The sequence below is a fragment of the Piliocolobus tephrosceles genome, chromosome 8 (assembly GCF_002776525.5).
Source record: "Piliocolobus tephrosceles isolate RC106 chromosome 8, ASM277652v3, whole genome shotgun sequence".
Classification (NCBI taxonomy): Eukaryota; Metazoa; Chordata; class Mammalia; order Primates; family Cercopithecidae; genus Piliocolobus; species Piliocolobus tephrosceles.
In genome coordinates, this window is record NC_045441.1 from 57,953,731 (window position 1) to 58,097,909 (window position 144,179).

A 144,179-nucleotide genomic window follows, 5' to 3' on the forward strand; every position below is an offset into this window, starting at 1 on the left:
CCCAGCACTTTGGGAGGCTGAGTGAGGTGTGTGGATCACCTGAGGTCAAGAGTTCAAGACCAGCCTGGCCAACATGGTGAAACCCTGTCTCTACTAAAAATACAAAAATTAGCTGGGCGTGGTGGTGGGTACATGTAACCCCAGCTAGTTGGGAGGCTGAGGCAGGAGAATTGCTTGAACCTGGGAGGTGGAAGTTGCAGTGAGCTGAGATCCCACCACTGCAGTCTAGCCTGGGTGATGTAGGGAGACTCTGCCAAAAATAAAAAATAAATAAAATAAATAAAAATTGAGTTCCAGCTGTGTATGGTAGTTCATGCCTGTAATCCCAGCACTTTGGGAGGCTAAGGTGGGAGGATCACTTGAGCACTGTACCCCAGTTTAGGTGACAGCATGAGACCTTGTCTCAAAAATAAATAAATAAATAAATTGAGCTCTTCAGTCACACCATATTTCAAGTATTTGATAGCCACACGTGGCTAATGGCTACTATTTTGGACAACACAAATATAGAACATTTTCACCATTGCAGAAGGCTCTGCTTGACAGTGCTTGTCTGACTATCTTAGTGTAGCTTGTGAGGTCTTTTACAATCTCACCTCAACCTTTTGCTCCAGCCCAGTTTTTGGCTGTTCCTCATTGTTTTACCCCATCTACTTTCTCAATGTTCGGCAACGGCTCTGTGCCCTTTCATAGCTCCATGCCTTTGAACATGGTGTTCTCTCTTTCTGATATACCCTTTTTCTTCTCTGGCAAAGTCCTATTTACCTTTTAAGATCCAACTCAAACATCACCTTCCTTGTGGAGTTCGCTGACTTTCCTAAACAGTCATTTCTTGTCTTCTGTTTCCATTGCTCATTGAACCAATCTCTATTGTCCTTATCACTGTAGTTTGTTATTATTTACTTATTAATCTGATCCTCCCTTTGGAGGGAGGATCCTATCTGTTTTAGCAATCTGCCCTAATAATTACCTGAAATTGTTTGCTTGATACCCTTTTGATATCAAGTAACATATCTTCTTATTTATGTGCTTGTTATTTATGAGTTCAGCATGTTTGAAAAGTTCACTTAGTGTTTCTGGAGAAATCCTGCCCATTTCTAGTGTAAAGCTAGAATGACTTCCTGTTTTCTAGGGTGGAGGTCAGTTTTTCTTCTAATTAATCCTGACCAGACTTGAGAAGGATGTAGTAGGAGGGGTTTACAAGATCAAAAACAACAGGACTGTCTGCAGGAGCAGGTTCAGGTGTTCTCAGGTTCCAGTTATACAAAATATTTAGTATATGTTCAGAGAAAAAGTAGGGAGTAATGATGGAAAAAATAAAAACAACCACCAAGGAAAGAAAGCTGGGGTATCGTATTTGACTTTTTCCAGGCTAAGCCCAAAAGCAATGATGTAGTGAGGGGGAAGTTTTTATTTCCATTTTGCAAAAACGTAATTTTTTTTTCCTCCTGGGATTTGGTAAGATTTTCATAAATTCTTGTGAATTCAATTACAGGGAAGTAAATCCTACTTACTAGTAAATTATCAATTTGTTTCTCTTTTGTAAGAAAAGAGAAACAAATTGATACACTTCACGTCGCCCGGTAAGGCTTATTTTTTCTGAGAAGGCCATAAGCCCTAAAGGCTCAGAATCTAAGAGATCTTCACTGATTGTCATCGCCTAGCGGCCACAGCAAACCTTACAGTCAATCATCTTCCCCCGGGCCCCCGATCACGCCCATTGCTCCGACCACGCCCACTCAAGTCGCCTCATAGCTCCGCCCCAGGCCCAGCAGAAGAAGATTCTCATTGGTGGAGAAGTTGTTCTGATCCCGCCCCGGAGGACGGCGATAGGCTGAATCGGCGTGGGGCGGTGGTGGTTGGCTGCTTGAGGACGGGTCTCTGGTCGTGCCTGTCAGAGAGGCTGGCGGCAGTGGCGGCTCTCCGGGCTGGGTTGTCAGTCAGTGAGAGGAGGGGGAAGATGGCTCGCCGGGACCCGTTCTGCTAGGAAGAAGGGGAGCAGGTGGTACTGCTACTCGGGAGGAAGCAGAACAGCTGCCGTCGCTGTGGCTGCGAGCCTCAGGAGTCGAGGTTCTGCAGGTGGAGCTCCGGCAGCCGCTCTGGTGAGTCCAGCCGAGAGACCCACGCCGGGCCCCCAGGGCGTCTGGCTGCCGATAACTTTTTTTTTGTCAGGGAGGAGCCGGGGCGAGGCGGCGGCGAGGACAGGACCGAGACTTTGTCCCCGGGGCCGCGGCTCCACTGGGGGTAACGGCTCCCGCGCGAGGCGCCACGGGTGGGCGCGAGGCGGCGCCAGGCGCGGGGGGCTTCTGGCGGGCGGGTGGGCTGCGGCCGGCGGCTGTTCGCCCCAAAGTTGGGCGCAGCCCGCCCGCTGCCTGGAGGGCGGCAGCTTTGTGCGCGCGATTCGGGTCTCTCCTTCCCGGCGAGGAGCAGTCCAGCCTTCTGCCGTGACCCGGGTGCCGCCGCCTCGGCCCCACCGGCCGCCCCTCTGCGGGATGGGCCTGGGGCGGGAGCCCCTGGTCCCCTCCCTGTCGCGGCGGATGCTCCGGCCTCTGCCTCCTCTCCCATCCGCGGTCTCCACTCCCGCGAGGCCGCCGCTGTCCGTCCGGTCTAGTGGCCACAATGGTCACTGTCGATCCCCCGCCCGCCCCCCTTGGAGAATAGCGTTGGCCTGAGTCGTTCTTGGGTCCCCTGCAGGGCGGAGAGGTTCAGACAGCAGCCACGCTTCCTTCATGGGTTATTACGCTGAAGATCTCTTCTTGAGCCCTTGCCCTTGCTTTCTATGAGTTATTCCTCTCCCGAGGCTCATTTTAACATACTCGGGAATCCTCGGGGGTTTGGCTCCAAATGGTTGCATTAAAACACCCCCAAGTTTGTATGCTTCAGAGCGAAATTTGGTGTCCGCCCGTCACCTTGCACATGTGTGCTTTGTGAGTTTAGACCTTCCTGAAAGATTTCAATTTTGCCCAAGTGGTTTAGTACTGCACAGAATCTGCTCTCTGAGAAATACACTATCACAAGCCTGGCAGCCGCGGCGCTCTTCAGGTAGGGGGAATTTGTTCCACCGGCAGCTACTCCTTATCTCAGAGACTGCACTACAGGCAGTAGGGCCACGCTGACCTTTTGCAAATTATTTATCCTTGGGTCACACAGTAGTTTTTGGAGCAGGTGGGCCACCTCTTTGGTTCATGTAACACTTGACAGTTTGAGGTTTTCAGCTTTCATATCTTATTGGCATACAGTCAGAAAGACTGGGAGGCTTGTTTTCCTTGAGAACATTCTTCTGCTAACATCCACAGGCACCCCACCTCCCCCGACATTTCTAAGTATTTTTTTTTTCTTTAGGTGAACACATTTTAAGGTTTACAGGATGAATAGTAGTCTAAACCACCATATTTTTGAAGTGCAGGCAAAGGCAAGGAAGGAAAAACATTTAAGATCTGCTTGGCCAATGGTAGCTTCAAAGTTAGCTATTCAAATAATCAGTTCAATCAAACCAAGTGGCAAGGGGGAAAAGCATCACATATTTAGGAAACAAATTCTGGATTTGACTCGTTTATCCTTATTCAATTTATTGAAATTACCATAGAGGGATTAGAAGGATTAGAAACCTTCTTAGTCATCGGCATTAGCAGTACCTGGATACAGACACCCGATGAGGCATTAGCTGGGTCAGCGTTTATCCTTGCTGTGCTTCCTTTCTTTGTTGTATTTCTGTTTTATGAAATTTGCTCTGGGTTGTATTTTTTAGACTGGTGTCTTTTTGACAATGAGTTTAATATATGTACTGTTTTATTCAGCATCCTGTTGCCTAATATTTATTTTATAATGGATCTTAAGAAATTTTCAGAAATCAGTATTCAAGACCTATTTTAGGGTATCGTTTATATTTTATAAATAATTGCAATTATGTCAAGCATAAATTTATTTTTTCACTCTTCCAGGCTAAGAAGGTACTAGGGATACAGAAATGAATGTCATAGCTCTTGTCTTCAAGGAATTTACTATCTAATATACAAGATGTTAGTAACATTACAGTAAATTAACAATTATAATACTATGTAGTCAGTGGGAATGGAGATATGCCTAGTGTAGTAGGAGAGTTTAGAATAGGAGATGGTTAACTTGCCTTGAGTGTAGGTGGAGTTGGGAGCACACAGCCAAGTTGTGAAGGATGATATAATTTTGCCAAGTGCAGGAGGTAAGTAACTTCCCAAGAGGAGGATATAATGAATGAGAAGGCAAGGAGACCTGAGAAACTGTGGCGATTTAGATAAGTCGTTGACAATAACAAGTCAGTGTCAGTTGACATTGGCAGTTGACAAAGTCAGTAACATTGACATTGATGTGGCTTGAATGCAGGGGTTAGTAGGGAAATGGTGCCAGATGAAGATAGTGAGGGTGGTAGAGGGCCAGATCAGGGAATGGTATCCTTAGCTAAAGGGATTGGATTGAACGTGATAGATGAAAAGCCATTTATTGGATTTGTATTTTAGACCTTTACTGTGGCAGAGTGAGGGAAAAACTGACAGGTCCTTATCACCTATGAGAAGAAAGGAGGACTCAGGTCTCTGAAGGTTTGACTTGGGGTTCTGTTGATTGGAAATGAGGAACACATAAATGGAAGGAAGATGATAAATTCTGTTTTGAATTTGAGGAAGCAGTGGAACTTCAGGTGAATATATAGATAGATGTTTGTATCTATGGATGTGAAAATCAGGATTAAAGAGATGATTGGAGGTTGAATTGAAGCTGTATTGATTTGGTTGTGTTGAAATGACTCAGGGAAAGCCTTTAGCATGATGAAAGTGGCAGCTAGAGAACAGACTCTCATAAATAGCAGAAGTAGGGAGAAGAATTGTCTGAAAGTTAGAGGAACAGTAGCTAGCAAGGTAGGAGGACCATCGGGAAAGATGCCAAGGGTGGGGAGATTTTCCAATGGAGGAGGAACAGATTAACATTTTTGAATGCTGCAAGGAGGTGTCAAGTTAGGAGAGGGCTCCAGTGACCACTGAATTTGTCAGGACTCCATAGGTAACTTTAACAAGAACAGTTTTAACTGAGTGGTTCAGAAACCAGGCTTCAGAAGATTGAGAAAGAATGGGTGTGATAAAGTAGACATGCTTGAGTGAGACTTTTCGAGAGAACTGAAATAAAGAAGGGAGAAAATGATAGCTATAGCTTTCATTGAGCAGCGGTTCTCAATCTTGGCTATGCATTTATTTACAATATTGTGATAATAATTTACAATAATCTCAGGAGCTTTAAAGAATTTTGTTTTCCAGAGAGAACCCCTATACCAATTTGGTGTGGGGGGTGTTGAACCCAGATATCAATATTTATTTCAACAGCTTTTTTGTTGAAGTGTAATTGACATATAATATACTACATATATTTAAAGTGTACAATTTGATATTTCACATATGTTTATACCTGCAAAACCATCACCATAATCAAAATAATGTTCACCTCCAAAAGTTTCCTGTGTCCCTTTATAATCTTTTCCTCTTATCCCCAGGAAACCACTGTCTACTTTCTATCACTATTGATTACTTGCATTGATACTTTTTTATAGTTCCTTAAGTAATTCCAGTGTGCAGCCATGATTGAAAACTATTGCAGAGGAATATTGTTTGAAGGAATGTTATGTTTGTTTACATGCATAAGGAAAGAGAGAGTAGAGACAAGTGGGAAGAGATTCTTAAGCAATTCAGGAAAGATGAGATAATTATTGGAATTAAGACCCTGAGGAGCTAGAAGTGGATGGAATTCAGAGCTTTGACAAGTAAGAAAGGAAGACATTTCTGGAAGTGACATCTCTAAGAATATGATGTTAAAGACAGTATATTTCTTTGTTACCATCATCAAAGTTGGCATATAGTATCCAAATTGGTTCCCTGAAGTACTTCTGAAGTACTTAAAAAAGTTAGAGAGCATGTTAATATTTTGAAAATGGATACTGCTCAGAAAAATTCCTTACATGGAGCCTGAGATCCCTGGCATCATCATGTAATGCTTTGTCATTTTTTGGAGGGGAGCAGATGGAATTAGCAGTTTGACTATTGCTTATTGTTGAGAGCCAAGTCCTGCCATAGTCTTTTTGACCTTCTCAGAGTTAGGCTGCATATCTGCACTAAGGGAAAAGAACATTTAACACTTGAAAATCTCCTATTTAAGGTATCTTTGCTCAGAAGAAATCTTGTTTGCTTGCCCTTTGGATATATGCCTTATAAATACATGTGAGGATAAAATCATTCCTCTGTCTCCTAAATGAGACAGAGAAGAGTTGTGACTAGAAGTTCTCAAAGGCCTACATTTTCTATCTTGAGAAAGGTAATAGCTATCCTCACCTCACCACCTTTTTTTTTTTTCTTTTTACAATTTCTGGCTCAGGATTTGGATATAGGTAAAATTCCAGTCCTGCTGGTTCTGAAGTCCAGGGCTTGTTCCTCAGCCTTGACTCTTAGCTTTCATAGGGGGCTGAAAACAGATAGCTTATCCAAATATTATTTGGCCTTGTAACTTGGTCATAAATGAAGAAGAAGTGAAAAGTTTTGTCTGATCGTATTTTAGAGTTCTGAAAATTTCTTTCATTGTGATTAAATAATTAAAGTATGATTCTTTTCTAGAGAGGAAAGTCATCCCTAATTTTGGTGCAGCCTAAAAGAGTGGAAATATCAATGTTAGCATGATTTTGGACATTATTATTATAGTCACAGCCATATTGTAAACATTCTATAGTTTCTTAATTACTATTATAATAATCATTGTAGGAAATTTGAAAAATTCAGGAAAGCATAAATGGTAAATAACACTTATAATGTCTCCACCCAGAGATCCTTGTTTCTTTTGTGAATTACCTATTAGTGTCCTTTGTCTATTATAACACTGGAGATTTTTAAATACTAAGTTATGAGAGCTCTTTGTATATACAAACTATTAGGTCTTTGTCAAATTACATTGCAGATGATTTCCCTAGTTTGTCATTTTTATCTTAATTTTGTTTTTGATGTGAATTTTCTTTTTAAACAGATTGCTAACATTTTAATATGTTTAAACTTATCAAATTTTTCTTTTATGATACCTTGCTACTTAGCGCTTGCATTCCCAAATTATATGACTGTTCACCTCTATTTCCTTATATTAATTTCACAGTTCTTAAAAAAATTTACATCTTTAGTCTGTTTGCAGTGTATTTTAACATAGAGTGATGGTTCAGTTATTTTAATGCTACTTATTGAACAATTATCTTCTTCAGAGGTTTTAAATACCAAATCATGTGTATATACTCTATAGATACGGATATATGACTTTTTCTATTTAGTTTAATTGGGCTATTTATTTTTGCTCTAGTAATTCCAAACTGTCTTAATTATTGTGAGTTTTTAATGTATTTCACTAAATGATTGTGTGAATACCTATTATTGTCTTTGTCAAAACATTTTCAGCATTTCTCATATATTTCTTTATTCATGTTACATGAAAGGCAGTAAAGATTCTAAAAGAACCTCACTGGAATAGCTGAGTGAATTTTCTAGAGAAAGTTGTACTATCTCTATTAATACAATGTTATCATTTATTAAAGTCATCTTTTATGACTCAAAGATGTAGTTTTGAGTTTTATTCTTGTATTTTATGGTTTGTATTTTCTTCATGTGGGTTCTGCCCGTTTTTCAAGTGATATTTTTGATATTTAAAACTTACTGATTCTATTGGGAGTAGAACTTTTAAAATTATTTTATAAAGAGGATTATATGTACCTGATGGAACATAGAAAGATGGCCAATTCTCGTATACTGTTTTCTAACTGGTCATTTTATGAAACTATTAATCTGATAGTTTTTATTGTGTTTTGTAGTAACTCAATTATAGCATGTGTAAATGGTGATGATTTTGTCTTCTTGCCAACACTTAATCCTTATTTCTTTTTCTTAGGACATTGATCAGAATTTCTAGAATAATATTAAGTTATAGCAGTGAACAGTGCAGATCCTTGACTTATTTCTCATTTAAATGGAAACGCCTTTAGGGTTTCACAGTTGTGTATTCAAAATTTTTATTTGTGGTATGTTAAGGAGATAGTCTTCTATGCCTTTTCAGGAGGAACCAAGACAGATACTCAGTTTGATCACATGCCCTCTTAATGTACCTTGAGATGATCATATAGTTTTCCTTCTTTTAGCTATTGGTTGATGAATTGTGTTACATTTCTAAGTAGCTTTCATCAAACAATTGCTGTCTTAGGGATAAAGGCAACTTGATAATAGCATATCTCTTTAAATAGTGCTATATTTAATTTGCTATATGAGGTTGATCTTTAGTGTTCCTTTTATATTACCTTTTTAAGGTTTTGGTTTCTGAATATGCCAGCTTTGTAAAAAGAGAGACTGAGAGAGAAGCTTTCCATCTTTGCATGTGCTCTGGCAATTAATCTCTTCCTTGGAAGATTTGAAATAGATTGGCTCTAAAAATGTCTAGGTCTTTTTGGACTGAATACAATTATAAAGATCTTAATATGTGCTTAAGTACTAAGTATTTTGCATAATTAATTTCATTTAGTCCCTATATAACTTTAAGAGGTAAAAATTATTTCTATTCTACAGACAAACTGAGACTCAGAGGTTAAGACAGTTGTTCACCATCAATAAAGTACACAAAGTTTAAACTCAATTCCTATCTGATGTAATGCCCATGTTTTCTAATCAGTACCCTAATGTTTTTCTTAATTTCTTCACCCCATATTACTGAGAAGTAAATTTAATCATTTTATTTGAGCATCTTATTAAGTATTTTTCCTCTTTGCACACTTAGTTTTAATTTTTGGTAACCCTATTATAATTATCACTGGTCTGTTCTGTGCTGATGTGTTGTATCTTTTGCTATTTTAATAAATACTGTGATCTTGGAGTGAGGTGGGATAACGTGGGTGAACTTAAAATTGTTGTTCATATAATGCACTTAATATAATTTACATTTTAATTTGTTGAGTGTTCAAGATCGATTTGCATTATTGAATCCTGTTTGTACCTTGTAAAGAATGTTATGTTAAGTGTACCACATACAAGAGATCAAAGAGTTTTGGAAACACAGTACTTTTCCATTTTAGTTTGAATTATTTTTGTTGTGAGCCTTGCATCAGGGTAGCTTTTTAGTAGTAATGTTGAGTGATATTTGTTTGGTGTTTTCTTGAACAAAGAGTCTTTTGCTAGTTGACAAACAGTTGCTTTCTCATGTAAATACATAGAATTCATTCAGTCACTTAAGAATTCATTCAGTCATTTATACTTGACTTAATGAAAACATATATGAATTATTAAACTGTACCATGCAAATTAGGTTCTAGCCTACTAGAATATTTATATTTACTCTTATGTTGAGTGATGTATAGGCTTGGAAATCTAAGAGAATAATATAAGCCTTAAAACGGCTTAAATTGAGAAACCAATTGTAAACTTTTTATTTATCTTTTTGAACTCTTCTGTCCCCCCCCTTTAAATGTAAATTAACATTTAATTAATTCAGTTAGGGTTTTGGTTATAATCAACACACCCAGACTGCATTCCCCATGCCCTTCCTACGGGGACAATCTGAACCTCTTAAACCTGCCAGACACGTACATGCTCTTTTGTTCTAAATTTCAAGGTTCCTGCTGATTTGTTAATCAGTAGATGTCACAGTAGTGGACAAGGTGACAAATAGCCCCCGCAGCAGCGCACCCATTAGTAGTTAAGAAAAGGGAGAGACTATTTTGGAAAATCATGAAACTTCAAGTGAGTCCTGATAGGGAAATGGAGAGGAAGGTGAAAATATTATAGAAATGGATGGGGGAAGAAGGGAAGATAAAAATGTATAAATTGAATAGATTGTTGGAGAAATATAGAAAATTGGTTACATGGGTGATAGAACCAGAATATTCAAGTCAGTGAGGTCAAGAAGTAGAGTTTCAGAAAGAAAGACTCTTGCTTCAGGTTACAGAAAAATAAAGACCACAGAGAAAGAACTGATAGAGTTGTCATTTATAAGGTCATGGAGAGTGGATGATGAGACCCAAATTTATACTGTAAAAGGGATTAAGGAATAAATTGATGGTGAACAATTGGAAGTGGTGGTAGTAGATTAAGCTACTAAATCAGAAAGTTAATCAGTGAAGAGTAAATAAGGATGGAGTAACTAGGGCATTAGAATCTGATGAAGCCTTACTCTTGTGCCCCCTTTTTTCAGAACTGTAAGATCATGAAATACATTCTTAATTGTCCAAATGATAAATACTTTGTTAGTGATACTTAGAGGTATAATTCATTGAGTATCTTTTGTTTGCCAGTGCTTTATTTGCATTATTTTTAATCCTTAAAACATTCCTAAAAGATAGATGTTATTATCTGTCATTCACAGTTGAGGAAACTGAGACTTAGAAAGTTTAAGTAACTTGTTGAAAATTGGCATGGGTTTTTTGGACTCCAGAGTCAGCATTCTTTTCATTATGCCATGTTGTTTCCTTTATGTATTGAGCTGTTAAAACACTGGGGGCTTATAAGAGGAATATAGGTGGGATTCCTTTGCTTGTAGAAAGTAGTAGAAGAGGCTGGCGCTGTGGCTCTTGCCTGTAATCTCAGCACTTTGAGAGGCTGAGGCGGGTGGATAGCAAGGTCAGGAGATCGAGACCATCCTGACTAACACGGTGAAACCCTGTCTGTACTAAAAACACAAAAAATGAGCCAGGCATGGTGGCACGCCCCTGTAGTCCTAGCTACTCGGGAGGCTGAGGCAGGAGAATCGCTTGAACCCAGGAGGCAGTGGTTGCAGTGAGCTGAGATTGCACCATTGCACTCCAGCCTGGGCAACACAGCGAGATTCTGTCTCAAAAACAAAACAAAACAAAAAAAGCAGTAGAAGAGAAATCCTAATTATGCTTGCCATAATTTGTGTTGACTATATTTTTGTTTAAAATGTTTTTATAAAGGGAATCCTAGTAAGCTCCCCTACTATATTTATAATATCTAATTTTTAACAATTTTTTACCCATGATAAGGATGGGTTGAGAGGAAAGGAAGAACAGGTCAAGAAAAAGCATGTAAAGAAAAGTAAGACTAAAACTTGTTATTTTCGCTTTTCGGCCGGAACCGCCATCTTCCAGTAATTCGCCAAAATGACGAACACAAAGGGAAAGAGGAGAGGCACCCGATATATGTTCTCTAGGCCTTTTAGAAAACATGGAGTTGTTCCTTTGGCCACGTATATGCGAATCTATAAGAAAGGTGATATTGTAGACATCAAGGGAATGGGTACTGTTCAAAAAGGAATGCCCCACAAGTGTTACCATGGCAAAACTGGGAGAGTCTACAACGTTACCCAGCATGCTGTTGGCATTGTTGTAAACAAACAAGTTAAGGGCAAGATTCTTGCCAAGAGAATTAATGTGTGTATTGAGCACATTGAACACTTTAAGAGCCGAGATAGCTTCCTGAAACGCGTAAAGGAAAATGATCAGAAAAAGAAAGAAGCCAAAGAGATAGGTACCTGGGTTCAACTGAAGCGCCAGCCTGCTCCACCCAGAGAAGCACACTTTGTGAGGACCAATGGGAAGGAGCCTGAGCTGCTGGAACCTATTCCCTATGAATTCATGGCATAATAGGTGTTAAAAAAAAAAAAAATAAAGACCTCTGGGCTGAAAAAAAAAAACTTGTTATTTTCACCATGAGAACTTCTAATATGTCATATGATTTTAGGTAGCACCTCAGAAAGGCCAGCCTCTTCATGGAAATCATATCGAGCTAGTCACAAGATGGTAATTAGAGCAGATACTCTTCATGTCACCAGATTATAGAGCTCCAAAGAATTTATTGTAATATAGTGTGATTTATTGAATTTAGATTTCATTAATCAGGAATTAGTTATTGGTGAGAAGGTCTAAGCAGATGTTTGATTTTTCTGTAATAAACCTTTCTTCAGAAACAATGTGTAATTGAAAAAGAAATGCTTAAAATACTTTAGGGATTAAACATTCTTATAGGACTTTGAAGTACTTTGGGAGGAACCAAGATAGAAATTTTTGCTGTGCTAATTTTAGCCTCATATTCAGCTACAAAACAACGTCTAGGTTACATTCTGCTGTACTAGTATAAGACAGTATTATTGAAAACTGTATATTAAAAATAATTTTATAATTCAGCCTCTGCTAAAACAAATTGACTCTTAGCCCAGTTAATATGAATCAGCATGGTCATACTGAACTATTTATTTCTCCTTTGGTTACTATAATGTTTTTAAACCAAGAAAAACAACTATATTCATAATATCCACATAGTTTCTGATTGGGGAGAATCAAATAGAATTTTGTACAGTCAAGATCTGTTGTTTTTATTATTATGGCCCTATTAGCACACATTACTACCATTAACTGTGTTTACTTACATTTTTTTATTGCACTTCCCTCTTTGCCCTACTATTTTCTATTGAACATCTGAGCCACTATTGGCAGACCTCATTAAAGGTTGAAAGTCTCATTCCAACATATTAAATGGCAGCGACTTCCTCTAAGACTTTAACTCCCAAGTTAATTGGAATTTGATTCTCTTAACATTTCTCTCTTTCTTTGTCCCCAACATTGCAAAAAGGAAAGCACTTAGAATGCAAAAAACTTTAAGGAGTCAAAGTAGAGCTGTGCTTTGGAAACCACATTTCCATATGCTATTATGTTTTGGAGAGAGGAAAGAGGGGTTATTGATAGTAAAATGATTGAAATATAATGTTTACATTGCGCTTTCTTTTACATTCCTCCTTATTTTTTCTCATAGCATTCATTTATTTTATTTTATTGCTTATATTCTGATTTACCTTGGTTTGTTTTAAAAGAGCTTAAGATACACTCATTTCTGCTGTTTTAGGTTTATTTGTCTCTCCTAATAGTCTGTGAATCCCCTAAGTCAGCCATGTCATATTCATTTTTGTAAATCTAGTGTCTAGGACATAGTTGGCATTTAATAGTTTATGAATAAATGGATGATATTTAACCACCTTAATATAAGAAAAAAAAGAGCCAGGTTGGTTGCTGAACCCTAGATTACTGCAGCTTTAGTGGTATTATGGGCTGCACTGTGTCCCATCCAAAATTCATAAGTTGAAGGCCTAACCGCCAGTACCTCAGAATGTAGCATCATTTGGAAATAGGGTCTCTAGAGAGGTAATTAAGTTAAATGGGGTAATTAGGATGGGCCCTAATTCAGTATGATTGATGTCCTAGTAAGAATAGGAAATTTGGATAGGCCATGCAGAGGGAGGACAATGTGAAGACACAGGGAGAAGACCGCCATCTACAAGCCAGGGGGAAAGGCCTGAAACTATTCTCTCAGAGCTCTGAGAAGGAACCGACCCTCCTGAATCTTGATCTTAGACTCCTAGCCTAGAGAACTGTGAGAAAATAAATTTCTGTTGTTTAAGCCACCCAGTCTGTGGTAGTTTTTTACGGCAGCCCTAGCAAACGAATATAGATGGCTTTTATACTTGGATGTAGCAAAATCTCAAATACCCTTAATTTGCCTATTCCCAAGGAACAGTTTGCCAAGGCGAATGTCAAAACCTCAAAATTTATATACTTCTAGGTAAAACATGGAAGAGAAAGATTTGGATAGCTTAATGAAGAAAGTAATAACTATTTGCTCCTCCTTCGCCTTTCCCAATACAGCCAATGGCAAGCAACTGGCTAACTCCTTAATTTAATTGAATTTGTTTAGTTTGGCAAGGAGAAAGTGTTTACAGGGTATTTGTGTTCCTAAGTGTCCAAGAGCCTCTCCCAATAAACCTGGTTGCTTTTTCATGGTAGAAAATGGAAGAGGAAGACTAAATAAAATACTTTTTAATATGATGTTAATTTGAGCTAATGGCTTGTGTATAATCTTAGTCACATTATTTTACTTGAGTTATAGTCAACAGGGGCAAAACAGTATGTCTTTTACATGCCCATTGCTGTGGTAGTTGCTGTACCCTTTGATCATCAACTAGTCATACTGAGTTGCCACAGTGGTTGTCAGCGTTTTTTCATTACATGCTGTAGCCACAAACTATATATATATATATATATATGCACATACATATACAATTTTTACTATTATTTCTTCTTGACATTTTTAATTGAGTTATGTATCAAATAGTGCTGCGTTCTTCAGTCAGTTTTTACAGTGCTTTGAGATACTTCACTGAAGAGAAAATTTCAAACATATACAAAAGCAAAACATTTGCTCTTTCATCATTTGGAGGCAGTTTTCCCGTAGTTCTGAAAGTAGGGTAAACTAAATTAGAGAACTGAACAAAGATCTCAGCCCCAGAATTAAAAAAAAAAAAAAGTTTGCCATAAAGCAAAGGAAACCAAAACCGAACAGAAAACCTCTGACTTAGGGGCAAATAAGAATTTTGGTCTAATTTTGGCATTTCAACTTCAGTCACACCCATATGTTTTTGGACCACTCTTGTTACCAGTATGTAGGCACTGTGGTAAATACCAGTTGATAGATTTTTCTCATCTTTTTTTCTTTTCCTTCATTGCAACTGAAAAAAATACTGCAACCACATGCTAACAAGTGGCAGAGCTGGGTCTAAGTAAATTGAATACTTTTTCTCCAGTACCCTACCATGTTCTTTTACTACCCTATCGTTCTTAACCTGGCCGTCAAATACAGTCATCTGAATAATTTACTTTTCCCTACCAATTTATTTTAAAATGAAAATATCCTACTTTTCAATTTAGAATGAAAATATTAGGAAGAAGAAAAGAGTAAACAAGAGTAAATTATTTATGAGACAAGGGAAAGGCTTTGAACTGTTTTAGGTGCCGTGGGTAGGGATTGCTGATAGCATGGTGATTAGAATGGGGTCTTTGGAATTCCGCTGCGTGGGTTCTAACCCTAACTTAACCACTTTGGTAGTGTGTGATCTTGGGCAAGTTATTTCTTTAAGTGTTAGCTTTCTTTTTTGTGAAATAGAGATTATGTTAATTTACCAGCTAGGATGGCTATGAGGAATTAAATTAAAATTCCAATAAATCGCTTAGCATAGCGCCGGAAACATAAGTGCTTGAGGAATGTTAGTCATTATCACAACATTATCCATGGACATCTACCATTGCTATGTATGACACATTCGGTCACATTGAATGTTTTCCAGACCATATTCCCAATGATGCCAGTTGCGTATGGACAGCAAAGGATCCCATGGTCAAGTGCATTTAGGAAAATATTTCATTCTAAATGCGTTTCTTGGAGATTAGTAATACAGATTTAGCATATTACAGGCTCTTAAAAGTCCTTTGATTTAAAAAAAAAAGCTTCTTTAACTTTGTCAAGTAGTTAAATTTTCACAAGGAAAACCTTTTTTTTCTGCTGTCCTCCGGGGTCTGTCTTCATGTGGCTTCTCATGTAGATGTCTGTCCCTCAGCTCTTATAGCATGGTGGTTACCCTCTAAGAGGGACAATTGATGAGGACAGATCCTAGATGGAAGCTCTTATTAAGCTTCTCCTTGCACCATGCTTGTTAAAGTCCACTGGCAAAAACATGTCACTTTGCCAACTCCAGCATTGATGTGGAGGAGGACTACACAAAGAAGTAAATAACAGGAGAGAGTACCACATATTTTTTAAAAAGGTCCATGATGTATTAGGTGAAAAATAATCAAGTTTTGGTAGAATGTGGTTCTATTTTTATGTTAAAATCAAAATGTAAATGGACTACGTATACATGTATGTATATATGTGCATATATACATATGTACATGTTTTGATAGAGCAGATATATTTTGTTTTGGTTGAGCATATATCTATATAGATAGGTACCTATCTATATACATGTGCTATTTGGTTGGTATATTTTTCTTGGTTGAAAAGATATATTTTGTTTTGGTTTAGGTATACTGCTCAATACTTTTTAAGGGTAGAGAATTTTCAGAACTGCTGATTATATAGTATATGTATAGAAGAAAGTCTGAAATAATATAAAGTTAACAGTATTTTCTTTTGAAGAGTGGGATAACAGCAGTGAGAAGGATGATTATTTTAATTATGTGGAAAAGATTTAAGTGCAGCAATTTAAAAAAATCTCTGGTAAAGAAAAATATTAGCAGGGATGGGAGATCAATTTTCTTCCTAGTGTTCATAGTTTTTGTGTGTGTTTTATTTTCTTTCTTGGTGGAATTTTTATAATCTTTTATAGTTGCATAGTGAGCAGAACCCTTGTTTTAAACTCTTCATTGTTGATTTTGTGTATTTCTGATAATTTTCTCATGATTGCCCTTGCAATTATTCCTCTAGAAATGTAAGATGCTACCTTGACTTATTTGCCTCTCGTCTATTCCCTGCTTTTCCTTTGCCATCTGGATTACAATTGCCTTAAGGACACAGATCATATTTTACTATTTGTTTGCTAATAGTGCACACTAATAGAAACACTTTACATTATGCTCAGTAGACACTCAAGGACTTGCTGAATTATTAATGTTGCAGTTTGAACATATAGTAGTATTGACTTTTTGCATATATGAAAATATTGAATGAGTTACCCCTTAATGTGACCTTCCATTCTATGTTTGTTTTTGCTACTTCTATTGCTTTGTTCTTACTCTGACCCTGCCCAGCCTACTGTCTGGATAAATTATATGAACAGGCTGTCAACTTGACATCCTGTTCTAGTGAATATGTAGAAAACATTTCTAATCACTATGCTATTTAATATGCAATTGTGTGATAATCATGTCAATGAATGTGATTGAGGTAATTATTATAGTTCAAACTTTTTACACTGATCTCTTGAAATCTTAACATAAACTTTATAATTTGTATGTTATCAGGGCTTACTGAAGTTTGATTCACTGAGGTAATACTTGCATCACTTAGTATGTACTGTAATTGTATTTTGTAAAAGTTGGTACAAACATTTTGGAAAGCTTTATTTCAGCAATAACTGCTCTTGTAGATTTTTACCCAATTTTAAATGTACAATAATTGGTTTGTGATATTTTTATGTTTAATGAAATATATAACATATTAATGGACTTTTAAGATTTCTTATAAAATTCTAATAAGAGGTTTTCTAAGTCAAGGTTATCTGCATCAATCAGTCTTTAAAATAATCACATGATGCTGTTGTGTCTCACAGATGCAGTGCCAGTTCTCTCCTGGCAGCTTACCTTGCCAGTGCATGCATTTCATTAATAAGAGCCCCAGGTTTTTCCTAGGTAGGGTGTAAAAGCTGAGGAGCAAAAGGAAGATAGAGAGGAGAAGCATAGTCAAAGACATGGAGCCTGGAGTGGCATGGAGTATTTTGGAGAATAGTGTTAAGTAAAATTTGGATAGGTAAGTTATGACCATATTATAGGGAAAGGTTGATGTGGAATATTTGTTAGGTCTGATGTCATGGTGTGCTCAGGAGAAAAGTAATTTCAGCAAGATTATATGGCAGCAACATGCATGGTGCACTGGAAAAAGGAAGAAACCAGGAGCCAGAAGGCTGTGTGATCAGCACATGTAGAGGAAATAAAGGCCCAGACTCAGGGTGTTGCTGTGGAGACGGAGAGCAGATGGTAAATTTGACAGGCATTATAAAGGGTGAAATTTATTCCTCTATTCAATAAATATTTATTAATACTTGCTGTATGTTACTTATGCTTATAATATCTGGACTGAAATTTGCCTGTAATTACTAATACAGTTTAAAACTTTAAAATTATGGGCCAGGCGCGGTGGCTCAAGCCTGTAATCCCAGCACTTTGGGAGGCCGAGACGGGCGGATCACGAGGTCAGGAGATCGAGACCATCCTGGCTAACACGGTGAAACCCCGTCTCTACTAAAAACAAAAAACTAGCCAGGCGAGGTGGCGGGCGTCTGTAGTCCCAGCTACTTGGGAGGCTGAGGCAGGAGAATGGCGTAAACCCGGGAGGCGGAGCTTGCAGTGAGCTGAGATCCGGCCACTGCACTCCAGCCTGGGTGACAGAGCGAGACTCCGTCTCAAAAAAAAAAAAATTATGTTATATAATTTTTATTCGAAAAAAAAATGTTGAACCACTGAGTCATGTGCTATATTAATGTCAATAAGAAGTGCTCATCTTAGTGCCATGGTTCCCAGAGATCTCACTATTCTGTCTGCTCTTATCTAAAATAAATCTAATTTGTTAATACATTATACATGATCTTAGTCAAGGCTATTTGAATGCTAGCTCAAAAAGGAGGGAGAATATTTGCAATAGAAATCCAAGAGCAGTAACTGTTGGCCTCAGAAGCTTCACAGCATTGTGTTTGCTGTATTCTTTTGGTCAACATGGTTGTTAAAAAATAGTTCTTCGTAACTTCTCTTGTTAGAGTCCAAATCAGATATCCTTTCCCTGGACACAGTGTTCTTCTGAAGTCCTGGAGAATCTTGTCTATGGCCATACCACCTTGAATGCGCCCGATCTTGTCTGAAGTCCTGGAGGATCTGAGAAGAATGGGAAGATAGAAATGGGAAATGAGAAGAAAGAACTTCTTACCTTCTAATTGTTGTAGCTTTTCCAACAGAAACACACTGGGCTGGTTGCCGTAGCACACTGATATCCCAGCATGATTTTATTTGTCCTTGGGGTAGGCAAAAGATGGTTTAGCCAAAAACCATTTTATTAAGTAAAAACCTATGTTCTATTCTTGATAATCGGACACTTGTTTTGTGATTTGGGGGGAAAATAGTCCTAAGCAATAGGCCTTTGGAAAGACTTCCCAAACCTCTCTTACTATGAATTACTTTACTTTTCCTAGTGCCTTGAGAGGCAGCTTTATTTACTTGATGACCTAGGTAGGCAGTGAGGCATCAACATCACTTCTTTTTAAACAACAGCACAAATACCCTCCTCCTTCACAGTTGATTGGTCAGTTTCTAAGCAGCAATATCCTAAAATTAAATTAATTTTATTCTGTAACATAATCTGAACATTTCTCACCATTCTGTTTTCCTGAAATTCACCCAGGAATTCTTGATAATCTTCTGGTAGTGCTTAATTTAACTACAGCAATGGCCTCATTGCATAGGAGAGAAGTTTAAAATTTCGTGATGTGTCACAATCCATTTATAGAAATTTGGTAGCTCTATAAATTTATAGAAACTTGATTTTCATAATGATATATAAAACAAATGGTTATAAAAAGTTTTATAGTAGTTTATAGTTAGTACTTAATGATGGAGGGGATGATTTAAAAAGTAGGAATAAGGAAATTTTTAGAGTTTTACAGTGAAAGTTACAAATACTTTAAAAATATTCTTATAAAATAATTAAAATGTTGTATGTCTCTGATGACAACACTAAAAGATAAACTTTGGTAATTGTTATTAATAACATAATGTGGGAATTGAAGAATAAGATATTTGACTTAGAAAGGTTTTGTTGTACATTGAAAATATAAAAAATTAGTGTTAGACAGACTAATTGGGCTAGTGAAATACGACATAGACTCCTAGCAAGCCTTCTAATGTAATTTTAAATATTCTCCTCCGGAACATGTTTGGCAAAAATAAGAAGTTAGTTACACAGCAGGAAACATGTATTTTAATTTTATCTCTTACCTTTGAGAAGAATAAAGTTTTTTAAAATGCAAGTATATTTTGAATATTACTAGAGATGTCTAATTAGATTTATAAAGCTTGCAGAGTTATACAATCAAGTCTTTGGCATAGATGTTAATAGGTTACATATTAGATATGAAATGTGGGGTGGATTAGCAACTTGTAGAGAGCCTCTTGCTGCTTGCTGGTAGAGAGAAACCGTTTTAAAATCATCATTTTGTGACCAGTTTGCTTTTTGTCCTATCTAAGCTTTAGTGATACCTTTAGTCGTAACTGTTATTCATCTTGAAGCCCAGGGCTTATGGAAATAATTTTTTTTTTAACAATGTTACTGTATGTGGTAAGGACAAAGAAAAGCTTATGTCAGCTAGTAAACACTGTTGGCTTTTTAATTTTTCATTTCTTTAAATACTTATCCTACAATAGTACTTCAAACCTCAGCACCACACACTATACCCATGTAACAAACCTGCTTATGTACCTCCTGAATCTAAAATAAAAAAATTATCCTACACTTTATAGAATTCCATTGTTCTCTTTCTTACGTAATGCATTGATATTTCAGGCTTCATTTTTAATGTTTGTATATTTTCTTTTCTTTCTTTCTTTCTTTTTTTTTTTTTTGAGACAGAGTCTCGCTCTGTCACCCAGGCTGGAGTGCAGTGGCGCGATCTCGGCTCACTGAAACCTCTGCCTCCCGGGTTCAAGAGATTCTTCTGCCTCAGCCTCCCAAGTACCTGGGATCACAGGCATACGTCACCACGCCTGGCTAATTTTTGTATTTTTAGTAGAGAGGGGTTTCACTGTGTTGGCCCAGGCTTTCTCAAACTCCTGACCTCAAGTGATCCTCCCACCTCAGCCTCCCAAAGTGCTGGTATTACAGGCATGAGGCACCGCACTCAGCCATACTTTCTCTTCTAAAAATATTCTTTCTTTTATAGTTAAGAGGAACTTACCAGGGGCCAGGCACGGTGGCTCATGTCTGTAATCATATTGGATGGTACTTGATATTCACATGACATCATGTTGATGTTAGCTTTGATCAAGGCAGTGCTTGCCAGGTTTCACCACTATACAGTTGCTCTTTTCTTCTTTCCATACTCTATTTTTTTGGAAGTGAATAGCTATGACCAATGCACTCTCAATGGTGAAGCAAGGACTAAGCTCTACCTCCTGGAAGAAATAGTGTCTACATCTATTATTGGGAATTCTTGTGTAAGGAAGCTTTACCTCCTATTCTCTTATTTATTTAATTGTTTATTTATATGAGTATGGACTCATGTATATTTATTTTATACTTTGGGTTATAATTCAATACTACATTATTTGTTCTGTTACTCAGATTGTTCCAGCTTTAGCCATTGGGTATTCTTTCAGGTTGGCTTAATATTTAATAGTATAAAGAGTTCCTTACCAAAATGTTTGAAAACAGGTGGTCTAGGCTATGATCATAGATTATGATCATAGGATTGAGTAGCTGAGGCAGGGAGGAAGACAATATTGTAGGAGGAGAAATCTAGGAATTAAGACTTCTAGGAATTAAGACTTCAGGCAAGAAAAAAAATCACCAAGATTTAAGCAGGAGTTGTTTGAAAGCATGACAGTGACCTAGGAGCTAAGATCATCCAGAAATGAAGGGGAGAGACCGAGCAGGGCAAGGGCATAGGGTGGATTGATTGATAGATGATGGTGACAGAGTTTCAAAGCAGCTTTGGGTGGATGGTTGAAGGAGGAAGAGAATGATCTTGAGTGGTAATAAGAAGGAAGGAGAACACCTACTTTACCTCTAGGCCCAGTGGTTTCTTTCAGGGATGTGTGAGGAAATGCAATCACTATTTGGTAAGGTTGCATGCAGGGAAACTAGTGTCTCATGAAAAGAAGAAAACATTTGAAGAACTGTTGAAGATATAGAGGATTTTGCTGGTAATAGACTCTAAATTCCAGAGGACACAGTGAAAGTATATCCTCCTTCCAGAATTAGGATGGGATGGGAGATGGGAGCAAAACAGAAGATTACAAAGAGTTATGATGACAGTGTGTGGGAGATGAATGTCACCTGGGTGTCTGTAGCTTCTTGTGGTGCTGGACATAAACAGGGATGAAGGGAATAATGACTTTAGTCCTGGTGGACCTAAGGCAGACAATGGTGATGAGACTGTGAAACTTTCAGGGTAGGGAGGCATGTCATAGACTCCCTTTTGAGTTCTGCAGGAGACAGAGAAGTTTGGGGAGGAGCAATTTTATTCTGAGCTTGCATGCATGCTAAACGGGTGAGTGTCCATGTGAGCTCAGCTATACAATGAGGGCACCCATTTGATCTCTATCAAGTGGAAGGTAAGAGACCCAGGGCTGACTGGTGTTACTAATGTATAATATACACACAGAAAAATGTACAAATTATGAATGTTCAGCTTGGCAAATTTTCACCAAATGTACACACCTGAGTAACCAGCACCTAGATCAAGAAACAGACTGTTACCAGAACCGACAAGATAGGCCCCTCAAGAGCAGCCACCATCCCAACTTCTAACACAAATGTATTCGTTTTATCTGTTCTTGAAATTTACATAAATGAAATTATATAGTATGTACTCTCTTTTCCTGCATCCTTTTATCCAACACCGTAACACAGATACAGTTTATTCATTCAAAGTTGTATTTTGTTGTATAGAATTTCAGATATTGTACAGTGTACCATAATTGATTCATTCAACTATTGATGGATATTTGGTTTGTTTCTGGTTTTTGACTATTAAAAAAAATCTGCTCTAGCCGAGCATGTGGTACACTCCTGTAGTCTCAGCTACTTGAGAGGCTGAGGTGGGAGGATCCCTTGAGCCCAGGAATTTGAGGCTACAGTAACCTGTGATAGCGCCATTGCACTCTAGCCTGGGTAACAGAGTGAGACCCTGTCTCTAAAAACAAAACAGAAACAAAAACCTATTGCTCAGATGAACATTTTCTGAACGTAGCTCTCAAAGAACATAGGTCCTCATTTCTGTTGAGTATTAACATGGGTAGAATTTCTGGGTTCATAGAGTATATGTGTATATCCTCAAGTTTAGAGGATATCACTGAAGAGTTTTCCAAGATACTGTACCAGTTTGCATTCACATTAGCTGTGTCTGAATATTGATTGCTCCATATCTTTTTCAACACTTGGTGTGATCTGTCTTTCATTTTAGCTACGTGTGTGGGTGTGTGTGCGTGTGTGTTTGTATGCTGTATTTCACTGTGGGTTTTAACTGACGTTTCCCTAATGACTAACAAAGTTGAGCACATTTCATGTGCTAAGTTTCCATTTGAATAAATGATGGTCTTGTTTTTCCTATAGGATTGTCTACCTTTTTCTTAATAATTTATGAGTTCTTTATATATTCTGGATATGAAACTTTTGTCATAGATATGAATTGCAGATATCATCTGCCACTCTATGGCTTTGCCTTTTCATTCTCTTAGTGGTATCTTTTGGTGAGTAGAAGTTCTTACTTTCAAGGAAGTCTGGTTTATCCTTTTTTTCCTCCTTGTGATTAGTGCTTTTGTGCCTCTTGTTTAAGAAACCTTTGCCTAGCCTAAGATTATGAAAGTACTCTCTTGCGTTTTCTTCTAGAAGCCTTATGGTTTACTGTTCACAATTAGATCTATGATCCAACTGAAACTGTTTTTTTGTTTTTGCATGCAGCATGATCTCTGGGGTCATGGTTCTTTTTGTCCTCCCCTTGTAGCTATCCAAATAACCTAGCCCCATTTATTTAAGGATCATCCTTTCCTCACTGAATTTCCGTGTTATTTTTGTCATAAATCAGGTGACCATGTATGTGTGGGTCTATTTCTGGCCACTCTATTCTGTTCCATTGGTTGATTTCTATCCTTCCAACAGTGTCACCACTGGCTTAATTACCATAGTTTTTGGTAAGTTTTATACTGAACTTTGCTATCGGAAGTCCAGGTCCCACAGCTCTGTTGTTCTTCAAGATAGCCCTTGACTGTTCTTGGTTCCTTGTGTATTCCTCTTGATTTCTTTTAATTTAAAAAAAGTTAACCTTAATTTTAACTGGAGAGTTATTGTGAAGTTTTGTAAAAATTTTACCTCCCCAGTTCTATGTAACTTGATGTAGTGTGGTTCCATTTGTGATAACTTTTTGTCCTAATTTATTAAACAATGGAATTCACACAAAAGAAAATTTTTGTGCATTTATATTGGCTTTGTTTTACAAATATACATAACAACATGAAACAACCTAGATACAGGCAGACAGAAAACAAGAGTAAGACAAAGAGAATCAGTTATGAAACTCACAGTATTCATAATATAAAAACAAACAAGTTACTCCAAAGGAGAGGTTTTCCTGGTACTGAAAACTTAAGATGTGAATTTTCTAGACTTTGTTGGCTTTTAAGGAGGATAAATGTGATCTGGTAGTGCTTTGGTAACATTTTGGACGTAATTTCAAAGCCCAGTTTCTCCAAACAGACGATTCTATAAAATCAATAATACACCACATGTATGTGGTTTTCTGTTAGTCTGACTTGATCCAAGGAGGAATATTTTTTATTTTAACAATAAAATTCATATTACTCAAGTAATCATTTACGAGTGAATGAATGAATGAATGACCAAAAAAATGTTTTAATCATGTATTTTATGAGAATTAGACATCAGGAACCTTAGAATGTATTCTTTGACTAGAACCTGTGTTGTTCATTAAGGCATATCTGGATACTTTGATAGACAGTTGAGCAGAGTTTATAAGAATTAATAATAATAATATTGCATAATAATAATACTTTGTTGCCAGAAATGGAAATAGCTGCTTTATTTGCATTTTAACATGTACTCCTCACAGTAGCTCCTTGCAAATAGGTACTATCATTATCCCTATTTTGCAGATTAAAAAAAAGTAAGGCAAATATCTTGCCCAAGGTAATACTGCAAGTAAGTAATAGAATCAGAATTCGTTTCTGGCTACTCTACCTGAGTTTCTACTACATTTTAATGCTGATAAAAATTAAGTAGCCTAATGAAGGATTTGTGACTGAATTTGGAAGTTAGGAAATTCAGACAGAGCTCAACTTTTCCATCAGGAAATATTTCCAAGTGTACTCCCATACAAATGGATGGGTAAAGAAAAAGACTTTGTGTTTTGACATTTTGCTTGAGATAAAACTGTTCTGCATTTCCTTTAGCTTGTTTATTTAAATTTATACTTAAGTAAATCCCAATCTTCTGAATAACTATTGTCAAATGTGGTCATTTTGAATATTGTCACTTTTACTTTTTAAAAAATGAGTATTAACTTTCATGAAACCAAATGGCTTGCCTAGTTACTGTTGTAAAGAACTGAAATATAAGCAAATTAAATTACTTTAATGCTTTCTATAAAGTCAATTTTGATGCATGTCTTCTTATATTTTCACAGTTTTGAAACATTTTCTGCCTTTTTTTTAAGTTCAATGATCTTTTTGAAATTATTTTATTGAAACTGGAGAAAAATGTCCAGTATGTTTTGCAGCTGGCATTCCTGAAAACCAAATGAAAATTGCAGAGCCAATTTCATCATGTTATGATATTTATGCTTTTGTCAGAATTCTTGCATTTTAAGGCTTGTTTGTGCACATTGGTTTTGAAATGAATTTAGTAATTTATGTTTGAAACTTATTTCACAAATATGAAGTAACAACTTTATAGGATTATCTCTATTCATAGTAATCTGACTAAATGTATTCAAAACGTTAACATTTTTCTATGTTAATTTTCAGGTTGAAGGTTTAGAACAGATGTGGAAAAATGTTTACTTCAGAGAAAGGGGTTGTGGAGGAATGGTTGTCAGAGTTTAAGGTAATATTTACTGTTCTACTATAGTAATTATAGTCCAAAGAAGTTTTGTCTGGGATTTAAATTCCAGTGATTTTTTGTATTTTATATGACTGAAGGGTTAAATATCTGTGGAAGAAGTATTTTCTATCAAATCTCAATAGAGAGTTATTTACACATAGTAATCTTTTCTAGGAAATTGAGTCCTTTTTTCTCCCAAGTGGTTCAAAGAGTTTATTCGTTTGTTTGTTTTCTTTCTTTCATGGCAATACCACAAATAATTAAAGTCTCTGAATGTTGATGTCATTCTCCAACGACCATCAATGATTCATTGTCAAAATGTTTCTTGCAGTTTGGAGGGCAGTGGAACTGGGCATGACCAACAATGAGGAGAGGATGGGAAGATATTTGCTCAACTTTATACCAGTGGATCTTTCTCTAGCTGGCTAACCCAGTGGCTATATAAGGGGTGTATAACCTTTGATTAGTTAATGAAGAAAATAAAACTTATATTTTCTTGTCTCATGAATTTTCTCTAGGATAGCTAAAATAGTGTTTCTTTAATCAGCTAATTACTTTTCTCTGTCCTTATATGACACATAATTATGTGCACTTGCATGATCATGAACCACAGGAATGAAGAGTTTGGGCTGCAACTGTCACTTTGATTTTGTCCAGCCCAATCAGCCCAAGACCTATAGGGACAAAGTTACAGTCTGACAAAGTCAGGCTTATTGACTTGTTGCATTGAGAGAGATTGCCCAACAGATACTATGGGACCATCTCACCAAACCAAAGAAAAGATAAAGTTATAATAATTTGGAGGAAGGGTAGAGTTTAGGTGAAATTTAAATGGAACAGTATTCTGGTAGACTCAAAACAAAGCAGGGCTGTTTATAATGGGGTGAACATCTGGTCTGGCCTTCAAAGTAGACCCAGGATCTTGTTGTCTTGAAAACTACAAAGTTAACGTAGATTTGAAATGTTAGGTTCAGAAACTCTGTATTTATATCTTTGTACCTGGGTTGAAAATCAAGGCTGCTTCTCTATGTCAAAGTGACTTAGATGCTCTAGGCAAGAGTGGGATGTTTTGTTCTTACTGATACATGTTCAACAACAAACTTTTTTATAATCTGTGATTTTAGGCAACTAGTTATCTTAGTAAGAATTTAGTAGTCACTCAAAGAAGGAGATTGTTATGACATTTTTCAGTTGCAGTGTGTATTTAGGAAAAGCACCATTTCCTGTTAATTTTACAGCTGGCCTTATCTGTCTCTGTTATCTAATCCTGATGAATAGCTGGGCAGACTTTTACTGTCTCAGCTTTTATAGCCATGAATTGAGCATCCTTCTATGGATTCCGTAAGTCATCATAAGTGACATAGAATGTTACAGAAGTGCTTTCTACATATTTTAATAACTTGTGGCCAGATGTGGTGGCTCATGCCTGTAATACCAGCACTTTGGGAGGCCAAAGCGGGCGGATCACGAGGTCAGGAGATCGAGACCATCCTGGCTAACACGGTGAAACCCCATCTCTACTAAAAATACAAAAAATTAGCCTGGCGTGGTGGTGGGCGCCTGTAGTCCCAGCTACTCAGGAGGCTGAGGCAGGAGAATAGCATGAACCCAGGATGCAGAGCTTGCAGTGAGCTGAGATGGCGCCATTGCACTCCAGCCTGGGTGACAGAGTGAGACTCTGCCTCAAAAAAAAAAAAAAAAAAAAGAACAGCCCAAAACAAGAAAAAAAACACCACTCTCAAAAAAAAAAAAAAAAAAAATTAGCTGGGCGTGTTGGTGCATGCCTGCAGCCCCAGCTACTTGGGAGGCTGAGATGGGAGGATCACTTGAGCCCAGGAATTCAAAGATGCAGTGAACTATGATAGCACCAATGCTGTCCAGTCTAGTGACAGAGTGAGACTTTTGTCTCTAAAAGAAAAACAAAAAACGAAACAAAAAAACTTTGATTAAATCTTGTGTGTGTGTGTGTGTTTCCTGCTTGTGTTATCTTTGTGTTTAACATAGTCTCTTATCATGGCTTTTTTTTTTTGGCAGATTGATGGAAATTGTCAAGTTTAACAGTTGAATGCTATTTCTTCTAGGGCGTTCCTAGGTTTCACGATGAAGTAAAATATGCAAAAGCAAGTATCGCTAGCTATCCATTCTTTAAGATGGGAGTTGTGGAAAGAGAGCATGTTAAAGGGTGGGTTGTAGGGGTAAGATCAGCTAGTAAGGCAAATAATGGAAAACCATGACTGATCTCCTTCCCTTCCCATCTGTTCATTTATTCCCTTCCCCTCCTGGTTTGGATATATAGACACCTAGGAAGTGTAGTACCAAGGAGTGAGGGGCAGAGCAGCGGTTATTGGCAGTAGTATCTGAGGAAGTAGGTGGTTGGGGTGAAGGGCTACAGAGGTGGCATGTAGAAGAGTAACCAGAATAGTTACATTGGTAGATTGGTTACATTGAGCAAATAAGTTGATTGAACAAATAAGTAAATACTTTGAAGATAATGGGAGTTAGATTTCTATCTGTCTGAAAAGGGAATTACAATCATGGAACAGCAAAAGTCAAGAAAGAAGTCTAAGGTGTTGTATTGGAATCATTATGAACTCATGGGTTCTAAGTATGCATATGATACATATATGGGTGTGTGTGTCTGTACATATATGCATACATTTATCCCCTAGCTTTGTTCACTGGTAGGACCTAGAAACAATGGCACCCCGGTTGCAGTGAGTACACTAAGCACCCGGATCTTGTTTTCCAAATACCATCTTCCGCTACAAGAAACCAGAGTATGAATAAATAGAAAATATTATTTAAGTAGTATTTTATCAATATAACATATTACGTGGGTAGCAATATTTTATTAACATTTTTAATAAATTTAATGTAAGCATAGGGAAACTTTTCCTTTAGGAGGAGGGAGTGGAATCATGGCCTACAGGAAATAAAATGTAGTTTAAGAAGTTTCTCCTGCCCAACCCCAAGATTAACTTTACCCAATTTTGAATCAATTTGATACTCAAATGTTTTAAATTATTTTCAAATCTGTATTATAGCCAGTTCAAGGAAGGATATTTCCCATTCCTTGATTAGTTTGGTAGGCATTCCTGATAATTACTTGGAGTGTTATTCTAAATTGGGTTAATGTGTGTTGAATTCAGCTCTATGTTTGACAAAGAGAAGAAGGTTATCAGGCAAAATCAGCAGTATACCAGAGGTAATAGAATATAGAAAAGTGCTTGGGAACATGTCTGCTAAGTACTTCTAAAATTAGAGTAACGTATCTTTTGAAATCTCTGATGTTAAATTACACATTTTTGTTAAAATATTTAAGAAAGGTTTTGGTTACATACTTTTTTCTAGAAAAGCTTCTGCTTGGTTGTTTGATTTAATAACCATGGTGCTGATAAGGCCATGATGCTAATAAGGCCACTTCCTCATGATTGAGTAAGTAAGCTGAAAGTCAGAAACCCTTTGACTTAATTCTGATTCTCCCCTAGGCTGGTTTTATGATGCTGGGCATAACCTCTCTGGGTCTCATATTTTCATCAGAAAAGTTACAGTACTGTAAGTGGTTTATGAAGATGATTTGTAGCTCTACGCTGGTCCACGGTCAGTCTGAACTCCTAACCTCACCTAACATCTCTCAAATGTGTAGAGATGACACAATTTGCTTTGTACAAATACTTTATTTAAAATTTTTGAAATTGAAAATTTGGTAAAATTATTCAGTGTCTGTTCTAGCTATGGACTCTCATTAGTATTTTCTTTTTTTAAAATTTGAGACAGGGTCTCACACTGTCAACCAAGCTGGAGTGCAGGGGCATAATCTTGGCTCACTGCAACGGGTACCTACCAGGTTCAAGTGATTCTCATGCCTCAGCCTTCTGAGTGGCTGGGATTACAGGTGTGCACCACCATGCCCAGCTAATTTTTGTATTTTTAGTAGAGATGGGGTCTTGCCATGTTAGCGAGGCTGGTCTCGAACTCCTGGCCTCAAGTGATCTGCTTGCCTTGGCCTCCCAAAAGTGTTGGGATTACAGGTGTGAGCCACTGCTTGTCCTATTTTCTTTATATACCAACTAAATGATTAGTTTAGGACTTCATTATTTTAAGATTTCATGAATAGTTCAAGCTCTATCTTTTCAAAGATTTATTTATAAAATATTATCTTTCAGATGGTGTTATTTTTGTTACTGCTGTGTGGTAGATTTATCTAGCAGATTTCCGGACTCCTAATTTTTTAAAATTTTCTGATAGTTGCTGAATCTCAATATGTGACTCAAAATCAAATCTTATGTGTGATGTTGTTGAACAGGATTGTTTTAATTACTGGTTCTTCACCCATCTGTCCATCTTGATTAATTCTCTGCTACTCAACCCATATCATCTCCTCACATTTTTGAAAAACCATCTGTCAAATGATACTTTAGTATGAGGCATCTGTCTTCAATTTTTTTTTTTTTTTTTGAGACAGAGTCTTGCTCCGTCGCCCAGGCTGGAGTGCAGTGGCACGATCTTGGTTCACTGCAACCTCTGCCTCCCGGGTTCAAGCGATTCTCTTGCCTCAGCCTCCCAAGTAGGTAGGACTACAGGTGCATGACACCACATACCTGGCTAATTTTCGTAGTTTTACTAAAGACAGGGTCCCACCTGCCTCGGCTTCCCAAAGCGCTGGGATTGCAGGTGTGAGCCATCACACCCGATGTCAAATTTTGCCAAGAATAATATACCAACATAATTTTCCATTAGGTACTTTTCAACTCCAGTTATGCCTTCTGAAATGTGAGAAAGCTAAGCTGGTATTTAAGAAGGTCAGTACCTTTGAACTAGTACAGTGCATGAAAATTTAAATGTTTTTGCTATAATAGTATTTAAATTCATTTGGCTCTTTTAGATCTTGTTTTTTAAAGCACCATTTATGAACACAACAGTTACATTTTCTCCCTCTCTACAGACAAAATTAACTTTTCCCACATTCATTAAATGAAATGTCAGAATTGTGAATAAAAGGTATTATTACTGCACTAATTTTTAAGATACCCTTCCTTTCATTTATCAGTGGTAACCTGGGTCCGTGGTATTTTCCAGAGCTTGTCTTTTCAGAAAACAGCTGTCTTTTTGCCTTTGGGTGTTTCACAGAAAATATTTTACCTCGTGACAGTCAGCTAGTATATAGCTGAACATTGTAATTCATGTTTTTAATGAATGATCTAGTTGTAGCCTAGATCATATATATATGTATATATAATAATAATCTTTCTATTCACTACTAATTTTTCTGAAGATTTGTATTTTGATTCATTTATTCCTTAATTTTATAATTAGACATATATATTAGACATGTATACTTAGTTACAAAAGTTAGACATCAGTGTGTTTTAAATATATTTAATGCACTTTATACATAATTTAGATTTATTTTTATTCAGAGGATTAGGAATCTGCTGTTTATTTGACTGTTATTCCCTTTTATATAAATTCCCCAAGTATTAGGTTACTCTTGATCAAATGACGGAAATGGAATGTTGCCTGGAGATCTTTTGTGTCATGCTTTTGAAATATTGAAGAATGCCTTAATCTCTTCTTTATGTAAGCAGTTGGAGTCAAACCTTTTTTTCCCCACTCTGGAGAATTGTGAAAGGTTTCCAAATAGTCCACATTTGCTTACACTTCTGGTAAATAAAACTCTTATTAAACTTAAAAAAAAAATCTCTTCACTTATGTATCCTAAGGTGAAATGTGACCCACTTTTGAAGAATCTACCAAAGTATAAACAATGGCAAGTTTTATTTCTTATTTTGTTTATCTATAATATGTTCCCTCAGCAAATATTTGTGTATGAGGCCTTGTGGTGAGTGCTGTGCATGGAGAGATGATAAGACAGTTCTTGCCCTCAAGGAGCTCACAGTAAAGTGAAAATGAATCAAATGTCTTTATTGTAAAAATTTATGCTGTTTAATTTATGCACACATTCACCTATACGCTAATCAAATTTTGAAATACTAGGATATGAGACATATAAGGAATAATGTATATTTTAGAGTGAGTTAGGAATATCCTGAGACATGGTATCTACTTCAGGATTGACATTGGTTGACTGAAGGAAGTAATTTGGGTAAGATAGAATAATGACTTAGGAGACAGATATTGCTGTCTGTCACAGATATCTGAGGAGGGGGTGTACTCCAGAAGGAAAGGCTTTTATCATTATGATAATGAAATGTTTTTGTTTTCAGATTTCCCTACTCTTTTATTCAAAATCATCTGACTTACTACTGGAGTTTTATTTCTTCCCATTCTTCTCTGGTCATGGTGTTCATTCTGAATAGGTGGTGCTGGCAAGCTGTGACTCGTTGTCCACATTTTAAATGGCATTAGGAAAATTAGTTTGTTGGTAGTATGGATATCTTTTTCTCTAGCTCTGAAAGTTCTAAATTTTCCCCTCAGTTGGTAAAGTAGAACAGCCTTCCCATGCTTAACAGTCACAGTATATAACTCCGGAGTTAATTTGGCCCTGTCTTATTATGTTGCCCAGGCTGGAGTGCAGTGCCGCAATCATGGCTCGCTGTAGCCTTGACCTCCCAGACTCAAGCCATCCTCCCACCTTAGCTTCTCGAGTAGCCAGGACTACAGGCATGTGCCACCATGCCCAGCTAATTTTGTTTATTTTTTGTAGAGAGGAGGTCTCACTATACTGCCCAGGCTGGTCTTGAACTCCTGGGGTTAAGCAATCCTCCTGCCTTAGCCTCCCGAAGTGCTAAGATTACAGGCATGAGACACTGCGCCTGGCCTATATTCTTATCTGTAATCCCAAACTGTGATCGAAGATGAAGTGTTGATGTTAGTTTATGTCCTTGTTGATAAGAAGATTAAAATATATTTTTTGTTTTATTTTGAAGTTTTGTTGAGATATAATTAATATAACATAAAATTTACTAATTTAACGTAAACATGTTTAACTTGCCTTGGTTTTTGATATATTCACAGTGTTGTACAACCAATGCCAGCATCTAATTCCAGCACATTTCCATCACCCCAAAAAGAAACTTCATACCTGTTGGTCACTCCTAATCTTCCTCTCCCTTCTGCAGTCCTGGCAACAACTAATTTACTTTCTGCGTCTATGGATTTGCCTATTCTGGACATTTCATAAAAATAAAATGTATTTTTTTAAATTTGTTTAGACATTACCAGAAACATCTTTACCAAATTATGCCACAAATTTGAAAGACAAGAATTCTTTAGTTTCATCTCTCTATAAAGTTATCCAGGAGCCACAAAGTGAGGTAAGTACTTTTATGGTTTATTGTGCTAGTAGTATTGACTTGATTGATTTTCATTTTTTCATTGTGAAATCTATATAAAAGGGTAAGAAAATATATATGTTTAAAGAATAATACTGAAATGAACTTTAGTGTACCATTCCCCAAGCCAAGAAATAGAATTTATTACCATATTCCAAAAGCCATCTCTGAACATTTTCTCTCTTTCTCTCTCGCTAGAGGTAGCTTTGAGAAGTTTATGTCACTACATTTCATTTTATTCATTCAGCAAGTATTTGAGTGTCCATTATGAGCCCTTCAACTATGCTAGGCAATGGAGAATCAAATTGAGTAACACATGGTTTTTATCCTGAAAGAGGAAAGTGGGAGAAAATAAGTAAACACATGGTTTCAAGGCAATCCTTAATCCAGTCTAAGGATAAGCACAAATTTTCCAGGTGGCAAGGTAAAAGAGTATTCCTTGCAGTGGGGATAGTATACGGAGGCTTAGAAAATGAAAGGCATTTAAAGAATGGCAAATAATTTAGTCTGGCTATTGCCTTTCCCAGTCTTTCCTCTTGCCCCCACTACCACCCTTTCTTTTTTCAGATGGCTAATTTAAATTTTTTTTTTTTTGAGACAAGGTCTCACTTTATTTCCCACGCTGGAGTGCAGTGGTGTGATCATGGCTCACTGCAGCCTTGACCTCCCAGGTTCAAGCGATCCTCCCACCTCAGCACCCCCGTAGCTGGGACTTCAGTCGTGCACCATCACACCTGGCCAATTTTTGTATTTTTGGTAGAGACGGGATTGCACCATGTTGCCCAGGCTGGTCTCGAACTCCTGGGCTCAAGTGATCCATCCACCTCAGCCTCCTAAAGTGCTGGGATTCCAGGCATGAGGCACTGCACCCCACTAGCTGCCCATTTAGTTTGAAGGTAATAAAATAATCTATACTCCAGATTCTGGTGCTTGTAAATCCTACCATTCATAGTAGAAATAGAAAAAATTTGGAGACAGGATGAAAAAAGTGGAAAAAAGTGAATAGGCTAATGCAGTAGTTAACAAGAGAGGGTAAGGCTGTGATAGGAGCTGAAGCTAGAAAGCTAGGTTTAGGACGTAACCATGGTGGGCCTCAAATTCCATCTTAAGCAGTTTAGACTGTCTTTGCACTGAGGGGTTAGGAAGGTGGCTATGTGGAGGATAGATTGGCAAATGAAAAAATGGGGAACACAAGAAGACTAGGAAGCTATGACAGTAGACTAGGAGGGAGCTGTTGAGAACCTAAACTTGAGCAGTGGCAGGGGGAGTGGAAAGAGGTATGGTAGAAGAGAGGGATCTGAAGTACATAATTCCTTTTGTACTTGAGTTTGATGGATGGCATGATAGACTCTAACAGCAGATTCAGTGGTAAAGTAACATATCCTGGAGTCCAGTCCAATATGGGTCTACGTATCTCTGGGATTAAACTACCAAAATTGAGGGAGGCTCTTCTTTTGAGTAGTTAACCTCTTTTGGAGGGGGTGTCGAATAGCCCACTCCTACTGGTTATACTGTAATGCATATCATGAATTTTAGGTGCTAAAGGGATCAGGGAGTATATATTGACAAGCCAAAAAACTTTAACTGGAATAACTGAATTGAACAATCATATTTGTCTTGTCTCTTCCTTCTCCCCAAAACTTCTTAACTTGTATAGAATGCACAGGTAGGCTGTTTTCTTGAAGGGTTTTACTTTTTAAATATTGAGTGAAAGCTGTTTTAAAATTTTGCATGTTTGGTTTAGAATTATTTCACAAAATAGGGTAAGTATAGCCATGTGCTTTTTAACAAATTAAATCTTGATGCTCATGTATTATTAATTATTTTTAGAAGCTTAAAAATTATTCCTCTGATGAAGTATGTTTTAACTAGGCTACTTTGGAAAGAGTTTGTAGGATAAATTTATGATTGGCTAGATTAGTTTATAGCATTCCTTTTATTCAGATAACTAGTGAATATAGCTCTGATGGTTCAGAGCAGTGTTTCTGAAACTACTAGTGGTGATGGACCAGTTTTTTAAAAAAATTGTAATCTGTCACAGACAAATATGTGTATCTAAAGTACGTGACTAACATGCAACTCACACCACAGTGTGAGGCACCACACAAATTTGATATTCCATAACTGATGTATACTCTGATAAATCTGATCGCTCACTTGGATGTTGCAACAATATTAAGTTGCTATAAAAGTTTCTAAATGTTTCCTCTCAGTTTCTATGTTTATATTGTTGGAGATTGGTAACAGTTTGTGGATGATCCTCGGGACCATGGTTTCCGAAGCACTGGTTCTGGTCTTGCATGTTAGTTTGTTTTGTGCTTTTATTCTGGTTCATGTGGTGAAGACAGTGTGTATTCTGTATTCTTAAAAAAACCACTTGCTCTTTCAAATATATTTGAAAGTGCTTCTAAAATACAACAGGGTAATCTGCTTTAACATTGTAACCTCCCTTTTGCTGTTTAGAATATTTTGTGTCTTAATTTGAAAATATTCCTAACAAGTTGATATTATTGTTTTCCAGAATTTTTGAAATTTGACATATTGTTTCTGGTATTATTTGAAGTTCAATGAATTTGGCATTTAAACTTTACTAATAGTACTTTTTCATTATTCAGTTTTATTCATTTAATAAATATTTATTAAACACATATAATGTATCAGGAACCACTTAGGAATTATGAGAATAAAATAGACTAAATTCTTGATCTTGTAGATTAAAACTTGTTTTCTAGTTAGTGAGATAGACATTAAACAAATAGCTAAACAGATAATACTGTGTCAGTTAGTGATAAATCTATAAGGATAAATAAAATGAAGTAAGGGAAATATATGTTGGGACTGAGGAAGTTGGTGATTGAATCAAGATCCAAACGAATTAGGAGTTGGAGTGGAATCAGGGGAAAGAGCCTTCCAGGAGAATGAACTGTAGGTGGAAAAGCCCTGGGATGTGTGATGTGTTCAAGAAACTTACAAAGAGGCAGTTTATATGGGTACAGTGCAGTTTGCTTAAATGGCGCTTTTAGTTGACTATAACTTTGAGACAGGCATATGAGTAGAGATTAATACTGCTTAAGTCTGTTATGAAATCAGCTGTTTTTTGAAAAACCTACATAAAGTCCCCTTTGAGTTCTAGGAGTCTGGAGTCCAGAGAACAGAGAGGTCCGGTACCAGTAGCTGCTGGTTCCTGAATAGTAGTGTTCTCCAACTTTTCCGTATCCTTTTCCTACCCAATGTTCCTCAGTAATTGTTCAATACAAAAAATATTACAAGATTTTCCTTCTAAATTTACCAAAACTTGACTCTTTTCCTGCTTAGTCATTAAAGAACATTTTCCTTACTTAGTCACTAAAGAGCATTTTTGAGTCATATGCCTATTACCACTAGAAATCTCTGTTATAATACAGACTTCTTATGAATGGATTGTTGTAAAAATCCATTTGCGACTTAGTTGTTTTAGAACTCAAAATATATTTTACAATGGAGAGATGACACATGGTGACTAGGTTCTCCTTAAACCCGAAAAAGCCATTTAACACGTATAAGTATACTTGAGGTACAGTCTCTCTTAATAGTACTGTAAAACATAACCATGATAAATAACACGGTTTCCATGAAAAAAAAAATACATTAAAAAATGCAACCCAGATACGAGGGACACAGCAGGTTCTAATGCTCCTTTGCTTGCTTCAAATATAGTCAAGTTAGATATGTCAGACACTGTCCCTATTTCCCACACTGTATATCATTTTATTCTTCCTGACATTTTTCAGGTATGTTAGTAAAGAAGCCAAAATACCTGGCTCCAGGTCTGACCCTTATAAGCCATGTGATTTTGGTCATAGCTGATAGCCTCTTTGTCTTAGTTTCCTTCTGTGGAAAGTGTGGATAATGATATTTTACCCTACAGTGTTGTGGGAATTTAATGGATTTATGTATGTGTAAGTACTTCGCAATCTGGGACACACTTCACAGATACTGATATTTATCTGTATTAATTTCAAATGCATGATTTCATCTAATCTTGTTGCAATATATTTCTACCTCCCCTTTGAATCGGTCTTCATTAAGTTATACTTTTGTACGGCAAAAACTCTAAATTTTGGATTTTAAATGGGTGGTAAAGCCTTTTGAGTATGTTTTGATTAAAATTACATGTTCATACAAACTGTCTTGAATAAATTTTCAAATAAGATTTCATAATATTGCAATGTTTGTTAGACTATCTCAATTGATTTAGCTTTCTGAGGGATTTAGAGATGAGGGATGTTATGCCACAATTCGAGATTATTGATATGGGTCCACAAAGAAAATTTTAAGAACTCCACCCTGAAAGCTAAAACACCCCTAACCAGTCATTCTTTCTTCCAGCCACCTCTAACCCCATTCTTTCAAATTCCTACGCTGAAAACTTTTCTTGCTATCTCTGAATGGGATGACTTTGCCTCCTGCCCCTCTGTTTTTCTGTTGTCTTTCCATGGCCACACTGGACATCTCTTGGCCTCTAAAGACCATTTCAGGAGTGGAAAAAGTATTCCTTGTGGAAGATTAACTGTCAGAAGTTAGTTAATTTTTCAATAGGAAAGACTAGTTTGACTTAGTCAATGTTTATTGAAGTATAACTTCTGTTTTACCTTTTATAAACAATATTGACTTTAATTATATTCAGTTTACATATTTCACTTACTTGAAATCAAAACATCCACTGTAAATTAGTTTCTGTTCATTACCATTATTGGTTGTAGAAAATCTGTTTAGTATATTTATTTAAATTTGTTGCCTTAGTGAAGTATAGTTCATTGGATATATATAATAAATAACCTGAGAATTTGCTTGAAAAATGAGTACCTTGCGAACAGTACCTTCTGAATCTTATAACATATTTAATTATGACTTGTGTGTGATCATTGTATATACTTTAAGAGAATACTTACCTGTAAGAGGGTCTCACCTTGCCTATCTGATTTCTTAAAGCCCGTTATAAAGATGCAGTCAGCTCTGTTAACTGGATAATGTTGAGAGTGTGGTGGGAGAGGAAAAGGTTGTGGATGACTCCAAATTATGTTTAAAATAAAATTGCAGCAATATTTAGACTATCCAGGGTCAATTAGTCATGGTCACAATAGGGATCTAGATCTAGGGGGGTCTGTAGTTATTTAGCCCCCCTACACACCAATCATTGCTGTCAGATGCTGCCTAATTATAAACTCAGGAGGAGGGAGATAGGACAGTAAGTACCCAGGATTTCCATTTCAATTTCTTCAACCCCATAGTCAAACCTTTATATATTGGCATGTGTTTTACCAGGAAGAAAGGATATTTTAGGAAGAAACTCCCTACAACTTAGGTATTTTAAGAATTTTAAAAGACATGATTTTTACCAATCTGAGAAAACCTTTTATACTTCATATAGTAATTCCATTCAAATACAGTCCAGTTCTTGAATTAACATTTTGTGTTTCTTCCAGTTGCTGGAACCTGTCTGTCACCAGCTCTTTGAATTCTATCGCAGTGGAGAGGAGCAGTTGCTTCAATTTACGCTGCAATTTCTCCCAGAACTAATTTGGTGCTACCTTGCAGTCTCAGCCAGCAGAAATGTGCATAGCAGTGGATGCATTGAAGCTCTTCTTCTAGGGGTTTACAATTTGGTTTGTATTTAATGGAGTTAACAAAATCTTTTTTGAGAAAATCAAATATATAACCTGTGCAACTGCTTATCATTTTAATGAAGCTAGTGTTTGTTTTTTCATATGTCAAACGACTCATAGCCCATTCTTCCAAATATAACTTTCTGGGGGTTGGGAGACATACAAGCATACATGTAATTATGTAACTATACCTGTATGGATTAATTGAAGGTTGAAAATTAGACCATTTCATTTCTTTTATAGTGATATCTGAAAATATCAGTGTTGCATTTTAAATTTTGTAAACTTAAAGTTCATTGCCTATAAATGATCTGTTTCTGACCTTCACAGAAAGTTTGGGAGAAAAGATTTACTCTAATATTCACCAATTATAGTTCTATAAAATCTAGACTGTCTCCAGAGTGTACAACATTGTTTTGACATATAGCTTGCCTTACTAATAGAGTTTGTATATTAATTAGTATGGTATTCTAGATACTTAAGTTTTGTACCTTTCAAAATGGAAAAGAAATGTGAGGTCATTTTCTTCACATATTTCATATTTAAATGATTACTTCACTTAACAAATATAACTTGTTACATGAGGAAGATCAAGGATTATTAAGACACTATATCTGTATCTCAGCCATCCTGAAAATTATGTTACATATATTTTTTAAGTGGAAGGATGTACAGTTTAACTGCTGGTGTTGATGAATAATAATGGATTATCATGGTTTAAGATTTGAACTTAAAATTCCTTTCTATTCAGGTCTTTTTAAAAAAATGTTTTAGACTATTTAAATTTAGTTTGTAAATTTATATGTAAGAAAGTATGTATTTTAATATATTTTCTTTCACTTCTGTAGGAAATAGTTGACAAACAGGGACATAGCAAAGTATTGAGTTTTACGATTCCATCTTTATCCAAACCATCTGTATATCATGAAGTAAGTGACATTTTATCATAACAAGTTTATTGACCCTAAGCTTTGACATTGCCACAAATTATAATCCAGTTATTTAGGAAAAAAAATTGATCAATTTATTAGTACCTGCAAAAGTATAAACACCCGCAAAGTATTTCCTATTTCCAAATTGAGATGAGAAATCAAAATAATTGAACATCAAACTAAAATCTGCTAATAAGAGATCTATTGAAAGTATTCTTTTTGAAATATTTTTCATTCCTCCTGATGGATGGCTACTTGTGTGTGTTGGCGGGGGGAGTGGGGGCAATTGTGTATTTCCATGGTAGAATTTTTGAAATTAAACTAATTTTTATTTCTCATTTGTGGTTTGTTTTAAAATTAGTTATTAAATCTTTGAGCAAAAAAATTGGTAGGCAGCCTAAATATGTTGAAGATATATGATGTTCTTCATGGTAGCTATTTTAGTGGTACATATATATTCTAAGTATCACCTTTTCAGTAGAATAGCCTTTTTTTTTTTTCTTTATTCAAATGTCTTTTCTCTAGCCTTCCAGCATTGGGTCCATGGCTCTGACCGAGAGTGCACTATCCCAGCATGGTTTGTCAAAAGTGGTATACAGTGGACCTCATCCTCAAAGGGAGATGCTGACAGCACAGAATAGGTATACTGTGGGGATAAAAATTCTTATCTTAATCCACTAAGTTTTTAAGAAAATTATTTCAGTAGATTTATAAATAATGTTTAATGAGTTGTGTGTGACAATTTATTTGAATATTGAGTCATTTTATACAAGAGAAAAATAGATCTAGATTTGTCAGTGTGCCTTGCTTCAGGTGTCAGCTGGAACATTGAATTTTAAAGACAGGTTTCATATGGCTGTTACTTGGAAAGTCTTTTTTTCCTTGTAGTTTTTCATTATTGGTGTGCTTATACTGTGCAGGTCTGTTCTGTAACATTGTATCTCTCCGCAAGGAGTGCCCTCTCCCCTATTATAGTTGACTTCTTAGAATTCTAAAGATTTGGTAATATTCTTTTTGTTTGTCTTTAGGTTTGAAGTGTTGACATTCCTTTTGTTGTGTTACAATGCTGCCTTAACCTATATGCCCAGTGTTTCTCTTCAGTCACTGTGTCAAATTTGTTCAAGGTAAAGTAAAATTCAAGGGTTTCTAATATTGAAATATATGAATCTATGATTGCTAGTCTGGTACATACCTAAGTTGTTTTTGTTTTGTGTAATCATTTGTTTAAAACATTAAATAAGTTAATGTAAAGCTCAGCCTACCCAACACATGGAAAGTTCCCTATAATTGATAGTCACAAAAAACATGTGCAATAGCTCATGTCTGTAATTTCAGCACTTTGATAAGCTGAGGTGGGAGTATCACATGAGCCCAGGAGTTCAAGACCAGCCTGGGCAACATAGCAAGACCCCTGTCTCTATAAAAAAAATTTAAAATAAAAGATTAGCTGGGCATGGTGGTGCACGCCTGTAGTCCCAGCTACCTGGGAGGCTGAGGTGGGAGGATCACTTGAGCCCGGGAGGTTGAGAATATAGTGAGCTGTGATTGCACCACTGCACTCCAGTCTGGGTGACAGAGCAAGACCCTGTCTTACAAACAACACAAACAAAAACAACAAAAACAAGAACATGATGAAGAATGTAAAGATGAATAACATTTAAATTGAATATTTAATCAGAAAAGGATTATAGTATATAGCTAAATGATAGAGCTGTTGTGACCTTTCAAGTTTTGGCATGTGGTTGGCTTCTTTTTGTTTGTATTTATTTATGTATTTTTACTGTGCTCTAATTCGGAACTAAGAAATAAGTAAGAGATACTAGTTCTTAAACTTTTCTTGTTAAAAATAAATTGAGCCAAGGGGTTATAAACTAAATTATATCCTTGAGTATAGTGTATTCACATTTTAAAAATCCTGATTTAAAAGAGTAGTTAATGATAGTATATATGGTATTGGTTAAATATGACCAGAATATTAACAATGATTATCTCTAGTTGGTGGAATTGTGGTTTATTTTAATTTTCTCTTTTGTGATTTTTTTGTGATTTTCTAAATTTATGGCAATGTCAGTGTTCCTTTTTGAGTTAATAGTTGCAGCACGCCAGCATGGCACATGTATACATATGTAACAAACCTGCACATTGTGCACATGTACCCTAGAACTTAAAGTATAATAAAAAAGAAAAAAGAAAAAAAAAAAAGCAGAAACAAAAATGACAGATTATTGCCCTCGATAATTCAAGTAAATAAGAGATATTATAGAACTAAGGAACTTGTGGAATAATTTCTATTTGAGGAATTTATTTAGAAAATGCAACTTATCCTGAGTGTATTAGTCCATGTTCATACTGCTATGAAGAAATACCCGAGACTGGGTAATTTATGAGGGAAAAGTTCTATATGCTGGGGTGCCTCACAATCATGGTGGAAAGTAAAGGAGGAACAAAGGCATGTCTTACATGGCAGCAGGCAAGAGAGCATATGCAGGAGAACTCCCCTTTATAAAGCCATCAGATCTCATGAGACTTATTCACTATCACGAGAACACCATGGGAAAACCTGTCCCCATGATTCAATTACCCCTTCACTGGCTCCCTCCCATGACATGTGGAGATTATGGGAGCTACAATTCAAGATGAGATTTGAGTGGGGACACAGCCAAACCATATAACAGAGGGAGGGATCATTGAGCAATACTTAGAAATGAAATGAAAACAAAATAAATGAAAAATCAGAACTTGATACTGAATAGGATAGAAAGCTATGCAGAATCAGCAGAGGAAGAGAATTCACAAGACAAAGGGCTTAGTAGAGAAGATAGAGAAGTGAAGTCTTTCAGATGTTTTCCAAATTAGAGCATAATTACATTTCCTAACCTTAAAAGATGGTACCAATGGTTCATCTCTCCCACTTACTAAGTCGTTCTAAGATGGTTTTTGCTTTAAATTGTTTAAAGGCAGAAATGTCTAGACTTTTGAATTTCACAGATCTGTAAAATCTCAAAAAAGGTGGTACAGCTGGGTTATTTACATAAGTGTTGCCAACTTTTTATTTTGCCAAGTCATTATATTATAAATATCTACCATCAACATTATTTAACAAAAGGGAGACTATTTTAATATCAAAAAGGTGGGGGGGGGGTGGAAGGGAAGGAAAATAATTTATAAATTAAATTGGGATAAGTTTAGCTTTCCTGGCTTTTCATTTCACTATGACCTAGTGAAAACTCTGTTATCGACTAAAATGGGTATAAGGACCAACATACAGAAATCCTGGTTTAAGGAGTAACAATGCAGCAATTTTCACCTCTAGAACTTAGAACACACTGCAAAGTCCAGATCCTACTCTGAAGCAGTGTATTAGATGCTAGGATCCAGGAATGCCTATATATGTATATATTTTATATTTTTATGTATTATGTATAAATGTATTTTTTGAAGCTCCATAGATGTTCTAATACAATGCCCAACCACTCTTGACATTTCCCTGAAACTACTGATGGAAAAGTTAGAAAAGAACATGTGTCACTGATTTTTGTCCTAACTCTAATGTAGCACATTCTAATATAATTACGTTTACATTATGAGTAGAAAATTGCTAACATACCAATTTTACCTGACCAGGGAACTGAATAATTCTTCAACAGAGAATGCAAGTAAAAACTGGCTTTAAAAACAAAGAGAAACAGATTATTTTAAAACTCGCTGTAGGATTTTGGCCAAGGAAGTTTTGGTAGAAATAGATCAATCTGTGCCACAAGAGAGATTAATTTCATATAAATGTCCATCAGATGTAAAAAACAAACAAGGGTAGGGGGAAAGATCTGAGTAATTTAAAAGACTTAAGCTGTCTAAATAATGCTAACTCTTAACTACAATGCATTACATTTGAGGAACTCTATCAAATTTATCATTCCTGTCATTTTTAGTTATTTATGTTTTTAAATTTTCATTTTAGATTCCCTATTAACTGTATTCTTAATGATAAAATCCAGTTATTTATTTCTCATACCTACTGACTTTCTTAATCATTTATCAGATATTCTAATTAGGAGGTTTTGTACATTTTTAAGATGAGTAGGAAAGAATTAGAAAACACTTTTGTTAATCAGGTTAAGCCTAGTTCATATCTATGGAAAGAAAATTGGTTACAGAACTGGGGTATAAGTAAGTTAGAAAATGGTTATACCAGTTAAAGTATAAGAGCTTCTTAATGATCTTAGCACTAATGCAGGTATTCCTGAAGATGAAAGTGATCCCACTGTTATATGGGCCATCTAATCCTGTTTGCCATGTGATAGTTGTTTTAGATTGCTGCTGAATTTGGTTGATGATTATACCAAAATGATTGACTGGGTCATCTAGGAGGAAGGATACATAAATACAACCAGAAAAAATTCATGGGATATATGAACTAGATTCAGTGACAAATGTGTTTCATTCTTTTTTTATCTTCTGATTGTAATTAGTTATGAAAATAATTAAAACAATCTTGAACACTTCCCACCCTCCACCTATGCTAACATAAATTCATTCTACTGAGCAAAAATCTGTTCAGTTACTATAAGCTTTGCCTTCCTGATTCAGATTGATTGATGGCCAGCTTGATAGCCTCTTTTCCTCCTATATATTGTGTGTGAACAACTTGAAGAAGAGATCTGACAGCAAGCAAGAGCTAAACTGAATAAGCTATAGTCAAGAAGCTTTTGTTCTCTGCTGGTACTAAACATATATGGCACTATGAATAGAAATATACTTACCAATGCTACATATAAGTTTTGATAGTAGATACCAGAGTCCTCAAAGTTTGAGGAAATGATTTCTTCCTGTTGGATATTTAATACAAGGCTGTTTAACAAATGACTTATCTTCTTTTTTGATGTGGAATATAAATATTAAGAATGAAACTATGCTCAGCTACTAAGCTGAACTCTCTCCCATTGTCTAAGGGACAGCTCTGATTTTGTTTAGCTAGTGAGTCATCTAACTGACAAACCTGGATATGGATAGCTGTGAGTTCCTGATCAGTGTATTTGTTTCTGTGTACCTGTAATGAATCCCTGCCTCTCTCCTCACTTCTAGGTCAATTTTTCTGACCACCTGAATAGATTGTTTTTTGTCAATTAAGGGCACCTTTGTTACGAGTAAGCCATTTTGCTCCTGACTAAAAATTTATATAAATATAAAGCACTTAATGCAGCATCAGCCACTTTGTTATCATCTAGTAAATGACAGCTGGCATATTATTGTACTCCATCAGTGAGCACACACATTCACTATGGATGCATATAAGGCATTGCTTTTTTTTTTCTCACCTGTTTGCTATGACTGTATCAACAGTTCTAGAGCATATCTGATATTAGGTCATTTCTAGTTGAAAGCACCTGTGGCAAATTTTTCAATTGCTTGTTATTTTATTTGGAAACTAGTTTTTACCAGTATCTAAATCTTGCCCATCCTTCACAACCTAACTAAAATAATCTTTCCTCCAACCATGTGAGCATGATTTTTGTGTGTGATCTTCACTTGAGAAACATGACAGGAGATGCAGACTTTATTAAGCTCTTAATTTCAAAGAGCAGAACAAGCAGGACAGAAAAGTGCTCATTACTATTCAGGCAATTCTTCCACTTTCTCTTTTCTCCTTTCCCCTTTTTCTATTCTCCTGGACTTTTTCTCTCCACTTCTCTCTGCCCTTCTTTTTTTTTTTTTTTTTTTGAGATGGGGTCTTGCTCTGTTGCCCAGGCTGGAGTGCAGTGGCACAATCTCTGCTCACTGTAACCTCCACCTCCCAGGCTCAAGCAATTCTTGTGCCTCAGTGTCCTGAGTAGCTGGGACTACAGGCAAATGCCACCATGCCCAGCTAATTGTTTGTATTTTTAGTAGAGACGAGGTTTCGCCATGTTGCCCAGGCGGGTCTCAAACTCCTGAGCTCAGGCAATACGCGGGCCTCAGACTCCCAAAGTGTTTACAAGCATGAACCACCACACCTGGCCTGTTTCCCCTTTTCAGCCAAGTTTCTACTCACTAGCCTGATGATCTGAAGATCCCTCTGATAATAATATTATGTTATATATAATATTATAATTATTTATTTATATATAAATATATTACCTGAATATATTTATATTATCTGATAATAGTAACCTTTCTTTTCTACTTTCGGTTCTGGTCTATCATGAATAAATAAACTCACTGGAATGGGTCTTCCTAATCATTGTATGGTTTGTAACTGAGGCTATATTAACAATCTCAAAAGTTTTTTTTTAATTCTAAGAATGAAACACATGTCTCTCACCAGAGAATGAGAATCACAGCAAGAGTTTTTCTCACTTACCAATTGATGCTAAGAACTTCTCCAAGAAAGATATTGACCAAATACACCTTCCAGAAGGGATTTTATTTTCACATGCCTTGTGAATTTGGCAGAGTAAACTTAATACAGACATGGCTGTTATGGCACTCAGTTGCTCTTTTGTAAGGACATATCCTTATGTTTGGATTTGTGAAGGGAAATCAGAGAACTTCAGGACATAGCCCTGATGAACAGAGGAGCCAGGAATTCATGTAGCATATAGCTTTATTGCTTTGTTTTGTTTGGCATTGAAGTTCACTGAAGGGTATATGGGCAAACAATATCCTTGAAGATAGGGATCAGAAAAAAACTTAATTCAGAGAATTCTTAAGTACCAAAATAAAGGAGTAGAGAAAAAAGATGCCATTACCAGTTAATGATGCAGAGGGATAGGACTAGACTATTTTGGGTCTCAGCTCAAATGGTACCTCGTTGGAGAGGCTTTCCGTGACCATCATTCCCAAAGTAGCACTTTCCCACCCTAGTTTATTTCCTTGTAGCACTCATAACACTATAATTACCTTGTTTGTTCTTTTGATACAGCCTGTCAACTGCTAGAAACTTCATGAGGTCAGGAACTTTGTTTTGTTCACTGCTATATCACAAGAGCTTAGAAGTGCCTGGCATATGAGAGCCTCAATAACTGTTGAATGAATGAATGATAGATGAGCTCTTCAGCTCAGATTTATAATTTGATAAGTAGAGTTAGGATTAAAGGAAATAATTGGGTTTTTACTTTTAAAAAATCTTTCATTGGTAAATAAAATCACCAGTTTTAGTTTTCTTAGTTATAAAACATTAACCATTTGCATTTCTGAATAAATGTTTAATTTCAGCCTCTAATAAATGACCACTTATTTCTTCACAAGTAACTAGTATAGAAAATGAGAGAACCTGGAATTTTATTTCCTTTGTATATCTTTCACGTGTGTTGATATTTGAGAGAACTGTCTCTGTAATTCTCACATAAAGTAAATTTAAAAGATGAGTGACCATCCTAGAGCCATGCAAATATTTTTTTAAAGTTGTATAATAACAACAATAATTTATCTATGTTCTGAACCCTATACTATTTCCTTCCTGATTCCTAAACCTGTATATTCAATCCAGGAACTATCTCTGTCAACATGTCCCATAGATACCTTGTAAATTTTAGGACTCTTCCTGTGGCAGCCAACTGATATCTACATCAAACTAAATTATACCAAAGGGGCTGGATGCAGTGACTCACCCCTGTAATCCTAGAACTTTGGGAGGCCAAGGAGGGTGGATCACTTGAGGTCAGGAGTTTGAGACCAGCCTGGTCAACATGGCAAAACCCCACCTCTACTAAAAATACAAAAATTAGCCAGATATAGTGGTAGGCGCCTGTAATCCCTTCTACATGGAGGCTGAAGCAGGAGAAGCGCTTGAACCTGGGATGTGGAGGTGGCAGTGAGCTGAGGTCATTGTGCCACTGTCCTCCAGCCTGGACAACAGAGTGAGACTCCATCTCAAAACAAAACAAAACAAAACAAAAAAGCGGATTTTTGAACCTAGGAAGAGCAGTCATGGAATTGGCCTCAGGATGGCCAGACGGTGGCTCACGCAACCTCCACCTCCCAGGTTCAAGCGATTCTTCTGCCTCAGCCTCCTGAGTAGCTGGGATTACAGGTGTATGCCACCATGCTGGGCCAATTTTTGTATTTTTAGTAGAAATGGGGTTTCGACATGTTGGCCAGGTTGGTCTTGAACACCTGACCTTGTGATCCATCCGCCTTGGCCTCCCAAAAGTGCTAAGATTACAGGCGTGAGCCACTGTGCCAGGCCCTTACATTGTCTACTTTTAGTGACCTCAGTAGAAAGAGCTTCTCCTAGTTTCAGTATTAAAGACATCCAGCAAAGGGTGTGCCAGCCTGAGACTTCTACATACCCCTTTGGGGCCATGTTCAGTAATATAATTGGAAGAGTACTCTATCAGGTTAAATATTGCTTTGGTTGTATTAACACAGATAAACAATGATAACTTAAATAAAGTAGATATTTATTTCTCTCTCACATAAAAGTCCAAGCTGGTAGGTGGTCTAAAAGGTAGATTGCTTGCATGTTTCCAGTGTGTTCAAGTTCCTTCTGTCTTGGGATTCTGCCATTCCCTATGATATTTCCCTTGTTGGTATGATCTCAGATCACCACTGTTACATCTGCCTTCTATCCTGCAAGCAGGGAGAAAGGGAGTCGAAGGCATGTAGCTGCTTTTTAGGGGTATGACATGTAAGGTTTTTAAGGGGTGTGACCTAGAAGTTTCACCACTTTGGTTAATATACTATTGTCTAGAACTTAGCCACATGATCACATCTAAATGCAGGGAAAACTAGAAAATGTAGTCTCTAGTGGAGTGGCTACCGTTCCTAGCTAAAATTGCTGGGGGAAAGGAAGGGAGTGTGACTTATATGTATGTATTATTAAAAATAGATATGGAGGTAGTGATCTCTGTAATAGATAGTTTCATTAGCAGCCTCACCATAATCATGTGATTTTTCTTGATTATGTAGGGAAAGACTAGTTCCTAAAGGGAAGAGGGGTGGCAGTGCTTTTAACAGAAGATAGGGATGGTGGCATGGCAGGCAAAATTGATACTATGTCACGCTACCTAAAAACCAACATATCTGAAACAGTATATTCCCGTATTCCTATTTGTTCTAACTCAGTTAATGATACCATCATGTGGCCAGCTATTCAAACTAAATGTGGAAATAATTATCTACTCTTCTTCTTTCTTTGGTCTCACCTTCTTTATACTTCCTAGATATGACTGCAAACCTACCCTTCCTCCTTCTACCACCATTATGTCTTGTCTTCAGTCCTCCTTCATCTCACTACTGGGATCTTCATCCCACCCACATCCAGTTTCAATGAACTCTTCCGGTATAGCTGGAGTGATGTTATCAGAAGAGCAATCTGATTTTGGTACTCCTTTGCTTAAAACAAAACAAAACAAAAAAATCTTTAGTTGCTTACCAGTGTCTATGTGGTAAAACCTAGCAGGTTATAAGATACTCATGATCTGGCTACATGATGTGATGAGCTTCTCTAGTATTTCCTAGTGTCCTAGCCCTCCATCCTGCTAAAATGTCCACAGTCTCCTCAATGTCGTGCTGTTTCATCCCACCTCTGCCTTTGAACTTTCCTATGTTTTCCACTTGGAAAAATATCACTTTTTCTTCAAGACTCAATTCAAAGGAATCTCTTTTCTGAGAAGTCCTCTCTGACTCTCCACTTCTTCCACCTGAGTTTACCTTTCTCTCCTTTACCACCTCTTGAACTTGTTCGTTGAAAATATTTGCTTACTACACAGTCTCCATGATTAGATTGTGAGTCCCTGTGGGAGCTACATCCATCATCTATATCTCTAGAGTCTGACACAATATCAGTCTTTAATAAATATTTACAGAATGAATAAATGAGTTAATTAAAAATTTCTTTCATCCGTTGGTTCTCTATTATTTACAACCATGCAACCATCCCTATCATAAAAATGTAAGGTGTAAGAAAGTAAAATTTTTTGTTTGCTTCTTTAGTTAATAAGAGTAAGAGGAGTCTCTATTCTAGTTTGGGCATACATTTTTGTAAATTCAAACAAAACTTGAGTTTGTTTTATTTCACATGCAGCTAATTTTTCTGTTTCCCTGCTTACTTTTTACTCTTGGTTCTAAAAAGTTCTGGGATCCTCTGATATTAAATGCATTTATGTGGATCTTTTAAAGTTGTCTGAATTAATAACATTCTTGGGAAATATTTTTGAAATGGTCTGTGGCATACTCGGACATTTTAAAGTGAAGGCTTAGATTCATTGAGTAGAGAAAATAACTTTTAAGTTCTAGGTAGTGAGTGCAGGGGAAGAGTAAGTAAATAATTACAATCTCTTGGCTAGCACTATATTAAGTGAAGCTCATATTATATCAAGCATAGAATATTATGTGAAAGCATTTATTTTCTAGTAAATTTGTTTATTAAAAATAAAAATGTACTGTTTATTTTAAAAATAGTGCATGCTGACCAACATGGTGAAACCCCATCTCTACTAAATACAAAAAAATCAGATGGGCATGGTGGCACAGGCCTGTAGTCCCAGATACTTGGGAGGCTGAGTCAGGAGAATTGCCTGAACCTGGTAGGCAGAGGTGGCAGTGAACCAAGATCATGTTACTGTACTCCGGCCTGGGCAACAAGAGGGAAACTCCATCTCAAAAACAAAAATGAAAAACAAACAATAAAACAGTGCATGTTGGTCAGAAAGTTCAAAAAATACATGTAAATATAAAGAGGAAAATAGATCTATAATCCCACAGATCAGAGATAACCATGACTTTTTAATGTTCTTTTTGCAGTGACACACACTATACACCTATTTGTTTATTGCAAAATGGGATTATGCTGCATCTGTTGTTTTGGACAGTTTTTTTCCCTGTCATTTAAATAGATTTTCAAAACATTATGTTTAATTTCTATAGTATTCTCTGAATGATTTATATAATTGGTCTCCTGTGTTGGACTTTTGGGTTGCTTCCTTTTCCTTATAATAAATGCTCCTTAACTTTGGTACTCCTTAAATATTCCTCACTATAATACATATTTCTGGAGCTGAGTGTGATACCTGTAATCTCAGCAACTGGGAGGCTGACATGGGAGGATCGTTTGAGATCAGGAGTTGAAGACCAGCCTGACAACATAGCAAGACCCCATCTCAAAAAATATATTTTTTTGAGCAGCTAGGTGTGGTGACATGCACCTATGCTTGGGAGGCTGAGATGGGAGGATTGCTGGAACCCAGGAGTTCAAGGCTGCAGTGAGCCATGATCGTGCCACTACACTCCAGCCTAGGCACACAGCAAGACCTTGACTCTAAAAAGCTAATAATAATAAATAAATATTTCTTTGTTTTTTATTTTTAGTTTCCATGTCTTTTTTTTATTTTTTAATTTTTTTTACTTTAAGTTCTGGGATACATGTGCTGAACGTGCAGGTTTGTTACATAGGTATACATGTGCCATGAAATAAATATTTATTTACATGTCATTTTGTTTATGGTAGTTTCTTGAAAAAAATGGTAAAATCTATTGATCTTTCTTTACGGTTCTACCTTTGGTGTCATGTTTAGGTAGCATGCAAAAAGTATGTATCCATTTGCCTATGTTTTATGTCCGTTGTGGTTTTTAAACATTAACAGTTATAATCTATCTGAAGTTTACTATGGTATACTGTATGAGACTTGAGTCTAATTTATAGTTTGTTTTTGGATCCTGCAGTTTGTGTCAAGAACTTTATCAGGAATTGTGGATCATACCACACATCTATTAATGACAGTGCCAAGTTTCTTTTTTCTTTCTTTTTTTTTTTTTTTTTGAGATGGAATCTCACTCTGTCACCCATGCTAGAGTGCAGTGGTTTGATCTTGGCTCATTGCAACCTCCACCTCTCAGGTTCAAGTGATTGTGCTGCCTCAGCCTCCCTAGTAGCTGGGACTACAGGCACATGCCACCATGCCCGGCTAATAATTTTGTATTTTTACTAGAGATGGGGTTTTACCATATTGGCCAGGCTGGTCTCAAACTCCTGGCCTAGGTGATCCGCCTGCTTTGGCCTCCCAAAGTGTTGAGATTACAGGCGTGAGCCACTGAGCCTGGACAGTGCCAAGTTTCATGTAATAGGTTTAGCGGTACCCAAAAATCATTGATAATTGATTGACCAAAATTAGTAAACTAACCAGTGAGTGAATCTGGTTCACTTACTCTATGTATCTACATACCTCAACTTTATACGTTTTTTCCTGGTATAACTTACTCAGGAATATATTACAGACAAATGTTCTGTTTGGAAAGATTCTTTGTTTCATAAATATTAGGTTTGTTATGAAAGTGTACCTAGTACATTGTTGGCTTATAAATGTTAAAATAACTTACCTAAATTTTTACCAATTTTACAAATACATTTATTTTGGTTTTTCTAGAATCTGTGTTTGTGGATATCCTCGACAACATGTAAGAAAATACAAAGGTATAAGTAGCAGGATACCAGTTTCTTCAGGATTCATGGTGCAAATGTTAACAGGGATTTATTTTGCCTTGTAAGTATCTCATCATATGCAAAGTAAACCTTTAATTTCTTTGGAAAATTATAGTCTGTTAATCTATTGTCACTATATTATAATGTCAATAGATAAGTGATTTACATACTTTTTGTGAAAGAAAATGAGTGAGTATCTTAAATAAAACTATTTATAAAACACTTTATCATTCTTAAATTCAAGGACGGAATGAAAATTAGTAACACTTAAATATATTCATAGTCTCTTTCTTCATTTTTTTTTGCTATAATTTCCAAATAGCTTTTTTTCCTCAAGAAATATCTTTTTCCACTGCCAGAAACTTTAGCTCTTAAAAAACATTTCAGGGCCTCTTTGATTAGAAATAGTTTATTATTAGCTTTCTATTAGTTTCTAGTATTGGTGCTCAGTCTCAGTTTTACCTAATGACTTGGGTACTAGTATTTTTCTTTGAACCCTATCCTTTACTTTATAATTCCCTTATTATACATGTCTCATTTACTTTGCATTATATTTACTTGATACTTTTAATTTTCTCTAGTACAGGATAAGCTTTTTGAAGGCAGAATTTATAAACTTCTTAAAGGCAGAATTTATCGTCTCTGGGCCCAATCTGGCCTGATGCCTGTTTTTGTCAAGTTTTTGCAACACAGTCATGCTTGTTTGTTTATGTATTGTCTATGGCTGCTTTTGTGTTGCAATGGCAGAGTTGAATAGTTGAGACTGTATGGCCCACAGGCCTAAAATACTTGTTGTCTGGCCCATTAAGAAAAAATTTTCTGACCCCTGTGTTAGACCATTAATATTGTCCCACAGTTCTTGGATGCTCTGATCTACTTTATTTTATCTTTTTTCTTTGTGTTTCAGTTTGAGTAGTTTCTGTTGGATATATCTTCGTGTTTACTGATTTTTTTCCTTGACTAGGTCAAGTCTAGAAAGGAGACCACTGAAGGCATTCTTCATCTCTGTTACTGTGTTTTATTTCTAACCATTTCATTAGACTCTTTCTTGTAGTTCCCATCTCATTGCTGAAATCTTCATTTGTTCATGCATGTTGTCCATCTTTTCTACTAGAGCCTTTAGTATATTAGTCATAGTTATTTTAATTTCCCAAATAACTTCAACATTTAGGTCATCTATGAATTTAGTTCTACTGTTTGCTTTATCTCTTGACAGAGTTGGTCTTGTTTTGCCTTTTGTGTGCCTTGTAATTTTTGATTGTTCATGATTTTGTTCAGCAGTAAGACAGTGGAGGCTGAGGTAAATATTGTTTATGACAGGAAATGGGCATGCCTCTTCTAGGCTGCTAGTGGAATTATTATAGGCAGAAGTGAACTAGGATTGGGTTTTGTTGTTATGGTTACCCTCAGGGCACCATCTACTTCAAATTCCTCTAGTGCTACCTGGTACTTAGGTGGAGAGCTGGATTGCTGGAGGGTTTTTGTTAATACTCCTGCTTCCTCCTCAGCTTTCAGCATTCCCTGTATGCCTACACTGCAGATAGATTTCTCTCCATGTTCTCACCCCTTCCTCCAGCAATAGAGTTCTGTTGCTTGGTTCTGGGTGTGCACTACCCTGATGGTGGTTGGGGTGGTGGCTTGGAGGGGAGCGCGTGGAAATGGGGGAGGTAATGTTCTCTGTTGTCCTGGTCCAGCCTCAGTTTTAGGCTGATCCCATGTCCCTGCATCTCAGGGATGGGAGTTTCTCAGTGGTCCTGCCCCTTCTTCAGTGATGACACCTCTACTTATCTCAGCATAGAATAAGAGGTTTTTTTGCTTTTTTTTTTTCTTACCCTCAGAGCCAAATTGGTCTTCACTTGTATCCTGGGGAGTGAAAGGGTTTGCTGCTCTTTCCCCAAAGGCTTTAACATTTTTGTTCCATGTGATAAAAGCATCTGGCTGGGTCTTTGTACTTTTCTCATGGAGAGGTTACTCTTTTCCTTGAGGCCTATACCATCAAGGGCAGTTTTCTCTGACCTGCCCTGTTTCTAGTTTTTCTTGTGAGTGCCTAAAGGAGATTTATAGAGAAGCCTGTGGTGGATACAAGCTGCTACTTGTATGTGCTTTTGGAGATCCTATACTCTCCTGCTAGCCCATGAGGTACCTTTTAGCAATTTGGCTTCTAGGAATTTGTGAAGAAGATTAGCTAAATGTTTCTTACCTGCTTGTATTGTGGCCCATCTCTCCTTAGAGGCACCTGTCTCTTCTTGGGGTTCCGGCTATGTGGATGCCCTTGTGACCTCGGCTCTTTGATGGATTCATGAGAATTTATAATTTTATAGATTATCTGGCTTTATCTTGTTTTTATGGTGGGAGTAATATTCTTGCTAGTTTTTAAGCCTTGCTTGCACTCTTGATGTAATGTATACCTCTTTATTTTGTTGTCAGTTGATCAAGCCACTATATCTCTGTTCATTTTTGTAATTTAGCTGATTTTTAGGAAGGGTTTGGCATATCTTTGAAAATTATGCATACACACACACACACACATATACACTCACACACACATGCACACATACTTTTTCCCTCATGTTGCTCTGCTATTTGCAACATGTAGCAAATACACTTCTAAGTGACTATCAAAATGCAAAGAAATAACTACTCAGGATACTGCAAGCCACATTAGTTGTATGTTCTCATTAAAAACTGTGGGAGTTACAGAGTAATTTGGCCATGAAGTGTTCTGAACATTATTCTAAGGTATATAATTTATTATTCCCTGATTTGCTTTGAAAGTATAAAATGCTTTGAAATTGCCTTAGCTTTTTTTATTTCTGTTCTATAGTCATGTTCTTTAGAGAAGAAATGTAGATCTATAAAATTTTCTTTGCTATTAATAGGCATTTAGATGCAATTCAAAGGAATTCAAAGATTTAAAAATACATTTTTAAGAGGAGTAGAATGTTAAGCAATGTGCTAATATGATCTTTTATTTTCTTCAGTAAAGATAATTTCTCTTTGTATTTTGTTCAGTTATAAATAATTATAATTTCTTTGTTTAATTCATCTAATTTTATAGTTATAATGGAGAATGGGATCTCGCTCAAAAAGCACTGGATGATATTATATACAGAGCCCAGCTAGAATTATATCCAGAGCCATTGCTGGTAGGTGCCTGACTTATTTATGTAAATTTTATAATTTAAGATTTCTCAATTTAGAACTATAAATTGAGAGAGCCATTCATAGTTCATTAATATGTCATTAATACTCAGTGTATTCATGCTCTTGTTATACATGGAAGTTTTATAACTTAGAAAAGTAACAAATAAATTTTTTTAAAAATTTTTCTTTGAGACAGAATTTTGCTCTTGTTGCCCAGGCTGGAGTGCAATGGCATGATCTCGGCTCACCACATCCTCCACCTCCCAGGTTCAAGCAATTCTCCTGCCTCAGCTTCCCAAGTAGCTGGGATTACAGGCACACGCCACCATGCCCAGCTAATTTTTTGTATTTTTAGTTGAGATGGGATTTATTCATGTTGGTCAGGCTGATATCAAACTCCCGACCTCAGGTAATCAGCCCGCCTTGGCCTCCCAAAGTGCTGGCCTTACAGGTGTGAGCCACTGCACCCGGCCAAAATAAAAATTTTTATTAGACCGACTTCCTAGACACCTAACAGTCTTTTTAACTTATAAGAATTGTTCTCCTTAACATACTTTAGCTGCATTTATTAATTAACATTAGGCATTTGGAAATCTAATTGAATATTTTGAAATTTTTAACTTTATCATTTACATATTTTTTAAACCATGAATTTCCCTCTCAGCCTCCTATTCTTATCTTAGAGGATTTCTGTATCATCTTTTAAAATGCTTGGGAAGAGCATCTTTGTATAAGCCTGTTTAGCATCATGTTTTATCTAAGGGTAAGATAATATGTTGATCTTAAACTATATTTTTTCTTCTTAGGTTGCTAATGCAATAAAGGCTTCATTGCCTCATGGTCCCATGAAATCTAATAAGGAAGGTACAAGGTGTATTCAAGTTGAAATCACACCAACTTCCTCTAGAATATCAAGAAATGCAGTAACCAGCATGTCAATAAGGGGTCATAGGTGGAAAAGACATGGTAAGAAATACGTAACTCTTCAAGTCAAGCCATTGTTGATTTCTTTACATTTTTCACTGTACTTACGGTGCTATAACTTCTAACTTCAGTAAATAGTAGTCTGGAAGAAAGAGCTGTGGAGTTGCCCTTAACTCCTAATTTATTATCTAGGAGCAATAGGCAATAAGAAAAATGGAGCCCCTTATGTTACACATATGAATGAAAATTTATTTAAAAATCGTATTCATTTTTAAATTGTTATTTCAGTAGGAGAATAAGGAAAATGCATTTTAAAATTACTCATACATTTTGGGCTTGTATTCAAAAGTATTTGCAAATATTCCTTAATTAATATTTCTGATTTCTCAATTAACTCTCAAGCAAATGAATTTACATATTGAAGTAGAACAACTAATAGGGACTTTAAACACTTTGTCTGGACTTTCTGGTAAAGAATGCCATAGTATTGATGCAACACTAGTTATTTGTATTTTCTTGAAGTTAATTTTCTTCCAAGATTCTGTGTATATGTGTGTGTGTATATATATCCCTTCTTGTCTGCTTCATTTTATTATTTTAAAATTTTACTGGAAGTCAATTTCATTCATTATGGCTTTTTCAATGCTTTCCCATTTCCCTCCCTTGTCTTTTAATTTATTATTCTTTATTTAATTTCATATTCTTTTTATAACTTCTCTCCTATCTAGACGTTATTGTAGTGTCAACAACCAGTCTAAGAAGGAAATTATCACCTTCCTCAGAAGGTAACCATGGTGGGAAGCACAAAGCTACTTTACCCTAAGCAAACATCTATATCAGAAGTAAAACAAAATCCATTCTCTGTTTTCTTCTTCTTGTAAACTGAGGTGAAAATAGTAGTTCCTTTTGGTATATTTAGTTCCGGTTGTGTTGTGGTTTCTATAGAGAAAATGGGAAAGGAGGAGAAGAATGGAGCTATTTATGGTAAACTAGAAAGTTGATGATGAGAACAGTTGCCATTGTTTTCACTTAAAGAATCTAGGTGATTGTATGTCAAAAAAGAATAATGATTATCCAGCTTACCTAGTGATCATTTTTGGTGTTTTTAAAGTGTGGCAATTCTTGAAAGTTCCATAGGAAAGCATAAAAGAGGTGGTGATGTCTGCCAATAGCAAGGCACATTATGCCACCATTTAAAACATACAGTCTAAACATACTTCAGCTTCTTCAGTGAAAATTATGCTACTGAATGGGTCTAGATTACAGGTAGAAAGTCATTTAATTAGATATGGTTTACCCTGAGATTGGTTTTTCTGTTTTGGCATTAATGTGTTACAGGCATGGAGGCAAGGAAGCAGATCATAGTGGTTACTGTGGCTCTAAGTGCTCCCAAGCTACTGTTACAGGAAGCACAAGAATGAGTTTTAATTTCTTTTCCACTTTCCTTCTTTCTATTTAGGTAGACATATTGGGAATTAGGGAGAGAAATGTAGGTCCTGCAGTTAAAAATGTGAAATATTGATGCTCCCTTGTATTTGTGCATGTGCGTGTGTATGAGAGAGAGTATGTGTGCATGTCCAGGCATACATTTAAACAAGGAGGTTTGTACCCTGCAATAAAATGGAAGCCATTTCCCAGAAGTGTTTTATAGGAAAAAAATTACAAAACAAGAGAAAAGACTGCCTGAATGTATTGTATCTAGCAGATTCTTACATATCTTCCAGATTCCATTTTGGCTGCCACTTGAGGGGTTAGCACTCTGTCTTAGGATTGTACCCTTGTTAAAGTAGTATTCTTATCACCTGCCCCCCTTCACAATTCTAACACTTGGGAAACTCCTGTTTATTATAACAATAAAATCACAGATGAGAATATAGAAGTGAACGAACTATAAAAAGTAAGTCACATGCATGGAACAGATACAGAATACAGCTTAGCCTTGTTCATCACTCTTCTTTAGTGTGAATTTCTTTTATCCAGTGGACTCTAAAATACTCCTAAGTCCTTCTTATTTGCCTCTACAGGTAGGTTGCAGTCTTCTCACTTTTTAGGGTAGTCTTGGCTTTCCCTTTTAGAGCAGTAAAGTTACCATGTTCGGCTGAATTTAAAAGGTTTCTATTTTCCATCCTCATGGTCCTGCTTCCTACTTCTAGGCTCTCTAACAGGCACTGGCTTCCTGTGGGGAAAGTAGATACCTTTGCAGTACTTCTTAGATATATAGACAATTCTCAAATTATAAATAGATTATTAAATTTAATTTTGTTTCTATATAAATTACAAATTTCTCAAATTATAGATTTTAAAATTTAATTGTATGAATATATAAATTCTATTGTTAATATTTATATATAAATCAAAACAAAATTTGTTTATACATTTCTTTAGAAACAATATTAAAGGGCTTGTAGATCCCAGGGTGAGCCACAGCAGCCTTTTTATCTCATAATGTTTCTGAAACGTAGGACTATAGAATGTAAGTTCAGTTCATAGCTGTGTGAAAATACATTTAGAGTTTCTATATTTAATGGAACTCTAAATGTGTTTCCCATTCTACCCACTCATATCCCTACTATTCTCTCACCACACCAACTCTCACAGTAGGATGAATTTCTTCCCAAACCCTCAACTGTATCTGTCATACAGTAGAAACAAAGAATATCCCACCCTAAGCCAGTGGTCATGAGGGTTGGGAAAGGAGAAGGGACAAGAACCATGAACTTTAAGAAATATTCAAGAAATATTCTTTTTTTTTTCTCTTTCTCCTTGCCTCTTCCTTTGTTTTCCTAGTTTTTGGAAAGCAGAAAGCAATTGCCCCCCCCCCCCCTTTTTTTTTTTTCTGTTGGAGCTCTTCCCTTTTTCTTTTACTTATTTGTCTTTATTTATTATTGCATTTCTCCTAATTTCTCCTCTTTCTGTCTTTTCTGGATAGAAGAGGGAAAGGAGTGAATGAGGTTTTCTCATGGAAGGAGCCAAGTAAAACTTTGCTTTTTGCTTTTTTTTTTCCATCTCCCTTTACCATGAAAGAATATACATAATTAAGCCATGTGAATGTACTGGTGTGTTTGCATATCTGAGTCACCAAAAATTATTACATAGCCAGCAAATACATTAAATTAGAGCAATTAGTGGACATTTATTCTCCTTTATTATCGGTAACAGAAGAATCTTTCCATTTTCTTTACAGCCCAATCTCACACTGTAGTGTTTTTAAAATGAATTTTGAAAAGTTTTAATTATTTACATTTTAAAATATTTTAAAGCTATTCTAGAATGTATTTTAGGATTCTCTAATGCTTCATAGATCTACCATTTTTTTCTTAAGGTTAAGAATGATTCACAACATATTTTAATGGAAAGTGTTATAATAGAAGTTTAAAAATTACTTTATCCTTAACATTTGTACACATTTCAGAATATGCATCCCTGGCCATGGTTTTGTTGTTGTTGTCAACCCAGGTTTCTAGAATTGTATTTTGACCAGTCCTGTTATTTGCTTGGCTCTGTTTTTTATTTTTATTTTTTTAGTTAACTTTATTTTTTAGAGCAGTTTTAGGTTAACAGCCAAACTGTGTGGAAAATAAGAGAGTTCTTAAATACCTCATGACCCCGCATTCATAGCCTCCCCCAATATATCAACATCCCGCACCAGAGTGGTACATTTGTAAGGACCTGTAATTTAAGTTTTGAGCAGACAGTGCATCCTCATGTCAATTAAATAGGATGATTTTTAAAGAAAGGTTGGTTTCAACTGAGGTACTATTTTGGAGAGATCTGTTTGACAATTAATGGTGTGTTTGCTTGATTTGCCCTACTTTTCAGTTTAAGTTAAACCATTGTATGGACATGGCTTAACTTAATGTGTTTTTCAAATTTTTTAAACTTTGTGTTTAAATCTTTGAGAAAATTCTAATGACTTTATCATTTTATGTCAATAAATATGTTTGGGAAATAAAATTACAATGTAGAATTGCTGCTTTTGACTTCTAAGGAACATAATTTCAGAATTAAAAGCTTTATGTATTGCTTATTCTATTATGCATATTGTGTTTAATTTCATCTACAGATGGCGAATAATTCAAGGCAAAGGTGTATTTTTTCAAACTGATTTTCAAGTCACCTACAAATTGAGGGCTATCTAGAAGTCATAATTTGAAAGTAAAACACAGTTGGAGAAAGATAATAATAAAATAAACTTTAAAAAGCATTCAGTAAGTTTAGAGAAGACTGAATAGATTATGACCATAATAAAAGTCAAAATGAAAATTCCAGTAAGAAAAATGAGATAAAATTTAGTAAAATAATTCAATAGTTTTTCAAGTTAATAATTAAAATTCAATTTTGCTTATTTATTTCCTTTTAAAAATAAAAAAAGTTAAAGGAAAATAGAAAGTATTTCTTTATAATTATGCTTTAATTCTATAGTCATTATCTGTCCTTGCTCAGATAAATGTCGTTTCCAAAGATACCTTCATCATCTACCATTTCAGCTATTTTATTTTTTATTTTTTTATTTTTCTTTTTTTGAGACGGAGTCTCACTCCGTCGCCCAGGCTGGAGTGCAGTGCCGGATCTCAGCTCACTGCAAGCTCTGCCTCCCGGATTCACGCCATTCTCCTGCCTCAGCCTCCCGAGTAGCTGGGACTACAGGCGCCTGCCACCTCGCCCAGCTGGTTTTTTGTATTTTTTTAGTAGAGACGGGGTTTCACCGTGTTAGCCAGGATGGTCTCAAACTCCTGACCTCGTGATCCACCCGTCTCGGCCCCCCAAAGTGCTGGGATTACAGGCTTGAGCCACCGCACCCGGCCCATTTCAGCTATTTTAAAAAGCTCCTTTTCTTAAGTCCCTGAAAAGTTCTCTTTTCACTCCAGTATTCCACTCCAGTATTCTAGTGTACAATTTATACTTGTTTATTTCCTTGTGTTTTTCCATTCCTTCCTCCTCTTTTTTTTTTTTTTTTTTTTTTTTAATGAGACGGAGTCTCACTCTGTTACCCAGGCTGGAGTGCAGTGGCCGGATCTCAGCTCACTGCAAGCTCCGCCTCCGGGTTTCACGCCATTCTCCTGCCTCAGCCTCCTGAGTAGCTGGGACTACAGGCGCCCGCCACCTCGCCCGGCTAGTTTTTTGTATTTTTTAGTAGAGACGGGGTTTCACCGTGTTAGCCAGGATGGTCTTGATCTACTGAACTTGTGATCCACCCGTCTCGGCCTCCCAAAGTGCTGGGATTACAGGCTTGAGCCCCCGCGCCCGGCCTCCTTCCTCCTTTTCTAGAGCAAATCTAATTGCTATTTTCTCTCTGTTCACCACAACTACTACTACCATGATTACTCATTCTTCTTCCACTTTTTAAGAAATTACCTATACTTGGAACAATGTAAGAGATTTCCTCCTTTCTTTCAAAATAGTTATTGTAATACCAGTCATTTGTTCTCTAAAAGTTCCCTAATTAAGTTATAGTTACAAATAATGAGTGCTTATAATTTTTGCCAACTGTCAAAAGGCTTATCCAGTGAAATCTCGATTTTTTTATTGCTGCCCATCATTCTTCCCACTTGCGCCTTTGTGAGATAATGAGACAAGTGAGTGAAAACATTTGGTATACTTTAAAGTACTACATAAAGGTAGATTATTAATTAAGAACAGTTTCATTTGTTTTACTAGCTACACAATAAGTATATTTTTAATAAGTTTTTATTAGCTAGTTTGCTATTCAAATTGTCCTGTGATTCTTTAGTGCTTTCCCAAAACTCTAAGTTTTTGAAATTTGTAATTTGGATTTTCTCAATTTGAGTTAAACTTGTTTAGTTTGAGTATAGTATCAAACACAAAAGTACACATGTTATGTAATAGTAACAATTACTTTAAAGATTTTTTGTGTGTTCTGTGGTACTGGAGTACAGTACTCTAACTTTATTATCTAATGTGTATGTCACTGTTATAGTAAGGATTTTTAAAATGTTGTTATTGTTTCCATCCCAAGTTAACATAAAAATAGAAGTTACATAGACCAAATTTATATTTCTTATTTATGTACAGTTATAACTGTTTGCAACTAGTAGGTATCAGTAATAAAAGGAATGTTTATAAACTAGATACTTTGAATGTTTCCCTACTTTTGGTCCTGGCATATGTTAAATGGTTTATTTTAATAACAATGCATTGAATTATTTTCATTTAGGGGATCCAAGAGTACAAAATTTTAAGTAGTAAAAAAGAATTAAAAATAGCAACTGTATATATTTTTAAGTCTTCTAACTTAATGATGCAAAATAAGTACTGTGAGAATTTTAGAATATTTAATTATATGCAGTGTTTACGTGAAAAATCAGACTAAATGAAGTTTATGTAGTTGAAATAAAAGGAAAGTCTAGTTTCATGTTGTTAAAGCAGTTTTATTGCATTTTTCAGCATTTAAAATAATTGCTTCTCTTTAATGGATGCCATCATATTTAAATAAAGTTAAATGATTATAACAGAGTTCAAAGAGATACTATTTAAAAAAACAGGAAAGTGATTTGTTTCATAATTTGCTCATTCAGTGGTTTAGTACTAGCTTATTAGATGAAAAAAGAAAAGAAACAAAGATTGCAATTCATATTGGAAAACATTAAAACTGGTTATTGATTTAGAAAATATTAATAAATTTCTACTGTATAATAACATTGATAAAGCGAGGAAGTACTAATTGTTGAACAAATCTGAAAAATTATAATGGATGTATTTTAGTAAATATAAATAATATTTATTTATAAATATTTTTAAGCATTTAAGGTTGTCTTTCTAGATACTACAAAAGGTAAATGGTAATAAATCTTGAAATGGAACATCTATTTTGTAAATCTGATTTTACAACTATGAGAAAAGTCTTCAGTTGAGGAGAAATAAACTGTTGCTAACAGTTACAGAAGAATTTTGAAAAACAAAGAAATGGTAACAATTTTAAACCCCAAAGTAGTAAACTTTAAATAATTGTCTATTGGAATAATTTTACATCGGCAATTAAACATTTTTAATGTGTATGTTTTTATTTCAAAGATTGTCTATATTTGTTAAGGAAATTTAGGAAATAAAAAATTATCTGGCAGTTTTATTTTTAAAAATGAAAATGCTTTTAGTATCATTTTGAGAAGCTCCATTACTTTCAGATTATAAAATGCTATTTGAGGAACAGATTTTCTTTCCCAATATAGAAGATAAAACATTTGGACAAAAAGCATTTATTTCTTACCAAAAATTTTGTGAATTTTAACTGGCATTTTCGATATGGAACTTCCATGGAGGACAAAATAAAATATTAGGAAATATTAGATTACTCAAGGAAAAAAGACATGTTAACCAAAGAGCTGAAATACGTTGATATGTTTGACACATGTGGGTATTAAGTTTGAGAGAGGAAAGAACGACTGTGTGCAGAATCCTGACTTAGACTATTTTTGAAGAAAATAAAAGATCTCATTTTATTTCCAGGTAAAATGAAGTTGAAAAATTTTCCAGCCAGTGACAGAATTAATGGTCTTATGTGGCAAAAAAACTTGTTCATAAATTATTGTATTCTACATCTTTACTAAGGGGGACTTACACAAATCTTGCAGTAGTTGAGAAAATTATTATTTATTATGATTGTTTATTGAGCACTCCTCCTTTTTCCACCTTTTTAATGAGCATTTGCTGCACATTGCACACCAAGGAAGAAATAAGCTTTTATAGGTAGTTTTGTAATAGGTAGTTTTGCTGACCTGTTTTTGGTCTGTGCTGTGTGGTCATGAGGATCTGTAATAATCATAAAGGATTCACCTGGTCCTGCAGCAGCTTTATGTTGCAATTCTCTATTGGATTCTTTTTAAAACTTGAGACTCAATAAAGATGACAAAAGGAGTTACTGAGAGTAATTGAATCCACCTCAATAAGGAGAATTCTGTCATTTACCATATGTATACAACCAAAGCTAAAGATCTGACTGTTTTTCACTTATGGAGACTGCTAATAACTCCTAACTGGTGTGTCTGAATAAATTGTCCTGTTCCAGACTGTTTTTCTGTATGCCCCAGGCTGCTCTTTTCTTACCTAGACAGTCTACTTACTGCTTCAGAGCTCAGATTTTGACATCTGAGTCTTTGTTTTTGTCCTTGCTCAGAGTGCAGCCCTTTAACTGCGGTGGGGTCCCATCCTGTGTTTCTGTGATAGCTTTGCTTTCCTCTAATCTGCCTTGTAAATACTGGCTCAGGTTGAGCATTGCCACAGTGCTGTTCTTCTGACTCAGGACACACTTTATGCTCAGTATTTTGTGTTATGTGAATGTAACTTCTATTGATAAAAAAGGCTAGTAAAGTATGACAGTATGCAAATAGTTTTTCCATGTAGCTGTCAATGGCTATCTGCTGTAATCACAATAAAATCCAGACTTCATACTATGGCATATGTGACCCTGGTGATATGACCTCTTGACTACTGCTTTGACCTCACTTTAAGACCACGCTCACCCTAGTTCATTAGACTCTTTCATTCTAACACTTCAGCATACTAAGGCATTCTGCCTTAAGCTCATTGTCCATTATTTGGAGTATTTGAGCTGAAATGTGAATAGTGAAACGTACCTTGACTGCCCTTACTCCGGATTGTTGTGTGGCTAGCAGTTTTTCATCATTCACACCTCAGCTTAAACATCTCTTCTTCTAAGAGTTTTTTCCAGACCACCCATCTAAGTACTTTTATCCCCTACTACCCTACTTACTCTTTCCCATCTTATTTTTTTTATTTCCTTTTCTGCTATTTAAATCTCTTGTTTACTTAGTTCCAATATTACATTGTGATCTCTGTTCCCTTATTATATAGTGAGGGCAGAATCTGTCTTTTTTGCTGTTGTATCCCCAGCATCTAAAACAATGTCTGACATATTGCAGGTGCTCAACAAGTTTTAGTTGAACGCATGAATAAGTGAGTGAATGATAAAGAAATGTATAACATAGGGTGAGCAAGTTGGTCTTTTCTTGTTTTGTTGAAGAACAGTATAACAACATGATGGTAAACTAGGTTAGGGGATATTTACTTATAATTCCAATATTTAATTTTCATTTTAGTTTTTTCTATGCATGTATGTTTTCATGGTTGTACTCTATTTAAATGTTTTTGGTATTTTGTTTTTGTTTGGTAATATTGTCAGACATTTTCCCTAGTTCTCCTAGTAAATACAGTTATTTTAATGGCTACATAATATCACATTGAGTTGATATTCCATCATTTGCTTAATCATTTTTCTAATATGTTAAGAAATTTGTTTCTGAGTTTTGCTGTTATAAATAACACTGCAAGGAATAGCTTAATGAATATAGATAAAATTTTTTTCCATTGAACAGAATATATTATAAACATAAAATGACTATATTAAAAGATATTTGTTCTGGTATTTTATAGCATTTAAAATATCTACATCTCATAAATTGTAGAAGAATGTGTAGACTTTGTTTTGGTTTGGGTTTATTCTAAGTTAAAATACTTTTCATAATTCATGTAAAAATTGTATGATGCAGACAAATAATAAAATATATTTTTAAAGCTTCAGCTTACTATTTTCACAAATAAGTTTGTAAGCACCCCATATAGCCAGATGCCTTTAGACTCAAAGTAATCTGAGTACAGAGATGTATAAATTCTGTGAATAAATAAATTATTATTTTATTAAAATTACCACCTTTAGTAAATAGGGCAGCCATAAAACAAATAAAAGCAAAAGCTAAAGTGGTTTTGTAAGTGACATAATAGAATAGATATTTGGGATTATAAAATGACATTTGAGAGAAATCACAACTTTTCATGATCAGTTTTATCGGTTTTAGTATTATTTGCAATTTGCTTCACTTTTTTTCTTAAAGCTGGAAGAAATCTTTTAGGGCGAAATAATTTGAGTACCTTTGAGAACTAATTTGGAAATGTCTATTAAAAGTATTCTTTAACTTTCATTTCTACATGTGGAGAGTTTACCTATTTATACATATAAGAGGTTACACAAATAAAATATATCCTGAGAAGTTTCTCTTTGGATCTTTTTGAGCTTTTTGAATTATTTGAAGTCAAGTATTTTTTTTTTAAGGTGTGGATTAATCATGACTTCATTTGCATAGATTGTTAAGTTTTGGGGAAAACAAAATCTATTTTATTATGCATTTATATTCCCTTGCAGCATCTTCTATATAATTTTCTTAAAGAAAGGATTAAGTTCTACTCTTTAGCTATATATGCTATCCTCTGGATAACATAATGCAAAAATAGATTTTAAAAATGATCTTTTTGACCTAAGCATTTTGCTAAACCTACACTTAGAGACGGCTCCCTCACTTTTCCAAAACAAAGAGGCTTTGCTTTTCTTTGCCATGTAAAAACTCTTATTAGCATAAGCTATATGTATTTCATTTATTCAGTCAACACATTCACAGCTTATCCTTCTCATATCTTCTGTATGTTTTCTTACTTTTATTTATTCTAATAATTTAATCTGATAACAGAATATTCACTTAATTCATCAAAAAAAGATTTCTTGAGTGCCTACTATATACAAGCTACTTTTCCAGGTACTAGATATATAGTAGTGACTAGATGAAAATTTTAAAAACTCCTTCCTCATAGAACTTAGGTCTAGTAAACAAGATAAATAAATAATTGTAGGTTAGATAGAGAGTGTTAAGTGCTAAGAAGAAGAAACAAAGAAGAGGGTATGTGAAACGTGGGGGCTATTAAAACTTTGGATGGGTTGACCAAGGGAGACTTCACTGTAAAGGAAATTTCTGAAAAAGATTTGAAGTAAGGAAGTGAGCCATTCAGCCACCAGGAGAAGACAGCAGCCAGGAGAGCAGTAAGACAGTGTGGGTGGGAATGTCGGGTCACAGAGTTATACAGGGAAAGAAGTCGGAGAGCTGATAGAGAGCAGGATTAGGTAACAAATGTTTGTTTGGATTACTTAATTATCTTTCTTTATTCTGTAATTTTTCTGAGATTTATGTTTCTGTTCTTTCTAGCTCTGTACAGAATTACTTACTCTTCTTATAAATTTAATAAGCAGTTTAAAAAATCTGCCATTGTTAACCATTTTTGAGTGATAATAAATATCAATTAATTAGTCAAAGATTTGTGTTTGTGGGAAAACACATCTCGTTTTTCTGCTTGCCATTTAATTCCATGATTTTTTTAAATGTAATACCATTGCCTTTTGGGCTGCGGACCTTTATCACTATTCTGATAAATGTGATTACATTTCAGTTGCCTAGTACTGCTTTATGTAATATTCTCCCTGTCATTTTCTAGTTTTTCTTGCAAAATCCTGAATTTCTGCCACTGATGCACCATTTTAGATTAATAGCCTTCTTTGGCATCTTTTAAAAAATTGACCCAATTAAAAAAAAAAAAAAAGAACAGACCTAAACTCAAGAGTAATTACTTTCCTAGGATTTCTTCCAGACTTTTATTTTCTCTGGCTCTCCATTCAAAGTAAGTTATTTGCTTTTATAAAATGGCCAGGAGTCTACACAAGTAAATTAAACCTAATTGTGGGATGTCAGAGGATATTTAACTCAAATGGACTCAAATGAATTGAAGAGTTAGAGTTAGTATTTATAGTATGTTAGAATAGACATTTGAAGTTAAAAGATTTTACTAGTTAACTTCCCCCACTGAATAGTTGTGTAGTTCCTCCTGAACTTCAGTTTCCTTGTCTGTAAATGGGAATCAAATTGCCTACTTCAGAGGCTCACTAATAGATTGTTTTGAGATTACAATTGGATGATATATGTGGACACTCTCAAGAAAGTGACTTAGGGCAATTCAATGTAAGTATTGAGTATTGTTCTGTATTCTATGAGGCCACCTATGCTTAGCTTTTAAAATTTTGTTAAATTTTAATATTCATTGCCTTTTTTATGTCTGGATAATTTCCGAAGTTTGATTTTTTTTTTTTTTTGGACTGGAGATCCCTTCAGTAGATCTTTTGTGAAACAGCTTCTACAATGTAAATAAACAAGTCTTGGCCTTCACAGTGCCATGGTGATTTTATCTCAGTTGCAGTGACCCCTGGCATGTACCTCAATAAGAATTTGTTTGCCCTCACTTGGATGACAGTTGTCCTCAATTGGAAACAGGCTTGGTCAGAGCTTTTTAGTTTCATTAAACCTTTATTAGAGAGCACCCAGAAGCAGCAGTGCACTACTACCTCACCAACATTCTGCAGCCTATCTAGGAAATAAAAACTTTAGAGAACCTTTAGTCAAAAGCCTATGAAGCACTAATTAAGGGGAAATAATTATACCAGCATGTTGGCTCAGCAGTGCGAGGCACCATGAAGCTTTGAGGAGGGGCTCCCACAAGTGCATATTGCTGCTGAGTATGGAGTATCCAAGGCACCCATAACAACTTTTGTCTTAGGTTTTTAAAATTTGAAAATCAGAATAGAGCAGTGGTTCCCAGACTTTGTTACACATTAGTCACCTGGGGCTTTTACAAATCTTATGCCCAGGTAATATCTTACACTAATTATAAATTAGAATGTTTGGGGGTTGGAGCCAGGCATCAGTAGTTTTTAAAGATGCACAGATGATACCAATGTGCAGCTAACTTAGGGAACCACAGGAATATGTGGCTCTGGCCTTCGTTCTTTTACTACCTATTACTGTTTCTCAGCCTTTAGCATCATTAGTGGGAATCTGATAACCCTATCACTAAAAATATTTGAAAATAGTAGGTGATGTCCTGTAAGCAGGTTTGTGGTCTACAGTTTTTAAAAAGTATATGCTATTTTACGTAGTCTTACGTTGCTTTGAATTTTGTTTCACTACTGTCACCTTGTAGATATATTTATGTTACTTTTTCCCATTTACATGAATAACTCCTTGACAGCTTTAAATAACATTATGCCTTTGTTATTTAAGACCAGAATAAAATAATGTCTACAGGTATTAACTAGTTAGGAGTTTTGTTTCTTTGTTTCATTTATAATGGCTGTTTTCAGATAAAGGGCTGACAGCCAATTTGTTTTTCCAAATCCATTTTTATTTTTCTCCAGTCTAGTAATGAACTAAATTTATGAAATTGGTATGAGTCTAAATAAATCAACTGCTTAACTATATCACAGCCACATTAATATTTACTATTAATAGATGATATATATCTGAGACAAAAACTATACCTGTGGCATTGCTAGCCATGATATCGTATGTGAATAAGCATTTTCCCAAATATCATGGTTTATTAAGTCAGTCTCAATGTAGTCTAATAAAAAAACGAGAATTTTAAGAGTACAAAGGGGAACTTCTCTGTGGCTTGGTTCATAATGTTGACAAAAGCTATAAAGTTTTGGCTGTAGATCCTTGAACATTTGCCTAAGACTTGACAGAAATTCAGGTGGTCACCATATTATCTTAAAAACACTACAAAATTACCCGAAGAACACAAAAAGAACAATTTAAAAACAAATTTTATTTTGATTTATTAGAAAATTTATCTTTCATATTTCATGTGAAATGTGTGTGTGTAAAAAATGCAGAACGTGAACTGATGCTCTGTGAATTTTTTGTCATTTAAAATTAAAGAATATGACCCTCTTGTCTCTGGTGCTATCAGAGTATTATAAATTATGGAAATTACTACAGTGCAAATATTTGGCTTAATTCATAACATTTAGTCATCCAATTTTTGTTCTGAGTCTTTTGCTTTTCTCATTTCACATTTTTGTTTTGTTTTCATCCATCATTTTGTCTTATCATCTTCAATTCTAGAGCAACCTGACAACAATAATGATACTACTGAATTGGGCATCCTTGTCATTCCTGAGATTAGTGTCACAAATGTGGCCGGAGAGAGAACCGGGAATGGGGAAAAAGGCAGAACACTAGGAGAAATTGATGCTCAGCATATACAGGGTGTGCAGGAAACAGCCACAGATCCTAGAACTGAGAGCAAAGGCTTGCCAGAGATCAGGAGGCAAAAATCTGTAAGAAAAATGATGGAGGATGGAATAAACTCACCTGGCAGAGTGCAGTTTTAGCAGAGCACTTTATAGCTGCACTCCAAGGTATCTTAAGGCAAAGGGCCACTGATGCATGTTAAGCAGCAGTTGCACAGTCACAAAAATTTTGCATGTAATCTAATCCAAATGCATGAATTATGCACCACATTTCTCAATGACTCTTAATGCTCTTTGGAATGATTATGCCTATATTGTCTTTTAGTAAATTGTTATGAAAACTGAGGCAGAAAATTCCTTCTAAAATAGTTTTCTGCTTATGTTTGGAGTTCTAAAATTACTTTTTCAGCTTTGTCTTTTTGCCATCTTTTATATGAAGGGTAATGTGTATAGACTTTTATATTCGAGCTTGTGATATTTATAGTCTAGATTTTTGAATTTGATAAAATAATCTGCAGTATAGAGTGCAACCTTCTAAAAAAGTCTTTAAAGTATTCTAATACCAATTTTTAAAAAGTTTCTTGGTAAAAACTTTGATTTTATACTGCTTTGCTATTCAAGGAGAGTTCACCCCTAGTTTTACTGTGATAATATTTCCAATTGTTTCTTATCTTTTGCATGAATAGGAGAATTCTTTCTAAAAACATAATGGAGTATGGTTTATGGCATGCTTGTTTTTAATACACTATAAGTTACCGTCATTTAATTACAATGAACTATTTTTGACGTTTTTATAATGTTTTGATTTATCCTTTGATTTTCTATAATCTGTTGCTTTATAAAATTATGCTAAAGCTTAATTTATTTAAAGTATAACTGATTTGGTGTTAATCGCTTAAAAAGATTGCTTAAAATATTTAATGTTAATTAATCTTTGTCATTTCTTTGTTTAGGAAATACAGAATTAACAGGTCAAGAAGAACTGATGGAGATATCTGAAGTTGATGAGGGATTTTATTCCAGGGCTGCGTCTAGTACCAGCCAGTCGGGTTTATCAAACAGTAGTCACAATTGTAGTAACAAGACAAGTATAGGAAAGAACCAGAGACGGTCAGGAGGAAGCAAAACTGGAGGAAAAGAAAAAGAAACTACAGGGGAATCTTGCAGAGATCACTTTGCTCGAAAACAAACTCAGAGAGCCCAAAGTGAGAATCTTGAGCTTCTCTCTTTGAAGAGACTTACTTTAACAACCAGCCAATCCCTACCTAAGCCTAGTAGCCATGGTTTGGCTAAAACCGCAGCGACTGTATTTAGTAAATCCTTTGAACAAGTCAGTGGTGTCACAGTCCCACATAACCAGTCATCTGCTGTTGGTTGTGGGGCTGGGACAGATGCCAATAGGTTTTCAGCTTGTAGTCTCCAAGAAGAAAAGCTTATTTACGTTTCAGAAAGAACTGAACTTCCAATGAAGCATCAATCAGGTCAACAGAGACCTCCTAGTATTAGCATTACTCTGTCCACAGATTAATTAGTAATGTATTTTTCTCCCATAACGCAGTGAACCTAGAAATACAACTTTGCTTCTTTATGAAAGTACCCTGGGTCTTTCATCCGTGTTCCTGACAGGAGCCCTGATGTCTTAAATTCTGAAGGCTCCCCTGACTTTATGAAGGGAAGATTGTCTAGGTTGCAGTAAGTTGAAATATGGTTTTTTTATTTATTGATTAAGATTTTTTCCTCTTGGCTTGAGTCTTTTTTTTCCCCCCTTTTTATTTGTTACTGTTGCCCTAAGATTATCAGTGACAATAAATTTTGACAGTTGTCTGATCAAGTTGGTTATGTCTCATGTGAGGTTATGAGGTAGTTTTTCTTATTTTGGTTTGAGTTTTTAATAGCTCCTATTTTGGTGACTGTGCGTTTGACCTTCAGAGTCAAAGGGAGTCTCCATGTATGGGAACTGTTTTATAGAGGATGGGGCAGAGGCACAACTCCAGGAATTCTCCAGCTCCTGGTCAGGAAGCCAATCTGAAAAATAGGCATGTGGAAACACAAAAATGATGTGTATGAAAAGCACCTGATGAAAATGTTTGTAAGCAGATCATCTTTATGATTAGAACAATTTGCTCAAAGCACTGGAAAATGCCTGGTAACCCAGTACCTAGAATATTATATGATTCCAGGGTATGGGTAGAGGCATTTCTGTTGTTATCTCTGAAACATTTTTATATCAAAAATCAGATTGCTAGTAGGTGTGTTGTTTTGAAGTGTTTGATCTGGATTTAGCAGGTGAAGATCCCTTTCAATTATTAAGGTATAATAGGCCATAAAGCTGATTTACCCTACTGCTGGACTTTGGAAATCCTAGTTAGTTTGGACTCCTATAATTCAGAGCATACGTCATTGGAAGACTTCCTGGAAATCAGTGTAAATCTTGCAACACAGCTCTCAAGATACCACTGTGTAATATGGAATTGTTTGTATGCAAATGCATTTTTCATCTATAAAATGTCATGAAAGAAAATAAAGATAGTAAAATATGGACAAAGGACATTTATATAGTAACTAATTTAGAGTTGTTTATGTTTGTGTTCTTAAATTTAAAATACGAAAAAAAAGAAATGTCTTTCTTGTTTGTGAACAGACCTATTTAAAATATCTTAGTATGATATCAAAAGAATAATCAATTTACCTCCCAACAAAAAATTAAAAATAAAAAAGATGATATGGCAGAAGTTGAAACAAACTTGTATGTATCTGTATGTGACCTCTAGATGGAAATAAAAGTTTGGCGTTTGCTAGTGGTGGTCTTTTTGACTATCGTTGCAGTTCCCTTGTAAGTGTACTTAAGTCATCATTCAGAGAGAGAGAGAGCAGGGCTGAGGCTGAGTCAGTTGACTGTTGAGGAAGTCCTAAGGAGCTGTCCGATTGGCTCTTTCACTGTGAGTACACAGCGGTTTCCTTCTTCATAGTCCCTCTCTGTGGTCACCAAGAGAGCATGCTAGTGTTTTCCTCTTGTACCTGCTTATGCAGAGCTCAGATATATGAAAAATTTGTACACTTTGAAGGCCACCAAAGCATTTATACTCTGAACATACTTTTGACCACAACTGCTTTGGCTACCAGTTTAAACCGAATTCTTCAAAAACCATGCACTCGTTTTCATTCGTTAGCCCCGATTACAATGTGGTTTTTGACATAAATGAATTTGATTTTTTTTTTTTTAGCTCCAATAACAGAATGGAATAAGATCTATTGCCATAAATTTTAGTTAAGAACTGTAAGGCAATCAGGCAGTGAAACTGGATGTTGTATTAACTTAATAGGAACCCTGTGTACAATTTAAAATATTTGTAAAATGTCACTGTGAATTTACAGATGTCTTTTTGTCATTCTTTACCAATGAATTTCCCCTGTGCATAGTTATTAATAGTGTTGGTATTATTAGAAACTAATTTATAAGATTGGCATTTTAAGCAAGTTGAGGTGCTTAGGAAACATTGTAGAATACGTTTGAGGAAATGTTAGCTGATACAGCTTGAGAGATCAGATTTTCATGTTCTACCACTGTAATGGAACCTCATTTGGGTATTCTTCTAGACCTTTGCTAGCTGTGTGGTCTGAGGACCAGTAAGTAGGATTGGCATTATCTGGTATCTTGTTAAAAATGCAGAATTTCAGTGCCACTCTAGGTCTACTAAATTAGAATTTGCATTCTTAACAAGGTCCCCAAGTGATTGTTATGAGAAGAAAGTATCAGAGTGCAAACAAATTACTTGTCTGATATGTAGACCTACCAGTGATCTCACAGCTCTAGATCAAATGTGTCAGACACTAGATCATTATAATCTTCATTGGTTTTGACAGCTAATTAATTAGTTTAATAATATTGACATATGGCTTCTTAAGTATTTGAATTCTAAATTGCTAATGATCCTTATTTTTGCAATAAAAAATGTAACACTTTATATTTTTCTTGTTAACTATAAATGGAATCAGAGCTGCAAATACCTGAAATTTTAAGTATGAAAAGGGGTGCCATGCTTTTATATACTGCACAACAAATTTGCATTTGTATATTATTTTTTAAAAATCTCTGAAGGCTTAGTGAAATGGTTCTGATTTTTTGCTTCAAATGATTTGCACTAATTGATTTTCTGGAGAGTGGAGTTATGTTAACAACAACATTCCTTTATAGTTCCTTTGACACTATTTCAAATAAGGATTACACATTGAAAGTTTTTATAGAAATTATGAAAATTTGATAATCTTAACTATGGTAACAATGACTGTTATCCATACTACTTTCTCCCCACTCAACTTTCAAATTTTAAAGTTGGGATAGCTTTTGTAGGTCACTTTCTTATAAAGATGCTGATGGTCACAGTATCCGGAATAGTATTTTTATCATCAGAAGGATTCCACACACAATTGGGGTCTTGCACCGCGTATTTCAGAGGATCTGAACAGAAATTGTGGCTCCATTGCACATTTTAAATCTCTATAGATTCTTGAAATCGCCCAACCTCTCACTTTTGAAAACCCAGCGGCCTGGAGTATTCTGGTGGCATTGGAGCCAGTACTAGCTTTTTGGAATCCAAGTGGGGAGAGAAACAAAGTAGACTTTTCAAGGGACTGTCCCAGAGTACCCAGGGCAAATGTCTTCCCTTCCCTTCCTGAAGCCACAGGAAAGCACCCTGGAGTCCTTTGTATACCACTATGGAAAATTTTAAGGCAAACTCTCTAGACTTGAAGAGTTGGAATTCTCAGCATCTAAATGGTGACTGAAGTTTGTTTTGAAAAAGCAATATTTCATTGCCCTTTTCAACTGTGAAGCAACTGCTGAGCAAATATTACTCATTTTTTTACAAAAGTTGAATTAAAGGGAAATATATTTTTAAAACCAAAATAGATCAAAATGATCCCAGTTTTAAGGGATTTTGCCTATTTTGGAAAAATAAAACTAAAATGTTAAAACTGTTGAATTATGGAGAACAGATGTAGTCTGAGACATAATTTTAAACAAATATTTAAGGCAGTTAACATTTGCGTCTAGGCACAATAAATCTATATTAAAGGGAAGCACATCAAGGAAATATATATATGTTGAATAATGTAACTGAAAAATATTTTTTAAAAACCACTTAAAAGGAAAAATAATTTGATGGGTACTTTAAGCATTGTAGATAGAAATTAATGTATAATAGTGTCTTCCCAGTCTTTGTATGAAAAATTAAAACTCTCTAGTCCTTTAATGAGCATGAATTCATACTTCTAGATTTGTTGCTTAATAAAATTATACTCAGTACTTTGACTTATTCAGATTTATGTTTAATATTGTTAAATTCTTCATCAGAGAGCATAAATATATTGTTTTCTATACTTTGTAACTTGTGCATATCTAAAGAAACTAACAGTGAACATTTTGGGAGATGTTTTTGTGTTTTTTTTATAGTAGAGTTTTTGAGTACATGTGTCTTAATAGGAAGTTTTTACCATAAACCCAAGATTTTATTTCACGTATTGTTGCTTTCTCTTATATGGAACTTACTGTGTACCTCTTACCTCTACTTCTAATCATTTGGTAATACTAATCTTTTCATAGTAAATATGTTTGTTTCTAATTGTATTCCTAGAGTTTACATTCCTAAAGAATAAACTATGACTTTGGATATTTTTATGTGTTCCCTACCTTCTTAAGGCTATGGAAATAAACTGGAATTTAGTTTTTTGAATTTTTGTATATTTGCGTAAATGTTCTCCATATGCAGTACTTTATACCACAAGTGTTGCCTCTTGTTTTATTGAAATAAAAACTGAAAAAAATATTTTTTCCAGATCAGTTTACTCATTTAAAAAATTGTTATAAAAATTTGCAGAAGTTATGATATGAAGGAAGAGAGTAAAGGAGGAAGACTTAGGTGAGTTGAGCCATTGAGAGCTTTTGGGGGTAAGTAATAAGACAATGACCTCATTCCTGGCTTTGTGCTTTATATGTCACAGGGCTGAGAAGTATGACAGGTCCACTCGTATTCATCCAAAGATGAAGATGAGCTCTATGGGACATGCACCAGTGGCTGATTATTTGTCATATCAGAAGCACAGGCAAATTTAGGTAACATCACTTTGTCCTTCTAACTTTAGAATCTTTATTGCCAGGTGTGGTGAGTAGTAGTCCTGACTACTCTGGAGGCTCACTTGAGCCCAGGAATTTGAGACCAGCCTGGGCAATATAACGAGATCTTATCTCTTAAAAAGAAAAAAAAAAAAAGAAGAAGAAAGAGTTTATATCTTTGAGTACAGACATTATATACCCCTAGTACCTAGATAGGACTTTGTGCATGGTAGGTATCTAGACATTTAGTGAATACATGAGTTAGATTGATGTTAGCTTTGGAAAAGAATCAAGGATAAAGTCTTCAGTGTTTTCTTTAACAGTACAATTTTAGAATTTTGTTTGTTGGCTTTAGGAAATCTCAGTGGCATTGCATGAATTGCATTATAGCATGCACTTAGAAAAAAGAACCTATGGCTGGGCGCTGTGGCTCATGCCTATAATCCCAGCACTTTGGAAGGCTGAGGTGGGTGGATCACCTGAAGTTGGGAGTTCAAGACCTGCCCGACCAACATGGCAAAACCCCATCTCTACTAAAAATACAAAAATTAGTCGGGTGTGGTGGTGGGCACCTGTAGTCCCAGCTACGCAGGAGGCTGAGGCAGGAGAATTGCTTGAATCTGGGAGGCAGAGGCTGTAGTGAGCTGAGATCACGCCACTGTACTCCAGCCTGGGCAACAGAGTGAGACTCTATCTCAAAAAAACAAACAAACAAACGAAAACGGAAAAAAGAACCTATTAGACCCTTGAAAAAAATTCCTGGCTTGTAGTTGATTATATGTTTGGTTAATTCCATTTCATCTAAGGAACTAAGTAATTTAGGAAATGTGTTCTTAACTACTCTTAGAAGGGTATTTGTAGAGAACCAGAGTGGTGATTTTGTAAGCAGTATTTTGTCCTGTGTGGTATGCACTCTTCCAGAAACTCCAGTAGTCCACATAGTTGACTCACCTCCTACAACCTTTGTTAATATCAAGATAACTTTTATAATTGTAAAGAAAGATTTTTTTACAAGCAATTGTAGTTATTTTATTATTTTCTTTGCATAATATTATTGTGATAGTAGTGATAGCTAATATGTGTAATTAAAATCATCTTATCCTCAAAATCATCCTATAAAGTGCATAGAATCCCCATTTTACAGAAGAGGAAACTGAAGCTCTCGATAGGGTAGAGGACTTGGCTAAGGTCACCTAGCTGCTGAGTGGCAAAACTAGGACTTGAACACAGATCTTAGGACTCTCACTTTTATATCGCTTGGTAAAAGAAGATACTAATTAAATCCTACCTAATGGAGATGTATTTAAAATTCACTCACCCCATCTGTCTTATAGGTGATAGTTGTAAGATAAAATCAAAGTGTTCTAAAACTAAATCATAATACATTTTACAGAATTAGAGATAATTGTGTTTTAGTGGTCAAACAATGCTGGTTATACTGTTAGTGAAAGCATGGTAAAATGCAAATTAAGATTTTCTTTTTTTTCCTGTCAGATTGATAAAGATGAAGAAGATTGATTCTAGTATTGACATTGGTATGGGGAAATCATTAGTCACTGAGATGATTAGCAGGAATGTAAATTGGTACAAATGAATTGGTGGACAGTTCAACAGGATCTATCAGACTTTAAAGTGCACCTCATACCCTCTGAAACAGCAATCTTACTCTTCTATATTCCATTCTCTGTATTCTACTGAAAATTTAGCACATATACATAAGCATGCAAAGTATTCATTACAGCATTGCTTGTAATAGCAAAAACAAGCCAGCAAATCTAAATGTCTATTATTAGAGGAATAAATTATGGTACATACATATAGTGGAATATGATGTAGCCATTAAAAAGAATGCAGATCTATATGTGATGATTTAGACTGATTATATATTGTATGATCCCACTTGCTTTATAAATGTGTGCAGTAGTTAAATATGAGTGTGTGTATATGTATAATACACACTTATGTTTGCTCGTATGGAGGAGGAGAGCATTGTGTCTCAAAGTGTGGTCTAAAGACAGCCTGCGTTAGAAAATTTTTTTTTTTAATGGAGATTCCTGGGCTTTGTGCTAATTTCCCTGAATCAGAATCACTGTGAGTAAAGCATGGAAACCTGTATTTCTAACAGGTTCCTCAGTTGATGGCTTATACAAATGTAAAATATGGTCTAGTAGCTGACAGCAATGAATTGGATATCTGGTAGTGGATTGTAGTTAGAAAGGGCAAACTTCTTGAAGAGATCTTGTATTTTAAATGAGGCCTACCTAAGATAAAGCCAGTTGATTAACATTATCAACATAGACCTGTTAATGAAGGTGAATTGGCCTGACATAGAAAAATGATTCTACCATACAGGAGTACACACCAATTAAATGAGCAAGCCTTTTAAAAAATCCTTGTTGAACTTCCCAAATATCAGATGACCTGTTAATAAAGTACAATTAAATAATAGGACTTATTGTGGTAAGAGAAAGTGCCACCTTGATTTGATTAACTGTGTGTCAGAACAAGAAAGTAAGATTATTTGTAGGGCTTTGGGATCTATGCTTAAATGGTTTAAGGTATGTCTGTCAAGGCAGGGAAATGATTGAGATTAGCAAAGTTGATAGTTCAGGATTAGTGGACACAGCAAAGCAAGGGTCTTGAAGATTCCTGGTAAGTCAACTGTTGTTTGAGAAACAAGCTGTTTGCCCAGGTGAGCAGGGCTTCACCTGTAGGAATTGTTTTCAACCTTAGGAATTTCCTCAACAAACAACAACAAAAAAATAGGGATTGTTCTTGTTTTTATTTGCTTTGTTTTGTTTATAATCTTATCTTTCCTGGGCAAAGATTTCCTGGAATAAACAACTAAGTTATGTTGACATACATGGGCTACAGTCTTATCCAAGCTGTACTGACACTGATGGATTCAGTTTGCTTTGTTAGTTCTCTCTGTTCAAAGATTGTAAGTCAATATTATGTGTATAGCAATTGACAGGTCGTAAGTACTGCATGCTAACTGATTGTCCCACTGGAGCCCCAACAATTGATGGATCTTTGGTGACTTCTTAGTGTTCTGCTGAAGATCTCAAAGATTTCTTCTGAAGCTTCTTGACTTCTGTAACACTTGGTTCACACTTGTGAAGTGTTCTAATATAATCCACATCACACTGTGCCGTGGCTTATCTTTCTTATAACTGTCTCCCTCACTAGACCACAGCCCTGTGGGAATATAATATAACTACTACGTAATGGTAAATAAAGATTTGTTTTACTAGATAGAATATAAATCGAATCCAGGAAATCAGTGACAGCATAGGAGAGACTGTTGCTTCTCTTCCATTCAATAGAAGTCTTTGAAACTCCTTTTATTCTCTAATATTCTTCATAGAGATGAAGATGAAGGTTGTAAAACTTTGATTATTTTAAGCGTGCCTGCATAAAAGTTTTTTGAGAAGTAAATTATGCATCACATTTCTCTTTAGTTAGAGTATGAATGGTGTGAAGAATTTTCTGGGCTAATGTTTGACATTTGTTATTCACTCCTGTATATTTGTGGTGAGTATGAATGGCATCTGGACTAATCAGAAAACAATGTAGGAAAGGCCTAACTAGTTCTCACTCCTTGTCTCACTTGCTTCCTTTTGTAGAAACTACAAGTATATTTAACTTTTGTATCCTCGATCCACTACTACCTACTGAGGCCTGTCGTGCATTTATTTTTAAACTTGTACTCTCTTCATTTAGCCAGCATATTTCTACTTCTGTGTTGCCTGCTGTGCTGTGTAATTTTCTACAACCATTTTCATCTCCAAATCCCTTGAAATGAAACCCTCTGGAAGAGCATCACCACTTTTTCTTCCTCTATTCTAATTCCCTTCTAGTTTCCCTTCTAGTTTTAAGACTTTTGTTTCAATATTTATCCTTTCCTTAAGCCTTTTAATTCATTTATATCCACCAAGTTGAATTTGACAAGGCAAGATATGTTTGAAAGAAGGACAAACCAAACAAGCGAGCAAACCCATGAATACATGTACAACAGGAAATAATATACATTTCCCAGTTCCGTGAAGCGGGTAAAATTGAAACGATTATACAAGCAGTATTGCACAGCATGCTGATACTAGCTCAACATAGTCTACAGTGTTTCAGCTTCACTCAGAAATAGTTCTGGAGGACAGTGAGGAAATGAACTTTTTCCAGTGAGAATAAATATGAGCACTATTTCTAGTCTGCTTTGCACCGAAAGTACAGATCACCATTTATACCTGGCCAGGTGATTGGAAACACGAACGTAGTAAGATTGGAGGATGAGTGATAAAAAATTGGAGCTAAACATATTGGACTTCTTAAAATAGGCTCAAAATGCAAGAATAATTGTTTCCTACAAACATATTAAAGGCCCTATGGTGAAGGAGGTGCTAAATAATCAGATGGTCAGGATGACTTTGAGGGTATCAGTATATCTCTTTGGTATTCCAGCCCTTGTTCAACCAGTTTATGAGCAAAGCTACTATACTGGAAGGATAGGGCTACACACGGACTTCAACAATAAAGACCTCCTTTCATCAAGGCTGTCTTTATTACTGCCCAGAGCCAAATTGGCCAGCAGCATTGCCCATCCTAAGATATAACATCTGAGGGTGACCAGATAGCGGCAGATTGATTATATCAAATATTTTCTTTCATGAAGAGACAACTATTTGTCTTCATGGAATAGAGCCTTACTCTGAATCTGGGTTTAGGTTTGCCTTCCCTAAGCACCATGCTTCTGTATGCAATACTAAGCTTCCTGTTCACCATTATGATTTTCTCCAAAATATTGCTTCTAAGAAACTTATTTTACAATGTAATCAGTGAGGTAGAGGTAGAATTACATTTTCAGTCATGGGAGACTAGGTAATTAACATCAAAATCTCCACTGGCAACTAGATAATCCAGCAAAAACTCTTTAAAACATGAAAATCTAGGCCAGGCGCGGTGACTCATGCCTGTAATCCCAGCACTTTGGGAAGCCGAGGTGGGCGGATCACCTGAGGTCAGAAGTTCGAGACCAGCCTGGCCAACATGGTGAAAGCCTGTCTCTACTAAAAATACAAAAAACAAAACAAACAAACAAAAAAACTAGCCAGGCATGGTAGCCCATGCCTGTAATCCCAGCTACTCAGGAGGCTGAGGCAGGAGAATAGCTTGAACCTGGGAAGCGGAGGTTGCAGTGAGCCGAGATAGCACCACTGCACTCCAGCCTGGGCAACAGAGCAAGACTCTGTCTCTAAATAATTAAACATGAAAATCTAGAGAGGCAAGAATTGGCACAACTTCTTTCCTGGAGGTATTGGCTGATTCTAGAAGAAGCATTTAAGGGGATAAGCCGTACTTCTTACTGCTCCAGGATATTAGGAGGACAAAAACTGAATACCAGTGCCTGCCAAGTCATAAAAGAGGGCTTAGGAAATTTCCATGGTTTGGGCTGGGTCCCAAAAAAGCTGCACCATAGGAGTAAGAGCGAATTGAAAGTGCATCAACTCTCCCTCATACACAGGGAATTCAGCACGGATTCAAACCATCCCAATTCCTGAAATCAGATTAAAATAATCCCTTAAATGCTTGGTAATAAATGCTCCATGAAGGAGGAAAAAAACCCATCATAAGCCTCAAGTTCTACAATTTTTCAAATACAGTCTTCACAAGAGAAAAAAATAACCAGACACTTCTACAGCAGAGCAACACTCATTGAGAACAACAAGCAACTTTGGATAAAATTGCTTAAAACCTCTGTTTGAAGCCATTGAAGAAATTTCAGCTAAACAGGACTCTAGAAAACAAAACACCAGAGAGAAGGTGTGCAGAAAAGAGTCAACAGGCTGAGATGCTATCCTTAGCCGTGATTTTAAAGCTGAGCTTTGGCTAGCGTCTGGGAACTTTGATTACCGGAATGTTCCCACCATTCCCTAACTGATAAGGGGGTTTACTCTGTAAACTATATAAACAACATGGTTTATGCTGAATTCCTGCTTTCCTTCTAGGAGTCTGGAATTGTGATTCATGCTAGGCAGAGGATGCCTGTGTCACCAGCTTCCAATACAAACTTTGGGCAGTAAGACTCTTAAGGAGCATCCCTGGCAGACATTTCACACCTGTTGTCACAATTCAATACTGAAGTAATTAACCACATCCTGTGTGATTCCACAGGGAAAGGATTCTTGGAAGCTTGTGTCAGGCTTCCTCTAGACTTCACCCCATGTCCTTTTCCCCTTTGCCAATTTTGCTTTGTAGTACTTTGCTGTAATAAATCATAGCCATGAGTATGACTGTATGCTGAGCCTTGTGAGTGCTTCTTTTGAATCACTGAACCTGGGGTGCTGGCGTGGTCTTGGGGACTCCCAATACAGAAGTGTTTTAACGAGAGAAGTGAGCAGACATTCTGCAGCTACTTCTTCCTTTATGGAATTTGCCAAATCTGGGTAAAAGGCCCAAGAAGAGAGTTACTGCTAAGAATCAGAGAAGCAAACAAGTTATGGCAACCACACAGGACTGGAGAAACAAAAAGAATCAGGGCCTTTAAACCAACCAGCACTTGGGAGAGCAGAGATCCTAATAAGACAGGAAGTTCAGACAAGTGAGCCTGACACTTTCCTTGTTTTCCTCTTGAGTATTTGCTGAATTCTTGGCTTGCTCAGAGAGGGGGATGGGGGGCAGAAGCAGAAATTTACTGAAAGCCAGAAAAAAGATTTTTAGTTTTTTTGCATCATGGCATTGAGAGATAAAAATGTTATTTCAGGATCCTTCAAGAGGGAAAGGCCCTAGTACATATCCCAGGATCTCATTTAAGAACTCTGTGGAGATACAAACAGGAGAATCGGAGTAAATTATACCTTATAAAAATCGTAACTTAGCTTCAAGTCAGCTGAATGATTGATTGAATTAATGCGGTCGGCCTGCCACCACTCTATCCAGACACTATAAAATGTATCATATCTAATAGTTAACATTGTGTCAAAAATTACAAAGAATGTTAAAAATCTGAACTATGAGGGAAAGGCAATAAAAACATCCACAGATGACCCAGTTATTAGTATTATCAGAGACAGACTTAAAAAATAGCTTTGATTAATCAGTAAAGATGGAGAATTTCATGAGAATCAGAATCTAATTTAAAAATTCAAAATTCTAGAATTAATGCAAAACTTAATATATATATTTATGCATATTGAAGAATGGATTAATCAAAAGAGATTGTCAGACTGGATTTTGTTTTCAAAAGATCAAATTATATGGTGACTACAAGAGATATGCCTTGGATTCAAAGACACAAGACACCAATAGGTTTAAAATAAAAGGTTCCAAAGTGCTATACCATACAAACAGCAACCATCTAAGAGAGTCAGAATGGCTACAATAATATCAGACCATTAGACTTTAAATCAAACAAACAAAAAATGTTATTAGAGATCCAGAGAGAAATTTTATAATGATGAAAAGGTCAACTATCACAAAAATATAACAATTATGAACATACATGCACCTAACCCCAAAATACATGAAGCAAAAATTAACAGAATTGAAGGGAGAAACAGACAATTTGGTAGCAGTTGGAGATTTCAAGATTTTACTTTCAGTAATGGATATAATACCTAGTTAGAAGATAAAGATTTATCCCAATAATTCAAGGTTGATGAATTAGCTTCCTAGAACTGTTGTAACAAAACACCACAAACTGTATGACTTAATACAACAGAATTTATTCTCTCATGGTTCTGAAGGCTGTGTGAAATCAAGGTGTCAGCAGGAAAATATCCCCTTTAAGGCTCTAAAAAATAACTTCTGGTCGCTCCTGGCAGGTCTTGGCTTGTAGCTGCATCACTCCAATCTCTACTTCTGTTGTCACAGGGCTTTCTTTCCTGTGTATTTTCATATGACCTTTTTATAGGAACACCAGGTATTGGATTTAGGGTTCACTCAAATCCATTATGACTCCAACTTAGCTAATTACATCTGCAAAGATTCTATTTCCAAATAAGGTGAAATTCTGAGGTTTTAGGCCACCGTGTTTTGGGGGGTCATCATTCAATCCCATACGGCCATCCCTGTGGCTCCCCAAAATTCACATTCATCCCACATACGTTTACCCAATCTCAGTGTTCTCCAAAGTCTTAGCCCATTCCAGCATCACTTATAAGTTCAAAATCTCATCTAAATATCATCAACTAAAAAAGTCCTAAATCTCATATCAAAATTAGGTATTGGTGAGAATCTGGGTATACTTCATCCTGGGGAAAATTTCTCATCTGTGGACCTGGGAAACCAGAAAATAAGGTATCTGCTTCCAAAATACAATGCTGGGACAAACATAAGACAGACACTTCTAATCGAAAAGGGAGAAATTTGAAGGTATAAAGGGGCCTCTAATACCCAACAGGTTTCCCGATTCCATTAAGATTCAAGATCTAAGAATAATTCTCTGTGACTTGATGCTCCATCTTCTGGGCTGCAGCAATAATGACCCCATCTACTGTATCCATGACTCAGTCCTTGGAGTCAGCCTTCTTTCATTTTACCCCATCTTTACCCCTTTTAATACAGGCTGGCAGTATTCCTACTGGCATAAAATCCTCAAAAACCTGTCTGTTTCCTATGCAGCTCATGGACATTCAAGCCATTAGACAAGGGTGTCTTCCATAGATTTTTTTCTAGATAACTCCACCTCTATTTGTGGCTTCTGATAAGATGGTTGATTGTATCTGTAAGTCACATATCTCATCAATAAACTTTTGTCCAGCCACGCCTTTGGTGTTCTCTCCAGACCATATTATCTCATCTTTTGCTATCTAGATAGGCTGAGAATTTTTTTCAGGAAGCAAGTGCTGGTTCCTTTCACATAATAGTTCCCTTCTCAATTTATCTCACACCTCTTGCATTTTACTGTAAGAAGCAAGGAGAAATAAGATCATATCTTCCACACTTTGCTTGCAAATGTTTTCCACTAAATCTCCAAGTTTATATCTCGCAAATTTTACCTTCCATCCAAAACTAGAACACAATTCAGCCAACTTCAATGTTCACATTTTTACCATCAATCTAATCATGATGACATATGTGTTATCTAAATGATAGAAGCTCTACTATTCTTTTCCTTCTGAGCCCTCACCAAAATCACTTTGAATGCCCATATTTCCACCAGCAAACTGTTTAAAGCAATTTAGGTTTTCTATCATGTATCTCAAAATTATTTCAGCCTCTACCCATTAACCAATTCCAAAGTCACTTCCACAATTTCAGGTATTTGTTATGGCAGCACCCCATGCCCTGGTACCAAAATCTATATTAGTTTCCTATTGCTACTGTAACAAATTACCTCAAACTGTGTGGCTTAAAACAGCAGAAATTTATTCTCTCACAGTTCTGGAGGCTAAAAGCCTGAATTCAAGGCCTGTGCTCCCTTTGAAGAGTCCAGAAGTCTCACCACTTCTAGTGGTGATAGGCTGTTGTTTTATTTTTTATTTTTTGGCATTCCTTGTCTTCTAGCTGCCTCATTCCATTCTGTCTCTGTCATTACATGGCCTTCTTTCCTGTATGTCTTCATGTGGCCTTAAAAGGGTACTAGTCATTGGATTTGGGGCTTATCTTAATCCTATATGACTTCATCCTAATTTCATTTGCAGAGACACTATTTCCAAGTAAGATTATATTCTGAGATTCGGTCTTTCATGTTATGATGCAAACTATGGGTTTATCTCACATGTTCTGTATCAGATTGAGGAAGTTGCTTGATATTTGTAATTTGTTGAATGTTTTAAAAATCATCATGAACGAATGATGAATTTTTGTCAAATGTTTTCTCTGTAAGTATTGAGATGAACATGTAGTTTTTGTCATTTATTCTATTAATGTGGGGTAGTACATTAATTTATTTTTTGAATGATAAACTAACCTTGCATTCCTGGAGTGAAGCCCACTTGGTAACGGTGTAAAATTCTTTACACCATAAAAATTATTTTTATGTTTCTTTGATTATTTGATTTGCTAGTATTTTGTTGAGGAGTTTTACATCTCTACTCATGAGGAATATTACTCTGTATTTTTATTTTCTTATGATTTTTTTTCTGGCCTTGTGTCGGGTAATAGTGGCTTCCAATAATGAGATCCCCCCTCTTTTATTTTTTGGAAGAAATTGTGGAGTATTGGTATGAATTATTCTTTAAATGTTTGGCAGAATTCACCAGGGAAACCACTAGGCCTCCAACCACAGTATTTTCTTTATGTAAAGTTTTTTGATTACTAGTTTATCTCTTTACTTTTATAGGTCTGTTCTGATTTTCTATTTCTTCTTCTTCTTTTTTTTTTTTTTTTTTTTTGAGACAGTCTGGCTCTGTCACCCAGGTTAGAGTACAGTGGCATGATCTCTGCTCATTGCAACTTTTACCCCCTGGGTTCAAGCAATTCTCGTGCCTCAGCCTCCCAAGTAGCTGGGATTACAGGTGTGCACCACCACACTGGCTAATTTATGTTTTTTTTTTGTTTGTTTTTTTCTTTTCATTAAAGTCAGGGTTTTACCATATTGACCAGGCTGATCTTGAACTCCTGACCTCAAGTGATCCACCTACCTGGGCCTCCCAAAGTGCTGTGATTACAGGCCTGAGCCACCATACTCAGCCTTCTATTTCTTTTTAAATCATTTTTGGTAGTTTGTACCTTCTAGTAATTTGTCCATTTCATCTGGGTTATCCAATGTTTTGGCATACAGTTGTTTATAGTATTTCCATGTAATCATTTTATTTGATTCCTAAATTTCCTTTATTTGGTAAGGCCAGTTGTAATGCCCCCTATTTTACTTCTAATTTGTGCAACCTAAGTCTTGTCTTAATATTATTCAGTCTAGCTAAAGGTTTGTCAATTTTACTGATTTTTTTGAAACATAAACTTCTTTTTATTTTCTGTCTTGTTTTTCTATTTGCTGTTTCTTTAATTTCTGCTCTAATTCTTACTGTTTCCTTCCTCTTGCTTTGAGTTTGGTTCTTGTCTTTTTACAGTGTACTTAATATGGAAGATTAGGTTATTGATTTGAGATATTTCTTCTTTTTTAATATAGGAAGTTACATCTATAAATTTCCCTCTACGTACTGCTTTACCCATGTCCAACAAGTTTGGGTATGTTGTATTTTCATTTTCATTCATCTAAAAGTATGAATTTACTTGTGCTTTTTTCTTTGACCCATTGGTTATTTAGCAGTATGTTGTTTTATTTCTACATATTTGTGAATTTCCCACATTTCTTTCTGATATTAATTTCTACTTTTATTCCTGTGGTTGGAGAGCATACTTTGTATTATGTATGTCCTTTTAAGTTTGTTGGGACCTGTTTTATGACCTGACATATGATCTATTCCTGAGATTGTTTCATGTGTACTTAAGTGTGTGTTTTGTTGTTGTTGGGTGAAGTGTTCTACCAATGTGTGTTAGGTCAAATTTGTGTGTAGTGCTCTTTAAGTATTTGGTTGTCTTGTTGATCTTCTACATAGTTGTTCTATCTATGTTTGAAAGTGGAGTATTTAAGTGTCTCCTTATCACTAAATTGTGTATTTCTTCTTTCAATTCTCTCATTTTTTACTTCATATGTTGTGGGGCTCTGTTGTTAGGTGTGTATGTATTTCTAATTGTTATAGCTTCCTGATGGATTGACACTTTTATCATTATAAGATGTCCCTATTTATTTCTAGTGCTTTTTTTGTTTTAAAATCTATTTTGTCTGATATTAGTATAGCCACTGTAGTTTTTTTTTGTTTGCTGTTTGCATGACATATCTTTTCCCATACTTTTACTTTCAACATATTTCTGTCTTCAAATCTAAAGTGTGTATTCTGTAGACAACATATACAGATGGTCCCTGACTTACAATGGTTCAAATTATGACTTTTTAACTTTACGATGGTGTGATGGTGATATGAATTCAGTAGAAATCGTACTTTGAACTTTGATCTTTTCTTGGCCTAGCAATATACGGTACAATACTCTCTTGTGATGCCAGGCAGTGGCAGTAAGCTGCAGCTCCCTGTCAGCCATGCTAACATAAATGGTCTGAGCATGTTCAAGGTGGGCTTAGCTAAGCTATGATGTAGTAGGCTGGATGTATTAAATGCATTTTTGACTTATAATATTTTCAGCTTATGATGAGTTTATCAGAACATAATCCTATTGTAAATTGAGAGCATCTGTAGTTGAATCTTGCTTTTTATCCAATATGACAATCCCTGTCTTTCAATTGGATCTTTTAATCATTCACATTTAATATTATTCATAAAGTTAGATTATGTTTGCCATTTGACCTTTTGTTTTCCATATGTCTCATGTCTTTTTTGTTCCTCTATTTTTCCTTTACTAATTTCTTTTGCATTAAATGAATATTGTCTAGAGTAATATTTTCAAACTCATTTAATGAATTTTTTCACTGTAGGCTTTTGAGTTTTTCTTACTGTTTGCTCTAGAGCTTTCCTATACATATTAACCTATCAAAATCAGCTTCAGATTTATGTTACAGTTGACCGTTGAGCAACGTGGATTTGAACTGTGTGGATCTCCTTGTACATGGAATTTTTCAACCAAACTTGACTTGAAGGTTTGTCAATTGAATGTGAAAGCTGTGTATATGAAGGGCTTACTTTTTGTATATGCAGGTTCTGCAAGGCTGACAGAATTTTTAAAACTCATATTTTTAAAAATATGAATTTATACTGATATTATTTTTACCCATAATCCTCACTATGTGAGTTCTATGGGATACATGGGTGTGGGGAGCAGTGTGGAGCCAATTCCCTGTGTATACCAAGGGACAACAGTAACTTAATTCCACTGAGATATGGAAATGTTACTCCACTTCTTCTTTCCCTTTTCTTTTGTGCTATTGTTGTTATACATACCAAATATCTATATTCTACAAACCCAAGAATACATTGTTACAATTATTACTTTATGTAATTTTGTGTCTATTAAAGATGGAAAAAGAATGAGGAGAAAGTATATATTTATAGTGTTTGCTGTATTTAACTTCTTCTTTACCTTGATACTTTTTATTTGTTCTTGTGTGTTTGAGTTACCATCTGGTGTTATTTTCCTAGTCCAAAATTTGCCCCAAGCTACTGCCTTTATTCTGTTTTTGCAAAGTATTCATTTCTATATGTTTTAGGCCCAAGAATACATACATATGTACATGCAAACATGTATACATACATACACATAGTTTTATATACTTGCTTTGTAAATCAGCCAAGAGAAATGTGTTAGCTCATTTTTGCATTGCTATAAAAATACCTGAGGCTGGTTAATTTTAGACAAGAGGTTTAATTGGCTCATAGTTCTCCAGGCTGTACAGGAAGCATGGTGCCAGCATCTGTTTCTGGCGATGCCTTAGGAAACTTACAATCATGGCAGAAGGGAAACGGGGAGATAGTGCATCACATGGCAAGAGAGGGAGCAAGAGAGAAGTGGGGAGGTGCACTTTTAAGCAACCAGATCTCACATGAACTAGCTGAGCAAGAACTCATCACCAAGGGGATGGTGCTAAGTCATGCATGAGGGATCTACCCTCATGATCTAGACACCTCTCACCGGGCCCCACCTCCAACATTGAGAATCACATTTCAACACGAGATTTGTAGGGGACACACATTCAAACTATAACAAGAAGAAAAAAGAAGAAATATGCATTTATACTGGTATATATTTTTACCTTTACCCATACTTTTTGTTTTTTCATGTGGATTCACACTTCCATTTGAGTTTACTTGCTTTCAGACTGAAGAACTTCCTTTGGTCTTTTGTGTAAAATATCTCTGCAAGCAATGACTTTTTTTTTTCAGTTTTGTTTATTTGAGAATGTCTTTATTTCATCTTCATTTTTAAAAGATGTTTTTGCTAGATATAAGATTCATGGTTGACTGTTTTTCCTTTTAGCATTTTGTATATGTTGTTCTATTGCCTCTGTCCTTCATTGTTTCTGCTGAGAAGTCAAATACTAACTTTATTTGGGATCTCTTATATGTGATAAGATGTTTTTCCTTTCTGCTTTCAAGATTTTTTTTTCTTTTGTTCTTTTTATTTCTTTTTTTTTTTTTTAAATACAGTGTCTCACTCTGTCACTCAGGCTGGAGTGCAGTGGCACAATCATGGCACACTGCAGCCTTGAAGAGATCCTCCCACCTCAGCCTCTCAAGTAGCTGGGACTACAGGTATATGCCACCATGCCTAACTAGCTTAAAACATTTTTTTGTAGAGACAGGGTCTACAAAAAAATCACACCACCCTATGTTGCCGGGGCTACTGTCAAACTCCTGGATTCAAGCTATCCTCCCCTCTTTGCCTCCCAAAGTGCTGGGATTACAGGCATGAACCACTGTGCCTGGCCTAAAATTTCCTTTTTATCTTTGTTTTCAGAATCTTTACTCCCATGTGTCTGAATTTGTATCTCTTTTCATCTATTTTCCTTGGAGTTCACTGAGCTCAGATATGTAGATTAATGTTTTCCTAACATATTTAGAACATTTTATGCTGTCATTTCTTCAAATAGTTTTTTTTCTGTTTGCTTCTTTTTCCTTCTCCTTATGTGTATGTTGGTGCACTTAAAAGTGTCCCATATTTCTCTGAGACTCTTTTAATTTTTCTTCATTATATTTTTCTCTCTGTTCTTCTGATTGTCTAATCTCTATCAATCTATCTTCAAGTTTGTTGATTCTTCTGACACTTTAAATCTAGTTTAGTTGAGCCCCTCTATTAAATTTTCATTTCAGTTATTCTACTTTTCAATTCCAGTATTTCCATTAGGTTTTTTTTTTTTTTTTTAAATTCATATCTCTTAATTGATACTCTCTACTTGATGGAACATTGTCATCATAACTTCCTTTACTAATTTTGTTTTTTTGAGACAGAATCTTGCTCTGTTGCCCAGGCTGGAGTACAGTGATGTCATCTTGGCTCACTACAACCTCTGCCTCCTGGGTTCAAGCAATTCTCCTGCCTCAGCCTCCTGAGAAGCTGGGATTACAGGCACGCACCACCACGCCCAGGTAATTTTTGTGTTTTTAGTAGAGATAGGGTTTCGCCATGCTGGCCAGGCTGGTCTCAAACTCCCAACCTCAGGTGATCCCCCCACCTTGACCTCCCTAAGTGCTGGGATTACAAGTGTGAGCCACTGCGCCCGGCCTCAACTTCCTTTACTTTTTAATGCATCATTTACTTGAGTTCTTTGTACATATATAATGGCTACTTTGAAGACTTTGTCTATTAAATCTGAAATCTGGCCCCTTTCACGTGCAATTTTTTTTGTTCCTGTGTATGCCTCACACTTTTCTGTTTCTTTGCATGTCTCATAATTTTTTATGAAAATTGGACATTTTAGGTAATAAATTGTTGAGACTATGGATACCAATTTTCCTCTCCCTCTCTGGGGCTTGTTTTTGTTATTTGCTTGAGTGTGTTTTTGTGACTTGGCTAGACTATTTTAATGAAACCTGTTGTCTCCTTGTCATGCACGTCCATGTGAAGAGACCACCAAACAAGTTTTGTCTGAGCAGTAAAGCTTTTTAATCACCTGGGTGCAAGTGGGCTGAGTCCGAAAAGAGAGTCAGCAAAGGGATTTAGGGGTGGGGCAGTTTTATAGGATTTGGGTAGGTAGTGGAAAATTACAGTCAAACGGGGTTGTTTTCTTGCCAGCAGGGGCAGGGGTCACAAGGTGCTCTGTGGTGAGCTATGGACACTTATTGTCCAGGAGAAGGAATGTCACAAGTTAATGTCATCAGTTAAGGCAGGAACTGGCCATTTTCACTTCTTTTGTGATTCTTCAGTTGCTTCAGGCCATCTGGATGTGTAAGTGCAGGCTTGGGCTCAGAGGCCTGACATTCCTGTCTTCTTATATTAATAAGAAAAATAAAACAAAATAGTGTTGAAGTGTTGGGGTGGTTGAAGGGGTGGCCTGCCCCTCCACACCTGTGGGTGCTTCTCGCTAGGTGGAACGAGAGACTTGAGAAAAGAAATAAAGACACAGAGACAAAGTATAGAGAAAGAAAAGCGGGGCCCAGGGGACCAGTGCTGTGCTTTCAGAGGACCCACACTGGCACCGGTCTCTGAGTTCCCTCAGTATTTATTGCCAAAAAGATAAGGGAGTAAATCAGCAGTAAGATGTTCCATTTTCCCAGGATCGGGCAGGAGACAGATGTTTTTCTTTTACTGAGATTTAAGGGAATGGTACTGACCTTCAACCACAAGCAGGCTTTAAACATTTGCCTAACAAAGCACATTCCTTACAGCCCAAAATCCTTTCAACCTTAATTAGCACAGAGATGTTTTCTAGCAAGGACAAGATTGGGGGTAGAGTCACAGATTAACAGCATCTCAAATACAGAACCAAATGGAGTCTCTTAAACTTACTTCTATCTATAATAACACAGTAACAGGCTGACCTCTCTTTTCCCCACAGGTGGTGAAAGTTTTTGGGAGTGATATGGAGAGATAATGTGCCATGTTTCCCAGGGCTGCTTCGAGTGGGATTAGGGGTGGTGTGGGAAACTAGAATGGGAGAGATTAAGCTGAAGGAAGATTTTGTGGTAAGGGGTGATAGTGTGGGGTTGTTAGAAGGAGCATTTGTCGTATAGAATGATTGGTGATGGCCTGGATATGGTTTTGTATAAATTGAGAAGCTAAATGGAAGATCCAAGGTCCGAATAAGAGAGGGAGAAAAATCAGGTATTAAAGGACTAAGAATTGGGAGGACCCAGGATATCCAATCAGAGTGTCTAAGGGGGGTTCAGTGTGATTATTTGCTTGGTTTCTGAGTTTTTGGACTCTATCCTTGAGTTTTTTTATATTGTCATATACCAGGCCAGATTGATTTAGGTAAAAACAACACTCTTCATTTAAAAATATACAGAGTCCTCTTTTTTTAGCAGTAAGTCGAGGCCTTGGCAATTTTGGAGGAAAGAGAAATGCAAAGCCAGCAATTGTTTGTTAAAGAAGGATTAGAAACAGCTAGGAGAGAGTGAGATTGATAGTGTGGTGGAGATAGCTGGGGAGAGGTAGAGGGTGGCATAAGAACAGGAATGAGAATAAGAGTGCGTATAAAAGTAAAGAATAGGACTTCATCAGGGTGAAAGTGTAGGAGGGTACCTTGCCACTGAAGATCTTTTATCCACTTTAAGAGAGACTTAAGGGTGGCAGTTTGAGGTAAAACCAGGAGCCACTGAATACCAAGAGCCTGAGAAACTGCTTGGGTGATTTGACTAATAAAGGCCAGTCTGTTATCAGACTGTATTATGGAGGTGGGAAGGCCAAACCGAGGAATTATGTCTGACAGAAGGGAAGAAATGCCCACAGTGCCCTTTTCAGATCCTGTGGGAAAGGCCTCTACCCATTTAGTGAAAGTGTCTACCCAGACTAAGAGGTATTTTAGTTTCTTGACTTGGGGCATGTGAGTAAAGTCAATTTGCCAGTCCTGGGCAGGGGCAAATCCCCGAGCTTGATGTGTAGGGAAGAGAGGGGCTCTGAACAATCCCTGAGGAGTAGTAGAATAGCAGATGGAACACTGAGAAGTGATTTCCTTGAGAATAGATTTCCACAATGGAAAGGAAATGAGAGGTTCTAAGAGGCAGGCTAGTGGCTTATAACTTGCATGGAAGAGGTTATGAAATGATAACAGAATAGAATGGGCCTGTGAGGCTGGAAGGAGATATTTTCCTTGGTTCAAGAAGCATTTGCCTTGTGTGGGAAGAGATTGAAGTAGGTGAAAGTTTCAGTGAGGGAGTAGGTGGGAGTGACTGATGAGAAGGAGAAAACTGCCATGAGGGACAGAAGTTGGAACACTAGCTGCTTCTTTAGCCACCTTATCAGCATAAGCGTTACCCTGAGCAATGGGATCTGATGCCTTTTGATTGCCCTTGCAGTGAATGACTCCAGCTTCCTTGGGAAGTAAAGCGACCTTGAGAAGAGTTTTTATTAAAGAGGCATTAATGATGGAGGACCCTTGCGTAGTGAGGAAACCTCTTTCAGCCCATATAACAGCATGGTGGTGCAGGACATGGAAGGCATATTTAAAGTCAGTATAAATATTGACACATAGTCCTTTTGCAAGAGTGAGGGCCTGAGTTAAGGCAATGAGGTCGGCTTGCTGAGAGGTAGTGGAGGGGGGCAGAATGGTAGCCTCCAGGATAGATGTGGAAGATACTATAGCATAGCCTGCCTTTGCTGGTGAGTGGCTATTAGGCCTGGTAGAACTGCCATCAATAAGCCAAGTGTGATCAGGGTGAGCAATGGGAAAGAAGGAAATATGGGGAAATGAAGTGAATGTCAGGTGGATCAGAGAGATACAGTCATGTGGGCCAGGTGTGGTATCAGGAGTAATGTAGGGGCCAGCATAAAACAGTAAGGTCAAGTTGTTTGGACAGAAAGGCTACAGGGCGTGGTCCCAGCTCTTGTGTAAGAATTTTGACCCCACAGCCCTGTACTTTGCCTGTGGGTCAGCTAGGTTTATCTAGAACAGAATGGGTTGTGGAGGGAGGTATTGAGGATAGGAGAGTATATGGGTTTGGCACCACGGGTGGACAGGCAAGACAATTTGGTTGATAAGGCACAGATCCTGAACTAACCTGTAAGACTTGTCCAGTTTTTGGACAGGTAAAATGGAGGAATTGTAAGGAGAGTTTATAGGCTTTAAAAGGCCATGCTGTAACAGGCAAGTGATAACAGGCTTTAATCCTTTTAAAGTGTGCTGTGGGATGGGATATTGGCATTGAGTGGTGTAAGGGTGATTGGGTTTTAATGGGATGCTAAGGGGTGCATGATTGGTCACCAAGGAAGGAGTAGAGGTGTCCCATACTTGTGGATTAAGGTGGGGAGATAAAGGGGAGGATATGAAGGAGGCTTTGAACTGGGGAAAAGGGCAGCAATGAGCCTAGGAATAGTCAGGGAAGAAGATAATTTAGTTAAAATGTCTCAGCCTAATAAGGGAACTGGGCAGGTGGGGATAACTAAAAAGCAGTGCATAAAAGAATGTTGTCCAAGTTGGCACCAGAGTGGGGGAGTTTTAAGAGGTTTAGAAGCCTGGCCGTCAATACCCACAACAGTTATGGAGGCAAAGGAAACAGGCCCTTGAAAATAAGGTAATGTGGAGTGGGTAGCCTCCATATTAAGAAGGGGACAGACTTACACTCCACTGTAAGATTTACCCAAAGCATCTGTGATGGTCCAGGAGGCTTCTGAGGCAATCAGGCAGTGTCAGTCTTAAGCCGCTAAGCCGAGAAGATCCGGGAAGGAGTCAATCAGAGAGCCTTGGGCTGGAGTTGGAGGGATTCTGGGAGTGGCTGCCGGGCGAGATTTCCAGTGGGGACAGATGGGATGTGGCTCAGGAGGAATCCTGGGCTGCAGGCATTCCTTGGCTCAGTGGCCAGATTTCCAGCACTGGAAGCAAGATCCTGGGGGAGGAGGTCCTGAAGGAATGCCTGACTGCTATGGCTTAGGCATGTTGAAGTTCTTGTGTGCTGGAGATGTGGCTGGGGTTTCTCTTACAGCAGAGGCAAGTAATTGCAACTCTTCTCTATTATTGTACACCTTGAAGGCAAGGTTAATTAAGTCCTATTGTGGAGTTTGAGGGCCAGAATCTAATTTTTGGAGCTTTTTGTAATGCTGGGAGTGGATTGGATAATAAAATGTATATTGAGAATAAGACGGCTTTCTGACCCCTCTGGGTCTAGGGTGGTAAAGTATCTAAGGGTTGTTGCCAAATGGGCTGTGAACTGGGCTGAGTTTTTATACTTGATGAAAAAGAGCCTAAACGCTAAGTGATTTGGGAGAGGTAGGATAAAGAAAAAGGAGCATTAGCCTTGGCTATGCCTTCAGCTCCAGCCACCTCTTTAAGAGGAAATTGTTGGGCAGGTGGGGGAGGGATAGTCACTTAGCCCGGAATGAAACTGTAAGCCAGACCAGGTATGAGGAGGGGAGTTGATAAAAAGATTATAGAGTCGGGGAGCAGAGGCTGAGAAAGAATTGAGACCTGGCTTGGCCTGCCGAGGAGCAGCCTGGGGAGGAGGGGAGAGGTCAGATGGGTCTGTAAAAAAGGAGAATTCTAAGGACTCAGAGCTTGGGGTGGAGACTAAGGAACAGGAGAGAAAGAAGAAAGATTTGGGATGAGTTGCATTGGGAGCAGAGACGAGGGAGGGACCAATGTGTAAAAGAATGCCTGGACGTCAGGCACCTCAGACCATTTGCCCATTTTTTGACAAAAATCATCCAGGTCTTGTAAGATGGAGAAATCAAAAGTGCTGTTTTCTTGCTATTTAGAACCGTTATCGAGTTTGTATTGGGGCCAAGCGAGTGTTGCAGGAAAAAAAAAAAAAAAAAAAAAAAAGATGCTTAGGTTTTAGGTCAGGCGAGAGTTGAAGAGATTTTAAGTTTTTGAGAACACAGGCTAAGGGACAAGAAGGGGGAATAGAGGGTGGAAGGTTTCCCATAGTGAAGGAGGCAAGCCCAGAAAAAAGAGAGGGTAGAGACACGGAGAAGGGGGGTGGTGAGCAGCCAAAGGAGGCGTCCCCGCAATTGACTTGCCACCAAGGGAATGTAGGTGAATGACCAAGGCAGGCATCCCTGCAGTGATTAGACACCAGTGGAGTGTGGGTGAATAATCAGGCAGGCGTCCCCACAGTGAGTAAACACCAAGGGAAGACTGTCCTCCTGAGTCCGTGACCGGCTATGGAGTTTTGGGTCCACAGATAAAATGTGTCTCCTTTGTCTCTACTAGAGAGGAAAAAGAACTGGAATTGGAAGGACAGGGAGATTGAAGGGCAGCAAGAGAGGGAGATTGAAGGGTAGCGAGAGAGGCTGGAGAAGAGAGTGAAAAGACTGTTTACCCAATTTGAAATTGGTGAGATATTCCTTGGGCTGGTTGTTCTGAGGACCTGAGGTCATAGGTGGATCTCCTCACGGAGTGAGGGCGCGGACAGGGGACTGGTCTCCCGAAGGAGTCCTCCTGTGCCAGATCTTTGACACCAAATGTCACACGCGTCCATGTGAGGAGACCACCAAATAGGCTTTGTATGAGCAATAAAGCTGTTTATTTCACTTGGGTGCAGGTGGGCTGAGTCTGAAAAGACAGTCAGCAAAGGGAGTTAGGGGTGGGGCAGTTTTTTGGATTTGGGTAGGTAGTGGAAAATTACAGTCAAAGGGGGTTGTTCTCTTGTGGGCAGGGGCGGGGGTCACAAGGTGCTCTGTAGGGAGCTCCGGACACTTACTGTCCAGGAGAAGTAATGTCACAACATAATGTCATCAGTTAAGGTAGGAACCAAACATTTTCACTTCTTTTGTGATTCTTCAGTTGTTTCAGGCCATCTGGATGTCTAAGTGCAGGCTTGGGCTCAGAGGCGTGACACTCCTACTGTGTGGGGTATGACTCCTAGGAGGGCATTGCTTTAGGTGTGCACACAGTGAAGTTGGATGACAGTGATTTTGGCAGGACATTCTTTGACTATCTTTTCCCCTTGTTTCTCTGTTAAGCTGTCTGCCTCATTTGGTATCACACCCCACTGTAGACTCCATGAATTACCAGCTGATTCCTCTATTGTTTTCAACAATGCCCTGGGGCGTAAATTGCTCTGCAGTCTGATCCAATTAAACTCAGGCAGGGACAGTTTTTGAGACTAGTCTTTGAGGTTTAGTCTGACCTTAGGAGAGTACTTCTTTTTTTTTTTTTTTTTCCAAGATGGAGTTTCGCTCTTGTTGCCCTGGCTGGAGTGCAGTGGTGCTATCTCAGCTCACCACAACCTCCACCTCCTAGGCTCAAGTGATTCTCCTGCCTCAGCCTCCTAAGTAGCTAGGATTACAAGCACCCACCACCACGTCCAGCTAATTTTTGTATTTTTAGGAGAGACAGGACTTCATCACTATGGCCAGGCTGGTCTCGAACTCCTGACCTCAGGTGATCCACCCATCTTGGCTTCCCAAAGTGCTAGGATTACAGGTGCCACCATGTCTGGAAGAGAGTACTTCTTAGTTGTTACTTTCCTTGGTTCTCTTTGGTGAAATAGCTTGTACATGCTTTAGCTGGTGCTCTTACTTAAGAAGAGCTGCTGTTTTCTAGAACACACTTAGGCTTGAACTTTCCCACATTCTCTTTCAAATGGTCAGTTACTTTGGGGAAAGATTGGAACTCTCTTTTCTGATGAACTAACTCTCCCCATAGGATAAATCTCTGAAGCACTATTCTGGGTGGGGCAGTAGTCTCTGATCTTCTTGGCTTCCCTCTCCTTACTAACTTGAGCAAGCTGAAGCAAAGGTAACTGGGGTCGTCCCAGCTTGGCCTGCTGCTCTTGGTAGAGCCTCCATTTTATGTGTGAGTGTTGGGTGGAGGACGGGAGTTCCCAATATCCTGGCTGTACTCTCCTGGAATTCTTCCTTTTGAAATTGGAGTTGGAGGGTTTGAGAAATGTTGGCATTCTACCCTCCTGTTGAGATATGGTACCCCTTGATTAGGAGCTGAGGAGAGAGGGAACTCCATCTTCCTGGTTGTATTCACCTAAGGTGGAGCTTCTGTCAAGCTGAGCTGGGTGTATAGAGTTGGGAGACGGTCACGACTCAAATTCCACATACTCTTATTGGTTCTTTCTGAGTTTTAGTAAATTTTCTTCAGTAAAGGTTTCTTCATTTGCTGTATGCTTCAGATAATTTCCAGAGACTTTAAATAGTTGTTTTAAAATAGTTTTTTATCAGTTATGCTTGTATGCCAGAAAGTGGGTCCTTGGAGTTTCTCATGCTGCCATACCAGAAGTGGAAACTTTACTTAAGTTTAGAAGACAAATGACCATAAACATTGGTTTTAAAAACATTTTGTGGTCTTCTATGTAGCCAATGAATGTACTTTGATGGCAAAATCACTAGCCAACCTTCAAACACATTTGTCTGTTCTTATTCCACTAATTATTCTTTTTGAAAAGAGGATAAAGATGTTCTGCTAAGTTGGGGCTACATGATCAGAAACATTTAGTTAGAATTCACTTCAAAAATATAGTACTGGGATTAGAAACATTTCAGAGAAGTTGAACCTTTTTATTATTATTATTATTATTATTATTATTATTATTATTATTATTTGATATGGAGTCTTGCTGTGTCACCAGACTGGAATGCGGTGGTGTGATCTCAGCTCACTGCAACCTCCGCCTCCCGGGTTCAAGCAATTCTCCTGCCTCAGCCTCCTGAGTAGCTGGGACTACAGGTATGAGCCACCATGCCCAGTTAATTTTTGTATTTTTAGTAGAGACGGGGTTTCACCATGTTGGCCAGGATGGTCTCCATCTCTTGACCTCGTGATCCGCCCACGTCGGGTTCCCAAAGTACTGAGATTACAGGCATAAGCCACCACACCTGGCCTTTTGAACTTTAATGTAGGTATGAGAACAATAAATGATTTGTCTCTAGGGACTATTTTAGGAGTAAATTATCTTGCTGCCAAAGACATTGCTAAAGTTTTCTTCTAAAACAGTGAGACTGATTATCAAAGAATTGCTTGGTATAAAAACAAAACAAAAATCTAGTACTAGGTCAGTTGCTTGTGATGAACAATAAACAAATGAGCCAAAACAAAACCAGCCTACACAACCTTGCTCTCATTTACAAGGCGCCTGTTTCCTTGATAGCAGCCACCAAATTGATGGCCATTGCAAAGGTCCAATTTCAGTATTTGTCCCCAGACTCTATCATACAATGGTAAAAAGTCCTATATTTCTTCCTTTCTGTTCCTGAAATGAAAACCATGTATGAGTACTTTACATAGTTATTACTTTAGCCTTGCCATGAAATGTTATCAGCTGTAGGCTTCATTTAGACTAAAACCTGAAGTTCTCAAATGCGCAAGTCCAAAAAGATAAGCCGTAATTGTTGTATAATACAACTTAATATAATAAAATATAAGCATTATGAATAATGAGAGTGACATAGTTTCTGTGGATTTCTGCATTATTTTGAGTGAACATATTTCAGAAAGAATAAGCATACTCTTAAAATACTTTCTTACAGTAACTCACTAGAAGTTAACTAAAATTAGTTGCCCCTCCCCCCAAAAAACAGGAAAATGTAATGATATATTTTATGCTAAAAGTAATTGGATTGCTAAAATAGATCTGCTTATGATTTAGAATATGAAAATTTTCCCATTTTAGTAACATTTTACACATCATATTTTAGCATTTCTAACCTTGCAGTTATACATGTGCATCCTGGGAAACAGTTTTTATTGTAGTGGTCCTACCCTTGTTTTTCATATTTAAAAAGAAATGGCTTCTTTATGCTAAGAAAGATTAATTAATATTATGTGTTAAATAGACATGTATTAGTCCGTTTTGCATTGCTGAGACTGAGTAATAGTAGGAAAAAGGTGTATTTGGCTTCTGATTCTACAGGCTGTACAAGTATGGCATCCATATCTGCTTGGCTTCTGGTGAGGCCTCAGGAAATTTACAATTATGGTGAAAGGTGAAGGGGGAGCAGGTATGTCACCTGGCATGAGAAGGAGCAAAAGCAATGCCAGGCTCTTTTTAACCAACTAGCTCTCTTGTGAACAAACAGAATGAGAACTCACTCATTACCATGGGAAGGGCATCAAACCATTCATAAGAGATCTGCCCCATGACCCGCATACCTCCCACTATTCCTCAAACATTGAGGATCACATTTCAACATGAGATTTGGAGAGGACAAAGATCTGAAACACTTGGCATCCCTTGCTGGTGTTTATTAATAGCCTTACATATTTGTCACTGAGTTCATTTCATATGTGCATATTTTCTAGTCTGGATTTTTTTCCCTTTATTTCAAACAGTCATGTCCATATGTAATTCATTCAATTCATACACATGTACTAAAGACGTACTCTGTGTGAAGCCCTCTGCTGGGTACTGAGAATGCAAAGATGTGAGGGTCATGATTATTTGTGCTAGGTGTCCTAAGAGAACTAGCATAATGAGAGTGGGATGGGGAATGACTAATTTCGTTTGAAAGAAGGATCTGGTGAGGACTCTCAAAAGAGGTGCTTAACAATACCTACATAAAAGAACAGGAGTTTGCCAGGTAAGTAAGGGAGAGGAAGGTCCTGGGGAAAGGAATATGAGGCAGAGGGAACTACAGGAGGAAAGGTCTAGAAGAATAAAAGACCTTGATGTGTTCAGAACATTGTAGATGTGCAAACTTAGGGAGTCAGCAAGGCCATATTCAGGGTTAGTAATCCACTAGAAGGATTCACAGAACTGACTAGAAGCAGTCACGCTCATGGTCATGGTTTATTATATCAAAGGGATATCGATTAAAGTCAGCCTGTAGAAGATATGCATGGGGTGGTGTGTTAGGCCATTCTTGCATTGCTGTAAAGAAATACTTGAGACTGGATAATTAATAATAACCAAGTTTAATTGGCTTATGGTTCTGCAGGCTATACAGAAAACATAGTGCCAGCATCTGCTTATGGGAAGACCTCAGGAAGCTTCCGGTCATGGTGGAAGGCAGAGCGGGAGCAGGTGTCTCACATGGTGGGAGGAGGAACAAGAGGTGGGGGTAAGGTGCTGCACACTTTTAAACAACCAGATCTTCCAACAACTCACTTGCTGTCATGAGGAGAGCACCAAGTCATGAGGGATCCACCGCTGTGATCCAATCACTTTCCCCCAGGCCCTGCCTCCAATACTGGGGATTACATTTCGACATGAGATTTGGAAAGGACACAGATTCAGCCCATATCAGGCATAGCCCAGGAGAGGTCCATGTGTGGTTTCCAGTTGTCCTCCCCCAGCATGGTCATGGACCATGTTAACTTCTCCCAGCAATAATGGGAGACAATCCATCTGGAGTGTTATAAACCAGGAAAGCTCATCTGAGCCTTAGTGCACAGTTTTCGCTGGGGCTCAGTCACATCAATACGGTTGACTGCCAGCATAACTGACTTCTAGGCTGTAGCCCCTCTGGAGGTCAAGCTGGTACTGCATAGCACCAAACCTCCACAATAAATCACACTGTTAGGCTACCCAGTGGCCCAAGGCGCCCAGGTAAACAAAGTCATTCTTATCAGGCAAGACATTTCAAGTGCTTAGAGATGACCTTTTAGGAGCTGAGGGTAAAGGCCAGACCTCTCTTTGGGTACACTTTATTCTTTACTACACAAGGTATAAGGAGTCTAGTCTGACTGGAGTGCAGAGTTTATTAGAGGCTGGAAATGTGTTCAGGGCCAAATGGAGAATCACTGATGGGGTGACAAATGGAGGGGGAGTAAATGCAAGTAACAGAAGATGTAGATCAAAGATGCATGGAATTAACAGCTATATTTGGGGAATGTGGTTTTCAACATTACCTCCTTCCACATGATGCCTGGAAGACCAGAATAGAGGCATAATAAAACCAAAATCACAAGCAAAAGAAATGCCAAATCGTGTTTGTGCGCTGGAACATTGCAGCATGTTTCACAACAGTGCCATACAAGAAAATGTAACCAAAGCAAGCTACTTAAATTGAGTATATAGTGGAAGTCAGATCAAAAAGTTATCTATGGGTATCAGGGCTTTTGTTATCTCCTTACACAGAAGAGCACCAACGTCTTCCAAAAGAAATTTGTCAAATGACCTTTTTACCACTCCATTGTATGGAACTATGCCTTGTGCATTTCCCTATTTTTCATCACTTAAGCTTCTCTTATGTTTTAGTCTACTAAAACAAAATTATAAACTCAGAAAATTTGGAGGCAAGAGAGGTCTTAATACTCCTTTAAGTCCACTTTTTGCTTAAGGGCAGCCCTCAGACTGCTTGCATGAGAACCTTCTGGGAAGATTTCTCATTCCTAATAAGAGATAATGGTTCAGCAAATGGGAGAGTGGAGGTGGCAGTGGGAAAGCAGCATATAAATCTGCATATTTATTTATTTATTTTTGAGACAAGATCTTGCTCCATTATTCAGCCTGGAGAGCAGTGGCACAATCTTGGCCCACTGCAACCTCCGCCTCCTGGGTTCGAGCGATTCTCCTGCCTCAGCCTCCTGAGTAGCTGGGACTAGGAGCGTGTGCCACCACGCCTGGCTAACTTTTGTATTGTTTTAGTAGAGACGAGGTTTCACCATGTTGGCCAGGCTGGTCTCAAACTCCTGATATCAAGTGATCCACCCGCCTCAGCCTCCCAAACTGCTGGGATTACAGGGGTGGGCAACCGCGCCCAGCTGAAATCTGCATTTTAATAAGCATGTCAGTCTGCATCTACCTGTGAATCTTTCAAAATATTTTGCACACTTCCTTATGATGATTTGTTTAGATAAGCACCAGGAAAATATTTGGCTCACTGAAGCATCTAATACCTAAAAGGCTCTCAATAAATGGTATTTGAATAGTTGTTCACTCTCCTAAAAGATCTCCTAGATTCCAGGGACCAGAAGACAGGGCTGAGGGATTCTGTGATGAGGTTACTTGGACAGGCTAAAGTAACGTGCCAGCCAGCCTCCGCCAGTATTTGGCTAGACCCCACCAGGTGCCAATACTTTTTTGCTTCGTTGTTACCTTTGTTTCATAATAAAGGTTTATTTTTAAAAATCCAGGCATCTTAGTTGAACTAAGTAAGGAGAAGGGGGAAGTTTGCACATGCCTCCTAGATAGTTACTCTTTTGTGAGGGCCTGAACCAGCCTGGGCCAGTTGATTGACTTGTACACTAGACGTAAGAACCATTGCTTTTTTTTTTTTTTTTGAGACAGAGTCTTGCTCTGTCACCCACGCTGTCACCGAGGCTGGAGTGCAGTGGTGTGATCTCAGCTTACCTCTGCCTCCCGGGCTCAAGCGATTCTCCTGCCTCAGCCTCCAGAGTAGCTGGGATTACAGGTGCCTGCTACCACGCCCAGCTAATTTTTTGTATTCCCACCTTCCAACCCCAACTTCTGCAAATGAGTGCTTCCAATCTTGGGCTTATAATTTCATTTCCAATTTTTAATAGATGTGTAATTATGCCCTAGATTGTACATATATTAAAGAAACCCAGCCAGGTGTGTATTTTTCATTTTGGTAATTTGATGTTTTTAAGTCTGCATGTGTAAATGGTTTGTCCACCTTGGCTATAAGTCAGGCAGAATCAGATACTAACCTTATATATTTATAATTGTTTTTTATTAGTAGTATATTACACATTTCTCTTTCTTTTGTTACTTTCCTTTTAATATTTTATACTAGTATATTTTATGTATATCTGAAAATGGCCTCCATTTTGTCAGGTATCATTCTTTCTTTTTTTTTGAGACCGAGTCTCACTCTGTCACCCAGACTGGATTGCAGTGGCACGATCTTGACTCACTGCAACCTCAGCCTCGTAGGTTCAAGTGATTCTCATGCCTCAGCCTCCCGAGTAGCTGAGAATGTTGCCCAGGCTGGTCTCGAACTCCTGACCTCAGGTGATCCACCTGCCTTGGCCTCCCAAAGTGCTGAGATTACAGTTGTGAGCCATGTATCATTCTTTCATAGCTGAGATAAATACACAAGTCCATTTTTTCTAGCTTTTAGAATAGTTTTTAATATTTAATGCCACCTCTTTAGAATAACTTTCAAGTTTAATACATCAGTCAGTGGAGATGGAAATATTAATTGATCTGAGTTAGCAAGTATCAATGCTGTTCTGGAAAAAAAATTGCCACATTCAGATGATGATATTATTATAACTACTCATCATCATCATCATTATCACTATCACCATCATGATCATCAGTAATGGCAATGTATGATAGTCTTACTAATCTTTCCAGATGAATTACACTATAAACTTGTCAAGAGAGTGGGCTGGAGACTGTAACTGGTACTTAATGTAATCTAACTTAATGAACATATTAATATGTTACTTAGTCTTCTCACACAAGAATAAGACATATGTCTTCATAAATTTATTTTTCCTCTATTAGAGTTTTGTATCCACCTGTAAATAGACTGCAAAATTATAAATCGTGTTAAAGAAATCCTCCATAACTTAATATATTTCATTTTTATCAAACAACTTATGTAGATATAAAACATTTGATACTCTATGTGAAAAACCAGAATGCATGATGCCGTGTATAAATATAGCTGCATCTCAGGAAAAATTGAAAAGAATTATATAAAAATAAAAACTTATAGGATGATAGTAGCACTTTTTTCCTTCTTGGCAAATTTTCTTTAATGATATTATTGAATCTTTATGAGAAGAAATTAAGTAAAGATGGTGAGATGGTTTGGATATTTGTCCCCTTCAAATCCGTGGTTCATGCCTGTGATCTCAATGCTTTGGGAGGCTCAGGTGGGCAGATCACTTGAGGTCAGAAGTTCAAGACCAGCCTGGCGAACATGGTGAAACCCCATCTCTAACTTAAAAAAAAAATTTTAGCCAGGTATCCTGGTGCGTGCCTGTAAATTCCAGCTACTCCAGCTACTCGCTACTTGGGAGGCTGAGACAGGAGAATCGCTTGAATCTGGGAGGCAGAGGTGGCAGTGAGCCAAGATCATTCCAGCCTGGGCAACACAGCAAAACTCTGTTTCAGAAAAAAGAAAAAAGAAATGTAATCCCCAGTGTGGAGGTGGGCCTGGTGGGTGGTGTTTGGATTATGGGGGTGGATCTCTCATGAATGGCTTAGTGCCAACCCTTTGAGTTCACAAAAGATCTGGTTTTTAAAAATTGTGTGGCCCCTCCCTCCTTCTCTCTCTTGTTCCATTTCTTGCTGTGTGATACTCTATTCCCTTTCTCCTTCTACCATGATTGTAAGCTCCCTGAGGCCCTCACCAGCAGTCTTGTGGATGCCAGCACTGTGCTTCCTGTATAGCCTGCAGAACCATGAGCCAATTAACAATTAAACTTCTTTTCTTTTCTTTTTTTTTTTTTTTTTGAGACAAGGTTTGCCTCTCTCACCTCAGCCTTCTGAGTAGCTGGGACTACAGGCGCATACCACCATGCCTGTCTAATTTTTGTATTTTTAGTAGAGACAGGGTTTCACCATATTGGCCAGGCTGGTCTCGAACTCCTGGCCTCAAGTAATCTGCCCACCTTGACCTCCCAAAGTGCTGTCATGAGCCACCATGCCTAGCCCTACACCTCTTTTCTTTATAACTTACCCAGACTCAGGTATTTCTTTATAGTAACTCAAGAATGGTCTAATACAGATGGTGACTTTTATAAAATATTCTATTTTAAAATGTGACTTATACCTTTATTCTGTTGAAAGCATGATGAATTATGTTTCACTTCACTTTGCTGAGAATTAGGTGCTATGGGTTTCCAAAGACATCTTTTTTTTTCTTTTTCTTTTTTTCTTTTGAGACAGAGTCTTGCTGTGTTGCCCAGGCAAGAGTGCAGGGGTATGGTCTTGGCTCACTGCAAACTCCACCTCCCAGGTTCACACCATTCTCCTGCTTCAGCCTCCCAAGTAGCTGGGACTACAGGCACCCGCCACCATGCCTGGCTAATTTTTTGTATTTTTAGTAGAGATGGGGTTTCACTGTGTTAGCTAAGATGGTCTCGATCTCCTGACCTCGTGATCTGCCCACATCGGCCTCCCAAAGTGCTGGGATTATAGACATGAGCCACTGCACCCAGCCCCAAAGACATATTTTTTTAAGGTTTCAATTACTAAGTTTCTTTAGGATTTGATAATTTCTACATTTTTGGTATTATTGGTCTTACTATGTTATACATTTTCTTGATTTTGTTTTATCAGCTTGAATACTGTAATATATTTATAGCTATCTACTTCTAGGTAAAAATAACATTTGTTAGAGAATATAAGAAAGTTATAATCCCTTAATTTTTCCTTCAACATTTCATAATAAAAATTGTCAAATGTTACAGAAATGTTGATTCTTAGTGCTTTTTCCTTTATCCAGTGATTGCCAACCCCTCTCTGGCCAGGTTATGATATTAAAAAATGTCTCCACATGTTGACAAATTTCCTTTAAGAAGGCAAAATCATGAACCACTACTCATGAGGGATATTAGTATGTCATTTTAAGAAAGAGTTTGACATTAGAGTTATTTTCTCATAACATGAGTGGGCAGTGTTTCCTCCTGCTTTATTTTCTGAAAAATTGTACATGAGATCAGTATTATTTCTTCCTTGATTGATAAAATTTACCAGTGAAACTAAGTGTCTTAGAATTTACTTTGTGGGTAGGTTTCTGGTAACAAATAAATCCTTTTAACAGAGATAGAGCTATTCAGATTTTCTGTTTCTTCTTGTGTCAATTTTGATAAGCTATATTTTTCTAGGAGTTTGTTCATTTATGTAAGTTGTCAAATTTGTTGGCATAAGGTTTTTCATAATATTCTCTTACAATCCTTTTAATATTAGTTGAATCTATGGTTATAATTGTTTTTAAATTCTTGGTTATTTGGATTCTCTTTTTTCTTCATTACAAGGAGTTTGTCAATTTTGGATCGTTTCCAGTTTAGGGCTGTTACAAATAAAGCTGTTATGAACATTTGTGTACAAGTTTGTATGTTTGCATGTGTTCATTTCACTTGGATATATGCCTATGAGTGAAATTACTGGGTTATATGGTAACTATGTTCAATCTTTTGAGAAACCACTGAACTATTTCCCACTGTGGCTGCATTATTTTATATTCCCCAAGTCCAGAAGTGTATGAGGGTTGTAATTCCTTCAACTCCTTTCCAAAATTTATCAACACTGTCTTTTCTATTCTAGCTATTCTAGTGTGTATGAGGTGGTATCTTATTGTGGTTTTGATTTGCATTTTCCTAATGACTAATGATATTGAATATCTTTTTATGTGCTTACTGGCGTTTGTGTATCTTCCTTGGCTGCTGCAGTTTAATTGATCGTTTCTTCCATTTATGGTCTATGCTTTAGCGTTTCTATCTAAGGAACTATGTTTATCTCAAGGTCACTAAGATTTTATCCTAGTTGTCTTCTGGAAGTTTTATGGTTTTAGGTTTTAGTCTATTATGCAGTTTGTCTTAATTTTTGTATATGATTTGAAGAAAGGGTCAGTGTTCCTTTTTTCCCCATACAGATATGCAGTAGTTCCAGCACCATTTGTTGAAAAGATTTTTCTTTTCCCATTGAATTTCCTTGACACTCTAAAAAAATAACCATATATATGGCATATTTCTGGACTCTCTATCAAGTTCTCCTGGTACCTTTTGCTAAGGCCAAACTGTTTTGTTACTGTAGCTCAGGGCTTCTCAATTTCAGATTATTTAAATTTTAGTTCCAATATTTCTTTGTTGGTAATATTTTCAAAGAACTAGCTTTTGGCTTTGTTAATTTTCTCTATTGTGTGTTTTCTATTTCTCTGACTTTTGTTGTAATTAATTTTATTTACTTTCTGATACTTTGGGCTTACTTTATTTTTTTTTTTTAGCTTCTTAAATAATAGATCATTAATTTAAGACTATCAAATTGTTTTCTAATACAAGCATTTAAAACTATACAGTTCTCCCTGAGCACTGCTTTACCCACATCCCATATATTTTTATGTGTTCTGTTTTTATCATTGTGTTTAAAATAATTTCTAAATTCCCTTCTGATTTCTCCTTTGACTCATAACATTTGAAAGCTTGCATTTAATTTCCAAATATTTGAGGTTTCCTAAATATGTTACTTTTATTGATACAATTTGTAATTTGATTCTATTGTGGTTGGAGAATATGCTCTACATGCTATCAATTCCTTAGAAGTTACTGAGATTTGTTTTATGGCTCAGCATATGGTCTGTCTTGGTGAATGTACCATGTATACTTGAAGAGGATATGTATTCTGCAGTTGTTGGATGTAATATTATACAAATTCTGATTATATCAAGATATTTTATAGTATTATTCAAATCTACTATGTCCTGAATTTTGTCTAGTTGTTCTATCAATTGATAAAAGAAGTATATTAAAATATTTTACTATGATTGCAGAATTATCTCTTTCTACTTTTATTTTGGTTAATTTTTTTCTTCATGTATTTTGAGGTTCTGTTATTAGGCACATATTTATAATTTATATGTCTTTCTGATGGATTGCTCCTTTTATATTTCTGATATATTCTCTTTTATCTTTGGTAATATTCTTTGTCTTATTGTTTATTTAATCTGATATCAATATATTCTCTTCAGCCTTCTTAGGCTTGCTTATTTTTCCAAATACCATCTTAGTTGGGGCTAGAGCTTCGACAAGTGAATTTTGTGGAAACACAAATATTTAGTCCCTAAAAATGTTCTTATGATTTGTATTTGAAATGAGTTTCTTGTAGACAGCATATACAGCATATAGTTAGGCTATGTTCTTTTATCCACTCTGCCAATCTTTGTTTTCTAATAGGTGTGTTTATGCCATTTACATTTAATGTAATTATTGATATGTCAGGGCTTAAATCTTTCATTCTATTTTTTTTCTATTTTTAGTTTTCTGTTAGTTTCTTCTTTTTTGTTTATTTGTTTTATTTTTTCTGACTTCCTCTGAATTGCTTAACATTTTTTTAAAAGAATTATTGAGAATTATTAGTGTATCTTTTTTTTTTTTTTTTTTTTTTTTACTTTGAGATAGGGTCTCACTCCCATTGTCCAGGCTGTAGTGCAGTAGCGCAATCATGACTTACTGCAGCCTCAACTTCCTGGGCTCAAGCAATCCTCCCACCCCAGCCTTCCAAGTAGCTGGGACTGCAGGCACAGACCACCACACCTGGGTAATTTTTTGTATTTTTAGTAGAGATGAGGTTTTGGCATGTTGCCCAGGGTAGTCTCAAACTACCTGCCTCAGCCTCCCAAGTTGCTTGCAGGCATGAACCACCATGCCAGGCCAGTATATATTTTTTGTTGCATGTACTTTCAAACCTATTTGTGTCTTCTTACTTAGAGAAATTGATAAAAGAAGTATATTAAAATATTTTAATTAAATTTTTAAACATTAAATTAAAAAATATTTAATTAAAATTAAAATTAAACTATATTAAAATATCTTACTTAGAGAAGACACAAATAAAGATGGTATCATGTGCAGAGCATATGGTTGAGTCTTGCTTTTGTTACCCACTCTGATAATTTTTGCTTTTTAATGTGTTTAGATCATTAACATTTAATATAATTATTGATATGGCTGAATCTAGGTCTGAATCTGTGGCTGAAATGAGACCATTTCATCATCTCATCATCTGTACCCTTCATTTTTTTGTTTTTCTATTCCCATCTTATTGTTTTTTAAACAATTTTCTTAGTATTCCATTTTAATTTATCTATTTGATTTTTAGCTATATTTCTTTGTATTGCTATTTTAATGATTGCTCTAAGAATTATAATATACATCCCTAAGCAGAACTTGCCTTTTTAATACAGTGCTTCAAAGATTTTCCTGGAAGCTTACCTAGCATGTCTGTTTACATCTCATTGGCTAAAATTGGGTTTAATCACTACCTTTAGACAAACCATTGTCCATGGATAGTGACTAGGTTAGATAAATTTGATTCACATTCTGGAATTGGAGGATGAATCCATCTACACTGAAAAAGGGGATTCTCTTTGTTTGATATTTGTTAGTAGGAAAGAAGGAGGGTGAATACAAAGTAAGCAGTGGTCAGTGCCTGCCATGGTCATTAAGCTTGTTGAATGTACTTAGTGTGCCAACATTTTAACCTCAGCACATTTTTAACGCAGTTCTTTTTGTTGTTGTTGTTATTTCCCTTTAATTATCTTATCAATAAAGGAAAACTATCCCCTTCAAAAAATTACGTTAAATGTAGCTTCTAGCATTTGTTGCCCATGCCTCCTATTCCCATTTTGTTGTTTATTTAGGCTAGGAATGCCCCTTGGAATAAATTTTGAAAGTCTGTGCAAAAGTGGCCTATAGTAGATAATGCTTATTATCTACAAATGAGTGATTAAATAATGAATGCCTGAAAGTGGCTATTTTCTGACTACAAAAATGAAATTTCATAAAGAATCGGTTTAATTTTATTCTAGCAGATCAGAATTTCTCTTGAGATTATTTTGCCATAAAGGAGACAACCGTAACTTTTCTTTAGGAAAAAAAGCAAAAGAGAAACAAAAAGATTAATTTGGGCCATTGGCTATTTCCTTTCCCATTTTTAAAAGAAGGTAGGTGTCATAAACCATGTTACATGTCATTTTGTTTTTAAAAGCTTAAGTAGTATTTTAAGTATCCTTGACTTAATACATTTTGGTACAATATGGATATACTTGTGGAAATATTCATAACTAGAGAAAAAAAGGATTGGCATTTGCAAAGTTTAATTACATATAAGATGTTTGGTTTGCAAAAACAAGGCCTATAATTTTGAAAGCACATTGCCCACTTTCTTCTCTAATAGAAAGGTACAGTTACTTATTACTGATGATAGAATTATAAATTCTCTAAGGCAGAGACTATTTTCTGTCTCATTAGCAACTTGTGTGTGCAGAGGGACAGGTTGGTCAGCCTTATGATGATTTACAACTTAATAAATATATATGTACATTATCTTATTGGAGATCCTTAATCTCCCAAGAAGGTAGTGGAGGAAATTTCTCCCATTTTTTGGATATTTCCTCTATGCCAGCATCCCTAGGCCCCCCCATGCTGTACAAATTCCTTGGAGTTGGGCCATGTACAACCTGCAAGGAGACTTTCCTGCCTCCTAAGTGTTTTCCAGAGGGACAGCATGGGGAGTCTGGGTGGATAATCATTGATTGTGCAGGACTGTTTCATTTAACATCCCCAGACCTCATTCGAAGTACCAACACTGCCGACCTGCCATCGTGACATTCAGAAATGCCCCTCCCCACCAACCACCAGATGCCCCTGGGAAGCAGTGCCATGTCAGGACTCGCTACCACACTGCCTCTCTAAGGTCATAAGTGGCAGGATTTATAACCACAGTGAATAAAAATGGCCTTGACAGAGAATTGTGAACATTTTGGACCAAACACATAAACCTTCCTGTGTGCAAGCTTTCTTGGACACACAAGGGAGTGCTTGGAGGAGATTAAGAAGTATTTGGACCAGCCTGGGCAACAGGAGGAAACCCTGTCTCTATAAAAAATGCAAAAATTGGCCAGGCACAGTGGCTCACGCCTGTAATCCCAGCACTTTGGCAGGCCGAGGCTGGCAGATCACAAGGTCAGGAGTTTGAGACCAGCCTGACCAACATGGTGAAACCCTATCTCTACTAAAAATACAAAAATTAGCCTGGCATGTTGGTGTGCACCTGTAATCCTAGCTGCTCAGGAGGCTGAGGGAGCAGAATCGCTTGAACCCAGGAGGTGGAGGTTCCAGTGAGCCAAGATCACACCACTGCACTCCAGCCTGGGTGACAGAGTGAAAGAATAAAGCAAAAATTAGCTGGGCATGGTGGTGTGTGCCAGTTACTTGGGAGGCTGAGGTAGGAGGATGTCTTGAGCCCAGGAGGCAGAGGTTGCAGTGAGCCATGATCGTGCACTGCACTCCAGCCTGGGCAACAAAGCAAGACCCTATCTTTAAAAACGAGAAAGAAAGAAAGAAACATTTGGAATCCCTCAAGCAATATGAGTGTCAAAGCTTAGAAAAGGAGTTGGCATAGAAGAATCACCTCAAAATAACAATCATGATGATAGCAATAAGAATGCTCAAGCCAGGTGTGGTGGCTCAGACCTGTAATCCCAGCACTTTGGGAGGCCAAGGTGGGTGAATCACTTGAGCCCAGGAGTTTGAGACCAGCCTGGCAACATGACAAAACCCCATCTCTACAAAAATAAATAAATAAATAAATAAATAAATAAATAAATAAATAAATAAAACACACAAAAATTAGCTAGTGTGGTAGCGTGCACCTGTAGTCTCAGCTACTTGGGAGGCTAAAGTGTGAGGATCACTTGAGCCCAGGAGGAGCTCACCCCACTGCACTCCAGCCTGGGCAACAGAGTGAGACCTTGCCTCAAAACAAACAAACAAACAAACAAACAACAATGCTAACACTGTTATTACTATGTGCTAGGCACAATGTCAAGCTACCTGCATGTACTATCTTATTGAATTCTCACAACAGTGCCATGCAATTGTTGCTGCCATTACCCTCATAGATTAGTGAACTACCATCGTCCCTTGCCACAGTCATTATTATAACCTCCTTTCTGGTCCTACTGCTTCCATGGAGTAAGCAGTACTTTTACCCTTCTGGAATCCACTCTTGACAAAATCAACCAGAGCCAATTTTATAAAACAAAATCAGATCACGTAACTCCTCTGCTAAAACTCTCCAGTTGCTTCCTGTCACTGAATAAAATCAGAAGTCCCACAGTGGTCCACAGGGTGCATATGCCTTGGTTCCACATACCTCCCTCATCTCCTTCTCCTCTGTCCCACACAGACCTCACTCCAGCCACACAAGCTTCTTATCATTCGTGGAACAGGCCAACCTTAGTCTCACCTTGGTGTGTGCAATGGCTGTCTCTTCCCAAGATGTGACTCAGTCTCTTACCTTATTTGGTCTCTGCTCAGACCTCATGACCTGAAGAGCCTTTCCTGGTGGCTCCATCCAAAGTAGCCTCCCTCCTTCACTCTCTGCCCTTCCCCCGCCCCAACTGCTGACCTTTGCCTCCCTCTGACACTCTATTAAGTGCCTCTTTTTCCTCCCATTCATTGTTTCTCCAATCATAAGTATGTGAGCTTATAAAGTGGGGGCTTTGTCTTGTTCTCCCCTGAATCCCCATCTCTTAGAAAACATAATAACTCAGTAAATATTTCTTGAGTATCTGTAGCTGCCTGAAGTAAAGTGACCTGTCCAATGTTCAGAGCTAATAAGGAGTGATTTATACTCTGAACTCCCAGACTGTCAGAGAAGGCCCTCCTTTGGGAAGAGGGGGAAAAAAGTACAAATGGAAGATAAGTTTAGTGTGGAAGATGGGAATGCGAGAAAGGCCTTTCTTCTCTGCCAGGGAATGCTCCATGGAACATTTTTTTTTAAATGCGTGCAGTAACCAAGAGACAATTGTATAGAAGGTAAAAACTAAGGTGCAGACACTGTGAGACTTCAGCAAGTCAGGAGTTTGTCAGTAAATTGGAACCAGAGTTGTTTCTTTCTGGGCTATGCAGTTGCTAGACAGCTCTCTGCTTTAGCCTTGCTGTCTAATTGTCATATGTAGGAATCATGCAACTGCAGAACGGTGTACCCTGTCTGTTAAAGCAGCTCTGTAGTGGTCATTCTGAGCAAATTAATTTAGGATTAGCTCAGAAATAACTAATGCCTCCAGGGCAGCCAGAATTGCCATCTGCCTATTAACATTTGCTTTGTTCCATTGCTTTAGAGTCATATTCAATTTATTAATTCCCCTCTTCCAGTTTTTGGCATGGTATCCTTTTGTCCCTTTCTCCTTCTGTATCATAACTCTCAGGGAGCCTAGCTCGCTATGTGTTGAATACTTTAAACATTTTTTTAAGTAATTATGCAATTTTAAAAATGACTTATCTTTTTGGCTAGGGGGAAGCAAGGGAAATCGACAGAATACCACCTCAAATGATGTGGACTCAGTTTCTTGCTGGAATTTGCAAAGCCGATTTAAATACGATCTTAAGTGTCAGAAGATTGTTTTTAAAATATAGGAATTCAAGAAGACAGACTTTGAGAATGCAAATTTGAAGAACTTGGAATCTTTTCCATTTCAAATATAATATTAACCACAGAGCTTGTCTAGCTGGATGCCACAGTCTGTACAACATAAGGAAATAATCATAATAAAAACAGCTTCATGGCCTTGCTGGTGTTTGGTGCTGTCTTTGCCCTTACACCATTTTTTGCATGTTGTTGGTTAGAAAAATAGCAGTGTATGTAGGAGATCTAAAGGGCAAATCATTAAATTATGGCCACTAGCTATGAACCAATGAATGAATGTCAGCAGAGGAAGTGTGATGACTTAAAATATAGAAATGATGCTTCCAAAACTTTCCAAGGTTGTTTACATCACTGTTGGGGGCAAAATAAGGTTTATGTGGAGAAAAAAATTCAAGAATGCCTGAAAGTCACATAGCAATTATGACAAAAATTCAAAGCAGTTCATAGGCAGGGATAAAAGTGTAAGGAAGGCAGGGTCTAAACTGGTGCAATTTGTGTGGGGTGGGAGGGGGTGATGATGGGAGACAAGGGGAGGGGAAGAATCGCTTAGCCCTCCATGGATTTATGTTTAGCATTCTATTAAAGAACACTAGGATTTAATCCAATGCTGGCTTTACTCTAAATCTGTTTGATGTATGCAGGCAGGGAGCCAAAGGGCTGGAGGCTAAGGATTGACTTGCTTAGTTAACTAGAGAAGCAGATGGAGTCGGGAGGTTCTGTGCTGTGTCTCTCCCTCCACAGACAAGGCTGAACCTGGGAGCAAAATAAGGAGTTGGGGTTGGGCATGGTTGCTCACACCTATAATCCCAGTGCTTCAGGAGGCTGAGGCAGGAGGATTGCTTGAGGCCAAGAGTTCAAGACCAACCTAGGCAACCTGGGAGATTCTGTCTCTACAAAAAAATGTTTTAATTTAAAAAAAAAGAAGTGTGGGCGTCCTTCAATCTTGGACCACATCTAAGGGAGTGGGAATGTGGTTGGGGTTGTGAACAAGTCCAGTAGAATGTGGCATGTGGGGCAAAAGACTGGAACTTAGCTTCCCCAAGGGCTCAACCCCAGGGTACATACTGGCAGGTTATGCTACGAACTCTCTAGGTCTTTACAACCTAGTGCCATTCAGAGGAAAAGGGAAGAAGGTAGGAGAACGTTTGCCAGGTCCCCTCTCACCCTCATTCAGCACTGCAGCCCTCACATTCCACCTCCACACTCTCCACCCTCGATTGCATCACTGCTCATCCACACCACAGTAGGTCCCAGTTTGCCATCTCCTGGTGAAACAACATTTCCTTTTTGGTGTCAGTAATGATAATTTTTTTATGTTCCAGAAACAATGATAAGAGTGATAAAATGATCTTTGCCAACCACCCTCCTTCTGCACTGATTAAACATTAATAGTGGGGTTAAAGGAAACTCTCATTAAAAACAAATCTACGCTAACAAGCAGTTCTCCAAGGCTTCATCTGATCTCTCTTACAGCAAAGTACATTGGTGATATACAGGGGAGCGAAAGAACTGCCCCATAACACAAACACCCTGTGGGTAGAAAACAAGCAATGGCTGAGATTTTGGAAGCACCAAGGCTAATGGTCTTCATTCTTCATTTTAATATCCTGGCCACAGGACATAGTAGGCGCTCAATAAGTGTTGAAGAAATAAATGATTGAGCACAACATTTTAGGATACTCAAATCCCTCCCTTTTAGCACTGACTTCCCCAAACCTGTCTTCTGACATCCTGATTTTATCCCCGATAAATGGTCCAGCTGTAATTATTTTCAACCAAGTTTCTTCAGAGGAATTTGTATATCTGTGACTATGCAAAAATATGATGTCAAATAAAGCTCATATACTATTAAATACTAGGCATGCATTAAAAGAACAAGGTAAACCAGTGTATAGGTGAGGAACAGACCTGACTTTGTGGGAGGCATTGGTAGGAATAACCTCCTCAGAGATCATCAGCTTTTCCCATTCATGTGACTTTTCACTCTGACATTTGAAAGAGATCATTTTTCTCTGTCTCAATATCCAAAACACTGATTATCATTGCTGTTTGGAAACTTAGAAACCATATAGTCCAAAACTCTCACTTAATAGATAAGGGAACTGAATTTCAGAGTGGTCTAATGATTAATGCAAGATCTCACTTCTAGTTAGAATTGCTAGAGCGAAAGAACAAATGTCCAGTGTCTCAGGCAAGTAAGCCATTTCCCCCAACAAAGCAATGACTTCTGCAACAGACAGAAGCAGGCAAGGGAGAGACATTCATCAGGCCTATTGAAGCAATCCATTGTGGTTATTGGGAATAGGCACCATTTTAAAAAAAATGAATACTAACATGGAAATAGCTCCAGACATTATTGAATGAAAAAAGCAGTTGCAAAATAATGCATAGGGTATGAGTCCATTTATGTGAACCAAAATGAACAGTGTAAATTTTTCCATGGACAAGGTGTGGAAGGATGGATTCCACTCTGACAACAGTGCTTCCCTCTGAAGAGGACTCTAAGATCAAGGATGGTGGTCAAAGGTCAATTTGTCCTTACCTGCAATTGTCTGGATTTTTATGAGGAGGATCTATCTATGCATGAATTGTTTAAGAACTAATTTAAAAGGGTAAAACTGGCCGGGCGTGGTGGGTCATGCCTATAATCTCCGCACTTTCGGAGGCTGAGGTAGAAGGATCACTTGAGGCCAAGAGTTTGAGACCAGTTTGGTCCACATAGTGGGATCCCATCTGTTTAAAAAAAAAAAAAAAAATTTAATTGAGTGTGTTGGCACATGCCTGTAGTCCCAGCTAGTAAGGAGGCTGAGAGGCAGGAGGATTGCTTGAGTCCAGGAATTCGAGGTTGTACTGTTGTACTGCTCACTGGCTATGATCATGCCACTACACTCCAGCCTGGATGACAGAGCCAGGTCTTGTCTCTAAAATAAAATTAAACAAAAATAAAAGAGTAAAACTGTATTTATCATTGTGTTCTATGTCACTCTGATGGCTTTGTTTCTAACACTATGGATCATGCTCTGGGGGACCCAGCCTTTTACCTTCATCCCAATGGAAAGTCTAGATTCATCCCAAAACTTTAGGGTTCATGGTCTACCACAGGGAGAGGAGAGAGTATGTTTGTGAGGTTATCGTCCCAAAAAGTGCTTATTGCCCACTTCTTCACATTGATTTCCATTTCACACCTTGAATATAATAATAATGACAATAATAATAATTGAATATGTAAATGCTACTAATAATAAATGACAATAGCTATGCTCTTTTGAGCTCTAAACTCTACCCCAGGCACTCTCCTAAGCACCTTCATGCATTCTCTTTTAGTCTTCATAACCACTCTGAGAGGTAAGTACTATTATTATTCCCATTTTAGAGATGAAAATCTGAGGCTTAAATATATCAATGAACCTGACCTTGGCCACAGGGCTGCTGGGATCTGAACCAGGCAGTTTCACTCCAGAGTCTGTGGTGGGACACAGGCATTGACACTTCTTGAGCCTGGAGAAATGCTGACCAGTGTCTGTAGGAGGAGTGTATCGTGCTAGAAAACATGATTTCATCCACAGCAGAAAATGCTGCCTCCAGAGAGACTTTCTGTCTAATCTGCCTCCCCATTGCTTTCTCTTCGAGTTCCTTTGAGCCTTTTTACCTATGGATTCAAATGCCCCTGGGTCACTAAGTCGAGTGCATAATTCTATCACGCAGTGTGCAGTGAGGGGAAAATATTCCTATTTGGAGAGTAAAAACCCATCTACTATTATGTACAAGCTCAGCAACAATTTCTCAATTACCTGTTCATTTTATTTAAAACAACAGTCAGTAAAAACGGCAAGAAACTTTCTTTGAAGGAGATAAGGGCTGATCTGCCTGGAGCCAGGGAATAATCCCTTTTTTCTTGGGTTACTATTTACTTTGGATATGTCAGTTTGGGCCCTTAAAGGTGTGGACGGCTTAAAGTGGTAAGTTTTGAAATAATTTTTGCATTTTACGTTAGTGAAAGGTACTTTTCAGGAAGCTGTTATTTTTTTTCTCTCTCTCTCTCTTTCTTTCTCCTTTTTACTTTTTTGAGATGGAGTCTCGCTCTGTTGCCCAGGCTGGAGTGAAGTGGGGCAATGTCAGCTCACTGCAACCTCCACCTCCCAGGTTCAAGCAATTCTCCTGTCTCAACCTCCTGAGTAGCTGGGATTACAGGCACGTGCTGCCATGCTTGGCTACTTTTTTTGTGTTTTTAGTAGAGACAGGGTTTCATCATGTTGGCCAGGCTGGTCTCGAACTCCTGACCTCAAGCAATCTGCCCGCCTCAGCCTCCCAAAGTGCTGAAATTACAGGTGTGAGCCATCACACCCGGCCTCATTATTTCTTTAATAATGACCGAGGCCTCTCTGACTTAACACTGAAAGTTTGAATTAGATCATAGAAATCTTTGCTTAAATATGTATGTACATACTTATGTATACGTTATATATGTATGCCTATGTGTATATATATATCTGTAACATATCTATTCTATATCTATTATGTACAGATATGTAAAAATATAGCTTTAATTGGGAAAATTTGCATTGGATGAAGCACTTTAAAATTCTTCTCTCATGCCCCAGTACTGTCAAGTTTTTGCCTAGAGCAATGTACTGACTCGAGTTCTGCTGAATCCTGCCTAGAGAAACCACTTGTTGTTTCAAAGTTGCATTAATATTTCCATACATTTTTTGAATATTTCCTTTTGGAAAGAGTAACTCCACCTGCTTCTTTTTTCTACATGTGTACATCAAAGGTGAAGCTGGGACATGTCCTCTTTCCTCTTAACCCCCTAGCTCAGGACCTAGTAAATACAGCAAATGGGGAGTGAGTTTCTCAAGTGCCTGGCTGTGTCTGCCCCATGCCTGCCCCGAGATGCGGTGGTGGAACAGCAAGAGGAGCCTTGCCAGCCTGCAGGACTCAGGTGCTGCTAAGCCCTCCAGTTACCACGACTATGGCACTTTCCAAGGGGTGAGGAGTTTTGATAAATGTCTGGTGCGCATTTCTGCAAACAAAGCCATTTATTTTAGGCCAAAGCATTTGTAGCAAAATGTAGATAATATATCTAGAATGTGTCAAATGGAATGCTTTCATTACATATTTTCGGATTGATTTCTTAGGTTGCATATTTATCAAGTAAAAGCCTTGTTATCTTAGATTTCTTAGCTTTGCCATTAACTGCAAACAAGATGTATGGACTAAGTGTGGAGGCTGTCTCAGGAACCTGAGCCCATCTGGGAGAAATATTTTAGGTCACCACTGAAGGGAATCAGTGCCCTGAGGGTCCTTTCTCAGTGCTCTAAGTTCTTGGGACAGAAAAAATGGTTTTGTTGGGCCACAGTTGCCACTAAGTGGCATCTATTATGTGATGACCCAGAGACCTGGAAAACTATCCCCAATCCCTCTCCCCTTCACCCAAAAGAAAATACTGGTTCCTGAAATTCTCATTAAAAATGGAATCCTTTTGGTTGGGTTGGCATGGCTCTTGGAGGAAAGGCCAATCAGGCCAGGAGCGGTGGCTCACACCTGTAATCCCAGCACTTTGGGAGGCCGAGGCATGCGGATCACCTGAGGTCAGAAGTTTGAGACCAGCCTGGCCAACCATGGCCAACGTGGTGAAACCCCATCTCTACTAAAAATACAAAAATCAGCGGGAGGCAGTGGCGGGCACCTGTAATCCCAGCTACTTGGGAGACTGAGGCAGGAGAATTGCTTGAACCCGGGAGGCAGAAGTTGTAGTGAGCCAAGATTGTGCTGCTGCACTCCAGCCTGGGCGACAGGAGGAGACTCCATTTCAAAAAAAGAAAGAAAGAAAGAGAGAAAGAGAGAGAGAGAGAGAAAGAGAGAAAGAAAGAAAAAGAGAAGAAGAAGAAAGAAAGAGAAAGAAAGAAAGGAAGAAAGAAAGAGAAGAAAGAAAGAGAGAAGAAAATAAGCCAATCAACCCAGGAGGACCAGCCCAAAGCTTGTGCTTGGGATTAACCTTTAGTAGGATTTATCTGTTTAGGGACTGGCTGGCACCAGTGGCCTAGGGATCGGGGCACCACACATGAGAGTCAAACTTTCGAAGGAAGGCAGGAGGAAAAGAAAGAGAGATGCTGGACAGTGTTGCCCTGGAAAGGCCTGGAGAACCATGGGTACCAAAGGGGCAGCCTCTAAGCATGGAGATCTAGCGCATGTTAACCACTTACCTCTGCAGAGGGCCAGACCTTATTTGCCTCCAAGTGATTTCTGACATATTTCCAAGTGCAAAATAAAACATTCTTCTTTGAGAATATTAATGAATGTTCCTGTATGTGTCCTAGGTTTTTATAAGACAAGGATGTTTTGGACATGTCCAAGCTCCCAGAACTGGCTGCACCCTGTGTGCCCTTCTCTCAGCGCAGCGACTTGCAGGCTAAGAATGGCCCCTGCCAGAGCATATTGTGCTGAGTGGTCACGGGTGGCAGAAACCGCTGGCCTCTCTTTTGACAACCCACAGGAAACATTTGGACCTCCAGCACTTTCCGCTCAAAGTGCTCCATGGTAGCAACACCTGCGTGTGGTGCAGAGCTGTGGCTACGCTGCTTTATAACTCATCTTTCTATCTGACCTCTGGGAGTCCAGTGAAAGACCAAAACTTTACTGCTGTTTATGTTTGGTAAGCAAACTTAAAGGTTTAGAATTCCTTATTTGAACTATATTTAGAATTCAAATAGTCATTAGCATTTGCTTCTTAAGGATATATGTTAGTGAAAATGTAATGAAGCTTTTATTTATAACTTGCATTAGTTATAAGTTGCCAAACATAATCAATTTACCCTGTTGAGAAATTAGAGTTGAGAGAGTAACATGTTAAAGAAGGACAAACTGGGCCGGGTGATATGGCTTACACCTGTAATCCCAGCACTTTGGGAAACTGAGGAGGGAGGGGTGCTTGAGGCCAGGAGTTCGAACCTCCCTGGCCTGGGAAACATAGCGAGACCCTGTCTCTATAAAAAAGAAAAAAAAAAGAAAAAAAGAAAATAAAGGACAAGTTACTTACATCATTGTTCCTGGTAGAATGACAACACAGATAATTTAGTTAAAACATATCTTTAACCTTTTTGTGTGTGTGATTAATCTGTGAGTCTCTGATTATAGCTGGTTGAATATTTCCCCCAAAATAATTGGTTTTGAGCATTAATAATAGTCCTCTATGTCGATGACAATTTTATGACTTTATTCATGTGCAATAAAGCCCTTATAATAGATTATACAATTAACTTTCTACAGTTGAAATAAGTGAAATATAAATGGTTTTAGAGGGATCCAACTGGAATTAAGTTAAAGCACATTGACTTCTTCCAGTTTAGGACCATGTAATAGTTTTGAATGCATTTTTCATTATTTGAAACCTTTTTCTTCTAGCATGTAGTAATGGTGGGAGAACTAAATGACCCTGAAAATTCTGGAAATGAGGAGAAACAGACTAAAGCCACAGGCAGCAGATGAATGAAGAGAGAGAAGAGTGCTTTAGGTAAGCCTCTGGTTAGACCTAACTTTAATAAGCTCTACTTGAGAAAGGGCACACACGGCCTCTCCTGGGGTACTATGGCTTCATTCATGTCACCCTGAAATGGCATGATTCCTCTGAGTATAGTGGTCTTAATTAGGATGGGAAGTTACACAAAATAAGCAAAATTAACAAATCATTTGTCCTTTTATGTAGCAATGTTCTAGAAAAATCTTAAGAGATTTCACTAACTTAAATGTCACAACACAATTAACTTTGTTTTTCCATCTCTGCTGAGTGTGGGTGCATCCTAATTTTTCTTATAGTTATAAAAAGTGTGGACTATTTCATATACACAATTAGTATTGAGATTAGCACAACTGTGGATAAAAATGTCATCTCTTGTTTCTCTTCTCCCACGGTTACTTGTGAATTGTGGAGTGTGATGTGTAGAGCTGTTTTGGGAGGTGGAATACAGGTAGGACCCCTAGTCAAGAAGTCTGCCTCGTAGAGAGGGCGCCTTACTCCACGTTAAATGTTCACAGTCCTTTGTTCACTGTCTAATTGAGAAGAATATTAGTACATCAGGAGCTCAATCCCAAGTAAATTTAAAAATGGGAAGTCTTACAACACTTTTGGAAGATACGTGGATGAGGCTTTTAGGTGACTTGTTAGTCTTTTTTTTTTTCTTGAGACAGAGTCTCACTCTGTCACTCAGGCTGGAGTGCAGCGATGTGTTCTCGGCTCACTGCAACCTCCACCTCCCGGGTTCAAGTGATTCTCCTGCCCCAGCCTCCTGAATATGGGACTACAGGTGCACGCCACCACGCCTGGCTAATTTGTATTTTCAGTAGAGATGGGGTTTCACTATGTTGACCAGGCTGGCCTCAAACTCCTGACCTCAAGTGATCCACCTGCCTGGGCCTTCCAAAGTAAATCAGCTTTATGCATTTAAATTTAATCAGCGATTTACTTTAAATTGTACCTGGCTAGATTTGTTAGTCTTAACTCCAAAACTTTATTCCAATTTTCCCAGAGGCACTATGGGCCCAGAGCCAGCATAGGCTAGAAAGTAAAACTTTGTAGCCACAGGCAGAGAGAGCGGAGAATGTTTCCTTGTTATTAAAAGGAGAAGGCCAGTAGTGGTGGCTCACCCCTGTAATCCCAGCACTTTCGGAGGCCAAGGCAGGTGGATCACTTGAGGTCAGGAGTTCAAGACTAGACTGGTCAACATGGTGAAACCCTGTCTCTACTAAAAATACAAAATTAGCTGGGCATGGTGGCGGGCACCTGTAATCCCAGCTACTCAGGAGGCTGAGGCAGGAGAATCGCTTGAACTCGGGAGGCAGAGGTTGCAGTGAGCCGAGATCGTGCCATTGCACTCAAGCTTGGATGACACGGCAAGACTCTGTCTCAAAAAATAAATAAACAAAAATAAATTAAGCTAAATTAAGGTTCATGCCTGTAATCCCAGCACTTTGGGAGGCCGAGGTGGGCGGATCACAACATCAAGAGATCGAGACCATCCTGGCCAATATGGTGAAACCCCATCTTTACTAAAAATACAAAAATTAGCTGGGTGTGGTGATGCATGCCTGTAGCTCCAGCTACTTGGGAGGCTGAGGCAGGAGAATCACTTGAACCCAGGAGGCAGAGCTTGCAGTGAGCCAAAATGGCACCACTGCATTCCAGCCTGGCGACAGAGCAAGAGTCCATCTCAAAAAATAAAATAAAATAAAAAATAATTAATTAAAATTTTTTTAAATGAAAAGAAAAAGTAAAACAAAATCCCAAGTCCCATTTGTATGAACATTTATATGAAAATTTTATCCAACCACAAAAACACATTTTTGTGTTAAATACGTTTTGTGATAAAGGAAACTGAATATGGACTAGTGCTCAGATGATATCAGAGAATCATTAATATTCTTAGGAGGGATAATAGAATTGTGGTTATGGAGGAAAATGTTCTTCTTTTTAGGAGATACGTGCTAAAGGGCTAAAGCGTTATGTCTACAGTTTATCTTCCACATATATTGAAAACTTACACACACAGAGGAAAAAGCAAATGTGGTAAGTATTAGAAGTTGTTGAATTTAGATACTGGGTGTATGGGCAGACATTGAGCTAGTAATTAAAGGTCTGTGAATTACTTGGAATTGCTTCCGGCTGCAAATAAAACTCAACTGACAAGAGTTTCAATTTTAAGAACCTTCAACCTTGGCTAAACAAGAATTGCATCAGTTGTCCATTTAGTGTTGGTGCAGCCACTCAGTGATGCCATTGAGACCCCATATTGATATCCGTCTTGTCATTTTCAGCAGATTGGCTTCTGACACTGCCAATTCATGACTGCAAGACAGCTGCGGCAGCTGTAGGCACTGTCACACTTACAGACAGGATGTGGGTGGGGAAGAGCAAAAGCAAACTCTCCTCTTGCACTTGCACCATTTATCAGAAAGCAGAGTCTTTCCCTGAAGGCCCCAGGAGACTTCTACTTATACCTCAGTGGCCAGAATGGTCCTATGCCAATCCTAGCTATGGGGGAGTCTAGGGAAGGAAATCACCATATGGAATTTATATCTACTGTGATTCATCCCCTTGGGTTACAGGTGCACGGTCACCCTGAACAAAAGTGGTGTTCTGTTAACAAAAAAAAAAAAAAAAAAAAAGGAGAAAATGGCAGCTGTTTGTCATTGGCTAAATAAATATCCTTTTTCTCTGGAAGGGAAATTGTTCTGTTTCACTAGATAACAGAAATGATTTTTAAATGAAACTAAAACTCCTTCTACATGACATCAGATTGATGTTTAACAGAAAGATAAATGGTGCCCGAAAGGAGCTTTTAGGTTTCTTGTTTTTCTTTAGCTCAGTAAAAATAGAAAGTTTTTAGCCATCCGTGGAAGCTATTTTTTGCTTAACTTTCGATTTTGGTAATACATTTCAATATACAGTTTGCTTCCAACAATTGTTTTCATTGTGATAGACATTGTGAGGCAGAACAGAATATATATTTCTACTCATCATATTATTAGCTACCGTGTGTTGAGCGTCCCTTATATGCAAGGCATTATAATAGGTGGTTACATCTTCTCTCATTTATGTAAGAGGATATGCCCGGCGCTGTTACAAAAAGCCCTAGATCAAGTCTGAGTCATCAGACTTAATAAAGAAGAAGAAAACAGAAAGTTTTCAACAACCATTCTAATTTTTACTTCATTCCCAGCCTGTGTGAGGCCACTATAATAAGATACTCTTGACATCTGGGCTCTTAAAACGGAAACCCATTTATTGGTTAAAACAAAGAACAGTCATAACTAGAATTCCGTTCTGTTCCCTTCCCTATCCCTTGGCCCAAGGGTAGGGTTTCTTTTAGAAAGGAAGCAAGACACTCATTATAGAGTCTTAGCTCAGTAATAGCCACCTAACCATCACTGGGGGCCACAGTCATGTGTCCTGGAAAGGCATAGAAGGCATGACCTATGCCCAGAAGGTCTCTGAGTGTGCAGAAGTCCCTCACCTTCAGGCCATTTGGTGATGATTTAGCATGTGGTGTGGATGACTGAGGTCCACCTTCTAACTCTGGTTGACTGCCAACAGATGCTGTGAAGTGCTGTGTTGTTTTCTGGAGTCTTAGCAAAGAGAAGTATAGGCTGACAGCACTCTTGGGCTACCCCATGGCTCTTGGCCATTTGTTGTCTCAGGTAAGCCTAGTTGAAGAGAAGCTCAACAGAGCCAAGGCTGGCAGAGAGGACCAAGAGGCTATAGACTGGTGAGTTGAGGTGAAGGTAGTGGGTACACCACTGGGATACTAGATACTCGTTTCGGAAGGAAGAAACCGTTCAGAAGGAGAAGGGCCAGAGGAACGTATGAACATCCAGGTCAGGAGATGAAAGTTAGATCAACATCTGGCAAATTAGCAGAGAGTAGACATAGACAGAGAGCAGAGCAATGCCTGGGTGGAATTTGTAGAGTCTCCTACTGCATGTTCCTTCACTTAACAAAGATTTTGTTTAGTATGTACTATGTGCCAGAAACTGTTCTAGGTACCAGGAATATAGTAGTGAACAAAACAGACAAAGATCCCTGCCTGTCATTCTCCTTGTAGTCATAACTTGTTTTTTCCACTTACATTCTAATGAGGAAAACAAATTATAAACAAGATCTACCATAAATTATAAGTAAATTATGTAGTATGTTAGTGGTAAATAGTAAGCAAAAACAGAAAGCAGCAAAAGGAGATAAAGGATTGTAAAGACACTGTGCTTACAACACAGTAGCCATTAGCCTTTTGTGGCTGATGATATTTAAATTAAAGTTAAAAATTCTGTTTCCATGTGATACAAGCCACATTTCCAGTGCTCAAAAGCCTCATAGTGGCCATCCTATTGGACAGTGAAGATAAAGTTTCATCAAGCAGAAAGTTCTGTTGGTCAGTGCTTTTATAAAGGGTGCAATATTTAGGTGGGGTGGGTAGTGAAGGTCCTACTGCAAAGATAACTTTTAAATAAAGACCCAATGGAGTTGATGGGGGTGATGGGCTGATGGGCTGACTCATGAGCCTGTCTAGAGGAAGAGTATTCCAGACAGAGGGAACGGCAAATGCAGAGGTTTAGGAGATGGGAGTGAAGTCCATGTGGCTGGAGCATAGTGGATGGGGTAGAGTAGTAAAAGAGGAGGTCAGAGAAGTGAATGGAGGGAACAGATCCTGAGGCCCTTGTGGGCCTTTGTAAGGACTTTGTATTTTACCCTAAGTGAGATGGGAACCATTAGAAGTTTTGTGCAGAGGAGTTTCATGATCTGACTTAGATTTTAATAGAACCCCTCTGGCTGCTATGATGAGGATAGATTGAAAGTAGGCCAAGGCAGAGGTAGGGGATAAGTGAGGGGATATTGCAATAACCCTGGAAAGAGGTGACAGTGTCTAGGCTGGTAGCAGTGGTGGTGGTGGTGAAAAGTAATCAGATTCAGGTTATTCTTTTGAAGGCTCAGGCAACATGATGCCTGACTGGGGTGTAGGGTTTAAAAGAGAGAACAGACGAAGGTTTTCTGGTCTGAGCAATAGGAAGGATGGAGTTTTCACTCACTAAGATGGGGAAGACTGGGGGTGGAACCAGTTTGAATACAATAAGATCAGGAGTTCCTTTTTCGACATGTTAAATGTGATATGCCTGCTCAGCATCCCATGGATGTTCAGCAAGTGGTGGTTGCTGGACTTAGAAATTTGGGACTTGTCGGCCTTGTGGTATTTTAAATCACGAGGCTGGTGATATCCTTAAAGGAGTGGGTTTAAATAGAAAATAGAAGAGGTGGTTGGGCTCATGCCTGTAATCCCAGCACTCCGGGAGGCTGAGGCAGGTGGATTGCTTGAGTTCAGGAGCTTGAGACCAACCTGGGCAACATGGTGAAACCCTGTCTCTACTAAAAATAAAAATAAAAACAAAAAAATAGCCAGACATGGTAGTGCGTGCCTGTAATCCCAGCTACTCAGGAGGTTGAGGTGGGAGAATCGCCTGAGCCCGGGAGCTCAAGGCTGTAGTGAGCTGAGATTGCACCACTGTACTTCAGCCTCAGCAACCAGAGTGAGACCCTGTCCAGAAAGGGAAGGGGAGGAGAGAGGAGAGGAGGGGGTCCAAGACCAGATGCCTGAGGACACTAAAGACAGGAGGTTGGTAAAGGAGACAATAGAAGGAGCAGCCAGTGTTGGAGGAGAAAAGCCAGGAGAAGGGGTGCGTGAAGCCTAGTGAGGCAGGGTTCACAAAGGAGGAAGGGAACAAGGAGTCACGTGCAGAGATGAGCACTCAGAACTGACAGCTGGATTGAACCCTGTGGTGGGTAATTGATGACCTTGTGAGGAGTAGATATGTTGAGAGATGGGGGTGAAAGTTGTTCACAGTGGGTTCAAGGGAGAATTGAAGCAAGAACAAATGATCCTTTCAAGACATAAAGGTGAGTAGAGAGCTGGTGTAGTAGCCAAGAGAAGAATAGCAAGACCAAGAGAAAGTTGTTGTTGCTGTTTTTGTTTTTTTGTTTTTCAAATGATCCTTATTGAAATATTTTCCATTGTGTGTCTTAACTAGCTGGGCATTCCACAGCACCACCGTTGATGTCACCTATGATGTCATGAGGGTGGTGGCCATCAACATTGTAGCCCACAGACTGGGGAGTCCCCAGTATCTCTTTAATGATTCCAGAGAGTTCTCTGGCTAAAGATCAGTGCCACATGTGTCGAGCAATGTTGACGATCTCATCAAAAGTGATATTTCCACGGTGTTTAATGTTTTTCTGTTTCTTTCTGTCTCTTGGCGGTTCCTTGAGGGCTTTGATGATCAGGACAGAAGGCACCACCTCAATCTGGGCCTGTCTGTTCTGAATGGTCAGTTTCACTGTAATCCTCAGATCCTTTCAGTCACTGGTTGCTTTAGCAATGTCATCACCAACCTTTTTTTGGAAACAGACCCAGGGGGCTGATCTTGGGGGCCAACACAGATGTGGTGCTCACTTCACCCCCGGTGCACCTCAGGTATATGATTTGATCTCGTTGGGGTAAAACTTTGGCAGCATGGCAGACGTGGCTAGATTCAGGATGACCGAAGAAAGTTGCACCTTGGCCTCCTCCCAGCTGAAAGCCGAAAGCCTTGTTGCTGTTTTTTGAAGAGATGCTTGGATTAACAACTTGTTTGTAAGACCTAGTAAAGAGAAAGTTTGAGGACACACGAGCAGAGGGGAAGAAAGACTGGAGGGAAGAGAGATGTGGGGGAGGAACTGGCATGTGCCAGGAGCCTGGAGACAGGAGGGGAGGCAGAGCCCAGGGCCTGGGTGCAGGCAGAGGAGCAGGTGTGGGGATGAGAACTCAAGGAAGTCCTCTCCCATGGTTTTTAGATCGTTAGTGATACAGGAAACATAGTCATCAGTGCAGAGTGGGTGTGGGAAAGTTTTTAGGAGAGAAGAGAGGTCTTTTAGGGAAGTGGGAATGTCAATGGGCAAGAGAAATGCAGTCCAATGTCAGCCCAGCCCAAAGACCAACTTGGTGCTGAGACTTTGAAGGGAGACTAGTCAGTGAGGGGTGATCTTCTCCTGGCCAGACCCTCTCCCAAGGCTGGGTGAGATGGAAGATCCTGACACATTCCAGAGAATTCCTGATGTGGCAGGCTAGCTCCCAATAAGCTCTTTCCACCAGCGATGGGCCAGTGGGGTTGGCTTGAGCAGACTGTGGTTCCAGCACTTTAATGCAGTTTCTGTCACTGGAGGATTTGTCCAGTGCTGGGATGTGGAGTGACAGCAAAACCCTGATGCCTCAGGCATGGCTGAAGTGCTGAAGCACACAGCGTGCACCTGGGGAGAGGCCACAGGGTTGGTGACCTCTGCGGATGTGAATGACCCCAGGCACTTGTTTCAGTGTTGGGGTGGGTGGCTGGGTAATGCTCCTGTGTCAGGGGTTGACGTGTCCAGCGTTGATGTCCTTCCTCAGTGACATATGCCAACCTTCAGGTTCCAGAGGGCCTTTTGAGTGACTTGCCATGGTTTCTCCATGACTAGCTTCTGGGGTGATAGGGTGGCACCTCACCCTGTCTAAGTTGAAACTCATCACACTGGGTTGTATTTCATGGTCTATTTTCTGTTATCCCTGGGCTGTAAATGTAAGAACCCTCTCCAACTTTCTTACCACTTTATCCCCAATGCCTGGCAAAATACCTGAATACATGAATACATACAAGAGGGCAGGTAGGAAGGAAGGATGGGAGGAAGGAAGAGGGAAGGAAGGAAAAAAGAAGGGAAAGGAAAGAAAGAAAGGAAGGGAGGAGAGGAGGAAGGAAGGGAGGAGGGGAGGAAGGAAGGAAGGAGCAGACATGGAATCCCTGCCACTATAGTAGGGCTATTCCAATGAGGATTGCAATCATGGATCTGAATCAGTGGTAGCCTCCATAGAGGATGTAGCGGTGAGGTAGGATAGAAGGTAGTGAGTGCCATAAAGAGGGCTTTCAGCAGGGCTCTCTAAAACCAGGAAGAGACATGTGAGATTGTAGGGCATAACCAGGAAGACTGGGATGCCAGTGCCCGGCCAGATGGGGGTCTGATCCGCTCTCCTAAATGACCTCTCTTCTCTCCTGAAAACTTTCCCACACTCACTCTGCACTGATGACTGTGTTTCCTGTGGCACTGAAGATCTAAATCAGAACCCCATTTCTGACCCCCATTTCTGATGGGCATCAGAAAGGTGAAAATAAGGAGTGATGGTCAGGATGGGCAGGAGGAAGCAGGAAAGGAGTCCTGGCGAGTAGCTGAGACAGGCCCTGGCCCCCAGCTCTGTGGGGAAGGTGCGGGGTGGGTGTGTTGACAGGTTGGAGAGGAGGCCTCCTGCAGCTGGGAAACCACAGAAGGCTGTATTAGTCCATTTTCACACTGCTAATAAAGACATGCCTGAGACTGGGAAGAAAAAGAGGTTTAATTGGACTTACAGTTCCACATGACTGGGGAGGCCTCAGAATCACGGTGGGAGGTGAAAGGCACGTCTTACATGGTGGCAGCAAGAGAAAAATGAGAAAGAAGCAAAAGCAGAAATCCCTAATAAACCCATGAGATCTTGTGAGACTTATTCACTACCACGAGAATAGCATGGGAAAGACTGGCCCCCCCCATGATTCAATTACCTCCCCCTGGGTCCCTACCACAACATGTAGAAATTCTGGAAGATACAATTTGAGATTCGGATGGGGACACAGCCAAATCATATCAGGGCACAGCAGCTTTGGTGATCCACCGCTCCTTCCTGCTCCTCCCAGGTAAAGGGGAGTCTCTTTTCAGACTTGCTTCATCCCTTCCCTTTCTTATCCCTCTCCGACTTTTGCACCTTACACCCCGACCTCTGGATTTTGTCTGAAGTTATCCTTTCTCTTTTCAACAGGCCTCTGTACCCACTGTTCTCCCAACCTGGAGAGCTGTTTCCACCCCTGATCCTCACTTGCTGGTTCAGTTCCTTCTTGGTCCTCAGATTTTGCCCTGGGGCAACTTCCTGCCATTTCTATATTCTTCCATTGCATTCTGGGCTACTTCCTTTATGGCACATATGTGAACAGAAATGCCTTGCTTATTTCTCTATTTCTAGACTTAAGAAAAGGGAAAGAGATGGATATTTCCCCAGCGGTCCCTCAGTGACAAATGAATGAAGACAACTTTGTCGAAAGAAAACAAAATCCCTGAGTATCCCCTAACTTGGTGCTTGTATTTTTATCCAGCACTGGTGTGCTCTCTAAAAGCAAATTCATGCTAAACAGCATTTTAGTCTTTCTGATTAGCTGGCAAAATTTGCTCCAAATAAATATGTATATATATTTATTATTTAATAATGCTTGTGGTTTAAATACATGTGTTTTAGGAGCAACTTTGATCTACCTCATGAGTCCAAGTTTTTTAATTTTGTAAGTTGTGCCTTATGAATATGGGTAAGAGAGGAATCAAAATGAAATTAATGTTTTGTCTTTGGATGGTTAAGAGAACTGCAATATTAAGGACATTAGGATGTCTCAAAATATTAGATGCAAAAATGTGTATTTTTTAAAAATATGTGTGAATTATCAAATATAGAACAAATAGAGGAAGATGGCTGGGTCTGGTGGCTCATTCCTGTAATCCCAGCACTTTGGGAGGCCAAGGCGGGCGGATCACTTGAGGTCAGGAGTTCAAGACCAGCCTGGCCAACATGGTGAAACCCCGTCTCTATTTTTTCTTTTTTTTTGTTTGAGATGGAGTCTCGCTCTGTTACCCAGGTTAGAGTGCAGTGGCACTATCTCAGCTCACTGCAACCTCTGCCTCAAGCAGTTTTCCTGCCTCAGCCTCCGGAGTAGCTGGGACTACAGGTGCGTGCCAACAAGCCTGGCTAATTTTTTACATTTTTAGTAGAGACGGGTTTCACCATATTAGCCAGGATGGCCTCGGTGTCCTGACCTCATGATCCGCCTGCCTCAGCCTCTCAAAGTGCTGGGACTACAGGCGTGAGCCAGCACACCCGGCCAAACCCATCTCTATTAAAAATACAAAAATTAGCTGGGCATGGTGGCACATGCCTGTAATCTCAGTTATTTAGGAATCTGAGGCAGGAGAATCATTTGAACCCAAGAGGTGGAGGTTGCAGCAAGCTGAGATCACGCCATTGCCCTCCAGCCTGGGCAACAGAGTACTCCATCTTAAAAAAAAAAAAAAAAAGACAGGCGCATAAAAACATATGTGTTGGAATAAATATAATAAATAATTATAAAGGCTGGGTGTGGTTGCTCACACTTGTAATCCCAACACTTTGGGAGGCTGAGGTGGGAGTATTGCTTGAGCCCAGGAGACCACCCTGGGCAACATAGTGAGACCCCATCTTTACAAATTTTAAAAAAAACAAAACTAGCTGGGCATCATGGTGCATGCCTGTAGTCCCGGCTACTTGGGAGGCTGAGGTGGGAGGATGTCTTGAGCCTGGGAAGTTGAGGCTGCAGTGAGCTGTGATTGCACCATTGCACTCAGCCTGGGAGACAGAGTGAGATCCAGTCTCAACATAATAATGATAATGATTTGTATATTATTTTATAAAATTTTTATTTTATTGTTATTATTATTGTTGTAGGAATACTTTGAAACCTAAGATGTTGGCATCTTCCTTTAGAGATAATTTTAACTAGCTCCCACCAGATGCATAGTGGACACTAGTCATTTTGTAACACTTTAATCCATGTTCAAGGTTTGAGATTTCCTGCCCATTCGGATGAGGTAGAACTGGACTACAAGTCCACGTGAGCATCAGTTTACTTCAGGTTTACCCTTGCTTACATTTAGCATGTAATTACATGGGATCTCAGCTTAAAATGGGAACTGGTTTATCTTAGTCCCCATCTTTGGTAGCATGGACTTCCATAGTCTGTCTTTCTGAGGACAACGAACCTGCTGTTGTATTTCACAGCTGTTGCTTCAAAATCAGCAGATGTCCTCAGGGCACTGTGGGCTTTGTTCTTGGAGGTCTCATGTTCTTCCAAGTGTTTGTCTGATATTTTTTCATTAGCTTGTTGACTCTTTGGAGCTTTTAAGATTTTAAAATATATTCTCTCCAGCTTTTAAAATTTATAACTATATTGAATAAAAATAAAGTTATAGATGTACTGCATAAAAGTATAATTTGACATTCTGTCTTGTAATCCTGCATATTACATGTCCCTGGGGATAAATGCATCTTTCTGGATTTTAACTTTGATCCATCTTTTAGGTCAATGATGAAAACATGCTTTGCCTACACTACTACTTTGCAGGGAGACCAAATGTGGCACTTTGCCATGTCTATCTTCCTGATAGAATTATATGGACATAATCTGCTTTTATCAGCAGTGTTTGGCTTAGTGGTGGCTGGATATGTATTAATATTTGGGGTCTTAATTGGTGATTGTATTGAAAAGAAACCAAGAAATAAAGATAATACTCTTACCTGTGACATACATATTTATGTGGTACATTATGACTTCACTGGCTTTTTTGGTTTATTTAGTGAAATAAAATTAATAAATTGCAATGAACTGAATAGCAAAAGAGCATAAGTTAAAAACTCTAGACAAAGTTTACAGCTTTGTGTCATCATTCTCTGATTCTACATGTAAGATGTTTTAGATTTTTGCTAAGTATAGGTTTTTAATATCAAATTCCTGAAAAATGCTTTCTTTTTAATATTTTGGCATTACTTATGCATAATATGCTTGTGTTATTTTTATTAGAGGCAATTTATTTGTGTAAATGATTTTTTTGGTACTGGGTGATCTCTCTAAACTATTCATTAATATCTGGAGGCTTATTTGTTCAAATGTAGATCTACTTTTAGCTTTTGGCCATACTATCTCTTTAAGCTTCTTTGTCCAATAAGAATATAGGCTATATAAATGTAGGCTTCTCTGAAGCCACACCATTGAAAAGACTAGCTGATTGAAAATCTGGTGTGCTGGTCTTTAGGCTAAATTGGTAACTTCAGTTACAAATTAAATCCAGAAGAATGTAATGTAGCACTAGAACATTTTAAGTTTCTTGACATACCTAGAATCCAACTTTTCATATATTTGAGAATCCGTCTCTCAAATATGTTTTCATTCACTTGCGAAGTCCAGCTTTTTTCTCTTTTGGTTGCAAAGGCTTTGTCTTTAGTGAGTTCAAGAGTCTGCTCTTTGCCTCTTAAGCCCGTGATCACCGATGGAAATGCTAACCCTGGTTGCACAGGGATTTGGTCAACTGCAACTACTCTGCATTTTAAAAATTCTATTTTATTTTTTTGAGACAGGGTCTCGATCTGTCGTCCAGGCTGGAGTGCAGTGGCACGATCTTGGCTCACTGCAACCTCCACTTTCAGGTTCGAGTGATTCTTGTGCTTCAGCCTCACAAGGAGCTGGAATTACAGGTGTGTGTCATCGCGCCTGGCTAATTTTTGTATTTTTAGGAGAGACAGGGTTTCGCCATGTTGGCCAGGCTTGTCTGGAACTCCTGACCTCAAGTGATCTGCCTGCCTTGGCCTCCCAAAGTGCTGGGATTACAGTTGTGAGCCACCGCACCCAGCCTGCTCTGCATTAAATGATGATATAGCTGTGAGCTGCCTGTTAAAACCGAGAGTAAAGATTGGGCTGGGTGTTTCCATTCACAGTTGCTTATGCCTCACTCTTCACGCAGAACGCCTCCATCACCACCTGTTGCACTGTCCTGATGCTTGTGCTCCCCTTCAAGAGGCAGAAGGAACAAATCTGGGATGGCTGGCTCACTGTGAGTGTCTCCCATGTCCCTGTGTCACAGACACAGGGTGTCACAGTCACCCTGAATGTCCACCAGTTTATGTTTTCTTTGTGGCCCTGTTCACTGATTTTGGATCAGGCTAATCTTTCCTCAGTGTCCTCCTCTCCCCTAATTTGTGAGTCTGAGCTGAAATCCCACTGACATGAGGGCGATAGAACAGCAGAATCTGTGTCTGCAAGGTACAAATTAGCATCGGCTCTGGCTCTGATGGGGTGGGAGGAAGAAAATGCTTAGCATTAACACAATAGCACTGGGCTCCAAACCTACATTGAATCTTTTTCTCTCTAAGGTCTTTGTGTTCATTTAGATGTTTCCTTGAGCTGTCAGACAAATAACTGTATGCACTGCAGTGGGGCGGGAAAATCTATTCTCGGGTTCCAAACTTCCTTTTCCCTCCTTCAGTAGGTGGCCTGCTGTTCACTGGTGACCACCCTAGTGGCCTTGGCGAACCTGGCTGGCATGGCGCTGACCATCACCATTCAGAGGGACTGGATCGTGAGCTGACGGGTGACAACAGAGGCCGGCTGGTTGGTGAGTGGTACCGCCCCGGGTACTGATCGTCTGATCAGCTGAGAAGTAGAGAGCTGACAAGGCAATCAGGGCTCTGAGAGAGGCTGACAACAGGCTTTAAGAACATGTTATTTGGAGTCAACGAGACCTGGGTTTGAGTTTGAATTCAGCTAAAACCAGCTGTGCCTCTTACTAGATGCATACTCCAGGGCAAGTTACGTGACTTTCCTCAACTGTAGAATGAGGGAAATAAAGTCACATACACACACACACACACATACACACACACACAGCTCAGCTGTGGGAAGGATTCTATGAGATACAGGATTTGGAAAGCACTTGACACTATATCTGCATGTAGGAAGCACCTAAGAAATGATTGGTACTGTATTATCTAAAGAATATATAGGCTGGGCGCGGTGGCTCATGCCTGTAATCCCAACGCTTTGGGAGGCCACGACGGGCAGACCATGAGATCAGCAGATCAAGACCATCCTGGCCAACATGGTGAAACCCTGTCTCTACTAAAAATACCAAAATTAATGGGGCGTGGGCACGCACCTGTAGTCCCAGCCATGCAGGAGGCTGAGGCAAGAGAATTGCTTGAACTCAGGAGGTGGAGGTTGCAGTGAGCCGAGATCGCGCCACTGCACTCCATTCCAGCCTGGCCAACAGAGCAAGACTCTATCTCAAAAAAGAAAAAAAAGAAAAAGAAAAAGAAAAAGAAAAAGAATATATAGACTGTATTTTTAGGAGAGAAGGCTCTCAAAATGTATCACAGAGGTACCTTGGCAATTTTAGGCCTAGAAAATAAGTAAATTAAAAGATTTATTGGCCAGGCTTGGTGGCTTATGGCTGTAATCCTGGAATTTTGGGAGGCCAAGGTGGGAGGATGGCTTGAGGCCAGAAATTCAAGGCCAGCCTGGGCAACATAGGGATACACTGTCTCTACAAAAGAAAAAAGAAGGCCGTGTGTGGTGGCTCACATCTGTAACCCGAGCACTTTGGGAGGCTGAGGCAGGTGGATCATCTGAGGTCAGGAGTTTGAGAATAGCCTGACCACATGCAGAAACTCCATTTCTACTAAGAATACAAAATTAGCCAGGTGTGGTGGCACATGCCTGTTATCCCAGCTACTCGGGAGGCTGAGGTAGGAGAATTGCTTGAACCTGGGAGGTGGAGGTTGTGGTGAGCCAAGATCGCACCATTGCACTCCAGCCTGGGCAACAAGAGCAAAATTCTATCTAAAAAAAAAAAAAAAAAAAAAAAAAAAATTTATGTTTCTTAATTCGGGCCAGTGATAAGCTTCTACTTTCAAAAAAAAAAAATTAATCTTCAAGTGTAACTGTGAATTGTCATTGATAATAAAGGTAAAAAAATATTTTTTTAAATAATGGAGCTAAATGAAAGAATCTGGCATTTTTGCTTTTTCTCCCATTTGCAAAACTTGGATCATTCACATGGAGATACATACACATTGCCAACTTAAAGCTGAAGATCTCATCCTACTCTCTATTTGTGTGGGTGGTACTCTGCTAGAAAAGGTTTGTGATCATGGACGGCCAAGATAAAGGAAGCTATTAAAGAGGAGTCTATAGAAATCATGCCTTGCAAAGACTAGGAACCCTTTATAATCATGTTTTCTTTTAAACTACACTTATTTGGATGTACTCTGGCTTAAATAACAGCACCTAAAATAAAACAGCTATGTGGATAAAAGCCAAGTAACCTGGTGTCCTCTGTCTCTGGGTGAAGAAAGTCTTCCTATTCTTTGTTAATTAAATTTAAAAAAAAAAGATAAAGCACAGAATTTATTACAATTAAAAAAATATTGTAAATATATCCTTTGATGATGATGGAATAATTAAGATAATAAGCTTCATAGTCACACTGCTTGGGTTGGAATCTCAGCTCAGCCATGTGCCCTCTCTGTGACTTTGAACAAATAAAATCACCTCTCTGTGCCCCAGTTTCCTAACTTGTGAAAAGGAAACACTATTGACCTGTAAGAGTTGTTGCGAGGATTGAGATGAATAGATGTAGAAAGCTTAGTACTATTTCCTGGCACAGAGGAAGTGTTCAACTAATTCTGTCTTCTACCCTCCTCTTGTCACCTTGCTCCCCTGACAAACATGTTGGTTATAATAATGGCGTTAATACTACTATAGTTGTTAAGATAATGGGTTGTGTTGGGAAAGAGTGCTGAGATGGGAGTTAAAATAATTAGCTACAAGTAACACAGTCTCTCTGTTTCTCAGTTTATTTATCTGCTAATTGTCCAAGTTCCAATAGAATTGATCTTGAAGGTCTTTCCCTGGTTGCAAATCCTTTGGCTAATCTATAGTTAAACCCAAAGGGATCTTTCTTGTTTTCACCATAATTACATGGCTAGCAAATCTAGCAAATGCATGATGTTAAATTCACCGGAAGGAAGGACTCACCCACTAAGTTGCAATGTTTTCTTCCTCTCACTTACAGGGATGAATGCAACAGTCTGGCAGAAGGACCAGATCATCAATATATTTGTTCCCCTCTCTGTGGGTCAAATGATGACATGTACATCTCATGTGATCAGTTGTTGTTTCATTCTTGGATGGAACTTTGTTTCACTTCTTGTAGTTTCTATTTCTGTCCAGGGTTTATCAGCTAGTTCACCAATTGGCTATAAAACCCCAGCAACACACAGGGGGGCACTTCCTAGAAAGGCAACAGGAGGCTGTAAACATTCAAGGTAATGCAAACTCAGAGGGAGTGCCTGTTCTTTTCCTCTCCTTTATGTCAGTGTTTTTTTTTCCAGAACTCTTCTTTCCAGAACTCTTGAAAGTTCTGATCATAATCTGATCATAATCTCAACATTTTATCTGCAAATGTGCCTAGAAACAGTGACAAATGAGAGGGCTCCAGCTGTGCCATTGGTCATGCAGTTCATAGGGCTAATCTTATTGGTGGGGCAGGCAGGGCTGCCTTATACACAGGTTGTGCCCTGTCTGGGGACTCCATTCAGAGAGACTGACACCCTCATGGGACTGTGCAGTATACAACGTGCACAACCTATCCCACAGTCCTGGGGGCAATTACTCCTCCAATCTCACTTACGAACATCCTCCCCAAAGATACTAGAGAGGCAACTGTGTCAGAGTATGGGCTGCTCTTTGGTCAAGATAATACGATGAATTGGTCATTCCTGTTATCAACAGCATTTTTTTTTTTAAATCAGAAATTCCCAAACAGTATGGTGGGAATAAAAGGAAGGGGGCTTTGCCAGTAGATATGACCTCAATCTCCCAAAGAAAGAGCCAGCACTGCATACTGATTGTGTTGCCCATCTGCCTGGTACAGCATAGTCCAGGAATTGCTTCTGCTCTCAGTTTCTTTTTCTGTACTTCTTATAATTAATTCTCTTTTCTCTCAAGTTATTTTGCAGTTAAAGTCCACCAGCTCTCATTACACAAATAAAATATATGTATTTGCAGAGATAGATAAATAGAGATACGTATTTAGATGAGGGATGAATAGATAGATATGTAAGCAGATAGATGAATAGATAGAGTAAGCTGTATCCTTCCCCTCTGCGGCTATTACCTGTGTGACCATGCAAAGTTAGTTTATTCACATTCTGTCTCACTATCTGTAAATTAAGGACCACAAAGGAAGTGATATCATATGGATGTTATGACAATTAAATAAGATAGTTTATATAAAGCCCAATTTTACTCTCTGGCATATAGTAAAACTTAAGTCAATGTTAGCTATTTTTTTTCATTGTTGTTGTCATTGTGATCTTTTTAAAAGTTGTTCTGCCAATACATTCATTTCTGCAATTAAGAGCTTAATCCTTCCCACACTTCTTGGCCTAGAATGGATCTGGCCCACCTGCCCCTTTCTCCTTCTTCCACAGTTCTATTTGGTTCCTCTAGTCCTTTGCAGGATTTGTCTTAATTTGCACTAAATACCCCTCACAATGGTGTGTGTATGTGTGTGTGTATATATATATTATGCATATATATAATATACATATATAATATACGTATATATATACATACATATATATATATATATATATATTTTTTTTTTTTTTTTGAGACGGAGTCTCGCTCTGTCGCCCAGGCTGTAGTACAGTGGCGTGATCTCGGCTCACTGCAACCTCCGCCTCCTGGGTTCAAGTGATTGTCCTGCCTCAGCCTCCCGAGTAGCTGGGATTACAGGCATGTGCCACCATGCCCAGTAACTTTTGTATTTTTAGTAGAGATGCAGTTTCACCATGTTGGTCAGGCTGATCTCGAACTCCTGACTTTGTGATCCACCCGCCTCGGCCTCCCAAAGTGCTGGGATTACAGGCATGAGTCACCACACTTGGCAGTTATATATTTTTAATCTGCTTATAATCATTGTTTATTCTATCCTGGAAGACTGAAAGATATTTAGCTTTTTTCACATAAGTATCTGTTTCTTCAGAAAAATAACTAAAGGAAATATCTATCACTATTTCCTGGAGCTCATGACTGAGTTCCAAGCATGTAGCATTTTGTCTTCTACAAAATGTGTCCTCCTCTTCCTCCTTCTTTCAATGCCATCTTCCTGGCTTGACTGTGTTTTAGTTTGGGTTCTCTCAAGAGTAATCCCAGAGACAAAGATTTGGGGTGAAAATTAATCTATTAATATTTGGAAGGTGATTCCAGGAAGCATGGTGAGGGAATGAGAAGTAAGACAGAGAAGGGAGAAAAGCTAATAAAAGGTGTGTTAATATATAGGTTACTGCTGATGGCCACTGGGCTCAATCCTTTTGGTGACCTTTGGAGAAACCGTGTAGGATACACCTCAGAACTGTCCCACCAAGGCCCAAGGAAACTAGGATGTTTATCGACCAACTCTTGTCTGTTTTTGGTTGAGAGTTGTTCTCAGGGCAACTTACAGCTCACCCCTCATGTTCCTGTGGCTGGAGAGGGATCTTCAGGCAAAGAGACACAGGTGCTTAGGGTAGGAGGCCATCAGTGTATACAGGAATTGTCCAACAAAAGAAGCAGATGACACTGGGGATGGGTTGAGGGGAGATGAACAGGCACTGACTTAAATCTTGTTTGGATTTTATTTTGGGTGAAATGGACTGTTGGGAAATCAGTGATGGATTCATCTACAAGCCCAGGACTTTGGAAAAGCCAAAGGATCACAAGTTTAACCTTGAAGAACACACCACAACCTCAGGTTTTCCTTTTTACCTTCTCTGCATGTGCCATGAGGGATGGGAAGCCTACTGCAGGCAGACAGTCTTCTTAGCTGGCTTGGGCTTAGTCTTCCTCTACATGACAGCTCTGGGGTCTGGCTGTATCATCACTGGCTATGCCTATACCCAAGGGGTTGGAGACTCCCTGCTTAGCATCCTCATGGCCCTTTCAGCTCTCTCTGGCCTGATGGGCACCATTCTCTTCACCCAACTTAGGGGTCACTATGACTTAGTCACAACCGGAGTCATATCTAGCCAGTTCCATTTAGGTTGTCTAACGCTGTGCATGTTTTCTGTCTTTGCTCCTGGAAATCCTTTTGATCTGGCTGCTTTGTCACTTCCATTAAGCAAAAGTCCTTCAAACCATGAGTTGTTGGTCCAGTGGATGGAAGAACGGTCCAGAGGAATGGCTTGGTTCATGTTTCTTTCAAAGGGATAAACATGTGTCTGGTTCTCTTTTAGCAACTCATGGTAAGACTTGGGACGTTCAGAGTCCTGCTGTTTGAAGGCCAGCAGGATCCTGAGCATTCTGAGTGTTCCATCTCCATTATCTTCCTCTTCTTAGGTGTGATCCTGGCAAGAATCGGTGAACAGCAGGTCATATGTGGCAAGGGATTCTGCAGCGTGCGATGTTGCTAAGTGCAATCTTAGAAGCATTTGATGGCCTCACCACTGTACTATTGTGTCTTCATCATTCATTCATGTAGAGCCCGTTATGTGACCAGAACTGTGTTAGACAGTGGGGATACAAGAGTTATTTGATCACACAGGGTGTTAGCTCTATAGAGCTTACAGTCTGACCAATAAGTAAGTAGTTAACAATAGTCAACAACACAGAGTGACAGGAGCTTTGATAGGGAAGAGCAAAGCATTGGGGACACATGGGAGGGATACCAAATGTGGCCTTGCGGGTTAGGGAAACCTTCCTAGAAAGAGGCAAAATTAAGAAATCCCTGAAGAGCAAGCTAGGCAGGTGATGGGGCAGACTGTTCCAGGCAAGCCAGAGGCAGTGGTGCAAAGGTGAACACTGGGAGATGCGGGGAAGTGAAAATAGTTATTTCCTGGGTGTCAAGCATGTAAATGCTACAGAGGATGTCTACATTAAAGAACTATATTGACCTGAGTCCTTTTTCTGCAGAACTGGGATAAGGAGAGAGGAAAGACAGCAGCTTGCGGGGGGAATGGCAAGTCTTTCCTTAGCTGCCTGGGGGAGAGTAGGGCAATTCTTCCCCAAGAACAGTGTGTCTAGCCTTGAGAGTCTACAAGGTACTTGGGTTAGGAGGCCATCAGTGTACACAGGAATTGTCCGACAAAGCAGATCAGACTGGGGATGGGTTGGGAGGAGATGGACAGGCACTGACTTAAAGCTTATCTGGATTTTAAACCTTGTACCTCCTAACCCTACCTTGCGTTAAAGCTTGTACCGCCTACCCCAAGTACCTGTCTTTGCTCCTGGTCTGCTCCAAATACTTGTTGTCTGAACTCTGCCATAAAGCACGTGTCGTTCATACTTGGCAGCAAGGACATATCTGGTTTTGTAAGTGTTTTTAATACTTAAAAACAAGTATTTAAAAAATGTTGGTCATTTGATGCCTGCCAACTCCAAAAGTAACATGTTTGGGATCAATGGTGATGGTGATAGAAACCACTTAATAGCACACTGGCCCTAGTGATTAGACCTGCAGATTCCTAACCTGTGAAGAGACTGGGCCATGCTGTTTGACATAGAATCCCCACAATCAGGTTTCTGCCAAGAAAACATCATTTCTTTGAGCCTTTTCCTTCCTCCTCAATTCAAAGTCACCACCTGCAAAGCCCCTCTCTGAGGCCACAGCTCAGAGCCAGGGATTCCTCACCCCCAGGCTAGAAACAGGGTGGGGAGAGTGGAAACTGTGGCAGTGAGTGGTGGAAGTTGTAGATCAAAAACCCCCCTCATTCACCAGCCCTTCCCACACACCTCTTCCATGCACCACATTCTCTACCCCAGGCACTGAGTTGAAGCAAGTTCCCTGCCCTCCTAGGACTCAGAGCTTCACCTTCTAATCTCTGAGGCCACAATGGGGTGGGACCATGGGGTTAGGGAAGGTGTTTCTGACTTCTGCTGTGGCAACCCAGAACTCCTTGGTCTACAGAGGCTTTGAAATACTGGGAGAGAGGAAATAAGAATATTGTAGCCTCAATTAATGAGGTTAGAAAACCATGAGCTAGCCTGGGAGTCTCTTTCCTTTGATGGAATATGCATGTATGAGAAAAAAAACTGTGCTCCTAATTCCAAATGATTTAAAAACCTATTCTTTCATCTAGAGATTACCTAGCCTCTAAAATACTTTAAGTTGGGTACCTGATGCGTAGATTATCCTTTATTGGGGTATTTGACTTGCACTTCTAGTCTTTAATTGCACAAAACTGAATAACAGATTAGCCATTTAAAATTTGTGCAATTCACATTATATTACATTAAAGTATTTAGCTCAAAACGAAAAAATAAAAGTCCACTAGCAACTCCTGTTTACTAGGATAATTTGGCTCTTAACTGACACAAAGGAAATGATCACATTTGGAAAACACCAAAGCTCCCTGCAGTGCCTGCGATCTGGAAAAACATTCAGTATGAGAGACACTTGGCGTTTTCTCTATTGCAATAAGTAATCTTTCTTTTTGTATATCCAGAATGAGGATTCCAGAGTCATAGAAATCTTTTAATTTTTTGTTTTATGGTTTTACTCTGCAAGATATTTGGATTAATTTATTTTCTTTCTTTCTTTTTTTTTTTGAGATGGCTTCTTGCTATGTTGCTCAGACTCTTCTCAAACTCCTGGGCTCAAGCAATCCTTCCACCTCAGCCTCCCTGGTGGCTGGGACTACAGGCGTGTGCACAGTGCCCAGCAGAAACACAGTACACTCTCGACACTCATGAGGGATAAAGCTCAGGCCCCAGGGCCATGCTGTCTGATGATGTTGGCAAGGTACCGAAACTCCATGTCACCATTTCCTTTTCCAATAAGTTAGGGATAAGAATAATAATGGTAGTTACTTATCAGGGAAATCCAGAGGATGCATTGAAACAATTTCCATAGGTAACATGTTTGGCACAGAACTTTCTCAGAGGAAAGACTTGTCCTCATTGTCATCATGATATTTTTGTTACAATTTTGGTGGCTTTCACAAGTGTTGCTGTGTGAGGTCTGGGGTGCAGGGTGGGTAGTGATGAGAGGTGATAATGTGCTAACATCCCTCACTCTCGCTGCCTCCTCCGCCTCGACATCCACTCTGGCGGCGCTTGAGGAGCCCTTCGACCCGCCACTGCACTGTGGGAGCACCACTCTGGGCTGGCCTAGGCCGGAGCCGGCTCCCTCTGCTTGCCGGGAGGTGTGGAAGAAGAGGCGCGGAAGTGAACCCGGGCTGCGTGCAGCACTCACAGACTAGCGCCAGTTCTGGCTGGCGCGGGCGCGGGCTCAGCGGGGTCCGCACTGTGAGCAGCCAGCCAACGCCGCCAGGCCAAGGCAGTGAGGGGCTTAGCACCCGGGATGGCAGCTGCGGAGGTTGCAACGGGTCTCCCAGCACTGCCAGCCCCCATGCACCGCTCTCTCGCCGGGCCTCAGCTGCCTCCCCGCGGGGCAGGGCTCGGGACGTGCAGCCCGCCATGTCCCAGCCCTCCTCTCCCCTGTGGGCTCCCCCGCCGCCCGACAGGGACGCCGCTCCCTGCTCCGTGGCGCTCCATCCCATGGACTGCCCAAGGGCTGAGGAGTGCGGGCCCACAGCGTGGGACTGTAGGGCAGCTTTGCCTGCAGCCCCGTTGTGGGATCCACTTGGTGAAGGCAGCTGGGCTCCTGAGTCTATTGGGAGTTGGAGAACCTTTATGTCTA

General features: G+C 38.1%; 1 protein-coding gene and 2 pseudogenes across 6 annotated transcripts; 2 read left to right on the plus strand and 1 right to left on the minus strand.

Annotated features, from left to right (window-relative positions):
• The first annotated feature begins 1,831 nt into the window (after positions 1–1,831).
• On the plus strand, positions 1,832–75,447 carry FAM126A (family with sequence similarity 126 member A). 5 transcript variants are annotated; one of them, XM_031936041.1, is made up of 12 exons: positions 1,886–2,102; positions 25,328–25,406; positions 30,882–31,069; positions 32,579–32,680; positions 38,164–38,343; positions 39,192–39,272; positions 39,801–39,916; positions 40,304–40,399; positions 51,617–51,733; positions 54,731–54,818; positions 55,623–55,782; positions 70,576–75,445. In XM_031936041.1, the coding sequence occupies exons 3-12, from the start codon at positions 30,917–30,919 to the stop codon at positions 71,148–71,150; spliced, it is 1,668 nt and encodes a 555-aa protein (XP_031791901.1). In that variant the 5' UTR covers positions 1,886–2,102; positions 25,328–25,406; positions 30,882–30,916; the 3' UTR covers positions 71,151–75,445. The 5 variants fall into 5 exon arrangements, with proteins under 5 accessions (XP_023071737.1, XP_031791901.1, XP_023071739.1 ...); XM_023215969.2 differs by lacking the exon at positions 30,882–31,069 and having other exon boundaries at positions 1,832–2,102; positions 70,576–75,447; XM_023215971.1 differs by lacking the exons at positions 25,328–25,406; positions 30,882–31,069.
• On the plus strand, positions 11,108–11,664 carry LOC111545058 (annotated as a pseudogene). Its single transcript, XR_002732329.2, has one exon. The product of XR_002732329.2 is annotated as a 60S ribosomal protein L21 pseudogene (transcript).
• Positions 75,448–127,856: 52,409 nt separating the features above from the next.
• Positions 127,857–128,410, minus strand: LOC111545055 (annotated as a pseudogene).
• Between the last annotated feature and the right edge of the window lie 15,769 nt (positions 128,411–144,179).

What these genes read in the sequence shown, in the direction of transcription:
- FAM126A (XM_031936041.1), top strand. Translation starts at nt 30,917, where the DNA reads ATGTTGCCTGGAGATCTTTTGTGTCATGCTTTTGAAATATTGAAGAAT. An exon ending in CACATTTGCTTACACTTCTG is followed by an intron (nt 31,070 to 32,578) that starts GTAAATAAAACT and finishes AAATTTGTTTAG; the next exon opens with ACATTACCAGAAACATCTTT. An exon ending in ATGCTGACAGCACAGAATAG is followed by an intron (nt 39,917 to 40,303) that starts GTATACTGTGGG and finishes GTTTGTCTTTAG; the next exon opens with GTTTGAAGTGTTGACATTCC.